Here is a 120,961-nt window from a genome sequence, read left to right as displayed (position 1 = left end):
TATAATGGATGTATCAAATTCTGCACCTATCTTGCTCCATGTGTACGCTTTTATGCACCAGATTTATCAAAGAAAAAAACCCATTACTTTATAAAGCAACAGTCCAAGCTGCGTTTTTTTTTAATTGTGTTTTTTTTCACTTTAATATGTGCATCAATACAATCCACACAATGATAAGTAATTTGCTTAGTTGCCGATCTGTTCTCCTTTGATCAATCATTGAAGATTCGGCTCGGGGGCTCACTAAATGGCTGTCAGTCCAACAGATGAGGACCAAAGATGCAAAGTTCTGTTGGGAAGATCATGAGACCAGGCAGTCACTAGATACAATTGGTGCACTGCTTGAGAGAGGGCAGGGCTCAAAAAGGGGTGTGCCAGAGCTTGTTTCAGAAGAGAAAGGGGGTGTGACTTTGTAAATGGTTGCTATAGAAAAAAAAATGTTTGTTACATTATAATACATAAAAAACGTAATTCAGAGTTGTTTTAAAAAAATGCTTCAAGTATTTTCTCATAGTACAGAACTGATTTATTTAAAAAGAAACACACATGTAGGATATTGCTTGGTCTGCAGCTTTAGCAGTGAATTTCTCTATTGTTAAATCTGGTGCATTTTTGTTGCCCCAGTAATCCATCAGTTTTGAAGTGAAGATGAAGACCTTACTAAATATCCCCCATATGTTGTGTCATCAGTGATGTCTACCTCTCCTGCTTCTGTTGAGACATTATATCAGAAACATATACTTTTTATCCCCTTCCCACACACATGATAAACACATATCTGTCTCCTCATTTCTTCTCCCAAAGACATCAGAGGCACATCCTCTCCTTATCTGGAAGACAACATGTGACTCTACTGGCCCTGGACAGTCCATTACAAGGGCGTAGAGCAGCTGTATTTGTTCACTTATACCTGTATTTCACTTATATTATTACACTAATCACTTTTTGGGTGTAGGTTAAACATCCACGTATATGTATTTATTTATATATATATTTTTATATATTATACACTTTATTGGTTATTATCACCGTTAAGTCACTTTATAGATAGAAGCGTCCTCCGGTTCCATTCTTTTTTGTTTGCACATCCTCTCCGCCTGTTTCTCGGTGACATCAGAAACACACACCTCGCCCCCCGCGCACGCAGACATCAGACATACATGCAGTATCTTTCACCCAATCTAACAGACACATCATGAACACATGTAGATGTAGAAAGCATTATTGCAAGCCGTAGCACCCTGCAGTGGGACATGTACAATGCACCAGCAGGAGAACTGGCCCTTTTTTTTTGAGCCAGCCGCATACAAGACGGGGGCCTGGCTATCGCACTGTTTCACACGTTACATTAACGTTGGCCACATATGTATTCCCAAAATCTCAAGCTGATGCCCGAGGGGCAAAACTTGGGGCAAAGACCTCGATAGACTGATGCAAAGGGAAGCAATGGGATGACACAATTGTGTTCCAACGTGCCTTGCCACATCGTGACCTGGGTGAAACAACTGCTTCCCTAATACCGTATAAACCATTTCCAGATAATGGTGAAACGTAGAGAAAAATTGATGCTTTGATAAGTTGACATTTATGTATGCAAATCCAAAAATGTAATTTAAATATATAACTCTATGCACATACTGAGTCTTCAATAAGCTGCTTCAGCAAACATCAGTACTGTTCACAAATAGCTTATTTTTTTCAGGAATACCTAATAGAAAACAAAATTATTAGTAATAGTCAGCATGGATTTATGAAGGATAGATCATGCCAAACTAACCTTAGTTGTTTCTTTGAGGAGGCAAGTAGGAATTTAGACCACGGTAATGCAGTTGATGTGGTCTACTTAGATTTGGCAAAGGCTTCTGATAGAGGTGACACACAAGAGGTTGGAGTACAAAATAAAGCATATTGGACTCTGTAAAAAATATTTGTATTGAAAACTGGTTGAAGGATAGGCAAGAGAGAGTTGTCATAAATGGGACTTTTTCGGGTTGGGCTAAAGTTTTAAGTGGGAAAAATAAGGGATATCCCCAAAAGACTGATGCTACAACCTTGCAGGTATTGTGGACAAGTGGAGAGAGTCAGTATGAAACCACCGCAGCAACACGATAAAACATTCAATAAATCCTTCAAATATTCAATTGTGAACCCTTATCTTAGATGGGGGGCATTTATAGCACGGCTGGTAGAGATACACCGGAGCCCTATCTAGACAGAGCCCAGGAGTAAATCACGGATCCAGCTACTGCTAGCCTCACCTGCATCTTGTGATCGAGGGGTTAATTCAGCCGGTGCACATCATCCCTTGAACTGTAGAACTGCCGGATGCTGCTGTAAAGGAACGCTGCTGTTGTTGCTGTCTTTAGCGGTGGCGTGCTCCTGCTCGCGAACGGTGAAGAAAGGTAAGTAAAGGTGGAAAACGGCGGACAGATGAGGTTTAATACAGATAAATGTAAGGTTATGCATTTGGGAAGCGAGAATAAACAGGCAATTTACAAATTAAATGGAGATAAATTAGGAGAACCTTGATGGAGAAGGATTTAGGAGTGCTTGTAGACAGCAGGCTTAGCAATAGTGCCAAAAGTCATGCAGTAGCTGCAAAGTCAAACAAGATCTTATCTTGCATTAAACAGGCAATAGATGGAAAAGAAGTAAACCTAATTATACCCCTTTATAAAGCATTAGTCAGACCACACCTTGAATATGGAGTACAATTATGGGCACCACTCCTTACAGTAGAAAAGACATTATGGAACTAGAGAAAGTGCAGAGAAGAGCCACCAAATTAATAAAGGGGATGAATAATCTGATTTATGGGGAGAGGCTGGCTAAATTAGATTTGTTTACATTAGAAAAGAGGCGTCTAAGAGGGGAAATGATAACTATATACAAATATATCCGGGACAATAAAGGGGCTTTCAAATGAACTATTCATCCCACGGGCAGTACAAAGGACTCGGGGCCATCCTTTAAGGTGGGAGGAAAGAAGATTTCACTAGCAACAAAGGAAAGGGTTCTTTACAGAAAGGGCAGACTGGGATGGCAGATACAATCGGTATCTTCTAAAAAAGGTTGGACATTATTTTTAGAAAGGAAAGGTATACAGGGATATACCAAATAAGTAAACATGAGAAAGATGTTGATTCAGGGAGTAATCTGATTGCCTGTATTTGTAGTCAGGAAGGAATTTATTTCTCCCTTATGAGATATCATTGGATGATATGTCACTGGGTTTTATGTTTGCCTTCCTCTGTCGTCTAAATTTAGTATAGGTTAAACTTGATGGACATATGTCTTTTTTCAACTTCATCTGCTATGTAACTATGTAATGTTGTGATTTGTATTACTGTATGGAGGATTTGGAGGACATTAGGACAGGCAGCAGCCAGATTGAGGGATTAGTTAATTTGTGAAAGATAAATAATGTTGTTTGAATGAGACCTTTGTGCAGATTAATTGCTAGGTGGATGCGTGCATCATTGCTTCATATTTCTGCATTTTCCGTTTCAGTGGGGATCACAAGTGAACAACCTTGAAATGCCCACCAGAGGGCAGTGTAATATCTGAGCACTAACAGTAATGAGGTCACCCCAGGATATGAAATCCATTCCGTTTATTAGCGAATGCAACATTATAATCATGCACAGTACGTGAGTTACAAACAAATTGCCTTGTGTAATCACATGGGCCGTGCATTGGGAAAGATCAGAAAATAAAGACATACAGTAATTGCATTAATAAGCATGAATAAAGCCACAACTAAAATCAGGGCCACCAACAGAAATCATGGGGCCCAGGACAAATGAAAGGAGCAGCCCCCCCCCCCCCCCCAACCCATAGCGCACCGACCACGGAATTTTTTTTTTAGCGCGCAACTTTTACTTAACCCCCCAATACATATAAAAATACAACCCCCCAATACATATAAAAATACCCCCCACCCCCCCAATACATATAAAAATACACCCCCACCTCCCAAATACATATAAAAATACACCTCCCAAATACATATAAAAATACAACCCTCAAATACATATAAAAATACAACCCCCAAATACATATAAAAATACAACCCTCAAATACATATAAAAATACAACCCTCAAATACATATAAAAATACAACCCCCAAATACATATAAAAATACAACCCTCAAATACATATAAAAATACAACCCCCAATACATATAAAAATACAACCCTCAAATACATATAAAAATACACCCCCCAAATACATATAAAAATACAACCCTCAAATACATATAAAAATACAACCCCCAAATACATATAAAAATACAACCCCCCAATACATATAAAAATACACCCCACCCCCCCAATACATATAAAAATACCCCCCACCCACCAATACATATAAAAATACACCCCCCAATACATATAAAAATACACCCCACCCCCCCAATACATATAAAAATACACCCCACCCCCCCAATACATATAAAAATACACCCCCAACCCCCCAATACATATAAAAATACACCCCCACCCCCACCCCCAAATACATATAAAAATACACCCCACCCCCCAAATACATATAAAAATTCCTCCCCCCAACCCCCCAATACATATAAAAAAGACACCCCCAATATAAATAAAAATCAGAGTTACCTTGTGGATGGTCTCAGGCCCGGTGGCTGCGGGTGGCCGATGGCTGTGGGGTAGGCTGGTGGCTGTGGGAGGGCTGGAGGCAGTGGGAAGGGGGGGTGGGCCGGAGGCTTCTACTGGGGGGGCCGGTGGCTGTGGCTGCTAAAGGGGGGCCGGTGGCTGCTACAGGGGAGGAGGGGCGGTGGCTGCTACTGGGGGGGCCGGTGGCTGTGGCTGCTAAAGGGGGGCCGGTGGCTGCTACAGGAGGGGAGGGGCGGTGGCTGCTACTGGGGGGGACGGTTGCTGCTACTGGGGGCGGGGCGTTGCAGCGGGAGGGCCGGTGGCTGCGAAGGGGGTACGTTGCTATGGGGAAGGGGGCGGGGCATTAGGCCAGTGGCTGCAGGATGGCTGGGGGGGACGGGGGACGGTGGCTAGGGTTGCCAGGTGGCATGTCCAAAAATACTGGACACAATGCTAACATATGCGAGACCCTCACAATACATATAAAAAATACCCCCACGTCCTCCCAAAACATATTAAAATACCCCCCAATACATTTTAAAATACCCCCACAGCCCCAATACATATAAAAAGTACCCAACCCCCCCAATACATATAACAAAATATATCCCAACCCCCCAATACATATACAAATATACCCCAACCCCCCCAATACGTATACAAATATACCCCAACCCCCCAATAAGTATATAAAAAATACCCCAACCCCCCCATACGTATAAAAAATACCCCAACCCCCCAATACATATACAAATATACCCCAACCCCACCAAAACATATAAAAAATACCCCAACCCTCCAATACATGTAAAAAATACTCCAACCCCCCAATACATATAAAAAAAATACCCCAACCCCCCAAATACATATAAAAAATACCCCAACCCCCACAATACATATAAAAAATACCCCAACCCCCCCAATACATATAAAAAAAATACCCCAACCCCCCAATACATATAAAAAATACCCCAACCCCCCAATACATATAAAACATACCCCAACCCCCCCAATACATATAAAACATACCCCAACCCCCCAATACATATAAACCATACCCCAACCACCCCAATACATGTTAAACATACCCCAACCCCCCCAATACATATAACAATACCCCAAACCCCAATACATATAAAAATCAAACTTACCTTGGGGATGGTCTCAGGTCAGGCCTGGTGGCTGCGGGAGGAAGGGGGGCACAGTGTGCTGGTGGCTGCAGAGGGACAGTTGTTGCGGGAGGGCTGGTGGCTGCAGAGGGCCGGTTGTTGCGGGAGGGCTGGTGGCTGCAGGAGGGCCGTTGCTGCGGGGGGAGGGCCGTTGCTGCCAGGGGGAACGGTGGTGCGGGGTGTGGGGGGGCGGTGGCAGTCCTGAGAGGGAGGCGGTGCTGCGGGGGGGTGGCTGCGGGTGGGCCGTTGCTGCGGTGTGGGGGGGGGCAGTGGCAGTGCCTCTGGGCTGCGGGGGGGGATGACCTTGGGGGGGTGACGGTGCTGCAGGGGGGGAGTGGCTGTAGCTAGCAGTACTGCGGGGGCCCGGCGGCTGGCGGGACTGTGCAGGGCCCAGCGGCAGGTCACAGCAGTTGCCGCCGGCCCTGCCCCACTGCAGGCACCTGTCTGGCTCACGCTCTCGCCGGGACTCCCTCACACCGGCGCGCTGGAAGCTTAGCCCAGCTGACTTCCGGGGCTGCCGTCAGAAAGACCCGGTCCCAGGTGTAGCCACATTGTGTTTTTTTTTTTTACGGCCACGCATGGGGCCCCGGGACGCCAACACCGGCAGTCCCCCCCCGTTTGCAGCCCTGTCTAAAATTATCTTACAGAAAGGCATATTTTATGTTTCTACATATTATTTCACTTTCTGATTGCGTTTGTGTCCAATGTAAGAGCGTTTCCTACATTTCATCCAAATTTTAAGCCAGAGAATCTTACACAACTTCAGACCCGGAATGGGACATAGGGTCGCGGCTGTTTCTCCGCCTCCAAATCACCACCGGCATTTGGCCGCAGATGGATCCTCCACCTCTGGAATCCCCTCTGCTGCCGCCGGCCACTTCTACGTTAAGTAATATTACTGGTTAGGGTAGGAGGTTAATCCAAGAAGTTTTAGCGGTTAGGGTAAGCGGTTAATTTAAGATGTTTTAGTGGTCACGGAAAGGGGTTAATTTAAGGGTTTTAGCAGTTAGGGAAAGGGGTTAATTTAAGGGTTTTAGCGGTTAGGGGGTTAATTTAAGGGTTTTAGTGGTTAGGGACGGTGGTTAATGTAAGGGTTTTAGTGGTTAGGGTAGGGGGTTCATTTAAGGGGTTTAGCGGTTAGGGAAAGGGGTTAATTCAAGATGTTTTAGTGGTCACGGAAAGGGGTTAATTTAAGGGGTTTTAGCAGTTAGGGTAAGGGGTTAATTTAAGGGTTTTAGCGGTATGGGTAGGGGGTTCATTTAAGAGTTTTAGCGGTTAGGGTAGGGGGTTCATTTAAGGGTTTTTGTGTTTAGGGTAGGGGGTTAATTTAAGGGGTTTAGCGGTTAGGGAAAGGGGTTAATTTAAGGGTTTTAGCGGTTAGGGTTGGGGGTTCATTTAAGGGGTTTAGCGGTTAGGGAAAGGGGTTAATTTAAGGGTTTTAGCGGTTATGGTAAGGGGTTAATTTAAGGGTTTAGTGGTTAAGGTAGGGGGTTAATTTAAGGGTTTTAGTGGTTAGCGTAGGGGTTAATTTAATGGGTTTTAATGGTTAGGGTAGGGGGTTAATTTAAGGGGTTTTAGTGGTTAAGGCAGGGGGTTAATTTAAAGGTTTTAGTGGTTAGGGTAGGAGGTTTTCGGGTAAGGGCTTAAGGTAGAGTGTTTAAGCACTGATTTTAGCGGCAAAGCGGCCGTGGGGTGAGTCGCGGCAAAGAGCCGGTGGTCATTTGGTTGGGGTGAAATGGCCGCGACCAAACGTCCTAGACCGCTTTAGGCTTGGTAGATTTTACCATGCAAATAAAAGCTGCAAAAAAGTGATGCGCAGAGATGCAGAGTTTGATCCGTCTCATTCTAATCTGCTGCCATGTAATTCTCCCTAACTCCTCCCTTTAACACTCTGCGAATCGGCAGACACACGCGGCGTGAAACGGGAAGCAAAGAGCTTGATACATTAATGCAAAGATACACCAGGTGACAATGATGTCATTTGTGCCACCGCCTTGTTGTGCAAAGAGATGGTCAGAAGCAACGAGAAAATAAACATCCCCAATTGTGCTATGCAATTGTAATAATGATCTATATGTGAAAGGGATAAAAGTACCTATAGATGCAAAGTACAAAATAGGTACATATACTTTAACACAAATGTTGGTGGTATGGGAAGTCATGTTATTTGTTTATAGTCTTACGGAGCAAAATAAGGTTGGTAAATTAGATTGTAAGCTCTTCAGAGCAGGGACTCCTTTTCCTAAATGTTACTTTTATGTCTGAAGCACTTCTCCCCTTTATGTGTTATTTATATTATTTCTTATTTTTTATCTATATGATTGTCACGTGTATTACTGCTGTGAAGCGCTATGTACATTAATGGTGCTAAATAACTAAAGACATAAATACATACATACATACATACATACATACATACATACATACATACATACATACATACATACACTGGTATGCAGCATATCCCATGTTATGATAACTCTTATGCAATCGCCGTTAAGGAGACAAGAACAACGGCTATGCTTTGTTTAAGAAATCCCATGCTAAAGTCCCTCCAAAAAGTATATCGGGGGGAACATTTCAGGAAGGAAGGGAACAGGAGGTTTAAAACTGCAGACAACATACGTACAAGTTTTAATGAATGGAAAGCACACAGCAACAGCCGTAGATATCTCAGCTTGTCCCAACTCAACAATGTGTTCACATCCATTTGTCTCTAAGAAACAGGACGACTTCAACAATGATCAGGGTGCTAAAGGGAAAAGGACAGCGAGCTAAGACTAAGACTAGTCTTTTAATGTTTTCAGTGGCAGAGGATGCCATGTATTGTTTTGCTGTGTTGCTCTTCCATGGAAGGAGTTAACTTTCTCAGAGGTTGTGTTAGTGGTGCACAACATCAGTAAGGACGGAGATCCTGATCGCATTCCCTCCTCCCCTTGATTCCCTCCAAACCATTGAAATTGGTTTATAATGAGCGCTTTCATGTAGCAGGGAATGAAGAGGGACGCAGCAAAGCGACCAAACGTCTGAGGTTTTCCTTGGCAATGTGTCCAGAGGGAAAGGCATTAAGAATCTGTCCAAGTACACGGGTAGGACAAAAGGGGGCGGAAATGAGAGGGGAGTGAGAGGCACCTACTTCAACCCTTACTCATCTGAAGCATCTACAAGCTCTCCCAAGAATAAGTTTAAGGTGAGTTTAGTTTGGAGTTAGGAATCATCTGGATAATCTCCAGTTGTTCACATAATGTGCTTCCATGCATATACAGTAGACAGAAGGTAATGTTTTTTTATTCCATTTTAAATACCTACTTTTTTGGGAGGCCGTTCATGTATAATGAAGCCTAGCAAACATGTATGTACGTCTTTATTTGTATAGCACCATCCATGTACATAGCGCGTCATGGCAGTAATAACGTGAGACAGAATAGGAATAAGATGTTCAAACATTAGGAAAAGGACATCAACAAGGTCAAGAAAGACTAAAAACAACAATGTTAAAATTACCCCCCCCCCTTCCTCCCCCCCCCCAATCTTTATAGATAGTACATATATCATACATTACTTTCCTAGAGTGGCCCGCACTCTATCTCCAAAATATTGTTGGCTAATATAAATATAATATATAATATAAACCTTTTCTGATTTTGCCTTTCAGAAATGTGGTAGCTTTAATGCATCAGAGCAAATTCATATTTGTTTCCAGCACCGCTTATTTAAAAAAAAGAATCTCCTTGTGGATGCGTCACATGGATAACGTTTGTCAATAAAGCTGCGTATTCAAAGGAAGATGTCAGTCACAAATGGTTAATTCCACCTCAGACGTGGCGTATGTTGAAGCTGGGAAAAGAGAAATGTGCAGTGTGTTTTATGGGTTAGATGTAAGATAGTGATTTTAAGTGATGATACCGAAGGTTTTGTATTTTCGAATTTTTGGGATTACTTTTCATTATTATTAAGAATAAGAATCCTTGAGTGCTCTTACAACTTATTTACTCATCTCCAGGACCAATACATTGACTGAAACTGCGCACCTTTGTTAATAAAGACAAACATAAGTATGAGTTAAATAACAGCATTCCTCCCCCCCCCCCCCAGCATTAAATATAGCGCTGCTTAGTGAACATGTGATATATATCACTTTGGTCCTAATTACGTTTTGCATCCAATTTTGCATATCTAGCGTTAAAAATGAAGCCAACCTTTTAAATGAAGCAAAACAGGATTAATAATAGCACATTTTTGGTGTGTGAAATGGGGATACTTAACACACATGTTAACTTAGGTTCAATATTAATTAGGCTAATGCCCCTTTGGTGAATCTGACCCATTGATACTAACCGATTAAAATAAGGAAATGTAACAGAACACAGTTTGTGCTTCTACGGAGACCACAGAACTCCAGCCAAAAAGGATTACATATCCAGGTCTCCTCACTGTAAAACTGGAGCTGAAAACTTTGTAGTCCTCACAAACTATGATCGCTGACAACAGCGCATTTTCAAGGCCGGAACCTTCTTTTTATTTTGGATAAAGGATACCATTCTTGGTGTACATGTAAAATAAGATTTACTTTTAGATTAACAAGGTTTTAAAAAGAAATGAATACTTAAGAAAGTCACAAATACTTTACAATTTTGAAAAGAAAAGTGAGAGGTTATTTTGCCTAAGCCTCACTTTAAAAAAAATACAGTAGTGCTTGGATCTGGAATTTGGAATTGAGAAGAAGTAAATGAGACATTTATTACATCGTTTCTCACAGTATTGCAGCAAACATGTGAAAACTCAGTACATCCTAATTTATAAAGCTCATTGTTATCAATGCGTCTGTATAAATATTGACTAAGTGGAGGGTAACTGTCTGTATAGAGTTACTGTACATTGCAGTGCTTCCTACACTGAATTGCTAGTAAAAGAGAGGGTGGCCAGGTGGCTTCTCCAAAAATGCTGGACACAATGGTGAAAGGTGTGATGCACTCGAGACACACACACACACACTCCTCTCCGCTCCAGGCTGTTTCTTCCTCTCCTTGGCCCCACCCCCATGCTCCTGAGACCTCCTGATTGACTGCAATACCAAGCAACAGCCAATCAGGATGGAGGAAGCTTTCCAGCCCCCTAGCAACGGAGTTGCTCAGAGAAATCCCACGGCCCCACAAGTCGGTCAGGTCACTGTGTCCAGAGAGGTAATACCGGACACATACATGTCCAGTATTACCTCTCATTTTTTATTGGACGGTGTCCAAATACAGAACAATCCGGTTCAATACCAGACACCAGTCAACCCTATTAACAGATTGCTCCTGAAAAGTAATCACATTCTAATGTATCATTACAAATTGCACAGTAAAGCATTTTACATCGCTATCAAATACTATGATCACTAAAAAGGCGCCGGCACAGAACATACTGTAAGACACGTGCACGTTTAACAAGTTGGCGTGTAGAGCCCAAGTCAAATCCATGGGCTGTATGGTGTCTTCCAGCGCTGAAAGGTGTCTTATCTCAGAAGACTGATTTGTACATTTGGGCCATTATCTCAAACTACGTAAATCACTTTGCATGTTATGACAAATGATGGCTTATAAATGACTTTGATGCAATTCACATAAATATGCACCGCATGTAAATACTTACAATTGCAGCTTGGAATAACTAACCATTGCATTGGAGTCGTGTTTTATTTTAGCCTGAGTGCGCAGAAACGTGCACTTTGTACGTAGCAAATTATTTTCGGCACTAACGTGACGTGTTGGGTTTGTATGATTGCATTGAAAGTAGGTGTCAGATGTAACATACACGTACAGATCTTCCATATGTTTGCTTTCCCTAGGTGACAGTGGGCAATGGCTGCTTGGATCAGTCAGTAATTGTGCAGCTTCTGCAGAGCACAGGTAAATGACTGCACACTATTCCACTCGCCTTGTTACAGTGCTTCTATTTGCTACGGTATGCAGAGCGCACACCAACAGCTCTGCACTCATAAGGATAAAAATAGCATGGCTACATAAGTGAACAGGGTATACATTATTTACAAGACATTGCATGCACAGTTAGAGATAATATATATTAGAGGCGTGTAACAGTTACAGACCAGATTAAAATGTGAGACTGCTTTAGTTTTGAAAGAACTTAAACCGGTGGTGGCTGTGAGAGTCTCCGGTAGATTGTTACAGTTTTGGGGTGCACGGTAAGAGAAGGAGGAGCGGCCGGATACTTTGCTGAACCTTGGGACGATGAACAATCTTTTGGAGTCAGATCTCAGGTGATAAGTGCTGCATGTGGTAGGGGTGAGGAGCTTGTTCAGGTAGGCAGGTAGCTTGCCCAGAAAGTATTTGAAGGCAAGACAGGAAAGATGAACTTTGCGCCTAGATCAAGTGATGATCAATCTAGTTTTTTGAGCATTTCGCAGTGATGTGTGTTGTAGGTGTATTGGAGAACAAAACGGCATATTGAATTGTAGAGAGTATCAAGTTTCCTAAGGTGGGTTCGGGGTGCTGAGCCATATACTATGTCCCTATAGTCGATAATTGGCATTAGCATCTGCTGTGCAATACGCTTTCTGACCAGCAGACCTAGGGAGGATTTGTTCCTGTAAAGTACACTTAGTTTGGCATGGGTTTTGGATGTCAGGGTATCAATGTGCATCCCAAATGTTAAATGGGAGTCAAACCATATGCCCAAATATTTAAAACTAGTAATAGGAGTTAGGGTGGTATTAGCGTTGGTTCTGTTCTGGAGCTCAGTCATTGGAAGTGTCACGTACGACCCCCTGCTAGCACGCAACCTGCATACGGGACAAGGGTTAATACCGACGCTCGCAAGCGCACCCACTCTTCACCTCTGCAAAGGTCCGTCAAATGGACAGTATCCCCTACTACAGGATCAAGGATCTATACACAGCCCGCAAGCTGCCCCACTCTTCACCCACTCAGGGGTCCCTCAAATGAGTTGTATCTCTCCTAAAGCCATCCCAATATACCACCGCCACGAACAGCACACAAGTGAGCACGTGACTTTAGATATGCAACCAGGGTTAATACACACGGCTACTCTAGCCAACCCCCTTTCTCCTCTGCAAGGAACCAGCGAGTTAATATTAACCCCTACTCAATTGCACATCATAACCATCCACTGCCACCACCTGAGGTTATGCAGATGATAACAGATCTTAGACTAAAATATCCGCCAAGGCCTCAGGTCCCTATTTATTATAAGAAAACTATGCACTTTAACACAAAATCAGTTGTAGTAACATGTGCCCGAATTCGTAAGTTATTCTCTCCAGAGCGCGCATTAGTTCGTTCAGAGCCCAAAGCATTACTTATTAAATGTTTTAATATATATAAAAATACAGTGCTAAGATTACAAACAAGGTATTACAAAATTAACATACAGTTATTACAATATAAGGCAGAACAGCTTCTTAAAATAAAATGATAAACATAAAAGAAAATCTATACTTCACCACAAGACATAGATTTTCCCCCAGAGAGGTCGCTGGTAAGAAACATTGAAATATCCCGTATCCGGTCTCAAAATACTCCTCTGTAGATATCTACCCCCCACCACATTTGCTCAGCCTTAAATACAGTTATTTCCCATTGAACACAACCTAAACCCAGCCCCTGTCATAAATAAGTGGTGAGGTTGACAGTCTTCCCCAGGGTAAAACTCCTCCCACCCCAGGACGTTTAAAAAACTGCTTTTCCTATCTAAATAACTTATAACTTCAGTTCAGTAATACTTACTGGCACGCGAGACATATTATTACATTCCGGCACGCATGACGCTCCCAATAAGACTAAATATAACTGTGTAATACTAAAATTAAGAGAGATATTAATATCTGTCTCTTAGTACCTGCTAGACGTCATGTCCCACGGATAACCACATGTTACTTTCAGCATGTTCAGCAGAGGATGTCTCATGATATTCTTATATTTAATAAGGTCACTCATTCTGATATCTCCTGTAGCCACACCCCTGGCCCTCATAAAACCCCTTGTCAAGAAATGCTTTGAAGCTGGGCCTCCTGTGTAGAGAACGTTTGTCACAGGTGCTATATGTCACACCCAATGCTCCAGACATGAGCCTAGCTGTCTCTACCAGCAATATACACTTGGCCTGCAAATTAGGTATTAACATACACCAAACCCCCTCTGTACTTTTCACACCCAACTTCAATCAAGCCTTTTGAAACCCAGATATTTCTGAAAAGACAGCATACATATTTGTATTTTCCTAAAACTGTAGCTCATTAACCCCTTAAACCCCAGAGGGATTAAAAATACCCAATATCTCATGACCTTATCATGACAGGAAGCTTTAAACATTTAGTCTTGGTCCCAAATACCATTGTTACAGTCTTGTCAGGGTTTAAAAACAGTTTGTTTTGGGAAATCCAATTTTCAAGTCTCAAAAAGTCAGATTGAAGTATGTGTTCAAGGTCGGAGAGGCTAACCAAGCAATACAAGTTCATATCCAGCCACAAGGTGGTACTAGAAACACTATCAAACAAATCTACAGTTATCGCTGATATATGTGGATATATTTATGTATTTATGTATGTATGTATATACAGTGTATATATATATATGTGCATTATTTGTATGTATACAGTATGTGAGTTTGTTTTTTATTATGCATGATTACATGCACTGTGCCCTGGTAGCATTCTTTATATAGATAACCAACATTCAATTAGGTACGGTATAGTGGGTTTATATATAGATCGATATTTGTACACATACTCTGCCCTGTCCCATTTCCCCCCTCCACCCTCCCTCCGCCCCCCCCCCCCCCCCCCACCACCACACGTCTCCTTACTGTCTAGGCTGTTTTGTATTTCAACAGAGAAAAGCCTTGTATGTCTCTACTGTTAATTTTCACACTATGCTACCTGTTTCTACCTTATCATATTTCCCACTTCCTCTCAACATCCATCCTAACCAGATATCCCTCTTACACACACTGTACATAATATTGTGTTTCTGTATTTCTGCCACACCAGATGAAGGACCCTGAGAGGTTTGAAAGCTTGTAACATACCCACAGTACTTGTTGGTCCAGTAAAAAGTACCATACCACCTACTCCCTCTCCCTCCTTTGCTACTATGCTACCTCTCCTTTGTAAATATGTTCGCCATATCTCCAGTTAATTACTTTCAAGTAATAAAAAAAGAACGATTTTGTTTCCAAGTGACATCACCAAGGCGAAGTGAGCGTGTGTTCAATGAGGAGCATTTGCCAAAATTGTATCTTTTCCAGCCTAAGCACACTGGCAGTTGACGTTATCACTGTATATTTAAGCACAAAGCGCGTGCACGCTGAATATGAGTCCAGTCCGAACTCTGTATGGATATATGAAGTTTAACCCTTTTATTTGCCTTTCTTTGCAACGATACTGCACACAGTAGATGCCTGGTGATGACAGCTCTGAATCTCAGCCTGAGAGGCATTACAGTAGAGGCTGGCTAACTTTTTTTTTTCTTTTAAATCTCCTCCCATCATTTGACTAGTGAGGTTGGACTGTGAACGTGTGCTGGAGAAGCAGCTCTTTGAAAGATATTCCAAAACACACCTTGCTTAACTCCCACTAGATACCTCACCAGTATATCAATGCCAGAAGTCCTAGGAAGATGACATAGAGGACTCTGCTGAGCAGGGTCACTGTGTCACCGCTCTCCAGTCTCACAGGCATCCGAACCCGTGCTGCACATTTTGTTGAACCTTTATTTTCTATTACTACTATTGTGAATATTTTATTTTCTCTTCTCCTGAAGATGATGGCACCATGCATAAAACACCTTTTGAACTACAAGAAATTTTTCATCCTGTTTTTGACACCCTTGCTGCTGTTGCCGCTGCCGCTTCTCATTGAAACCAAGGTAAAAAAAACATATATATATATATATTGTTCTATATTAACTGACGACTTTATGCTTGGCATGTAAACGTTATTGATTGTGTTGAGCCTTCTGTGTATACACTATAGTGGGAGAGAGTTATAACCCTACATTGTTTTGTGGTCTATGAGTAAAACTATCGATCTGTTATTCCATCTGGGTCCGCCATATACTCTACACCTGATCTTATCAGTGCAGGTAACTACAACAGATTGGCTCCACGTGAAGCAATCATAGGTTGGTTTGACCGGTATGCTGTGCCAGTGACTGCACCTTATACCTGTACTATCATTATACATCTTAGCAATACAGACAGATGCACTCATGAGGTACAATTGCCCTATCTACGATAGGTGTCTTTAGGTGATAACATTGCATACTTACCTTTCCTATTTGGAGGTTAATATACACTTAGCAATACACCTTCAGCTCCACCCTACTACCCTCACCTCACTCCCACCCCATTTTAATTACATTTGTTATATATTAAGACTTTCATGCATGTAGACCTTATTTTAATTTGATACTTAATAAATGCAATGTTTTAATAGTCCCGGAGTGCATCTACCAATGAGCTTCTAGTTAGAGAGAAACAGTGATAACACACCTTTCCCTCTAGTTTTTGGCATGTAAAAGTTAGCAACATTGAGAAAAATAATAATTCAGTTATAGATATATGTCTTATTGGCAGGGAATTGCTATTGCTACGCTGGTCTCACAAACAGGAATCTCGATATTTGTAATTAAACCCATTCAATTGATATTAAAGTTGCTGGAATTAGGGAGGGATACATACGATAGTCATATGGCTTGTGGCGGATTTTTATTGCGTTAATTTCTGTAGCCTAATGTTTAACTGCTTAACATTTAACTGCTTAACATGGGTGAAGCGATGTAAAAAAGTATTTCAAATACCAAACATTGTAAAAAATGCTTGCAGTTTTGATAGTGTTTTTTTCCAACACCATTCACTAGTTGCATATCTGTAGCATAGTGGTTTCCGACCTTTTTTTGGTTAAGGAACAATATAATTATATTCTGAAAAAAGGAACCTCAACCCTCTCTAATAGCGCATCTGAGATCAGATGCATTGTATGGAACCCCAACCCTCTCTAATAGCGTTTCTGAGATCAGATGCATTGTAAGGAACCCCAACCCTCTCTAATAGCGCGTCTGAGATCAGATACATTGTAAGGAACCCCAACCTTCTCTAATAGCACATCTGAGATCAGATGCAACTTTCTCTATTAGGGCGTTTAAGATCATATGCATTGTAAGGATATAGGTAGACATACAGTCCAAGGCATCGGTGCAGCAGAATACAATCAACAGGTAAATAATTCCAGTCTTCTTTAAATCCCTTTAGTGGTGAGCAATAAGTATCAGTCTTGGAAATATATTATGTAATAGCTCTTAGCGTATACAGAGCATCAGTAGTGTACCAGAAAATGATCACCTATAGCTCATATTGTAGTAGTCGCCCGGGTAGGCTAATAAAAGTGGGATTTATGGGGTACTTGGGGAACACAACAACCAAAAGGTGAAAGTATACCCCCGTTCACCACCACACTTAAATGAGACTACTTAGAGCATACAGGGTGTCTGGTATTGAAGGAAATGTTTAAAATCCATAAATAACTCACTGTTTAGAGTGAAGGCTCAATGGAGCCTAATTGCAGGTAGTGGCTCATCCAGGCGTGCATCCGGCTGTAGTAATTGATAGCAAGAAAAGGCAACCTCGTTAGAGGAATCAGTGGAGCACTGAAAGCAGGGTAGGGCGCAGGTAGAATGCAGATAGAAACGGCACACCATAAATAAAAAATCTAATTTAATAAGTGACTGGCGACATAACAAAAAGAACAGAGTAGTGCACTCTGACGCGTTTTGGGCCTTGGCCCTTTGTCAAAGAGTATAACCCATTCTGGCATAGGTGTGTGTATAAATAGGAATAGTACCCAATTGATGCCGTCCGAAACCGGAAGTGACGCAATCGGAACTCTATGACCGTCTCACGAGATCTTCCAGTGAACCCCAACCCTCTATATTAGCGTGTCTGAGATCAGATGCATGGTAAGGAACCCCAACCCTTTCTAATAGCGCATCTGAGACTAGATGTATTGTAAGGAACCCCAACCCTCTCTAATAGTGAGTCTGAGATCAGATGCATTGTAAGGAACCCCAGCCCTCTCTAATAGTGTGTCTGAAATCAGATGCATTGTAAGGAACCCCAACCCTCTCTAATAGCGCGTCCGAGATCAGATGCATTGTAAGGAACCCCAACCCTCTCTAATAGCGCGTCCGAGATCAGAGGCATTGTAAATTCTTCTGTATTTGGTACAATTGACCTGAAAATTTCAGGGAACCCTTTATTGTTCCTAGGAACACCTGTTAAAAAATATTGCTGTAGCATTTCACAACAGGAGACACCTAATTGTATACGAATGAGCAAAATGTTATTGATGGAGATATTTAGCATCATGAATCATTGGAGACTTACTCTGCGCCATAATCTCAGGATGGATATGAATTTCAAAGAAGATACTGACATTTTAAAACTAGTCATGAAGACTCATTAAATATAGTATTTTTTGGCAGACCAGGACCTAAGGAGACATCAGATGTAGCAGAGGCCAAGGAAAGTCATTTATTAATGTCCCCCTGCAGTAAACTTGGGCAAATACGGACGCAGAAAGATTAGGAACTTGTGTTAAAGTTAGAGAAAAGTTACAATTTACTTAACTCACCATCAGCACAATCAAAAAACTCACAATCAAGGTATAAGATAGATATAGATACCAAAACCACGGTTTACCTAAAACACTATTAGAAAGAAAAAACAATAGGGATTTTTTTTTGTAATACTAGGTTTCTGAATAACCGTGGCACTCATGACAAATCCATTCAAATTCTCAGGTTTGAAGCAAAGGGGGTCTCCGAAGCTCAACCCCATTCATTTCAGCTCCGGGGAACCCCTGCTTCCTGAGATTCAGACCTCCGTAGGGGTGCCTGTATCTAGTCCAAGTTGAAAGCTCCCGTGTCACGCGGACCTTTAGTAAGCTGAACTTGATGATATCACGGATTCCTATTGGCCCGCAGGACGCGGGTGCTTGGAAACGTTGCCATTATGTGAACCCTCCTAGGCAACTGGAATGGTTACTGGTACCCCCAACGGAGGTATGTATCCAGGGAAGCAGCTCTGGAGCTGAAATTAATGGGGTTCAGCTCTGGAGATCCACTGCTTCAATCCTATGTTTAAAAAAATTGCCTCTTTAAAACTCAGATTAGTGCTGGAGGGGAGAAACCCTTCAACCATTGTCAAAAAATGTACAGAAGGTGTTGCATGGCTGAGTTGTTCTCATGTAATTATAATTCAATATAGCTTGCCTTTAACAGACTGGTTAATCTTTTATTATTATTTAGTGATATACATTATCATGTGTGTGCATGCATGGCACATTTGCAGGGGTAAGCACCAACAATCCTGAAACATTCTTTCAAATTCAACTTGAAACGGTATGAAAGGAACCATATCAAAATATCATTCTCTGTCAACTTCTCCATCCAAAAGAAAAATCTGTTTTGCCTTAAACCAGCACAGGTCAAAGTTTGTGTAGAAGGTTTTACAGCCTGACATATACTGTATATGCATGGGCTCTATATGCCAGAATATCCAGGGGATTCAGCAAATGCTACAGTTATTTCAAAATGTGTCACTTGCCACTAACATGCCAGTGACTGGCCATGTGGACTATAACAAGGTTTTCTAAATGAAAGCACTAAGATAACTATGCAGAAGATAATCAAGTCCACCCATTGTAACTTTGCATTGAACTTTCTTCCATCTCTCATCTCTGCTTTATAATTACAGTACATTTATAACTGAGAGTTAGCGATTTCATAGCAGTGCAGTATTTTTTGTTCTGTGTCTGGAATCCGGGTTGCGATGTAAATGTACATTCTGCAGTCCCAACATATACTTAGCATTTTAGCCCATATGGTGGAAATTATAGAGAGCACAATAGTATGAGTAACAAGAGTAATACGATAATACTGCCCACGGCTTAACCTTGCTGTTACTTTGCTGTCACGTGGATTTCTCATTTACTAAAAAAAATGTTTATTTTGTGAAACGCGTTTCAGAAAAACCTCTATTTGAATTAAAGTTCGGCACTATTCTGGTGTGATAGTAATATTGTGATAATAAAATGATATTATTATCATTGATATATTAGTTGATACTGCCTTTTTTATTATCGCGATACTAATGTCAGTCATCCATGGTGCTCACTGCTGTCTTAGGAACAGTTAGTGACATGCAGGTTAAGATGTGACAGCCTCATAGAAAGCAGATCTGTAAATGTTGTATTACCAGTATATTGTATGTTTTTATTTATATAGCACCAAAAGTGTATATTTTGGGGAATTATTATAATACAGTAAGCGCAGCCAAATCAGACAATAGGAAAAGGAAATCCCTGCCCCGAAGAGCTTACAATCTAAGAGGTATGATGGGAGATTTACAGAGACAGCAGGTGAGGGAGTAAGTGCTGTACTGTAGATGGCATTGCTTGGTCACAATGGGTGGTAGGAGTGACTGTGGGTGTGGGACAATAGTCATGGGTGCAGGCTATTGGGATGCTTGATTTGTGGGGCAAGTTTTAAGCTTAGTCAGTATTAAATCAGAAGGTTAACCCCATTTACAGGGGAAGAGATAGCAGGGAGACGTGGGCGAGAGAAGGTGTGTATGTCTGGGTTGAGGCGGGAGATCCCCAGCAGCAGGAAGGAGTAGATAGAGGGTGTGAATGTTAAAGGGATTCCGCTGACTATTCTTCACTCTCCAGCTGGGTGAACTTGTCCAAACTTGCTTCGCCTATGTTGTTTGCCTATGTTTTTAATATTAACAAAGGTTTTTAGCCACAAAAAATAATAATTTGGAATTGACAAGGGAAAGGGAAATTTCTAACCAAAATTTGGGAGTTTCGCAAGGGAATAATATACAGCGAAATATGGGTTTTGGACGAGAGTAAGATAAAATGAGAGAGCGAGAGAGGGTACATAAGTCATAGGGTGCTATACTAAATTGGACTTTCTCCCACTCCCCATCTTCCTCTGTCTCCCTCCCCCTATCCAGCAAAACCCATACACTGTATTCTGAGTTGGTTTAAATCGTTCTGGCTAACAAGTTGCATTAAATGTAGGAAACTCTCTTGCATTTGATACATATGCAAAAAGAAGTCTGTTTGACGAAGTGCTCCATTTTCTATTTGCACATTCTTTATGTTGTATGCACAGTGCTGAGTAGTTTATCAGGGCTATTGTGAATGGCTTAAATCCCTACCACAGAAAAACTATGACATAAATTCAAGTCCTATAGAACATCAATTCTTCATTTATTGGACGTGCGTCAAACCACTGCTCAGTAAACATTGCAGGCTTGGCTCAGCTCCCCATACACTCAGAATAGTTTGCGTGGTTTTAGTACAGACAGTCCCATGCTATTTCTTTCTCTGAGTGTCACACACCCATACAGAATATCAAATGTTCCACCAATGTACCGGTACCCCTAAAATGTCACACGTCAGGTATAGATTTTATATTTCTAATCTGAGCTGTCACCACGATCTGGGCTGCAGCAGAAAGAGCATTTTTTTGGGGCTCAGTAAGGCCATAAAGAGCTTTTTTTCTCTGCCATGGGGAAGATGAAAGCAGGAGGGATTTCTGAAGGGAATTACATATAGAAAACGATGCCAACATTTGTATTTTTGTATGCATCAGGAATAGCCCGAGTGGTTTTGCTATTTGTAACTTAAATGCCAGGTGATACTAATAAAACATGTATACTGTATATAGTGGTGCACAGTTTCAGCATAACTGGGTGAAAGCATTTTTTTTTTAACATTTTAAATACGTCTTATTCCTTTAGGACAATTTTCTATTGATCAATTTACTAAATTTCGCAACAGGACTAACACACTTTATTGCAATCTAAACCACAATGTGCGTTGTGATACTGGGAGGAGCCATAGAACACACAGGAGATAAATGTGTGAAGATGTGTGTAGCAAAAATGTTCATGTGCATCAAGTTGAGAGAGAGCGCGGCAGATGGATGAAGCTAGGTAATCTTGTTTCTTACATTGGATGCAGATCTCTTAGGAGCATAGGTAAAAACAGATGTATTTGATGGAGAGAGAAAGACACCCTGCACCAGTTGCAGGCACAATATTGGACACATCTCATTGTAATATTAGTCTTCTCCCCTAACCGGTGACGGATTAAAAAAAAATGTCGCCCTTAGTGACATACCTGGGGCCGCCCTCAACCTCCAGCATCGTGCCGTCCCATTGTCATGGCAACGTGACGCTGCGTGACGTCGTGTTGCCGGCCGCACATGCGCCACTTGTCGGCCATGCATGAACAATCGGCACTTGTCAGCTGCTCGTGCACATGCGCATGTGGTTGATGCAAAAGCAAGCAGAAAATGGAGCATTTGATCCAACATAAACTTCTATTCCCACTTACTTTATGTTGACAAAGCGCCCCCATTTACGCAAAGTGAATCAGGCATGTCCCTAGGGTATGGGCCGCCCTTAGGCAAGCACTATTAAGGACAAGTCCCTCCCCCCATAGAATCCCCTGTCATCCAAAAAATAATAATTTCCCCACGAAAATGTTTTCCCAAAAAAAATTCCCCGCCCACCCCACTAGGTAGGAAGCACAGGGTCTCCAGAGCAGAACCCCATTAATTTCAGCTCCGGGGACCCGCTGGTTCATTATAGATTTACCTCCTTAGGGGGTGCAGGTATCTCTTGCTCAGGTTTAGCTGTCCCATCATACTGGATGGACCAATAGAAAGCCGTGACCTCATAGGCGGCTTCCTATTGGCCCATGAAACCAGGGGCTTTAAAACTGAGCAGGAGATACCGGCACCTCCTAAGGAGGTAAGAGTCTCAGAAAGCAAGGGGTCTCCAGAGCTGAAATGAACTGGGTTCAACTCCGGAGATGCCCTGCTTCATACCTACATGTATTAAAAAAAGAAAAAAGGAAAGCAGCAGTGCTTCTACTCTCTCCCCCCTGAGACCTGTCACCCCAAGGCAATGCCTTACCTGCTTACTGACTAGGGACGGCCCTGAATTTTAAGTGATGTAGTAAAAATGATGCAATTTGCACCTGTTTTGGAGCAGTACTCCTGTTTTAAACACTAAGTACTTGTCCCACACAGTATCCTGTTTCTTGGGGAACAGCACAAACCTGTAACCCTTCTCCTTCTTCACTGTATGTTTTACGCTGCAGTTCCCAGGAAAAAGAATTGTGGAAAGAGCAGAAAGTGTGGACGTTTGTCCTAACATAAAAATAAAGCATAACTATAAATGTGTAGATCAAAAGCTGTAAATTTGTAGATAAAAAGTAAGGGTAAATAAAAAAGTAGTAGTAATCTGCAGCCCTCTTCTCCAATCATATTTCAAGCACTGGGCCCAAGGTCAGGAGAAGAGTGTGTTAGACATTCTGTTCCCAACGTACTGTGTAATGCTCCCCTGTACTAGTGATACACTACATGTGCACTGCTTGTGGCTGTCAGTCTGAATGCAATGAATGAAACATTTTGTTTTCATTTCAATAAGTGGATCTTTGTCTTTCTAAACGCAATATGCTGAAAATGTGTTAGGTCCGTGTGCTTGTAGGTTACCAGGTTCCTCTGTTGCCAGGGTAAACGTTACCTCAGAGAAAGGTCACAGCCGGCAAATTGGAATAACTAATAAGCACAAAGTGATCCCCATTTCAACACAATATTTAACAACCTGAGCAATGATAGGAAAATGAACACTGAATTGGGATAAAAATACTGTCCCATTTGTGTGCCCTGTAGGCAATATTACAGAATGGTAACCCACCTCCTGCAGATTGTCAAAGTATAGGGGTTTACTGTGGTATAGTGTATAAGAAGTTACGAATATAGAGAACAGAACAAACTATTTAGAGCAGAACAAACTATTTCAGGGGAGAGAAGCAGGCAACAAATTTAACGCTAAGGATTCCAATGATGGCCTCTCCTCAATCCTAGCCTATAAATTATCCCACTCGACCTGACCTTCCTACATGTGCTGCAGTTATTGAATCCGACATGCTTCCCTTCTCCTTCATCAGGACTCTTACTCGAATGATGCCTTAATACTTTAGGCCCTTTAAGTAATTCCAAGCTCTCTTCCAAGTAGAGTTGAGGTCCTTCCCCATCTTTTGCTTATGCCCTCTGAGCACTCATTTATTCTGCGTCATGTGATATTAGATGGGGGCAGCAGCTTTTCTCTATAATCCATCCACATTACCCAGCATCACATATACCTTTGTCATATGTAAAAAAAAAAGCATTAATTATAAGTTTCTTGCAGAAGAAAAGAGAAAAGTTTGATGGGCTATTCACTAGAGTTTAATACATAGGTCCCTTTGTGTGGTTCTCAACTGTCTCTTGAAATACTTGCAATTCTTGAGATTCTGAGTCAAGATGGGTAATAAAGATCAGTATTGGGAATAATCGCAGAAGTGAAAATCCGAAGCAAAAAAACTTGTGATGATGATGAGTGATATGAAATCTAAGAAACTCTGAATATCTTACAATATGTAATACATCATATGACTTTGAGTCATCACAAATACCTCTTCACTATGGCTTCCAATACACTACTCTGTACCAGATACACAAAGCTCAGTTAAATCAGGGCAAATAACGTCAGGTTACCTAAATAGGCAACCAACGTTATTTTCCCTGATTTTAATGGTTATCCACTAAGCTAATTATATGCACAAAGAATGGTCTTCGTTTTAACTCATTAGCATAGAACTAACGTTAAGTTAAGTTTGAACTCCCTTGCGTTATTTTACAATAACCTGGCGTTAATTCGTCTTACCTAAAGGTGGTGATTGCTTCGTCTAGACCCTGAAATATGGCTGAAAGAGAGCCATATTTTCCTGATTTATTTATTTATTTACTCTCTCTCTCTCTCATACATTATTTCAGGACAAGCACTGGGTTAACGATAGGTTATTTGCTTTAGTGCATAGGCGTTAGGATTAACCTAACATTAATTTAGGTTAACAGTAGATTAAATAGGCTAACAGATCTTTGTGCATCTAGCCCTCAGTGTACGTTTGAGATACTTTTATAGAACACTGTTGGGGATATTTATGAATCGGTGGGCCAGACTGTGTATTTAATAGAAATCAGACTGAGTAATGTGGAAATGCATTGAAATAACTGGAAGGCGTCTATAAGACGTACCGCCACTGTAAGATGCCTGGTTGACTTCAAGACCGTTTACTCTAAGTAGATGCGCTGGAAGAATTAGCTGCATTAACATGATAATAGTAATGTACTGTAAATCAATTGATATTTAGGCCCCGTATTTTATATACGAGTCTGTGATGAGTTATACAATATTTCAGATATTTACTAAGTTCATGCCACATCACATTTAAACCATGAGAATACAGTATCTGCTAAATGTAAATTGGGCTAGTGTACAGTATAATCTACATATATATAGGTGTGTGGTGTTAATGTGAACTTTTGATAACATCTAACATACTGTCTTATATAATAAAGGCTATGGTTTAAAATACAATACAAGTATAATACAATAAACAATAAAAGCACAATATTCTTTGTCACGGTAACTTATGACAAGATATAATGAACACCAAATATCTGGGTTGAACTGAACGAGGCTTAGATATAATAAAATATAATTTATTCCTTAAATAAGGTGAACACAGCAATATAGTACAATTAACAGACAAGAAGGTAACACTTACTTAGGGTTGGGGGATGGAGAAGTATCAGCTAGCAATTCTCCAGCAATCCGGTGACATTCAAGATGGTATCAGAAGAAGAACTAAAAACTGTAGGGTTGACACAGTTTATATACCTGTGTAACCCTATTCTTAACATTGAATACAGACTATTGGTGAACAATTATCTGTATCCAATCCCTAACGTGGAGACACAGATTAACCCATGCCCCCCAGCTAATTAGCCCATGTGTACTGGGACTCTATGGGTAGCCCCATAATTAAATCAGGGGCGACGACCAGTTTACCAAATGAAGTATCTGCATTGTTTGTAGGTGTAGACATAACACATACAAACCACTCCAGTTTGATGATTCTCCACCCTCAGGTAACAATTAGAGTGGCAGAGTCTGCTGATTAGTACTTGGTCGGTTGATTAGTACTTAGTGTAAACAGTCAGGCATTTAACTTTTGATCACAGTGCTTAGGCTCAATCAGCCGGCTGCCCTTCATGACCTATTAGCATAGCAGATGGAGTCTGCATTGTCAGAGCAGATCCAAAATACCATACATATTCACTTTAATATATACACATATTAATACGTTCCATTCTGGTGGGCTCAGTGGGTCGAAATTTGCCAGTTTTTAATGCCCACAGTGCCTCCACATATTGGCCAAATATCAACTCTCTGTGACCTCCAGAACTGGAGATACAGAAATGCACTTTAAAACATTAAAATACAGGATTATAATGAAACATGGGAACAGGGGAACATACATTTTTCATGACATGACAAGGTGTAAACCACATTCCTGAACCACAGTCCAGTTAACCCCTTGCCTCCCTGGTGAGGTCAGGGGGTGGCCATATGGGGTGCAACCCCTTTAATACAGGGCCAACCTCCCTCTCCCTCTACATTCTTTTTATATCACATCAACAACACATAGTAAAATCATATATATCATCACGGTCTCACATACAAAATATTAGGCCTAAATATGCAGGTTTTCATTAATTCTGTGGTGCAAAAATTCATCATATTGTGTTTGTGTGTACAGTATATACTGTAAGTATTTACAAATTAATAATCTGTTAATACAGTGTTTGTTTTGTGTACAGTAAACATCATTTGTTAATTAGCTTCCATAAAACTCTTAGAAACATAGAATTTGTCTGCCCTTTTTCTAACAGCTGTAAAACCTCAGACCCTATTTGATCCTTAGTTTTCTGTCATATTTATGATAGCATTATGTCTAGCCCAGGAATTTATGAATTCCCTGACTGTATTATTCTCCATCACAGCAATTGGAAACCTACTCACAAATCCACCACACTTTACACGAGTAAGTACTTCCTCCCATTTCCTCTGAGTTCAGAGCATGACCTCCTGGTCTTGCATTTATCTTTCTCTGAAATGTGCTTCCCTCCTGTGCCTTCTTGTAAATCACCACTCACCACCAGCCTGGGCAACCCATAGCTCTCCCAAGGACCATTACTACAGTCTTGACCTAGGCCCTAGGTTCTGGAACAAGGAGCGGGTACGGGCAGTTTGGTTTGTTGAGTGGGAGGGGGTACGGGCAGTTTGGTTTGTTGAGCGGGAGGGGGGGGATTTGTGGGGAGGAATCATGGTGAGTAGGGAGGGCACTGCAGAGGTGGACAATCACAGCAGTTGCATCCAACTTCCAGGTGGGTGGGCCCAACTTCGGGGATCGAAAGCGCACCAAATTTGTTTTGTGTCTGCCTATGTCAAGCCTCACATTCAGTATGATTTCAGGCAAGAAGGCAATGAAGTGTAAATGTTACGTCCAATTAGACCCTGCTTCTCAATGGTCATCTCCCTTTCTTATCTCAAAACGAAGGCAGATTTAAAATTGTGTTGCCCAGAGGCTCTATGCTTATTGCCATTCCTTAGTAATCAAGGGTAGTTACCTCCCGACCCGGCCGATTCCTTGAAGAGCGGCCCTCCTCCTTCGGCGTAGCGGTAGCACAGGATGCCGCGTTGTCATGGCAACACGTCGTCATGGGACGTCACAGCGTCATTTGATGTTGGGTCGCTGTGGCTACTATGCGCTGCAGGAGGAGGGCCACTCCGGAGAAGTTAAGCCCCCCCCTTTAAAAACATACACATCCCCCACCCCTTACATCTGATGTAGTCCCTATAGCCAGGAGGGGGCTTCCCTCCATTTCAAGCACAAGCGTTTGGGGTACAAATGGTTACAAAAATCCACTCTAGGCTATAGCATATTCAGCCTTGAGGGAAATCCGCCTCTGATTATACATAGATGTCAGTCTGGCAGGTATGGTCTGTCCTTCTGTTTTAAAGGTCCCTGTGTTGTTCCAAAACGTTGCCGTGACAAAGTATTGCTTTGGGCTCTAATTGAACGCTTTGAAGAGAGTAATTGCATTTTCCGACACATTTTGCAACAATAGATTTTCATGTGTTAATTACATATTTTTCTTAGTAAATTGAGACCATGAACTCTGCAGGTACGACTAGGAACTATTTTTGCTTATTGCCAGCGTTTTAAGGTATATTTGTGATGGATTGAGGGGAGATATTACTCATTTGCAATTAGATTGTAAGCTCCTGGGAGCAGGGACTCCTCTTCCTAAATGTTACTTTTATTCCTGAAGCACTTATTCCCATGACCTGTTATTTGTATTATTTTTTATTTATATGATTGTCACGTGTACTACTGCTGTGAAGCACTATGTACATTAATGGCGCCATATAAATAAAGACATACATACATACATTTGAGGGACCCTGCAGGGGTGAAAAGCGTGTCAGCTAGTTAGCAGTCAACAATGCAATAGCTTATATTTAAGGCAATAGAAGTACTATAACAGCATTGTCACATGTGTTACCCCGTTCCCCATTATATTGAATAAGGGATAGACTATAATGAATTAGTTTCTTTGTGTCTCCCTCAGTTCGGTTTATTCATTAAGCGCTGTTTAGTGTCAACAATACTTAGAGCTATAAGCTATTATGCCCCAAACCAAAAATAATAATTTAGGTTTTTCATGCACTCTTTGCAATGAATACTATATACAGTAACTGTGTGTTTCGTTCAGAAGAAAAAACGAAGGTTATTAATCATATTTTTTATTGATTACCCTACATTCATAAAGTTCCTTGCTTTCATAATTGTTGTAGAAACATTGTTACCGTTACAAGAGCTCTGCAAATCTCCTCAGAATTGGTTCACTATTTTCTTACGGTTTCCACAAAATATTTCTGAAATTTTACATTGCAAGAATTTAGTAACATTTCACATAAATGGCAGTATTTATACAGGATAACGTGATTTTGCGCGTTGACTTTTGTTGCTTGGCGAATTTTATTTGCAAAGTTTGCCGTTTTGGGGTGGAAACAGCAATTTTTGCACGATTCGCGAACTTCAGCAAAAAATTAGCACATCTCTAACCTTACATAATGATAATTGTTTTTTTTTCTTGTATGGCGCGGGCAGTGTATGCAGTGCTGTACATAGAACTTTTGCAGGCACAAGTCCCCATAGAGCTTACAATCTATTTTTTGATGCCTGAGGTAGAAGGCGAAAGGTGACTTGCTCAAGGTCAGAAGCAGCTGACATGATGATTTGAACCAGGCTCCCCTGCTACAAACTCAATGTTGTTGTTTTCATTGCTGAGTTAGTGCCTTTACTCACTGAGCCATTCCTTCAGACTTACAGAAGTACTGTATAATGACTTACTTTGTTTTATAAGCAGCCTTATTATCCTTTATAATGGGAAGGTATGAAGTATTTTGTATCCCTAAGATAGTAAATACAATTTCATGTTAGAATGGAAAGCTCTCTTTGTTGTGTACTTATTGTCAATTGTTTTAGTCTGGATGTTATTTCAAAGCTCATGTCAACAGAAAGAAAACATGCTCAATTGTATTTAACTTTTTATTCATAGCCATTCAGCAACAATGTTAAAAGAGAAATACAAGCAGGCAAATTTATTTTTAAAAGTTTTTTTCTTTTCTTCCTAATATAGAGTTGGAGCAGGGGGGTCTCCTGAGCTGAACCCTGTCAATTTCAGCTCCAGGGACCCCCTACTTCCAGAGATACATAACTGTGAAGCAGGTGCCGGTAGCTTCTCCGGCTCAGCAAGCAGGACTTTCAAGTGTAAAGATCCCGTGTCACATGGGCCAATAGGAAGCCGTACTGATGACATCACAGCTTGCTATTGGTCTACAGGGCGGGAAATCTATGAAGAGCCGACATACCGTGAGCCCTGATAGCCGAGGAGAGCGGCTACAGGCACCTAATTCTCGGGTAAGTATCTTCGGAAGCAGGGTGTCCCCGGAGCTGAAATGAATGGGGTTCAGCTCCGGGGACCCCCCTTCTTCAGCCTTTCGTTATTTTAAAAATGGCAAAACAATCCGCCGCCTTGGATGGCCTCTTCGAAACTGCTGTAATCATACACACGTTATAATGCAGGCTTTAGAAAATAAAATCTATTCATAGGAGTTTTTCTACCAAACTTTCTCTAAAACAAAAATCTACTGGGAAGAATTATCCCAATAAAATTTACAAATCAAATAGGAAAATGACGGTGATTTTGAGGTTTGCTCCGTTTTTCATGCGCAAACAAATCCTGCTTAACAATTTGCTCCACGTATAAGAAACCTGACTTACAAGCTTCTACATATGAGGCAACAGAGAGCGAAACATGGATCACTGCAACTTTTCTTGCTTTAATGCATACAGTAGCTCATTGTATCTCTGACACCTTGATGAATACTACCTGTGATTATGATGCTGGAATTGTTTATGTGCCAAACAAATCAACTCTGATTTGTCGACATAAGAAATATGGGTGATAAAAGGGCTTTAAAGCCCACAAAATCTCAATGTTCGGTGTCAGTTTTACACGATTAAAGGATAACGGCCCATATTTACTAAGTGGTGCTATTCCATTAAACACCTTCTAGTGCCAGAAGACACTTTATGGACCATTCTAGTGGAATAGCACTGCTTAGTAAAATGGGCCAAAGGAAGGATAATAATCGCTCGTTGGAATTTGACAGCAAAAATGTCACCCTCCAACAAGTCTAATCTATGAGACTTGGAGGTTGTGGATCACACAATGGCTTAGTAATAAAAATGAACTGACTTCAGAGATACAAATTTATGAGACAGCTGATACTAAAAATCAGTGAGACACAAAAGAAACAATTTGCTAGAGTTGATGTGTTTTTATCGGTCATATTAAAATTTAAATTAAATTTAAATTAAATATAAATAAAATGATGTAAAAAAAATATTAAGGTAAATTTGAGGTTTTCCTTTTTCCCTCCACAGATCAGTCTCTTGGGCTATCTGTATCATAGGTAGATCAATACAAAAATAAGACATGAAATAAAGAATATGAGATCCAAAAACTAATTTAACCTGAGACACATTGCTTCCTCAGATTTATGGTTGTGCTACAGTATTTAACAATTCACAAATCTTTATTTATTTATTTATTTATTTACACAGCATTAATCTACCTAGAAACCAACATTTTTGCGCAGGGACCATTTTTATACTCTGTGATTAGCTGCATTGTAATCCTTCTTGAGACTGTTCAGGTATAATTAATGAAAGTAAAAATTGTATTTATATTTATTTTAAATATTTTCCCAGAAACAGATGAGTCGAGTAGCTTTTTTTCACTTCTGTCCTAGACATGACCTATCTGACTGGCAATGACTAACATCTAGAAATCTAACAATGTGATTGACATAAAGTTCTATAATGTATTATTGACTATTATTTAAGTTGGACTTAGAATTCCATGGAGCAGCTCCCTGATCCTGGCTCTGTATGTCATATGCCCCTGCATTATACTACACCTATTAATCTGACATCCCCTGGCTACCCAAGCTATTTCCTTATGTTGTACCCAGTCATTATTTTCTCATGAAAATAGTTAAGCAGCTATTCTTGTTATGGTTTGTCCAATGGTGAGGGTGTGCAGTGGGCAGGCTTTGAAGCTACGAGTGAAGCTTCTGGCTTTTTGTTGTCCTTTAAGTATTAGGCACAATGCTGTTGGCTTAACTGACTGTATGTCCTGTTTTGTTTAGTCCACATAAATGCTGACCTCTCTCTACTGGGAAATGCTTAAATAAAAAAAGAATTCAAGTCCAAAGTTCAATGTACACTGCACAAACGTACAAAGATGAAAGAGGTATATGGGCAGCAGTCAGAACCACAGAACTATTGCACAGTTGGCAGATGAGAAATTGGGTGAAGTTATTGGTATTGACATTTGTACTTTACCTTGACACACAGAAGAGGGGGTGCAGTCAAGTGACTCAGCTATACTGCTCACCACTAAAGTCTGTCCTTCATAAAAGGGTAAGATACTTAATATGTTGCGACACCTATTAATAGACCAACATATTAATCGAACAAGGTTTTCGTGGGCATAGGCTGTCAAGACTGCAGATATCTCTTCATTACAGTATATCTGTACAGTCTCAAAAGCTTATGCACAAGATAACCTTATATAATTAATACATTGCTCCATTAAAGGTTGTCATAACCTACGAAGTATATTACTCTTTCTGGGACCAATACGGTTGCAATCACCCTTTCATAAAAGGGCAATCTAGTAACAGAAGTGTAACCTTGGGGCTAAGACAATGGCCTTTGAAATGGAGCCATAAATCCCAGGACCAGTGTGAGCAAATGTGACCGTCACTTTGTCTCTAAAAAACATATATGATTTGATTATCAGCAGGAGAAAATCCACAAGGGAAGCACCGGAGCACAGCAAGGAAAGGAGGGGGCTAAACACCAAAAGAAGCTAAACATCCTTTATTCCGTGATTAACATCATGGTATGGGATGTGTAAAAGAACTCTAACACGTTTCGGGCCGTCGCCCTTTGTCAAAGTCATCTTCTTTGACAAAGGGCGACGGCCCGAAACGCGTTAGAGTTCTTTTACACATCCGATACCATGATGTTAATCACGGAATAAAGGATTTTTAGCTTCTTTTGGTGTTTAGCCCCCTCCTTTCCTTGCTGTGCTCCGGTGCTTCCCTTGTGGATTTTCTCCTGCTGATATCTTCAGTCGTGACGCACGCTCCATTGGTCATCACCAGCTCCTAACTGTGAGTTTACCCATTCCGATCATTGCGGTTTGGGGTTGTACCTCTCTGTCTTTGTGTCGCTCCAGGGGGATGTTAATTACTGTGTATAGGGGGCCAGATATTATTCTACTGACCCTTACCTTCATAACACAGGTCCCCCACATTTAGGAGTATATTTAGAGACATGGTCTTTCAGAGAGGGGTGTTATCAAGTCCATCAACATTTGCTATATTATTCAAGATTGTATTGCATATTTAGACACTAACTCTCTGCAGCTGAGCTTGGGATTTTTGGAACCCTGTTTTCCTATTTGCTCATTGATTTGATTATCAGTTGATCAAATACTGATACATGAACTGATTATACTAGTTACTTGGAGAAATATTACTCTCTCTTATTTACAACTCTGAACATCAAAAAATGTGATTTAAATTTTAACTGCCGGCATGCGGAACTATGTTTAACTTTGCTTACAACAAAGTAACCATATCCAGGTGGCATGAAACGGCAGTCAGCACATGCAGTCACTGGTGTTGGTGAAATCATTATATTATGAAGTGACTAGGAAACAAAAGTATCAATATTCAATTTGCAGCACGTTTGATACAAAAGGAATAATATTCCTCTGCTACAAGTTTGTAATATCATAGGACAGGAACCAATCTGTAATTAGAAAGCTCAAATGAGATAATAGTTAGAACTTTATCGCTAAATACTACATATGAGGCTATAACTTGATGTGGGCATTGAACCGCGTCTCTAGGTATAAATACACGCTTATGTGTGCCTACAAATAGAGGGTGAATTTGCATCAATATCCTCATAAAACTTTTTCTATATTTGTTATCCACATATTACTGTGAGTGGATTCATTAGGGAACTTTTGTTTGTTCTTCTACTAGCATATTTATCACGATTTGCACCACAGTATATCAATATTTACTCTCTTACTATTAGGCTGACGCGTGTGATCTCTCCCTTTTTTCCCATTACCCTAGCTGTGCGCAAAGTGGGGGGTGCGAGATTCACTGCGGGGGGCGCAGGGTTTACAGAGGCCCCCGCGCGCTTCCCGAAGGCATTTAAATTAATGCCAGTGGAGCTGCAGGGCCTCTGTAAACCTTAGGCTGCGTCCATACAGGGGCAGACCGATCAGACTGCCTAAAGGCAGTGATCGGGTCTATACAGCGTGCGGGCATGTGCACGCGGAAGCGGGAAGGGTCACGCGATGCACGTGAAATCAGTAAAAACTGATTTCTCGCAGGATAGGGCGGTCATGTGAGCGGTTTGCCCAATGAGGGCGAACCAGCTCCGTGACGTCACTGGCCCGCCCATAGACACGCCCCCGGATGGCGTGCGTACTAAGGCCAGGGAAAGCACCCACTTTCCCTCAGCCTCTGCGTGCCTCCGCACGGCTGTACCCTCTATGGACGCAGCTTAACTTACCTTGATTCAGACGCATACAGGACACCCACAAGCTCATATTGAACCCCCAAAATAACCACAACATATATATAAGCATATAAGTGTCACAGAGGAGTGCTACTGAGCATGGCAATATATATTTAAAACCAAAGACAGAACATGAAACACAGACAGAGCTCAGTGCACATCCAGTGAAACTTATACACGGTACAGTGCCTAAATATATATGTATAGATATCTATTAAATCAAATGGTCTTTTAGTTTAACATTTTGGCCAAAGTGTTGTAAGCCCTTGAGCCCCTACACGGCAGACCACATCTCAAGGGTCCCTAGCACTAATATAAATTCTTAATAACCTGTGCATTACCAGGAAGAATGATTTATAATAAATCTTTCAAAATTAGTTGCATAGTTCTAAGTCTGATTTAAGCTTTTGTTAATAATAAAATAATAATAAAAGCTTCAATCACTGTGTACCGTGTATAAGTTTCACTGGATGTGCACTGAGCTCTGTCTGTATTTCATGTTCTGTCTTTGGTCTTGATTCAGACGCTCCTGGTGACACATTGCCATGGCAACATGGTGTCATTTGGGTCATGTGATGTCACATTGCCATGATAACATGATGTCATGACTCTAGGATGTCTGAATCAAGGTAAGAGGGGGGGTGCAAGGAGAGGGGAAAGCCAGAAGGGAGGAGCAGGGGAAAAAGATTGCGCCCCCTGCCTTACCTCATTATGTCCCTTTTGAAGTCTGCCTTTTAAGGATTTTTGAGTGACCCCACACCCAACAACTCCGACTCAACCTTTTACCACAACACCCAAGATACCAAGGGGGGAGAAAGGAGGTACAACTGAACCCCGTTCTAACACGGTACTCGGGGTCGACATAATGAGACCGCGTTATAACCGGGATCGCATTAAAAAATGGCTGCCGCGATCAGGGTTTCCGCGTGGACTTACCCGGCATCTGCAGCTCTCTCCTATCCCTGCTTCATCAGCTTCCAGAGTGGGGGTGGTGCGTGTGCGTGCTTGTGTTGGTGAGGGCGGCTCTGCAGGTTAAGCAGTGACTAAGCTCAATTCTGAAGCTGCTGTCTACAGACCCTGATCCCCTCCCTCGGATGTCTTCAATTATCCCGGGTTGAGGGAGGAGCTTTACGTACCGGAAACCCCCAGGTCCCTCACACTTCATTGATGGGAAACGGGACTGAAAAAGACACAGAAAGAGTATGGAATAAAGAGCAGGGGGGAAGAGAGGAGAACCCGAAGGAGTTGGGCAGGCTGAAGGCTTCTCTAGGGGTCACTGAACAAAGAAGATGCTGAGTAGCAGCACTGGGCTGTGCTAACCACTGGACATGTTCAATAGGAGTTCCTGGAGAAGACATTCCAGCAGATCAGTGAGTAAGGTGCTTGCTTGGTGAGACGGATCCTCTACTCTTTGTATTCCCAAGGATCTCCTGGCTTCTAACTGCAAATAACTTCTCTGTTACAGCCTCCCGCCCCTTACACACCGTATGTAATTGAATAATGTATTTAAATGCATGCTGTGACATGGTGTAAGGAAGAGTAACCAATCTATTGATAGAAACCTACCTGCTCACCATCAATTATAGATCCATCTAACTCCCTTTTTTTGTCGGTTTTTCTTCCACTAAAACATAACAAGCAAATGCTGGACAATTCTACCCCAAGAAATTATTTGCACAATGCTGGTGCTGCACCTGTTCCTAGGTTGTTGATCCCCTTCCCCCTGGGAACAGGCTCAATGTATTTGATTAACATGCCCAACAGAACACTATAATAGGTCAGTAGAGATAATAAAAAATCACTTTAAAGTTTAGACTCAGAGTTCATTATTTTTTTGATCTGCAGAGTTAAAAGTTTCAAAATGTGCCCATTGATTAGTTTTTCAAATTCAAAGAACTGTAAAACCACTTCAATCAATGTCACTGATCATCAGTAGAGCAGACAGAGCAATTTCACAGTTCAATGATCTGTATCAACGAAAACTCTGATAGAAATCCACACTCACGTGTACAAGATTCATAACATAACTAAGAATACTTTTATATGCAGGGGATTAAACGGTAAACGGTCTACAATAAATGAATGGTGTGTGTGTGTGTGTGTGTGTGTGTGTGTGTGTGTGTGTGTGTGTGTGTGTGTGTGTGTGTGTGTGTGTGTGTGTGTGTGTGTGTGTGTGTGTGTGTGTGTGTGTGTGTGTGTGTCCGGTAGCAATAAAGTTTTAAATAGAAAAAAACTAAAAAAACCTTGGAGATGTTCTAAATCGGGAGCTAGGCTCAGACCGCGTTATAAGCTGTTCTGCGTTGTAGCGGACTGCGCTATAACGAGGCTTCTTTTCTGTCAGTACTCTGTTCTTTAAAAATTTAAGGAGTGCAACCACAAAATAAAATAAAAAAGCACAATGTAGTAATTCATAAAAAGTGTGTTATATTTCTATACACTGACATACATATAGTAGATTCGGTCATTTCACATCTCATAATCGGGATGTAGTGCACTAGTTTACTTCTCCGTAGAGAAACACCGGCAGCTCAGAATCAATGGAAATAGGTAGGGAAAATAAAGCGAGAGAGAAAATGGTGTAATGTATAAAAACACATTTATCAAATTACATTTTCCCAGCATTCACATATATCAAAAATATGACAAGCTTGTATATAAATATAGTATCTCTCTAGATAGTGACAACAATGGACTCCCCAAAAGTGTAAAGCGGTTTCTGGTGGCTGGTCCGGCTTCATCACTTCCATTGTTAAACTTCCGGTTGATCTTTGTCTTAACTCTATGCGTTTTGCTGGATAAACTTAATCAGGAGTTATCCTCAGAGTTGTTTATTATTTTCCTATGTATTTTCTGTTTAATAAACTCTCGTATGTTAGGGACTTTTGATACCATTATTGTGTGTATGCACAGATGTTTTCAGTTTACTATTCTAGCATCACTGGTACCTTTCTGATGCACTATGTCCATTTTTTGTTCTGTTGCAGGAGGCCAGCTGTGCTTATTCCATCATCCTCATGGCAGTGTACTGGTGTACAGAGGTTATCCCCCTCGCTGTCACTGCACTGCTGCCTGTCCTGTTGTTTCCAATGTTTGGAATTCTGGAATCCAAAGAGGTAACGTATCTGACTCGAATGTCAGCTCACTACCAAATCTTTAAGGGGACAATGTACTAAGTGGTGTTAACTTTCAAGGCACTTTATGGCTCACTCACTTGAGATGCGTTATACTGTAGCTTAATGTCACTTAGTAAATATTGGTCTCACGCTGGGAATCACTAATGTCCAATTAGAGTTATCGCACCGCTATCTGGTGTTAACTGCCAATGACTTAAAGCAGCCATTCACGCTTGGAAATGGTTTGAAAACACAGTGTCTCGTTGACATGGTAACGCAACGTCATGGCAACAAGACACGGTGTGATGCCACATTGGTGACATCCGCAATGTCATTTGACCGCTGTGAATCCAAAGGAGGAGGGCGGAAGCAAGGAGACAGGAAGGAGGCACCTGGCATATGTAAGTGACTTCCCGTCAGGCCCAAGAGCGCCGCCCCCAAATTTTGCCGCCGTAGAAATGGGAAATCTGCCACTGCCTGGATTAGAAAGACAAGGCCACTGTAGTTCCAAATGGCTGCTCATATTCAGTCATGTGTAGGACAGCTTGCTAAGATAGGACAAGGGACATATTAAGGAAACCGTGGAGGTGACAAGGCAGATGGTAGAGTGTGTAAAACAAAATTTAGAATAAACTCACCAATTTTGTAAAGGTACAAAATGTGCTGGTCGGAGCCTGTGAAAACGACTCTTTTAAAATAAACCCTTTTTGGAATGCCCAGAATAACTTCTATAACGAGCAGCATAACTTATTGGCTGTGGCACTATGTTTACCCCTGACCAAACCACAGAAGCTACTACAGAGACATAGTCAAAAAGAGCCAGACTTGCAATATTAACTGATCATAGAACTGCTCTTCATTTTCAGTAAAATTCAGAACTAATGTCTGTGCCAACTTCTAACGAAAAGTACACTTTTAAGTTGCAAATCCCCAACCTCAAGGTCAGAACAAGACAGCAATTTTCAGAGCAAAGACAATGTTTAACCTATTCCGAGCACTGAAGTGTGTTAAAACCAATGCAGGATTAATGATAACACTGCAGGATCATTATTAATAATACTATCATGAGGGTCCAAAACTCAAGAAAATTGCATGAATGAATTGATTCTGATCGGCATGTTTAACCAGCGTCACTAAGTGTCAGTGTATCATGTTAATTTGCCCTTAGTTAGACAAACTCAGATTAGTGAGTAACATCAATGAACTTTTGATAACATTAATTATATATAAAGTTTTGGATTAGTCTATTTCATTATTTCTCTTTTTTTTACCGTCAAACACGCTTTTGCTGGGTTTTCGTTTTGCTAAATATTGTGCCTTTAGTTTTCAAAACATTTTATATTATACCATGGACGCAGTTATGCAGACACCTGCCAAAACATTTAGAGGGATACAGGAAAAAATGTATAGTGCTAGTGTTACTAGCCAGTTACATGTGAATACGCTGAAGCATGGGAACATTATGTGGGAAGATGTATCTAGCACTGCTCCAAAGATACAGATGCAGCGGCCGTTATTCGAACACTTCATTCCCGCTATAGTCCCGTTATTCCCACCATAAACCTTTCTCACTTTCTGCCCTGCACCTCTGGAATGCCCTTCCCCTCAATACCCGACTAGCACCCTCTCTATCCACCGTCAAGACCCACCTTAAGACATACTTACTTAACGACGCATATGAGTAACACCGTGGCTAATACTATACACACGATACATAAAGCTTGGCCCCCTGAAGACGTACTTACCAGAACGCCCTCCTACTGTCTCTGTATGTTCTCCCCACAAATTAGATTGTAAGCTTCCCGGAGCAGGGACTCCTCTTCCGAAATGTTACTTTTATGTCTGAAGCACTTATTCCCATGATCTGTTATTATTATTATTATTATTATTATTATTATTATTTATATGATTGTCAGGTGTATTACTAATGTGAAGCGCTTTGTACACTAATGGCGCTATATAAATAAAGACCTACATACATACATACATACATACACTTCACGCGTTGTATATCTCGGAATACCCATGTCATGGCGCGTGATTTCTTCCAACCTTATCGCCTCAAGACGCGAGTGCAGGCGAGTGCAGAAAATGGCATTTGAGTGTTCTGGTTTTTAAACACCTGAAATTGACACATTTAGCACAGGACTGTACACATTACAATTCATTCATTTCATTGCACACAAAGAAACAGAATCCATTAAATTCAAACAAAGCAATCGCGATAAACATGGGTGCCTGGGGCGATTGGCCGCGTTCATGCTGCGTGGAGTACAACAACACACACGAAAACGGCTCAGTGATTTGTTTGAATAACGGCCGCTGCAGCTGTATGTGTAAATTGGGTAATTTCTATTCTGCATCTCTATATCAAAACACTTTGCTCCAATTTCTCTCCACTTGCGCCAGTGAGTGTTTTGGGGAGTTGTAATTGGAGGAATTAGGGGAGGAGAAAGCGCAATATTATAATGAGGTGAATTGAAACTGGTGCATTTTCCCTTTTCTCTTTAAGGACTGTTTTGCAGTCCTTAAAGTGAGGGAGTCCTTTGCAGCTGAAGAGGATTAGGCCTCGGACATGGGTGCATTCACAGCGCTGAGCTGACGCTCATGCTCTCCTGCTCAAGCAGGAGCTTTTTGTGTCCCTGCATGAGCGTCAGCGTGCGCGCTTGTGTATGCCGTGTGGGAGCTGAGCGGGAGGCGGGGCGGGAGGCGGGGCTAGCGCGACACATCACGGCGCCGACGTCACGGACTGCCATTGGCTTTTGACCGGCCCTGCGCTTCCCTCAGCGGGAAAACTTACATTTTGATGTCGGCTGAAATTCCACACGCCTCCGCACGCCTTCGGAAGTGTGCAGAAGCGCCGTCTAAAGCCGTGCTGATAGGGATAATGCCTCCCCTCAGCGCAGCTCAGCGCGGGTCAGCACAGTCTTTTTGACCATGGCCTTACAAAGCAATGCTTTGCAGCTTCCTACATCAGAGAGAGGGCAAACAAATCTGTGTTGTATTGTGATTATGACCTGTAGTTAGAACATATCCACCCCTGTGCTCTGCAGGTTTGTATGCAGTACCTGAAGGACACTAATATGCTGTTTGTTGGTGGTCTGATAGTGGCTGTAGCAGTGGAGCACTGGAACCTGCACAAGCGCATCGCACTGAGAGTTCTGCTCATCGTTGGAGTGAGACCAGCCTTGTAAGGATCATTCAACAACTTACTTACTGGTCAAAAACTGGGGAAATGAAATGAAAGACATTTTGTTAACTTAACGTAACTGGGGGGAGGGTGGGGTTGTACTCCCAGAGCATAACTGTTTCATCTTTTCCTATAGGTCCCTTCCAGTTATGCCATTCATAAATGAGAACGATCACTAGTGAGCCAAACCAATAATAGCAGAAATTACACACAAGTGACCGTCACGAGTTCCCAGGGTGCATCACATCTCAACTCACTTTAGACTTTGTATCAGGTTTGGGAAATAATTACTAGGTAGAAAAGTAGCTACCGCTCACCTTTTATGAATTATTAATAATGTACTGGTAATGAAGGGATAGGGTGCATACGGGATGGGTAGTTTACTAGAATACGGTGAAAGATCACAGAGGTGGCCTAAAAGACTCCTATTTGCACTCGCTAGACCAGAATTGCTAGGCTAGGAAAAATTCAATCCTCGGAGTTGCCCCCATAGCCATACATAAACAATTATAAAATCACATTTATTAAACATATATACAATAAACCTTTTGTCTAAAACACCACTATGTGGCTCCAGGAAAACACAGAGAAAGTGGGGGTTGGGGAATAAGTGCTAATAAAGTAATCCAAATCATGAGAGACTATAATTGTGTACAGGATAATATGTGAAGTGTCTATACACTCCTTGAAAGACTTCCCACCATAATCCCAGGGAGTCCCATTACCCTGACGAAGCGCCTACGAGCGTGAAACGTGCGTCGGTACGTGATGACGCACTTCCGGTGACGTCATCCGGAATCACAGAGAACCAGGAAGCGGGAAGCCAACAGCATTGAGAGGCTATCAGGTCGTATAATTACATAAGGGAGCTGATAGTGGTATATTCACTAGTGTTTGCCCTTAGACATTACCAATGGCAGAACAAGTTTAAAGCAGTTAGACTGATCTGCTTTGAGGGATAGCGGCGCCACGCTATACACAGTGACGCCCTGACTGTTACCTTAGGGACCAAGCGGTGCGCTCATAGTTAGCACACTACAACGGTACCATTTTGGTGTCACCTGCACCTGAAACAGGAACGTAGAGGGACAAGTCTTTTGGGGTACCAGCACCACTCTGTCTGCATACTGTATATAGGGACGCCACCTAAGGAATATATATCCCCATGCAACACTGACATAAGGGACTTACCACTACACAGCAATCTTCCCCACGCCGGGACTCCTGTCCACACCATATAGGTTATATGCCTTAAGTATAGTAATAGAGGATTGTGGTGGGAAGCCTTTCAAGGAGTGTATAGACACTTCACATATTATCCTGTACACAATTATAGTCTCTCATGATTTGGATAACTTTATTAGCACTTATTCCCCAACCCCCACTTTCTCTGTGTTTTCCTGGAGCCACATAGTGGTGTTTTAGACAAAAGGTTTATTGTATATATGTTTAATAAATGTGATTTTATAATTGTTTATGTATGGCTATGGGGGCAACTCCGAGGATTGAATTTTTCCTAGCCTAGCAATTCTGGTCTAGCGAGTGCAAATAGGAGTCTTTTAGGCCACCTCTGTGATCTTTCACCGTATTTTGGGAAATAATTACACAGTAAAGCAGAAAGATTTGATTGGACACTAGAGTTACTGCATAAAATATTAAATATTAAATACACAACTTATTTTATTGTAAATGTCCAACAATCTATATACTGTACATACATCGGGATAGTATGGTCTCTGGAAGCGTCGGTTATGAGACATAATTCCTCTGCTAGGCAGTGCCATAGTAACACCGGGCTATCTCTGTAGCTAGAGATCTTGGTGGATTGGTGGTAATTAAGTAGAGCCTGAGTACAAAGTCTCACACTCACGTTGACACCTTTCTCTCTGTCCTCCCACATGGTGTGATATCTTTAGGCTCATGTTGGGATTTATGGGGGTCACTGCGTTCCTGTCAATGTGGATAAGTAATACGGCCACCACAGCCATGATGGTTCCAATCGTTCAGGCCGTTCTGGGCCAGCTCAACACCGCAGAGCAGGATCCTTCCATCTTGGAGTCCTCGGAAGGACAGATTAATCCGGGAATGGAGCTAGAGGAAAAAAATTCCATGGCCCTGACATCTGTACAGGGTAAGTACTTTTATTTTGTTTTAAACTTGACTAAATCCAATGCAGATCTAGTGGACAAATCAATGACATTCTCCATTTCAATTGGATAATGGCATCAGCAGATTCCACTATGGCGTTTAGCTTGAAATGCTGACCAAAAAAAAAGAAAAGCATTATTGCAGGAGTTCCTAATGACTACGTTAAGATTCATCAACCACTCTAGGTTTTAAGAGTAACTGATTAATTGAGAAACGTGAATTCTCATAGTATACAAATGGTACATTCATTGGCTATCACGAAATGGTTTTGGTTTTGTATTGCTGTCACAGTTAGTTAATGCTGGAATAGGAAGCACTTTAAATAAGCAATCGCTTTGCCATGGCCTCGGCATGTTGTTATACAAAATGACTTATTTAACCACCCCAATAAAACATTGACTTAAATGCTGTGATTGTTCTTAAAAGCTAACTTGAGTTCCATTTTCAGTGATCAACCTTTGCTCCTTTGAACTAATGCCCCATCCCAGGCTTGTCTATAGAAATATGGCTGTTGACAGAGCACAAAACAGTACACATTTCTGGCCAAAAAATTTGCATCAAATGTAATGCTGAGTCCCCGGCAGTCATGACGGCACACGCTATGGTGTGCGCGCCACACATCACAGCCCTCTAAGGGGCAGGCCCCAGTGGCTGTGTGTGTGTGTGCGCAAAGTGCTGTGACGCGTACGCTGGCAGGTAAGATAAGAATTTAATCTTCCTGTGCTGTGACGCGGTCACGTTGCGGCGCGCAGCCAATGGCAGTGCAGATATGCCTTATCATGGCCCTGCCCCTTGCACTCCGCTTGAGCTCCCCTACAGACTGCTGATCGTGGCTGTAGTCGCTGCACGCGCCGCCATGCTGCCAGGCACTCATGCAACCGGGTGGGCTGGTGGCGCAAACTTTTTTCCCTGCGCCCCCTGCCTGCGGTCCCTTTACTCCGCCCCCCCCCCCCCCCCCACCGCTCCAGTGTTGGCCCCGGTGTCATGACGTCACGTTGCCATAGCAACATGACGTCACATGACTTTGCGGCCATGGCGATGCTTGTGAGAAGCCACCGGAGCCAAGGTAAGTTAGGTTTACAGAGACCCTGCAGCTTCCCAAGCACTTAATTTAAGTGCCTTAGGGAAGCGTGCGGGGCCTCTGTAAACCCCATGCCCCCCCGCACTCAGTTTCACGCCCCCCTTGGGGGTCGCGCCCCACCCAGTTTGCGCACCGCTGGCCTAAGAAACATTTTCTTGCGTTTGTCAAAAACGCAAAGAAAAATTAAGCAATGCGATAAAACGAACTTCTATTCGCACTTTGTTAGGATGGTACATTTCCCCCATATAATTTGACTAAAGAGAAGAACGACTTAGCCCACCTAGTCTGCCCATTTATCTGCTGCATAACTTCTGACCCTAATTGATTTTTGGCTTTCTTTCATATTTAGGTCTAATCCTTTATGTCTATGCCAAATATTTTAGATGTTTCCTATTGTATTAGTCTACCACCTCTGTTGATTTTTTTTCTATAAATCCAAAACATAACATAATAACATAAAGGGTACAATATCTCACCTAGTCTGTGAGGATCTCTAGAGATCCAATATACCGGCACAGCACAAGAGATAATAACATAAAAATGGTTTATTGGGTCTAAAATGCACACATATGCCCGACGTTTCGGTCCCCAGGGGGACATTCTTCAGGGGTGAGACTGCTGAGCCTGCTGAGTCTTTTCTTCAGTGTGTGCTACCATTCTGTCTATATACCTATTTTGAATAGAGGTGTTTATACATGGCTCTTACGGGTTTGTTTTGATACTTCCAAAGATTGGGACAACTCGGGCAGAAGTCCCAATATTCAAAAGTGGGGACAAAAACACTGTATCCAACTACAGGCTAATCTCTCTTCTCCCAATACTATCCAAAGTCATAAAAAAATGTGTTCACTCCCAATTAAGAGATTACTATACCAAGACAAATTTCCCTAGCCAATTCCAATCTGGCTTTCGCCCCAAATACTCTATGGTAACTACCCTCCTAAAAGTTTGCAATGAGATCCAGTGTGGAATGGAACTGGGATAACTTACTGGTGCAATATTTCTAAATTTAGCAAAGGCTTTTGGATTCTGTTGACCATGTTATCTTGCGAAGCAAACGCCAGTATTCGGGAATAGGGAAACATGCTTTAAACTGGTTTTATTTCTTCCTATCAGGTAGATCCCTACATGTGTCTCTCGGGCACTAACTCCAACCTCTTGGATATCACTTATGGTGTCCCGCAAGGCTCTGTTCTGGGGCCCCTACTCTCCTCAGTGTTCATTAATGATCTTCCTACAGCTTGTAAGGGAGCTTCAATACGCATGTATGCAGATGACACAATCTTATATTCACACACTCCTAACCTCTCCGACCTTGGATACGTACTTCAATCTGACTTTTTGAGACTTCAAAATTGGATTTCCCAAACCAAACTGTTTTTAACACTGACAAGACTGTAACAATGGTATTTGGGACCAAGGCTAAATTTCTAAAGGTTCCTGTGAATGAGCTCCAAACAAACTCTAATAGCTCTCCTAGCCCCTGTTACTAGTTTCAAATATTTGGGCATATGGCTTGACTCCCATTTAACATTTGGGTTGCACATTGATACCCTGATATCCAAAACCTATGCCAAACTATGTGTACTATATAGGAATAAATCCTCCCTAAGTCTGCTGGTCAGAAAGCGCATCGCACAGCAGATGCTGATGCCCATTATAGACTTTGGGAACATAGTATATGGCACAGCACCCCAAACTCACCTTGGCAAACTTGATACCCTCTACAACTCACTATTCTGCTTTGTTCTCCAATACAACTACAATACACATCACTGCGAAAGGCTCAAAAAACTAGCTAAGTCATCACTTGAGTCTAGGCGTAAATTTCATCTTTCCTATCTTGGCTTCAAATACTTTCAGGGCAAGCTACCCGCCTGTCTGAAAGGCTCCTCACACCTACCACATGCTGCACTTATCATATGAGATCTGACTCCAAAAGACTGTTCATGGTTCCAAGTTTCACCAAAGTATCCGGCCGCTCCTTCTTCTCTTACCGTGCATCCAACAACTGGAACAATCTACCAGGACTCTCACAGCCACCCCCAGTCCAAATTCTTTCAAAATTAAAGCTGCCCCACATTTTAATCTGGTCTGTAACTGTTACATATGCCTATAATATATTATCTTTAACTGTGCATGCAATGTCTTGTATATAATGTATACCCTGTTCACTTAATGTAACTATGTATTTGTAACCATGTATCTGTCATCATAACTGTGCCCAGGACATACTTGAAAACAAGCGGTAACTCTCAATGTATTACTTCCTGGTAAAAAAAATGTATGAATAAATACGTAGGTCTAACTATATATTTAGATATTACACACACTTAAGTACTTTGGGAAATACTTGTTAACCTATTGGTTGGTGGAGGAGTCACAGTATATCGTGATCATGTGACTGCTCCACAGAACGAACTTGTGATCATGGAGTCACTTATTCCAGAAATGGACAATATAACAAGTCTATCCAGATGACTTGTACAACTAATACAAAAATAAGAGAACACAATGTCCTTGGCGCAACTAAGGTATAAATACCACTCCCGAACAGGTGTAGCTAATCAGTCCAGGCAGAGTCCTTGTATGTATTCAGTCTCCTCCAGATATGGTGTTACTGTAAATGAAGCAAAAAAAGAAAAAGACCATTGCGCAGTAACTTCTTATACTTGGGTCACTGCAAAGTCCCTTAAGATTGCCTACTTACAGCAATTAAAAAGATAACATACGTCAATTGGTATCTTTAATCTTGATCAGATGATGCACAGAATCCTCGTATCCCACGTCACCTCCGAACCAATCAGTGCCCTTAAAATAAACAATATACATGGCACAGTACCAAAAACCAGCAATTTATTTAAAAAGCACAAGGCATATAACAGTCACATTGTAGCATGTCTTGGCCCGTGCTATTAGAATGCCATCCGCAGCTTTGAAAGTCCGCGATCCTATGCAGACTGCTGAGGTGAGTTCAATCCTCTCTCCCTCTCTTCGCGGCCGCAACTGGAGTGAGCTACTTCCTCGATGACGTCCGCGCCGCTTTGGGGATCCCTCCTCTCGCTACCTCATGGACGGATGATGCTAGGCTCCACCCATCTAACAATATTGCGATACTCCTATACAGAACCTGAACTATGTATTTTGCAGGAGACAAACTTCTATTCTCGACCAAAACCCATATTTCAGAGTCTAAATGGGAGCATTTCCACTTTTAGGTATGACCTTCACAACATAACGTTAATTCCCTGCATTTACCTGAACGGCCTTTAGTGGATATATTTACTTAGGGGAAACATCTCTTTTGCAGATCATTAGCAGTGACAGCAGTACAAATGAACAATACTCTATTTAGATGTGTAAAACTGGCTTCATTTTATGTTATTCTCTTACGTGGATAAGCGTTACAATGAACATTGTGTTTATTTAGTCATGCAAAAATAGCCTATCACAGCTTAATGAATCTGGGCCTTGGTTACCAGGTAAGTAATCTAGAACAACTCTGTTGGCCTGCAGCACAATTTCTGTTCCTATCGCTCTTTTCTTAGCAGTTGGGGAAGCTGGGAGCAGTTATTCTATTCGTACAATGCTAAATACCAAAGATTAAAGAGCCACAAATCTCAGAAGCTTGATACCTAGACTTGAGATAAAATCATTTTGAGTATACAGATTAGCGGTTTTCATGTAGGAGATAGAAAACCACTGGTCTAGTAACTTGCCATGCTACTTTATTACCAATAGCATAATATTTAGAAAGATGGAGATTTTATGGTTGGTTTCTCCCGTTTATGTCAATTTAATGATTTCTAGATTTCTGTAGCAAACTTATTTTTTGTTTTCTTTTCCTTCTGCCTGAATGAGCCTGCAGTGGGTGTGCGTTAGTTGATTGCTTACCTAACACACCTGATTGATGTGTGTCTGTCTTTAAAAACAGAGGCTTGTAGCGAATCCTGAGCTTGCGTGTGTTGAGCTGTGTGACTGAATTATAGGTGTGTTTCAAGTGCAGTTGTGTATTAAGTGTGGAGTTAGATCAAGAGGAGTTGGAACAAGGAAGGTGGGAAACAAGGTATAGTATATTGAAGAATAGTGACTTGTTAGCACTTCATACTCCATAGTGCAACAATGAGCAGGATTGAGAATGTCACTCAATGCACATCTTGCTATTTTGTGTGAGCAGGTGATCTCTTTGGAGTCTCAACTTGCTGATCTGAAGAGGCAACCTGCAACATTGAGGCACATTGACAATCTTGAAAGGGACCAGTGTCACAGAGGGAGGGAGGACCAGAACGAGGTAGGTAGCTGGCTAACAGTTAGAAGGGGAATTATTGGGAAGAGGAAGATGTATGCCAATTCTGAGCTGGGGGATTCGTAGATAGGTAAATGGTGTTTTGGTGCATCACCATAAATAGCTCATTGTAATTATGATAATTCCATATTCCATAATGGATCCAAGTTCAAGGACATAGAGTATAATCCATAACATCCCAGGGTGAGAAACTAGAGGCCTGGTGGTCCCCACGCGGGTACCCCAAAATAGGTCTCCTAATGATAGTGTACTACACCCTGGGGAAATAACTCAATCAGTCCAGCACTGGAGGGTAATAGTATAATGGGCCAGGGCCCTTTACCTTCCTTAGTGGTGTCCTTGATGGGTGGATCCGTTCCAGCGTGCAGTCCTCTCAGGGTAAACACAAGCAGCGAGGATGTAGAGGAGCACAGCAGCGTTTCTTAGCAGCATACCAGCTAGTGGATCGCCAAAATGAGGGTAACTCCAAACAGGGATAGGTATTAAAAAAGTGATTTAATGGTCAGTGCAAAAAAAACAACAATGGTAGGAACGCACCTACGCGTTTCGTCCGTAAAGGACTTTCTCAAGGTGTAAAGAGAAGTTCACAGATGCATCCTTATATCCCTCATTTTGGCGATCCACTAGCTGGTATGCTGCTAAGAAATGCTGCTGTGCTCCTCTACATCCTCGCTGTCTGAGCTGGGGGAGACTGATTCCTCTAGCAACCAGGGGAATAGTTCCTGCAGCACAGAGGGCACTCAGGAAACTCAGAGAACAAGAAAGGTTGTGGTGGTAGGGGACTCCATTATTAGGAAGGTAGACATACCAATCTGTTGCTGTGACCAACAAGTAGAAACAAAAAAGTGTGTAAAAGCGCCGAATGGGATGTTAGTTTGAATATGGGCACTGAAGCAAAATAAAAAGCAAAAAAATAAAAAACAAAAATCATGTGACATGAACCAGTCCGGTGCAAATGAGGGTTTGCTAGAAATAGGTAATGTATAAATAAAATATAGGTAATCACAAACCGGTGGTGTGTGCAGCTTCTAGTGATAGGGAACCCCCAGTCCCTAATGTGAACGTGACAACAAAAAGAAAAAAGTGAGAAGCGCAGACAGTAGGGGTTGTGATTAAACTAATGTTCTTTATTAAATAAACTTGTCCCAAGGAATTCCCTCTAGGACAACAGTAATGGAAAGTCAATACATAAATAGTAGTTAAAAATAGTGCAGATGGAGTGGATGTACGGTATCACTTGGTCGGTGTCCAGGGGTTTGAAAACGGGAGTAACCTGATAGATAGTCTTAATCCTGTAGGTTGTGCACTGCCCGGGCAGGTATTAGTGAAGAGGGGTACCCCAGGGTTGAGACAGTATTGGAAATGCTCACCCTTTGAATACTGCAGATCCTTGACGGTCCTGTTGTCCCTCAGGTCACAAAAAAACGCTCCGGTGCACACAGTTTGAATGTGCTGCAACTCGCGATAACACGCAGCCCTCCGGGTGTCCGGGTCTGATGTCACTTCCGGCTGTGATGCACAGACCCTTCCCGGTAGTCTCTGGGCTCCGTGTCTCAGCGCTCCTCCTCCTGATGGTTACCAATGACCATATAGACAGCCCAGCAAGTGGTATTACATAGAAACAGAATGAGTGTGATGCTCTAAATTGAGACCAGTCCTTGTTGGACATCCAGTGTAATGTAGGTTCACAAAGGGTTAACCTTAACAACGTTGGAGTGCCCCCAATGAAGTTGATTGACAACTGGTGGGACAAATGTGGAGTCAGCCAGACCCTCACTAAATTACAGTATCACAAACCCAGACCAGTGTTATAGGAATAAGTGGTCAATGACCATGGTACGCAGGATTAAATGAAAAGCACTGTGGCTTTTTACCTGTACTACCAAGGGGGCACTTGTGTCGTCAGCGGCGTGCAATCCATCTTGTGATGATCCAGAGGAATAGAGAGCGTTGATGGCGCACTGCCAGGGAATCCTGAGAGAGTCAATCAGGAACAAGAAACAGCCAGGCCACTCCAAAGATGAAAAAATGGTGTGAGGTTTATTGCATGCTGATAAACACACAGGTATTGGACAGGTAAACGCACCTACGCGTTTCGTACTTGATATTTTGTGGGGGCTCAGGGGTTCCCAAAAAGAGCTTACTGGGGTTCTGTGTTTTGTTAACCCATTCTCAGCTGTTCCAGCTGGTGGAGGTTAGTGGCTCCTCCTTCCCAGGTTTTAAGCCCGCCCCTCCCCACTTCCCTAGTTTGCAAGTGCCTCATTCTGCTGGATATAGACTCACTGTGGTCTTTCTCCCTCCTAATAGAGGTAAATGAGAATTTTAATCCTAATAGAGGTATATTAGTATTTTATCTGGTAGTGTTAGGACTTGCGAACAGGTGTCTGCCTTGACGTGGCTCGCAAGCTTACAACGCTTTGGCCAAAGGGTTAAACTAAATGACCCTACTTCAAGAGAATATATAAGTATTTTACTGTGTATTTCTGTCATGTTGGATGTAGCATTGGGCTTCTCTGTCGTCTGTTGTATACCCCTGGGTAATAACTATAAAAGAAATATGTCTAAACCAATGTGGCTACATAAACAGGTAGGGAAAAAAATTAAAAGTAAGAGGCATGCTTTTAAAGTTTTAAAGTCACAAGGGTCGGAGGCAGCGTATCTGAATTATAAAGAACGTAACAAAAGTTGCAAAAGGGCAATCAAATTAGCAAAGATTGAAAAAGAAAAAAGGATTGCAATAGAAAGTGAAATCAACGCTAAAAAGTTATTTAAGTACCTTAATAACAAAAAGATTAGTAAATAAAATATAGGGTCCTTTTAGTGTGAGTTGGGAAGGCAGATTATTGGAGATTAGGAAAAAGCAGAGGTATTGAACAAATTATTTCCTTCTGTTTTTAACAGGGAAGAATCAATTTTCACAAATAGTTCCACAGGAGGAAGCCGCAACCTCTATACGAACAAACAATTGGTTAACTGAGGAAGAAGTGCATAGGCGGTTTGATAAAACTAAAGTAAATCTAACCCTACCTGCCCTGCTTCAAGGGAGTTTACATTGCTGTGTAATATTTGGTACACAGAGGGAGGTGCATATGCATGGCTGTGTTACTTGTATTGGACGGGGGACCCCTTCGGAGTAACAATCTACTTTGGGCCCTTCATGAGATCCTAACTGGCTCTCTGCAGTAACGACTATACCCCATTCCTGATTGGGAACTGCCACGTCCCTACTGATTGAGAAGGCTACATAGGTGGATATGCTGGAACTCTCTGCATATGGCCCTCTGTGGCATGTTTGTCTCCCCCTCTCTGGTACCTGCGTGTTTCCATCGGCCATCTCATCGGGATACTTACTAAATGGCACTGTCCCTATCTGTAACATAACAATCTCTCCTCCTCGAGACTCCTCTCTTGTCCTCCAGGAACCTAACCTTCCAGAACCTTCCTCCACTCCTATATACGTCCCTGTGAAGTCAGTATTCCTGTGGTAACACAGAATTGGGCCTTGCAAATGCTGCTCTCCTATTAACCCCTTGCAGCAAACTGGTAACCCATTGAGAGGGGGATTACATAAATTAAGCACCTGTCCCCAATGACATGCACCCACGAGTTCTTACAGAGCTAAGTACAGTAATAGCCAAACCATTACATTTAATATTCAAGGACTCCATTTCCACAGGCTCAGTACCACAAGATTGGACTAAAGCAGATGTGGTGCCTATATTTAAAAAGGGAGCTAGATCGGGGGATTACAGAGGGTAAACTACTTGAAGGTTTAGTATGGGATAATTGCCACGGGACACCAGGACTCTTTCACAGGATCAAGCACCAGATAGGACACAGAGATCAAATAAATTGGTGTTTGTTTGAGTCGGAGCCAACAGACACCGCACAAAGTCACAACAGAGCTCATACAACCCTTATACAAGTAAGGCCGTGCTTATACCGGTGGTACGCGGGAGCTGCGCACCGCCCTAACAAATGAATATACTCCAATGCAACTGCTCATAGTTTGCACATGGCGAGAGTGCTGCAGCGCGACCACGCAAGCTTTTCCCAAGAAGACTTTCAATTTTTCATTTGGCACGTGGCGGCCTCGTCACGTGAGCGGTCCAGACAATGATGGCGAACCCCTCACGGCCACGCCTCCTGATGCATCCTGCCTGCAGTGCAGGTTTTGGGCGTGCACATCTGCGCTGAATGACATCACGAGGGAGTGCGCCCGCGCGCACTGCCGGACCTTGTATAATCAAGGCCTAAAACATAAGGAGTTCTAGTCACCTAGATGTCAGGTGCCACCAAAATGACTTCCCCAGAGCAACTTCTACTTCTGCAGTTGGTCCAGCGTCTCCAAGCAGCACTGGATGCAAGTTGCAGCAGAGCAAATTCAAATCTCCCGCTTAGTGTAGTAAGCAGCCTCGACTTCGGGTGTTTCTGGCACGTCCTCAGAGCCCATCACTTAGTCTATCTGCCCCCCAGCCCAGGAGATATCTGTTGTACTCAGATTGGCTACAAAAGAACGGAATTTAAGCTCAAGGAGGTTGAGCAACCAAAAGGCACATAAGAAAATATCAATATGTAATAACGGAGCTTAGAAATCAGGTTGAGAAGGAGACTGGTGCCGTAAAATCATGTGTAATAATAAGTGGAGGGCAGGAGGAGACATCTAAGGGAAATGTTTAGAGCAATTGCTTATACCCTGTGTCTCCAGTTGAGCCGGTGTGGATTTGCCACTACTCATTATTGGCCACCATCCTGCAACTCCTTGGGGCTGCTTGTCTGAATTCTGCTTGACTGCACACTTCCTCCGGTATACTGTACCCCCGATGGCGTCCCTTCGATTGGGTAAGTAAACGGAGCAAAAATGGATCAAAGTAACTGCTGCTCCATATGCAAAAAAAGGGGAAAACTCACCAGCAAAAAAATTATGGGAAAGCACTATAGGGATCACTAACCTCTACGTCTACCACCAGGCGTAGAGGGTACTGATCCCTATCACTCTCATACAGTAGTCTGTCTCAGTGTGCTTTAGTTGTCTCAGCTGTGAACATTGGGGCTTACTAGGTTGTTCAATACCAGCCCCCACATTACTCTCATAGCCACCAGACTATGCAGGTTTACGAATAGACTCATATAGAGTCTACTTGTTTGCTTGCTTACACTATACTGGTGCCAGAATTCTTACATCACTTAGCAGTGTGCGCTTACATCGTGTACTTTCCCTTGCTCTACTGATTTCATGATATTTACACATGTGAGTCACTTGTTCTCTCACTATATTGTGGTGCTCCCTTGCTACTACTTGGGCATCAGGTTTTTTTGCATTAGCATACTAGACACAATGTGGCAGACCAGGCAAGGGTTTCCCATCACCATTAGCAAGTACACTGCATGAGGATCAGGGAGGGTGCTCATATATGGCATCACTCCTGCGACAGTGATTATTTAGCTAAACACTATAACTTGGCTCTATTTAAGGGCAGCGGATTTTTGATCCATATCATACGCTCCTAATAGGTACATATATCCTATTCCGGAAGCTTATCATTGATCCAGAACATTTCTCATAACGTTCATATATTAGGATCACCCGTGCGTTTAATTGTCATTTTAACACCCATTATTTTCATTTGGATATTTATTAAAGTTCATTGTTTCACCAATCATCCAGAAAGCGGACGAGTGCCCATACTGGGTTTCTTTTTCTTTATGAGTTCTACTGGTACCTTTTTAGAAAGGAAAGGTATTCAAGGATATACCTACTAAGTAAACATGGAAAGGATGTCGATCCAGGGAGAAAGGTGATTGCCATTATTTGGAGTCAGTAAAGCCGCGCCTATAGTGCCCGCGACGGCGACGCGTGACGTCACCCGTTGCCGCTAGCAAAAGTTGTATTTCGATTTGCGGCGCGGACGACCCGGGCATTGAGGGGTTCAAAAATCAAATATTCCCAGCTTCTGGAAATCGCGTCGCCCCGTCGCTTTGTCGCCGTCGCGCTTACTATAAGCGCACGCGGCGGCGACAATGCATTTGTTTTCGAGCGACGTCGCGTCGCCAGGCACTATAAGCGCGGCCTTAGAAATGTAGTTTCCCTTTATGAGATATCATTGGATGGATGATGTTTCACTGGGATTTTTCGTTTGCCTTCCTCTGGATCAAAATACTGCAAATACCAACATTGGATACGTATCTCTCGTCTACATTTAGGTTGGACTTGGTGTCTTTTGTCAACCTCATCTACTACGTAACAATGTAACTATGTAACAATGTAACTATGTAACTGTAGCAGGAACGCTGCAGTTCAAAATTCTCGTTGCCGCGCCGGCCCTTGAAAGTGTTTACACGTAAACGCCACCTGTGAGGTTTTGAAAACTCTGTACATTATCCTTTCATTTTGGAAGAACTCTTGTTTGGGTCCCATAAAAGTTACCGTAACATTATCACATTCACAGAACGCTCCGCTGGAGTTCAAATAAAGTTAAAGCACAGAAATGACATCAGCCTTGCACTTGTTAATCCTTGGCTGACCTCCCGGCATTTCAGCACATGGCATAAGAGTTGATACTCCGGCAGCCATGTGACGTCCTGACTCCCATGGAAACGCTAAAGAACAAAATAGATTCCTACGCTTATAGGATGGGCCAAAACAAAGGGCTGCAAAGTCATGGGATCACAGACAACCAGAACTGTCAGGCAGATGCCTCTCACTAGTTAATTACCCATTCAAGTGAAGGGCAGTCCCCCCTACTCATTTTGTTTTTGCCCTGCTTTTTCTCTTTACATTCAGTTTCTCGTGCATGTCCCTCTCTTTGCCCCACTTTTTTTTTGCATGTAAAGGAAACAGGGAATCTCTGTAGCGGAACCACGTTAATGTCAGGGAACTGCCGGAGTCCCAAAATACTTCCAGGGGAGGGTGCTGCCTGATCTGTCACCCTGCCGGAGAAACATTATGCTGGTTCAGATCTCCCGCGTCACACAGGCCAATAGGATGTTGCAACGTCATTTGTCGTGGCTTCCAATTGGTCCACATGATGCAGAGGATTTAAACTTCCATGATGGCAGCTTCTCCATTAAGTATCTCAGAGATATAGTGATTGCTACAGAAAATATAGCATATAATCCCGGAAAAATACCCTGACTGACATATATTGTAGTAATAGACAGCAGTGCAACTGAGGATCTTAATATACGAACAAAGTGATAACAAAATGATAGTACACCATTTACAAAAATTCAATAATTAGAAACAGCAGGAAAATGCTCTGTAACCAAGACAATTTAAATAATTAAGAAACCAAAAAAACTAAGTAGTTTTTGTGTGTGTATATATATGTGAGAAATGTTTTAGGCGGGAAAGGGATTTAGATACAAAGGGGGGTAGACAAAGACATCCTTGAGCAGAATTCAATAGTCGGGCAGGAGCATAGTGCGAAATTAGGGGTGGGATGTAAGGAGGGGCAGAAGTGTGCATAGCTTTAAACGTGAGGAGGAGAATTGTGTAAGTGATACAGAGTTTAATGGGAAGCCAGGAGATGGATTTCAGCAGGAGAGACGCTGAGACAGACTTAGGCGGCAGTAAAGTGATTCTGGCAGCAGCGTTTAGGATAGATTGTAGGGGAGACAGGTGGGAGGCAGGAATGATGGACAGTAGAAGGTTACAATAGACGAGACGGGAGAGAATGAGGGCCTGTGTTAGAGTTTTAGCAGTAGATCTACAGAGGAAAGGGCGAATCTTAGCAATGCTATAGAGAAAAAAAATGACAGGTTTTAGATACATTGTGAATGTGAGAGGAGAATGAGAGGAGTGAAATGTGATACCTAGGCAGCGTGCTTGTGATATTGGGTGTGTGATAGTACTGCCAGCAGTAATGTACTGTAGAAGGGGCAGTAGGGCCAGGCTTGGGAGGAAGTATGAGGAGCTCCGTCTTGTACATGTTAAGTTTGAGTCAGCGGTGGCCATCCAGGCATTTTAAATATGCCACTGTACACAGGTCACTATTGTCCTGGGTGAGACTTCCCCATTTATCTTCTGAAGCAGTTATTCTTCCAAATCCTTCTTACATGTCCTGACAATGCATTCTATATAAAGATGTAGCGGCCGCTATTTTAAACTCACACGTATTAATAATGTGCGATTTTATTAACGCGAGTTGTAACAAGTAAGACAAAATCACGGGATATAAAGTAATGGAGCTGCTAGTTCACGTATGGCATGATTTGGGGACTTTTAACACAATCGTATTAAGAATAATGGGTGACACATCTTCACCGAATGATAATTCAGAGTACATGTTATTTAGTAATAGAATATTCAGTATTGTATTAACGATTTTTTTTATTTTCAGATTAATTTTTTCGCCATCTATAGTTCTGCAACCTTTTCACAAGTTTCCTTGTTCATTTTGTCATGTTTCAAATGGTCAAAATTGTACAGTATCTCTATGATCCCTTTTCAAACATCTGTGAAGCAATCTTCTCCTTCTCCAGCAAATAAAAATACCACGTGTGAGCACATTCACGGAATAACACATTCACAAAAATACCACGTGTGAGCACGGCTTTTCCCCATTATCTCTTAACATACAGTGCTTCCACTGCAGCCAGGGATTCTGGGTAATGACATGCACATGAGCACACACAGTGTGTCACCTTTTGCGTCTTATCCATAGTAACAGGGACCCCTATAAGCTTATGCCTCCCCGCATTACACAGCTTTTGAGCACAGCCTGGGTTAAAAAATTGCATAGCCAGTAAACCTCCTCACAGACGCCTGTTTCTATCTTTTGGTTCTCATGAGTGTGAGGCTAATTATACTGACTTTGCAATGTGAAGCTTCTTCTTCAGAAGGATTTCAGCTCCATCCACATGAATAGGGCTTTGGTCCCGCTGCGGCCGGCGGCGCATGCGGCCGCGGGCCACCAGCTCCTTACCTCCGACCTGGATGTCCCCGCTGGCTCTTTCTGGCATGGCTGACTGCGTGCTGTGACGCGTCAGCCAGCCGGAGCTACAAGGAGCTTGTGGTTTCAGCGAGTGCCGCGTCACGTGACACGCAAGGGAAACAATCACGGATTGGATACCAGCAGTTAATTCCATTTTCCCCCCCCCCTGCTCCGATCCCCCCCCCCCGTTCCAATTCCCCTCTCTGCTCCGATCCCCCCTTCCGATTCCCCCCTAGTCCGATCCCCCCCCCTTTCCGATTTCCCCCTTTGCCCCCCTTGCACATTTGTGTGTGTGGGGGGCTGCAAAGGGCTGTGGAGCTGTCTGAGTGCTGCGCTGTGTCTGTGTGATGGTCCCGCCCCCTCGCGTCGTGGCCGCGCCCCCCACCCGTTTTGGCCACGCCCCCCCGCCGGAAAATTTTCACCGCAGATCGCAGTGCAGTGAATTGCACGCGCCACCGGCAAGCAAGATGGCCGTGCGGGCGCATGCAGCGGGGCCTTAGCCTAGCGCTGAAACCTATCCAAGTCTAATAATGGTGGAAACAAATCGGCTGCTAAGGCAGTACAGTACTGCCGTTGATCAAATAACTTAGGTCCATTATTACTGAGCTGTTCTATTACAAGAGACATAAATAGATACAAGAACCATAGCTGGTTTTCATGATGTACAGGACTTGGAAACCAGTTACAGTACCTGTTATACAGATGAAGATAGACATCTCCCCGGAGCCAGGCCATTTTGCTTTTTGCGTCGCAGCTTTGAGGAAGGTAAGAAGATGGGTATATAAGATGGGCACCTGTATATGTACAGTTAGAGGCTGGGCAATGCTATTTAAATAAAAAAAATTATACTTCCATGCATACATAGAAACATGGACATACAAAGTTGCAAACAGCACCACCAATGTATAATCTATATGTAACCAGGTTCCCCCATTTGCTTCGCAACCCCTGTTACCTCCGCTGATGGTGGGGGCTGCTGGAGCCAAGCGGCAGCCCCGCCGGCGTTCCTGGAGGGTGGGGGCCGAGCAGGGAGCACTCCGGTGCTCGGAAGGTCCCCGGCGGCTCCCGCGAGGGGCGCCGCCATTGTCTATGTAGTTGCGCATGTGCAATGGGTCTGGGCAGCTGGTGGCCACTGCGGAGGTTGGCGCATGCGCAGAGGAAGTGCGCGCAAGACGGCCATAGGGGAGAATAGCTCCCAAGAGATACAGCCCCCAGGGTGCACAGGGGCAGAGTCAGGTGACGCCAGGTAGTGCAACAGAGTATATGCCTTAGAGCGTCACGGGGACCTCTACAATCGTCAACGCGGACTGACGACCATTTTACCAGGGGGAGTGCAACGCATGGCCGTCTGGTGCTGTTATCCGGATCGAGATGAGACCGATCATCTGTTCTCTCTGGAGAGTGCCCCTGAGGAAGAGACCCAGAGAGGGTATAGGGTAATATCCGAAGTGAGAGAGTGGACGACCAGAATTCCTCTACGAACCTACGTGTATGTTCAAAATATCTCTCCATTTCCGATGGACATTGATGTAGGACAAAGTCTGGGCAGCATATATCCCGTCAGCCCGGTAGAAACAGTGCCCCAGGTGAACGCCGCTGCAGTGGATGAGCAGTTAGTCGATCTGGACTTCAACTTCAGAGACTCGACGCTGCCAACTGAGTGGAAGGATCGACTGACGGCCAAGCTGAATGAAAGAAGGATGGTATTTTCCACCAGCGAGATGGATGTGGGCTGCAGTCGCAGCGCCCAACACACCATTAGGTTGAGTGACGCCACTCCGTTCCGTGAACGCTCTCGTCGAATCGCCCCCAGGGATGTGGACGATGTAAGGAACGTCCTGAAGGACGGTGGTAAGGAAGAAGAATAGATCTGTAAGATTGTGCGTCGATTATCGAACTCTGAATAATCGTACGGTACCCGACCAATACAACCTCCCTTGCATTGAAGAAATCCTGAATGCTCTAACCGGGAGCCAATGGTTTAGTGTGCTCGGCTTGCCGACCTGGGTACTACCAGGTACCTATGAGTGAAGAGGTCCAGGAAAAGACAGCCTTCGTCTGCCCCCTGGGCTTCTACCAATTTACACGTATGCCCCAAGGTATATGTGGAGCTCCTGCTACCTTCCAGCGACTGATGGAGAAAACAATCGGGGACATGAACCCTCGGGAGTGTCTCATCTACCTGGACGACATCATTGTCTTCGGGAAGACCCTGGAAGAGCACGAAGAGAGGCTGCTGAAGGTGATAGACCGTCTTGGAAAAGAAGGATTGAAGTTATCCCTCGACAAGTGTCGGTTTTGTCACACCTTGGTGACCTACATGGGACACATCGTGTCTGCTTAAGGAATTGCTACCGATCCAGCCAAAGTAGAAGCGGTAGTGAACTGGCTGCGTCCCGAGAATGTCACGGAACTGCGATCATTCCTCGGTTTCTGTGGGTATTTCCGTCGCTTCGTGGAAGGGTACTCTAGTCGAGCTAAACCCCTGAAAAATCTGCTGAAGATATACCCCGAAGATACCGGAAGGAAGGCCACGTCGGCCCGTCAACCGTTTGCTGATAAGTGGACGTCCGAGTGTGAACGGACCTTCCTGAACTTGAAGTAAAGCCTGACTGAAGCACCAGTGCTTGCGTATGCTGATCCAGAACAACCATACGTTCTGCATGTGGATGCCAGTCTCAATGGACTGGGCGCTGTCCTGCATCACAAGCACCCAGAGGGTCTTCGGCCTGTAGCCTACATCAGCCGCAGTCTGACACCCAGTGAACAGAAATACCCTGTACACAAGCTAGAGTTCCTGGCTCTCAAATGGGCGATCACAGAGAAACGTCATGATTACCTCTATGGTGTTACGTTTGAGGTAAGGACGGATAACAATCCCCTCACGTACATCAATACTTCCGAAAAGTTGGATGCAGCAGGGCACCGATGGCTGGCAACCCTATGTAACTACAGATTCTTTCTAAAGTACAAGCCAGAGCCTTTGAAGATTGGAGCTGACGCTCTATCACGACGACCAGGATTAAGTGCTACTCCCGATCATGATGAATGGGAAGAGATCCCCGGGCCTGGGATGCGAGCAATGTGTAGCATAGCGGCCGTCATCAATGATCAAGTGGCCTTCTCTGAACTACGAGTTGCAGATTCGTTAGGATGCCAGTCGCAGGCTATTCCCGCCGCTTACTGCGATCCCAAGGGAATGAACATAAACCATGACAAAGTCATAAGATGGAAAGACTTAGTGGACTATCAAATGAGAGATCCAGTAATCAGCATCATTTGGCAAGCTGTTCAAAGATAGAATCCAGCTCTACTGAAGAGTGCTCCCCGAGACCTGATCACGTTGCTAATGCGTGAGGTGGACAAGTTCGAGATAGACAATTGCTTGCTGTATAGGGTAGTCTAATATCACAACCACCCTGATAGGCGACAACTGGTTCTACCCCAAAACTTGAGATATATGGTGTTGAAGTCTCTACATGATGAACATGGGCACCTCGGTGTAGAGAAGACTTTTGGGTTAGTCCGAGACCGGTTCTTCTGGCCCAAGATGCGGGAAGCGGTGGAACAGCACTGCCGCCGTTGTTCCCGGTGCGTCCAACGCAAGACTTTGCCTACCAGAGCAGCACCCATGGCCCATCTCAAGAGTTCTGGTCCAATGGACCTGGTGTGTATGGACTTTTTGTGTATTGAACCCGATACCCAAGGAATCTGTAACGTGCTGGTCATCACGGACCATTACACCCGGTATGCTCAGGCCTTCCCCACAAAAGACCAGAATGCCATTACAGTCGCAAAAATACTATGGGAGAAGTTCTTCGTTCACTACGGTCTTCCAAACCGACTTCACTCCGACCAAGGGCTAGATTTTGAGAGCACTCTGATCCGAGAATTACTCAAAATGCTGAACATCGCCAAATCCCGGACGACTCTGTACCACCCGAAGGAGATGCTTTGCCTGAACGATTCAATAGGACCTTGTTGGACATGCTCGGAACCCTGAAGGGTGCGCAGAAAACAGAATGGAGTCGACACGTAGAAGCTTTGGTACACGCATACAACTGTACTTGCCATGAGTCCACTGGATTCTCCCCATACTTCCTCATGTTCCGGTGGGAGGCAAGACTCCCAGTAGATGTGTGTCTTCGAGTATCAAGGGATGGGATACACAATGCTACCCATTTCAAGTATGTGCAAAGGCTAAAGGACAGTTTGCAGCAAGCGTACCAACAGGCTGAAAAGTCTACAGCTAAACTGAATGCTGGCAATAAGAGACAATATGACAATAAAGTCAAGTATCGGGAGCTACATCCTGGGGACGCTGTGTTGCTTCGTAATCTGGGAGTCCCCGGAAAACATAAACTGGCGGACCGATGGAGAGACGGTGTATATGAAATAGAGTCACAGATGCCCGGCCTCCCGGTCTATCGCATCAAAGACACTGACGGCCGGGTAAAGGTTTAGCATCGTAATCACCTTCTCCCCATTCTCCAAGTGGGAGACGAAGAAGCAGAAATACTGGCCACACCGCTCAACGGTGAGTCCGATTTATCAGAGATGGGACAAGAGACTGTAAATAATGAAACCCACTCTGAAACTCCTGAAGACCCTATGGAGGGACCCTCTCAAAGGGACTATTCCACAGAAGGGGCATCTCCCGGAGGAGCTATGGGTAAGGGGCCCCGTAGGCCAATGCCTACTAAGGTGGCACCAACAGGCCAGCCTTTGGATCCACAGAGCCCGAGCTTTGTACCCAACAGAGACTGTTCAGAGACATTTCTCCCCTCAAGGGAAGAGGCTGAGCCTCAGGACTGTACATATTACTCCCCAGAGGGAGTTGCTGAAGAACAGCTCCGAAGGAGCCAAAGAGTCAGGTACCCTCCAAATTGGGTAACCTATGATCAAATTGGGGCACCCCATTATGAGGCTCCGCAGTGGTCACGGAGCAAAATCCAATCTGTGATTGTGATGCTCACCGAATTGTCCAATATCGTATAAAGTAAATGCGAATGTGCTAAGTTATATAATTGAACTGCATTTTTATTATATAACTGCTGTATATAGTTATCAAGTTATGTGTCCCAAGCGGGGACGTTGGGGATTTTACCAGGGGGAGGATGTAACCAGGTTACCCCATTTGCTTCGCAACCCCCGTTACCTCTGCTGATGGTGGGGGCTGCCGGAGCCAAGCGGCAGCCCCGCCGGCGTTCCTGGAGGGTGGGGGCCGAGCAGGGAGCACTCCGGTGCTCGTAAGGTCCCCGGCGGCTCCCGCGATGGGCGCCGCCATTGTCTATGTAGTTGCGCATGCACAATGGGTCTGGGCAGCTGGTGGCCACTGCGGAGGTTGGCGCATGCACAGAGGAAGTGCGCGCGAGGCGGCCATAGGGGAGAATAGCTCCCAAGAGATACAGCCCCCAGGGTGCACAGGGGCAGAGTCAGGTGACGCCAGGTAGCCAATACGGCTGTAGTATCTCCCTGCTCAGGGATAGATACATTTCGCGGGGTTTAGGAGCACGTTAGTCGGCGCCAGGAGCAGCTAGGGGAAGGAGGTAGGGTGCAGGAGTCAGTGACTCCCTGCACTAGGCCAGCAGCCCCATAGGCCCCAGATAGCCCTGAGTCACCAGTAGTTTGAGTGTTGTAGGAACAGGCTCCAGGTTAGGGACCCTGCCCCTTACTACACAGAGTCAGTTAGGGACACAGCGGACGCCGCGCGTCCATCCAGAGGTTTGGGCTCAGACCTCCGCTGCCGCTGCAGCAGCCATCCGGGTGGGATCGCCCTGGACGGTAGTTCCTGTAGTCGTCAGCCTTCGGATCCTTTGTGAAGCTCCTTGGCAGGCCCGGGCACTGTGCACCAACAAGTGCACCAACGATCCTACATATATATTATATTCATACGGGACTAGTGGCTGCGCAGTTACACATATCATCTCCCTTTAAGGGTGCGGGACATATTGTGTGGGGTTATTGGACACGGGGTGGGATCACCTGGTGTAGGTGGGAGCGTCCTGCGAGACGCAGTAGTTAGTGTCTCCTCTAGAGAGGGACACCTGTTGATATATGAATAAGTATTGCTACAGTAAAGTCATTGGTTATTTTACATGCGGTGTGTGGAGTGATATATATATATATTTGTCCTGCGCGGAACCACTCCTCCTCTGGCGGGAGCCATCGCAGGTGGAGGCGTTGCACCACGAGATTGTGTTATATGTATGTACCCCAGGCTCCCCGAGCGGAGGCTTAGGCTCCTGAGAGCCAGACAGGTATACACAGCAGGTAGTAGCGTCTGTATTCACAGGGAATACCCGTTACATATATATTAAAACTCTAAGACAGGGGTGCGCAAACATTCCCCCCTGAAACCCCCTGTCTGCACTCCCCTCTGCTCATGCCCCTCTCCTTACCATGTCTCCGGCATCAAATGACATAACCCCGTGACGCCATATGATGCTGCGTTGCCATGGCGATGCATCGCCAGAGACAAATTAAGTGAAGTTACATAGGCCTCACGCGATCCCCCGGAATTTAATTTAAATGCCTTGGGGAAGATCGCGGGGCAACCGCGATGCCTCCCCCCCCCTAAAAAATCTCGCATCCCCCAGTTTGCGGGGGGGAGAAAAAGGAATCCCTGTAAATTCCTACAAATACTAAAAAACAAAATGTTCTTCCCCGCACTCACACTAACAAGTATAACGACTCTGTGTTGAAAACAAAGTCCAAAATGTATAACCGTGAAAAAGTGAAATGTACTAATAATTCCAAAAAACGGGTCCTCTTAGCCTTTACTTTCTCCCCCCCCCCCTCATACCAAACTCATGCTGTGTTTGTTTTCATGTTTTTCTTTTTGAGATGCGTCTATTTCTGTGTATCCATATTTTTAGAATGTAAATATATTCTTGACTACTTCAACACAGAAACGTTCTACTTGTTAGTGTGAGTGCGGGGGAAGACTGTTGTGTTTATACATAGAAACATGTTGAGAGAAGTATATGCAAAATGACCCTAAATTACTGAACATACGGTTTGGGACAGTGATAAAGAAAGACTCTCCATGAAGACTTCACTTTGAGATTCTTAGCACAGCAAACTTACGACCACGTTCATGTATTGCCAGACAAAAAGCCAACAGTGCACTCCCAGATTTAAATATTTTTCCCATCTCCTAGTGACTGCTTTATTGCTGTTACTGAACTGGTACTGTAACTGCCATTGCAGGTGGCACAGGTTGGTTAACTCCTTCAATGTCAGAGTGGTGTAGACGCAGTATTACAGGCCATTTAGAAGTTAAATATTGTACTGTCTAGGCCACGGGTGCGCAAACTGGGGGGTGCAAGATTTTTTTGGGGGGGCGCGGTGGTTACAGAGGCCCCACAATTTTCCTCAAGGCAATTAAATTAAATGCTTTGGAGGCCTCTGTAAATCGCTTACCTTTATTCAGCCGGCTTCGGGCGATGCATCGCTATGGCAATGCGGTGTCAAATGACACCACGGGGTCACGTGACGTCACATAATGTGACATCACATGACCCCGCAGCGTCATTTCACGCCAGCACAAAGGAAAGGGGAGGCATAAGCACTGGGGGAGAGCAAAAGACAGAAAATACCTGGGCGCTCTCTCTCCGTTTGTGCAAAATGAAATTAAAAACAAAGTAATACTATCTTTTTAGGGGTTTCTCTTACTGAGGCTCAACCCCAACAGGATCTATCCAGGAACCTCAATACATGCAAACACAAACAAAATAGGGGAGCACAGGGTGAACAGTGATGTATGTGACTCCTACTCAGGAGTTCAACACTATTTGTGCAAAATAAACAAAGAGATCAGTGTGATGTAGTTAGATAATGTGTACTTAGCTCGGTGCTCAAGGGGTCAAACCCCCCAGTCAGAGCATCAAAGCTAGTACAAGTTTGCCAGACCAGAAATCCATATATAGATAAAAAGGTGAATAATATATATATAAATATATATATATATATATATATATATATATATATATATATATATATATATATATATATATATGTCACTCACACGGCCCTGTGTGAGCAAGGGTCTATTAGAGGTTTCTTTTATCCCTTCTGTGTGGTAGTATGGGCAAGGGCAGGATTCCCCCTCAGTGTCCGCGTCCCGGTATGAAGTAGGTGGTCTTCTCCTCAGTGTAGATGGGTGCAGAGACAGACGGATTTAGTAAGAAATCTACATTTTATTACATAAAAATTATTCTGCACTTATATCGAAAAAAGTCCGCAACGGCGCAAGAAGGATCCGTGTAGGCATCTGCAATAGGTTGGATCCCTGCTTCCGCGTCTGGATTCAAGGCTGTGACATCAGCTGGACGGGTTCCTACGGTGGCCGCTTCCGGTCAGAAAAAGAGCAACGTGTTTCGCCTACACCTAGGCTTCATCAGGCTTGCTGGATGTCCCCTCGTCTTCCTCCGCTATTTGAAGGGTGTATTCTAATCAGTCCTTAATTGAATCCCCTTTTCTCTGTGATGTGTTAGACCTTTATTGGATGGACCCTTGTTTATTTAAATGTCCTCGTGGGTCGGGCTGGTAGATAACGTTATGAATCTGCATTTGTTAATTCAAACTGGTAGAAATCCCTCCCACTTCTGAAGGCATGCTTAGATCTACACGCTGCAGGCTACCGATTGTGTAAACGACCGCTAGAGTGTCTACAAATTTATAGACCTTATTTGTAGTTAATACAATAATTAAAGATATAGAAACACAGTTAACATTAAATTGGATATAGATTACTTAAAGATGTGTTAGAAATGTGTTAAGAATGTATTCAAAAAGCTTCACCAACTGGTTACATCCTAACTCTAACAAAAGAACTGATATTGATAAATAAAAACTCCAGAGTGGATGAGGTCCGCAATCTATAAGAGAGCATAGATATGAGACAAACATAATCAGCCCAGATGTTTAATTAGTGTAACGCTTGAGCTCACCACGAAAAAGGCGGGACCCCGGTACTGAGGTGGGAAAGTACAAAACTGCGCACCCACAGCTTCGGAGGCAACCCTGGAGGGTGGATAGTCAGCGTAGCCGGGTCTGGGTTGGAGAGATCGGGTTAGTCCAGATACTTGCCGGGGTCCGGGGGCGAAGCCAGTAGAATGTTCGATGTCCATTGTGCCGTGGTCTGAGATTGGAGCCGGTAGAGTAGTAGCATGTCCAAAAGCCGTGGTCAGGGATGGAGAGGTGCAGTAGTTAGAGGCAAGCCGGGGTCGTTATCCAGAGATGGTCCAATAGTCAAGTCGGGTCGGTACACATGAAAGCAACTGGAGAGTAAGCAGCAAGGCACAAGGCAAAGAAAAACAGAATGCAGGAACACAAGGCTACACAGGTTATGCTCAGCAATGAGGAAGTGAAAGAGCAGGGTTTAAATAGGAGAGATGCATAACTGGGATTGAGAGGCGGAGCAGAGGTGCGGCCTCTGCGGAGGCAGAGATTGGCTGCAAGGCGCAGGAGACAGGTGTGTGGACTTGCTTGCAGCTGAGGAGCAGTGCACGATGTCACGTGTGTGCGCCGTGCGCGAGAGACACGCGATGCGACTGGGGGGCGGAGCCAAGCTCCGTGGTACGGGTAGAAGAGCTGCGTGTGCGCTCTGTAAACAGGGTGGGGGACTGAGATGCGGCAGGTAAGGAGGGAACACGCCACAGTGGACATGTTCCCCGATTCCTTACAGTACCCCCCCTTGAGGAGCGGCCTCAGGACGACTCCCAAATGGCTTATGCGCGAACCTGGCATGGATACTCGAAACCGTGCGACTGTCTGTGTCTCTGCACTGCTTCTCAGCCCTACTAATCTTTGTCAATCTGTGACGTTCGGTCTGTCCTGACAACACCCAGAACAAGGGTTCCTTCACGGGTAGATCACAGTATCTATAGATTACACCCTTTGGCTGAACTATACCCAAGCGTATTTCATGCTCCCTGCGTCTGAGTGCTTCCGCAGTCTCCTTGGGACTAAACCCTCCCTTAGCTCTCCAGTGGTCCACCACATCCCCATCCTCTAGCAGAAATCTTGTGCAGTGCATATATGGGACATACCCCTGGAACCTGGGATCCCACCTGGGCAAAGACGTAACAGGGGCTGCTTTAGGGGACCCAGAACCTGAGGTGGTTTTTGAGAAAAACCCCGACGTATCAGTTTTTACCGACATGGCATAATTACTTCCCCCATAGGTAACACTGCCCGTGGTCTCATAGTCCTCTGATTGATCCCCAAAAACCCAATTCTGCCTGTCCTGGGAAGGCGTTGCAGGTTTCCGCCGATTTTTGTCCCATTTCTTGGTGATCTTGGAAAACGAGGGTCTTGTGAACACATGTGGGGTGGCACTAGTAAGGGTTTGGGCTATAGAGTCCTTCAAGTCTCAGTCAGAGTCCTCGGTCTGAGCCCTACCCTGACTGATCACCATATGTATGCTCACTATGTTGGGTTCCGTGACCGGTTGGGGTTTCCAGCCCATATTATGATCCTGGTACTTCCTTGAATTTAATACCGCTTGGGAGTATTCACATATATGTGATCTCTGTTTTCAGGCTCTTAGCCTACAAGGGGTTGTTAGCCTACAAGGGGTAGTATATATACTGTATATACTGTATATTTCAGATTACATAACTCATTGAATTTAATACTACTTGCATCCGCCTGGACACTTTTTACATACATTACAATATCCACAAGTATAGTTCCCTATAGGCTTACTTAGAAAGTTAGTTTACAAACTCGTCTTTATAGTCTTCCTATTATTCATTTTATTCTTTAAATCACTAGGCGCCAGTATTCTCTTCAGATTCACAGCTTTTTCTGACACAGACCCTTGCATTTTCCTCTATTCTCTCAGACAGAAAAGGGTCCATTTTCAACAGATTCCGGTGGTTTCTCTGTATAAATGACATTTATGATCCCAAACTATTGTATGTGGTAACGGAATTTGGATTCTTTTTTTTTTTATCCTTATTTTTTGAAACCCTGCATCTTGAATCTTTAAGAAACCTGTGACTACAGCTAAATGTTTGACATGTGATTTTTTGTATTGCACTTTATTCATATATACACATATATATATATAAGTTACTATTACAAATGGAAGCGAGACTTATCTATAGTCTTAATACTGTGGCCTCTAAGGGTCTCAATGAGGACCTCAATTTGGGGTGCTTCTTGTAACTAGCTCTGGGTCATATAAGTATATCGCCCTGCTGTTGCATGTGCAGTGAGTGCATAGTGCTTGGGAGCTATTTTTGCCATCTGCATAGTCATTCAACCTTTTCTTTAATATCTTGGCTTCTCTATAGCACTTGTCTCTGGGACAAAAGATGTTAATTTATTTGCTTGTATATATCTATTAGACACAGTATGTTTGTTAAGGATTTCTTGATTTGTATGGATGTATGTATGCCCCTTTTTGTGTTCACACTCCCTAATCCCTTATGTATTAGAATGACTGTTTTCCATATGGCTTTTATTTTTTTTTGTCACGGTATGTTTTAATTATGTTTCATAATTAACAACTTGGTAGTGGGCACTTGTGTAGGTACATTAGTTGGTCTGTTTACATATCTCCCTGTACGTCTGGCTGTGCTGCATGCTGTTCATTAATAGACACCTTAGGCCTATCACCATGGCGTCATGGATGCCTTAGGGAATATGCAGGGTTAATAGTTCTTAGCCTCATTAGATCTCCCCCACCAAGATGGTGGCTATACAGCCTGAGCACAGGATGTCATACTCCTATGGGTGTAGCAGTCAACAGGTAATTGAGCACAGGTGTTTGGTCACATGTGGTGAGGGTATATATATGTCTGTGTGTCAGTCTGTCTTTGCACCCCGCTTGAGAAAGGTTCCACTCCGGAACTGAAACGTCGGATTTGGCGGTCTGTTCATTTTGTATTGATGCCTAATACAGACTTTTGTTTGCCTATACTGACATGAGTGCAGTCTTCCTTTACCGGACGTGAGAATGGTAATGTTGTTCTATTATTATTATTAGAGACTGGCACCTGTTGATGTTTTTTAGTACATTGAGTGCAAGCTGAAATTTGTTTCTTTATATATATATATATATATATATATATATATATATATATATATATATGTATATGTATATATATATATATATATATATATATATATATATATATATATATATATATCTCCTCCCATTATTTCCAGTAGGTTTCATAAACTTGTGGAAAGTATGGGTGGGCCGGTGTGAGCCCCTTCAGTTGCTGAGCCCTAAGCAGTCACCTATGTTGCTTATACCTAGAGCCATCTTTGTTGAGTCAAATTTACATCTGAGAGCACTAGGATTAAATAAGTAACAAAAGGGGGCGCAAGGAAAGCCAGTATAAGTAATATATATATTGGAAATAATGGGAGGAGCCGTTCTATGGCTGATCCTCCCCTCCGCGTCTCTGGTTGTGGTTGTGATGGAGCAGAAAACTACCGTACATATAAATCTCATTTCTTAAAGGTGAATGGTGGGATGCCGGCAACTTTCCTCTTTACCGGGTACACAACGTGACAAAAGGACATGACCAGGGTGTACAGGAATCAGTGTCATCATACCTCTAACGTACCTTTAATAAAGTTTAACTTGGGCACCATGAAAACGTAGATCCACCTATGGGTATCTATTTTACATGGATAACTCTTTCCTTGCTGTAATCAAAGTGCAATGGCATTAGGAGTACCTCTGCTTCCCATTTACAACCTCGGAGTACCACCACTTTTAATTTACGAACTTTAAAAAAAAAATGTACTCCAGAAAGCTTCTCTCCCTTTATTCTTTCCAAACAGAAATCTTGCATAAATCTTTTTAAAATATATTCAAAATAGCGTTTCTTCATTTTATGAAAACAGTTTGACACCTGTTCGATTGCGTACCTTCTTCTGTGTACACGTATTGTGCTGGCATTGATATACCAGTATTATATATGCTCATACATAAAAACAATTAAACTGCTATACCCTCTGAGTGCAACAGTTAGAAGACAGAAGTGTGTGTATTTTTCAGGAATAGTGGGCTTACACTGTTTTCTGTTTCTTTCAGCTGTGGGCAATGGTCATATGCTGGAAATCTCTGTAGATGCGACTGAGAAAGAGGAGAGAAAACGTTCTTGTAAAGGGATGATGCTGTGTGTCTGCTATGCGGCCAGCATTGGAGGTACTGCCACCTTAACAGGAACCGGCCCAAACCTCGTGCTGAAAGGACAGTTTAATCAGTGAGTAAACATGATAATGTAAATGAGGCAGTAAGTCTCTTAGGCTTGTTCTATAGTGTGTGTGTGTGCGTGCGTGCGTGCGTGTGTGTGTGATTAAATAATATTTTTAAAATAAAAAAAAGTTGCACAATAATTTTTTTTTATTTATTTAACTTTGACACATACATACATACACACATACATACACACACACATACATACACACACACACACATACATACACACACACACACACACACAAACACACACACACACACACACACATACACACACACACACATATTACAGAGCCGGTAGCGGCGCGGATTCATTCTTTTCCCCATCTTCTCCTCTGTCGGCCGGCTCCACACTCGCTGCGGTGCGTGCGCGGCCCTATTATAGAAAGGCTGACTAACCTTAGCCAATTATAAGTGCTGCGCGTGTGCAGGTGGAGCGCGAGCGGCCATTATATAACAGCCCTTAGTTTGCCAGGTGACAAAGAAAACGGACACAAAAAGACGAGAAAATAATTAACCAAGGATAGAGGATAGAGCACAAGTGAGTAAGAGCAACATAATGCAACAGGATGGTAGACAAAAGAGAAGGGGCAAGTGATATGAAAAAGATGAAAGGGGTACAATAGAGAGAGAGAATGAGAGGTTAGGTTATACATTGACAATGAGATAGGTGAAAGAGATGGTGAATGGACAGAGAGAAAGGGAGGAAGAGGTAGAGGAAAGGGGTCTCTAAATTGGTAACACATGTTAGTATGAATGTCCATTATTGATCAGAAACCACTGTCATGCGTGCAGGGGCTGATTCTGAAGAGAATGAGCCCCTTATTCATATCAATAACAAGTAGGGTTCCCAGGCGGCTTTTCAAAAAGTACTGGACACCATGGTGAAAGATGCACCACGCTCGAGAGACACACACACACACACACACACATCTTATTGCTCCATGCTGTTTCCTTATCTCATTAGCTCAACATCCAGGCTTCTGATACCTCCACCCGATTGTCTGCATTACTCTGCAGCCGCCAATCAGGATGGAGGAAGCTGCCCAGCCCCCTAGCAGCAGACCTGCTCTCCCCCTGTTCAGGGAACTCCCGCGGCCCCCCAAGCAGGTCAGGTCACTATGTCCTGAAAGGTAATACTGGACACATACATGTCCAGTATTACCTCTGTTTAACTGGACAGTGTCCAAATACAGGACAGTTAAATACTGGACACCTGGCATCCCTAAAAACAAGTAGCACTCCAGGGTAACTTATCGGTGGCATACAGTTTATTCACACATGATATTTCGGGCCATGGTCCAGCGCAGTGGACCTTTCTCGAGGTCCATTTAGAGAGGCAACACAGCCAGTGAAGTAGTGGGGAAAATAAACAGAGAGAGAAGGGGCACCGACAAGAAGTAGTATGAGAAAGAATATACAGGAGAAAGAGGTCACAGCAAAGAGAAACAAAAAGTGGGAACAGAAGACAACCTACCAGGACACACTAGAGCAAAGAAGAAGATTAAAAGGAAAGCATAAGATTGAGAGAGAAAAACATAGCGACGGGTTGGGGGGGAGAGGGAGGGGGTCAGGTGTGTGAAGAAATTTAGAGCCAGTTTCAATAAGACAATCAGGCACAAATGTCATTTTGGGATGTAGCAGAAAGCAAGGGAACAACCAAAATCCAGGAAACAAGTATTCCAGGGCAACTCCAGATTGCATAAAAAAATTATTATTGTGCACACAGCTTGCGATGGTGGTATAAAAAACGCACCTATGCATTTCGTCCAACCAGATTTTATCAAGGTGTAGGTACGCAATAAATACAGGCATTTTAAAGGAAATAAATTCGCGCCACTCACCAATACGGATGACGTCATCATCATGCGTCCCAACCACGGGTCGCACTGACGTTGTGTCCCTCCGATTGGTCAGTTGTGTCAATGACAAAGAATTAAAAACAAGCTTTAATCAGTCCATAAGTGGACAAAAAACATAACCACAATATAACTAAGGCATTTTAAAGAAAATAAATTCGCACAGTTCACCATTTCTAATTACGTCATCATCATGCGTCCCAAACACCGGTCGCACTGACGTTGTCCTGCCGATTGGTGAGCTGTGTCAGCTGACACAGTATTAAGAACAAGACAAACTTTAATCAGTCCGTAAATGGACAAAAGACATATTGTAAACAGAAGAAAGAAAAACTCCCTATTATGTCGCACTAGAGAAACACCTTATCTGTATTAAAATAATTTTATTAATAAACCAATTAAAATATAATTGCAGTGAAGTATACAATGAACCAAATATTTTAAAACAAATTAAAAGTGAAGGAGACGTCTGTGTGCTAAATCCAGACGGCAGTGTAAATGAGGGGAAAAGCTATTGAACACTGTTGCATACCATGGCTATGCTATTGAATTAGCTGTGGCAATAGCTATTCCAATACAATTTTAGGTCGTCAGATAACTAATCCTATATCACTAAGAGTGTTTGTGGCTGTAGAGGGCTACTAGCTCTGTACGTCTATATGACTGTTTGTATGTGGGGTAATATAGGACTAATGTGAGATCAACCTCAACTATATATTAGTCCATACCTCTATGTACACATACACAGTATCACAAGACCACCAGGGGCAGAGATAGTTGAGCCTGTAGGTCTGTTATGGTGAACCCATTAACATACACTGGCAGGTTACTCCTATGAATGGAGTTTAAATCACATAGCCCACATAAACCATAATGGTAGAATCTAACACTCAAAGTACAAAAATAGGGTATAAGTCAGAGCGTTGTGCTTCCCACGGTGAAGGCTCCGAAACGCTCTGACAGGAATAAAGCACCAGACCTCTCCGAATAGCCTGTGCACCAGGTAGTAGCGCCAAGCGTACCCAGGCACAACCAAAATAGAACTTGAAAAAATATTAATAAAATCATCAAAAAAGATTCAAACAAGCTCAAATAGACTAAATAAAGCTTTTTCATAACACAAATGGAATCAATGCGGATAAACAGTAAAGTGTGAATAATCAATAAGAAAAAACACATACTTTAAAGGGAAAACTAATAAAGCTATGGAACATTATACAGATATAGTGAAACACAGTAATTAAAGACTATATTACACATAATTAATGCTAGAGTAAATGCGCATTGATATGACCACCTGTGGTACAGTGTAACCCTGTCTAACACACAGACATAGGGTAACTAATTAAGAAGAAATAATTTAAAGTCTTGAGAGAACCAAGACCATTAATTCCAACAGAAAAATATTTATTATTAAAATGAAATACCCAGAGGATATGAAGCACAAATGCACAAAACTGCACTATTAAAAGTTGATGTATGAACAGCGTACACATATTCAGTTTAAATGAAGATAATCATAACAAAAGAATAATATTCAAACTAAACTCAATATATTTCAGAAAGAGCCGCTGACATACTGTACTGTAAAGTCAAAGAATCAAAAGATAATAATTTACTTCATAAAATTCTGAGAACTATATATGTGCACATTGTTCACAGAGCAACAAAGAACCTTCCAAGAAATGATAAGATCTGCAATAGACCCACCTACGACCTGGGGCAATGAGCATAAAGTGACATCATCCTGACTTTTAGACACCTAGTGGTCCGGCCCACATATTGGTGTCGACAGCCACAGGTAATCAAGTAAATGATGAAGGAAGAATTGCAGTTAATAAATGTAGTAATTTTATGTACTGCTCTATTTACCGTAAACTTAAATGTGGAAGAGGGAATCATTCTCGTGCAGATTTGACATTTACTACATTTAAATGACCCCTCAGGGAGATTGGAACGAGTATCCAACTCTGAACTAAAGAGACTAGGGGATAAAGAATTGCCCACTGTTCTGGCTCTACTAAAGACCACATTAGGACCCGAGGATACAATAGGCTTGAGGACTGGGTCCAAAAAAGTACTGGCCAATGCTTTCTCAAGATAAACTTGATTTGTTCAGCTTGAGCACTATATGAAGTTATGAATAAAGGTGATTCATTGAGCAATGGTTTCTTTGGAGACCGTTTCAATAACTCCTCTCTATTCATAGTGGAAACCTCCTGGATAGATCTAACGAGATCATTATGGTTGTAACCTCGTTTTAAGAATCTATCAAAAAGATCTTTAACCTGAAGATTGTAATCAAGTTCAGTGGAACAATTGCGACGTAAACGCATTAGTTGTCCCTTAGATTCAGATGCAGCCACCAGTATTAGAACACTTCTACCTGATAAATTCTGTGAGATTCTGGGGCAGTCTCACAGTAAATGCCTCAACATTTCTGTGAGATTCTTAATGGTGCATCTGATTAACACAGCGGGGGTGTCTCTGCAGTCCCATTCAAACTGAATGGGACTGCAGGGACCCCTGCTGTGTTAATCCGATGGGCCATTAAGAATCTCACAGGAATGTTGCTGCAATGTTGAAGCATTTATTGTGAGACTGCCCCAGAATTTCTAAGGCAAGAGATCTAATACTCGTGGCTGCATCTGTATACCCCTAATGAGGGTTTTGGGGTGGCAGCTGCTAGCTCGTAGGAAAGTGTTACGTGAGTTAGGCTTGCAATATGTGTCAGTTTGAATGTTAAGTGCATTGTCTATATATAAATAAAGGTCTAAATAGTGTATGTGGTGGTGATTAAATTTGTAAGTGAAGTGAAGAATATAATCATTAGTGTTAAGTGTGTGAATGAAGGATAAAAGTGTAGAAACATCACCCTCCCAAATAAAAAGAAGATCGTCAATGAAGCGACGATAAAATAAAATATGCTCCCTATACATGTTCATATCTCCAAACACGTGGAGCCCTCAACAAGGAGTTCCCTGAGTTCACCAAAGAACTTCAGGGTCGGGTCCGATCGCAGTACAGCATAGGAACAAATATTACAGAGCTGGCGAAGAGCCTCTCTTCCATTCTTGGGGTCCTCAATGAAAATGATATTGAATACTTATATAATGCTACTCCCACCAAGGCCGTGTTCCACCATCTCCCAAAGATTCATAAATCGCTGATCTCCCCTCCCGGGAGACCTATCATCTCCAGCATTGAATCTTCGGGAGATGGTGTTTCACGGTACATGGACCGTTTCCTTCAACCACTTGTACACCTTCTGCCCTCTCACATTCTCGATAGTGGAGATCTACTTAAAATAAATCAAGATATCACATGTAAACGTAACCTTATATGGGTTACACTTGATGAACCTCGTTATATACTACGATATCTCATCAACAGGGGATGGCAGCTGTACGCCATTTTCTTTCATGCTCTGACCTTGCACCTGCACATATCACTTTCATCTTGGATTACATTCTTTTTCTTCTTACTTACAATTATTTTTTGTTTGATGGGGTTCATTATCTCCAGACGCGTGGAACAGCTATGGGAACGAGCTTTGCTCCTTCCTACGCCAACCTCTTTATGGGGTGGTGGGAGTCGTTCCACGTGTTTGGAGATATGAACATTTATAGGGAGCACATTTTATTTTATCGTCGCTTCATTGACGATCTTCTTTTTATTTGGGAGGGTGATGTTTCTACACTTTTATCCTTCATTCACACACTTAACACTAATGATTATAATCGTCACTTCACTTACACATTTAATCACCACCACATACACTATTTAGACCTTTATTTATATATAGACAATGCACTTAACATTGAACTGACACATATCGCAAGCCTAACTCACGTAACACTTTCCTATGAGCTAGCAGCTGCCACCCAAAACCCTCATTAGGGGTATATCTAAGGGACAACTAATGCGTTTACGTCGCAATTGTTCCACTGAACTTGATTACAATCCTCAGGTTAAAGATCTTTATGATAGATTCTTAAAACGAGGTTACAACCATAATGATCTCATTAGATCTATCCAGGAGGTTTCCACTATGAATAGAGAGGATTTATTGAAACGGTCTCCAAAGAAACCATTGCTCAATGAATCACGTTTATTCATACCTTCATATAGTGCTCAAGCAAAACAAATCAAGTTTATCTTGAGAAAGCATTGGCCAGTACTTTCTTTGGACCCTGTTCTCAAGCCTATTGTATCCTCAGGTCCTAATGTGGTCTTTAGGAGAGCCAGAACAGTGGGCAATTCTTTATCCCTTAGTCTCTTTAGTTCAGAGTTGGATACTTGTTCCAATCTCCCTAAGGGGTAATTTAAATGTAGTAAATGTCAAATCTGCACGAGAATGATTCCCTCTTCCACATTTAGGTTTATGGTAACTAGAGTAGCGGTGTGCAAACTGGGGGGCACACCCTTCAGGGGGGGGGGCGTAAGATTGTTCAGATGGCGCGGCGGTGGCAGAGGCCCCGCACTCTTCCCCCAAGGCATTTAAATTAAAGTCGAGGGATCGCGTGAGGCCTCTTCAACTTCACTTACCATCTCTTTGGCAACGCATCACCATGGCAACGCAGCGACAAATGACGCCGGAGAGGAGGTAATGGAGGGGGGCGCAAGCAGGGAGGGAAGCAGAAGCAGGAAGGGGGGCGCACGCTGGAAAGATTATGCACCACTGAACTAGAGCAGTACATAAAATTACTACATTTATTAACTGCAATTCTTCCTTCATCATTTACTTGATTACCTGTGGCTGTGGACGCCAATATGTGGGCCAGACCACTAGGTGTCTAAAAGTCAGGATGATGTCACTTTATGCTCATTGCCCCAGGTCGTAGGGGGGTCTATTGCAGATCTTATCATTTCTTGGAAGGTTCTTTGTTGCTCTGTGAACAATGTGCACATATATAGTTCTCAGAATTTTTTGAAGTAAATTATTATCTTTTGATTCTTTGACTTTACAGTACAGTATGTCAGCGGATCTTTCTGAAATATATTTAGTTTAGTTTGAATATTATTCTTTTGTTATGAATATCTTCATTTAAACTGAATATGTGTACGCTGTTCATACATCAACTTTTAATAGTGCAGTTTTGTGCATTTGTGCTTCATATCCTCTGGGTATTTCATTTTAATAATAAATATTTTTCTGTTGGAATTAATGGTCTTGGTTCTCTCAAGACTTTAAATTATTTCTTCTTAATTAGTTACCCTATGTCGGTGTGTTAGACAGGGTTACACTGTACCACAGGTGGTCATATCAATGCGCATTTACTCTAGCATTAATTATGTGTATAATAGTCTTTAATTACTGTGTTTCACTATATCTGTATAATGTTGCATAGCTTTATTAGTTTTCCCTTTAAAGTATGTGTTTTTTCTTATTGATTATTCACACTTTACTGTTTTTCCGCATTGATTCCATCTGTCTTATGAAAAAGCTTTCTTTTGTCTATTTCAGCTCGTTTTAATCTTTTTTGATGATTTTATTAATATTTTTTCAAGCTCTATTTTGGTTTTGTCTGTTGTCCATTTACGGACTGATTAAAGTTTGTCTTGTCTTAATACTGTCAGCTGACACAGCTGACCAATCGGAGGGACTATCAACGTGGACTGCACGCCCAAGAGTGACTGGCTTGTCACCACTGGCAGGTAATGGGCAATAGCCCTTCAATATTTACCTTATACCAGTGCCTTTATGCATCTAATTCATCATATGGGAAGTTTATATAGTGACGAATCTATGTGGTAGTTAGGTGGACTCCACTAGGTCATCGCCCTTGAATTATCTTTATATGGATCCAGCTACTATGGACATTTCAGTATATACTCTGGACACTTATTGAAGCTTATTTCTATAGAATATAGAGCAGGGGCACGCTCATTTTTTTTGCTGTGCCCCTCTGCCTCTTCTGCTCCGGTGGTGCGCCGTCCACCTCTTACCTCGTACGGCGTCAAATGAAGCCGCGGGTATCATGTGACATCACGTCATGAGACCCGCGACATCATTTGACATGTGTGACGTCACATCACATGACCACGCGGTGTCATTTGACGCCGCGTTGCCATGGACAAGAGTCCTGACGCTGGCAGAGACAATGTAAGTGAGTTGCAGGGGCCTCACACGATCCCTTAGCATTTAATTTAAATGCCTTGGGGGTAGAGCGTGGGGCCTCTGCAAAGCCATGCCCCCCCAGAAAAATCTTGCGCCCCCCTCTTTGCGCACCGCTGATATAGAGCATACATATTTTTGTGAGCACCATCTACCAACCATCACAAATGCCATTTTGTTCACAACGTGGTGTGGGGTTGAGTGACCCCATCTTAAAGGAGTCAATTAGCCATGGTGGTTTAAAAAAGACCTGTTCTTCCTATATATAGATATACTGTCTCCAGGTTGCTTGGGGGCCTGCATCGCAGTGCAAAGCAAGGGGTTATATAGTACCACTCCAATGTCACACTTCTGGACTCCCAGATTCCAGGACCACATGAGCTCTTATTTTGAGCTCTGGAAAGAATACAAAGTCCCATCAGATGTTGACACACATTGGCTATTAAATTGTGATATAAACCCAGACAGTGGGTTGTTAGCTGCGTAATGACTCGGCCAGTGGTCAAAGTGCCTTAAAAAAAAAGTAGTAATAAAAAGTATCTGACTTTGAAAAAAAAAAAATCAAAATGTATTTAAAATTGTGTAAAAGTGAAAGTAATGGAAACATGTAATGCCCATTGAATTTTTAGTGTTAAGCAAACTTTTATATCAAAGCAAACTGTTTCCCCAAACCAGAAAAGGTGAAATTTACAAAGTTCGCTAACAAGTGCGAGAAGATCGCACGTCTACACCGGAGCATATTTGATATTAGTGCTCAAAAAAATAAATAGTTACGTTTTATATTGGTACTAGAGAGGGCAGCTTTCGTCAGGCCCCAGAGGAGATGTTAAGAGAGCAGATGCAGATAGAATTATTTCAAACTCCCCCGATAATGATTCTTTGGCAGCTGAAGGTGGCCTCATCCCAAGTTTCTCAAGCCTCTCCTTGAGGAACATTGACCACACCAGGTTTAATAATGCTTTTCCACAAAGGCAAATACACCTAATTTGCATATGAATGGGATGCCGGTAGGTAGCTCTATGTAATCCCATAGAAAGCCACCTCTTGTTAATCAGAGTCATGTTGTGGATAAGTGGGATCTTGGTTGTCTGTGGCTCCCAGGTCAAAATGTAAAGTACTGCATGCATCTATTGGTGCCCAAGTACCTGTAGGTGGCATAGCTGCTTTAAAGAGATACTTATAGGGCATGTGACTTCTGACACTGAATTCATTCTAGAAAACAAAAGCTGCCTACTTTCCCTGCAGGATTTTCCCAAACAATGGAGATATTCTGAATTTTGCTTCCTGGTTCGGCTTTGCTTTTCCCAACATGATTTTGATGCTGTTCATGGCCTGGCTCTGGCTCCAGTTTTCTTTCATGGGATTTAAGTAAGTTTTTTGTATATTTGTTTTACTATAATTGTTATTCTCAGCATCATGCAAAGAATGTGTCAAATCTAATTTTGAAAACTATAAGGATGTTTTATAACTTGTATTTAAAGTAGCAATCCATGTGTTTTTTTTTTTCTTTCCATTTTTAATACGTGTGAAGCAGGGGGTCTCCGAAGCTGAACCCATTAGTTTTAGCTCCAAGGACCCTGCTTCCAGAGATTAGGGTTGCCAGGTGGCTTCTCCAAAAATACTGGACACAATGGTGAAAAGTGCAACGTGCTCGAGACACACACACCCCTCTTACCTCTCCATGCTGTTTCCGCCTCTCCTTGGTCCCACCTGCATGCATCCGACACCTCCTCCTGATTGGTTGCATTACCCAACAGCAGCCAATCAGGATGAAGTCAACTGCCCAGCCCCCAACAACAAACAGCCTTGCTCTCCCACTGCTTGGGGAAACCCCACGGCCCCACAAACCGGTCAAGTCACTATGTCCAGAGAGGTAATACCGGTATATACATACATGTCCAGAATAACCGCTCATTTTTTACTGGACAGTGTCCAAATACAGGACAGCCCGGTTCAATACTGAACCCTTCCGGAGACACTTATCTCCAAAGGGGGTGCAGGTATCATTGCAGCTTTCTGCAATTTAAAGCTCCCTCTACATATCGGCCTATAGGAAGTCGCACTGGACGGCATCATGGCTTCCTATTGGCCCGGGAGCTTTGAAAAGCAACCATAACATGAACTCTGAACCAGCTACCGGCACTCACTATGGAGGTTAGTACCTACAGAAGCAGTGGGTGCCCTGAGATGAAATTAATGGGGTTCAGCTCCAGAGACCCCCTGCTTCAAACCTGTATTTAAAAAATAAAAAATATATTAAAAAATGCTTGGATTGCCTCTTTAAAGGTATGATTATTGATTGCAAGGCAACATTGTGCTGTCACTAGCTATCTCTTGCTTTATCTCTCATTCTGTTTTGTCTTTTTCTTTAAACATGTGTCCCTCAATATCAGTTGCCTTGTTACTTTCTTTGCAGTTACTGTTTTACTCATTCTCTCTAACCTTTACCTTATCTGAATGATTGTTTCCCTCACTTGCCTTCTCCTTCTCTCTGTGGCTTTCTCTAGCTCTGTTTCCTCTCTCACAGTTTCTTTCTCTTCCTAAATTTTTCATTGCTGTGCTTGGTTCTCTCTCTAACTTACTAATTGCAATGCACCCTTTCCCCCTCTCTTAGTTTCTTTCTCATCTATGATTCAGTTTCCCTTTCTGTATCTTTTCTTTTCCTTCTTACAGGCAGATCTGCTGGACTAATCATGCATTAAGAAATACAGGTCAGTGAAAGTAGGTGGAAGATAAAGGAGTTCAAATGTTGGTCCTCGGTCAACTTTTACCTCTCTCCAAAGAGTAACTACCTCACCTTTTCCTCCACATTAAGCTTGAAGAAGACATGTGGCTGTGGAGCTGTGAGGTCTGAGAAGGAGAGAGCTGCATATAACGTGATCCGGGATGAGCATCGCAAGCTGGGACCCATTTCCTTTGCAGAGGCCAACGTCCTCCTGCTCTTCACTCTACTGATCGTTCTTTGGTTCACAAGGGACCCTGGCTTTGTCAAAGGCTGGGCCACTGTACTCTTCAATAAGGACAATGTGGAGTAAGAGTTTCTGGGGAATGGGGAGGGGGTGGAGGTTGGGTTGGGGTAGATTTTTTCTCCAGTCTACTGGACAGTTTCCCTTTTTATACTGTGGAGACACCCGCCATCGAATACTGTATGGTAGCTCAAGATAGAAGAAAATAATGGCTAGTGATGTTACAACTATTGATTCTGTAGGAAGAGATGTTGTCATGAGGACTTCATAAATAGTAGTCTGATTTATGTGGTAGGACCAAACTGATATGCTGCATTTTTAAGCTCAAATCTGGTAGGGTGGAAAGTGTTCTACCACACGTACTCATACAAATATTTACTGGAGGTAGCTGTACCCCATCAAATCTGTTACTTGATGACAAGGTGACATAGTAACAGAGACACACAAGTGACTTGGAGTCCTTTTCTGCCCCATTACAATGTAGGAAACATTGTAGCAACATATAGCATTGTGACCTGTAACAATAATGTTTATTGCTTGGAGCAGTAGCTTGTAAAAAAAAATTAAATATCCAGTCGTAACTTACTACAAAAGAGTCCAGGGGCCGGCAACAAAGATCATTCCTCCAAGGATCCATGAATATTAAAATGTATGCAGATACCAGGCACAGTTTTGAAAACAAATCAACAACAGATAACAACTTAAAACATGTTGAGACATAAAAAGACTGACGTTACGACCCCAGGCTGGGCCACCATCAGGGTTACTGATGACGGTCTTGTGGGGACTAAATGTTGGTATATCTGTCTTGACATATTGCAAGATGTGATCTTTTTCATATCATATCCTCTTTGTAAACAATGTGCGGTGTCTGCATAATTATTTACTAGTAACTTGTCGATTGATATGTGTGGTGGAATTCTATGTAGGAAGCTAATTACATTTAGCTGTGAAGTCCTTTGTCTTTAGGTGGTGAGAGGTCACTAGCCTTATGGTGGTTGATCTTCTCCACAGTAGAATAAAGGTTATAACATATAAAGTAGAAGTGATTAACAATGATCCTTAATTCTGTTCTTCTCTTTTTACTGTAGATATGTAACAGATGCCACAGTAGCTATATTCATAGCAGTACTCCTTTTTATCATACCAGCTACCAAACCCAAATTTGGCTGTTGCAAGAAAACTGCTAGCTTTGATCTTGAAGATCTGGAAGAAGGTACTTTCTCCCTTTCACTACAGATATAATGTTAGGGCACACACATGATTGTTTGGGATTCACTCCTTCACCCAAAATGATTTATGCAATACATGTCAGTAGAAGAATTATGGCGAATACAGAAAACACATTTTAAAATGCTTGTTAAAGGCACAGAGAAACACAGAAAAAAAGGCCAAGAATAGGTAAGGCCCCTGGGAGCTGGAAGTCGTATGCAGTGTTATTACAACAAGCATAATGATCAACATACTTGCACTGGTTTTCCATAACTGCTCTTTTCCACCAAGTATCAATTACGTCTCAACCAACACATAGCAATCATCAAGGCTGGTTTCTGTGATGTATGTGAGTCAGACAGTCCTGAGACACCATTACCCAGGCTCTCATAATTTACCCACTTTCTATGATAACCCTAGCACTGAGTATGGTCCCAAGTGTACCTGACACCCCAGCTTTGAAAGGGTTAGATAAGGGGGAGGGGGTTGATATTTATTAAAGTCTTCCTGCTGCCACACTGCTGTTCTATCGGTGTGGAAAAAACCAGCGACACATTTATCAACTAAAAAAAATCCATTCTCTGCAATGGAATTGTTCTTCAAAAAAATATTACGTGCAAAGGGAATTTCTTTGAAATACTGAATATGGTCCCTGTTTTTTGCATCATGTTGACAGAAGTAACCTTTGATTCATAATCTGCTGTCTTGATGATTATGCTGTACTGTACAGTATGTTCTATTTATCTCATATACAGTAAAACTAAGAGTGTCTTCTGCTGCATCACAATGGGTGTAGGGCGGATTCCATAGGACACCTTTATGGAAAATGTCCTCACATCATTTATGATAGATAAAGATGGAAGCTCGGAAGAGTGATTACTTTCTGACGAGCTTTGCTTCCATTTATAGAACAGGAGATTTGTTTCCCTGCACCACTGCTGACATGGAAGGTGGTCCACAAACAGATGCCCTGGAGTATTGTGATTCTTCTCGGAGGAGGCTTTGCTTTGGCCAAAGGGAGCGATGTAAGTTTCATTTCATTTTTAAAAAGGCAGAAAACTTTGAGGAGTGTTAGGAAATATATGGCCATATTTGCTGTGGGGCTATATGTGCCAGACAGACCTTACAGCCTGTTACTCAATGTCATGCAATGCTTAAAGGCAAAGTACACCCACAGCGTAATATATCGCCTCAAAAGGTTAAGAGCAGCATGGGAATGGATGGGAGGAATAAAGACTCAGGTATTATTACCCTGATATATTTAGCAGTGTTATTTAAATAGCTATAGTAAGATTTAAGGCCATGGGTTAAAAAGAATTAAAATAAGAGGATTATACAGTTCTGGAAAGATCTGTACCAATGTCTAACGCCTGCAAAACCGGAGCGAAAAAAACTGCACCACATTTATTAGGGAAACATGTCTCACAGGAAGTGCACAAAAAGGAGCACACCTGAGCTACATGCTAACTTGGATATGCAAGTGTATTTACATTTCTTAAATGACCATATATCCCATGTATTTCAGGTGTGTCCCTTTTTGAGCACAGGTGTTACTTCCTATGAAACACATTTCGTAGTGAATCTGGTGTAATTGGCACTCTAATGAAATAGCTTAGTGAATTTGTGTTAACCTCAGGGAACATCACGCCCATTACTGATGTTGATAACAATATGTTATGAACCCTTTGTCAATGGATCTCTGTGGATCTGGCGCTGCGGAGTGAATATACAGGTTATCTAAGTGTCACAGGTGGAATATTACTGCTTAAAGTTCTTATGCAAATTGTGCTTTATTATAAAGCTGAAACCAACCATTACTTATTCCCCAAATCTCCGGCCAAGTCCCATTCATTTGAAGTTGGTTCCACTCATTCAAAGGCACTCAGACATTAGATCTCTCACTGATTTTATGTAAATCCCATTAATTTAAAGTCAGTTTTGCCAGTACCAGGTTTTGCTACTGTTGTTTTAACTTAGCAAAAACAGACAGAGGGACCCCCAAATATAGCTCCCAATGAAAGCCTCCACCACTGGGTTACTATGTCACAACATCTTCTCTTTTCCACAGGCTTCTGGTCTGTCTTATTGGCTAGGGCAACAAATGGCACCTTTACATACCATCCCACCCTGGGCCATCGCAATCATCTTGTCACTGCTGGTTGCCGTTTTCACAGAGTGCGCCAGCAACGTTGCCACAGCAACTCTCTTTCTGCCTATCCTTGCATCCATGGTAAGGCCATCACTGAACATAAACCCTCTCATCTTTCCCAGCAGGAGATTCTTGTCCATCATTCAGTGAACCCAATCAATCAAACCTAACCTTCCCATATAGAAAGTGTGAGGAACGTTACATGCTAGAGTGGTCTACTCAGCATTACTTCAGTACCAATGCATTGGTATTGCAGTAATGCATGGTGCATGGTCCAATGCATGGTGCATTGCAGTGTCCTCTGGAAGAAGTAGGGTTTATATTTTCTCTGTTGGTATGATTTAAGGTTAATATCTTGACTATGTAAATGATGACCAATAAGAACATTTTCCACATATATAATTTAATTAAAAAAATTTAAAACAGTGACAGTTTCTCTTAATCTGCTTCTCTTATATTTTCATATATATATATACTGAATAGAAACAAAGCAACCCAGTATGGGCACTCAGCCACCGTCTGGATGATTATGAACTAATTAAAAGCATTTTTATTTACAATATCTAATAAAATAATGGGTATTAAAAAATTAAAATTGACGCACAATCAGATCCAAAGTAAACCACTAATGTAGGTGTACTGGGCCTGTCACAATAACTAAAGAATAGGTGCACTATTCTCTGCGTCTCTGCACCTACTCAAATTGCAAATTAACATAGTACAATGCCCTATAGTGAGAGCAAACGAAAAGAAGGGCAGGGTGCTAACAACCCTATACACTGTGCAGGTTCCAATAAGAGGCTCTCCCAAATCCCTCAGCAGTATATATATTACCTTAGATGACTGAGTGTAGAGCAAGATGTATAGTCCTTCCTGATCTACCACTCACCAGATGTAATGGCTGCAATGTGTGATATATAACACTGTGGTGCTTGGCGTGAGCACCAGGCAGCGCTGGTGTAAGTGATCAAGGAAAGGGGATAAGAGGACGTGCGTATGGTAAAACGCACTCTGCTGATAATGTAGGGATCAGTCACCTCCACAGTGTATAGGGTTAGCACCCTGCCCTTCTTTTCATTTGCTCTTACTATAGGGCATTATACTATATTCATTTGTTATTTGAGTAGGTGCAGAGACACTTCATGGTGCACCTATTCTTTAGTCATTGTGACTGGCCCAGTAAACCTACCTTAGTGTTTTACTTTGGATCCGATTGTGCGTCAATTGTTGTTTTTTAATACCCATTATTTTATTAGATATTGTAAATAAAATTGCTTTTAATTACTTCATAATCATCCAGATGGTGGCTGAGTGCCCATACTGGGTTGCTGTGTTTCTATTCAGTATATAACTGTACCTTCCCCAGCGGAGCATCTCCACTACAGTATACACTAGGTGATCCGGGGGTACCCTTTCCAGTACACTCTCTTGTATTTTCACTTTGATTTTGTTTGCTGTGTAAAAAACACCACAGTGATGAACGAGAGGTCAAATTTACATAGAACTTGAAATCAACTCAATTTTGTTAGACAAGTGATAAAGTGATTGTTTAATATAATTATTTCACCCCTTTGATACCAGAAAGGACTGCATTACATTATGGTGCAATGCGTTACTGGATCTTTTGTCAGCGAGGAGATTAAATGCAGTGCCAGTATATTTCTATTTATTTACTTTAACCAATCTATGGGACACAAGTAACATGGCAACCCATACTCTTTTTGTCTCTTCTCCTCCTTGCAGTATCCTTAACCTCTCTTTCTCCATTCCCAGTCAAGATCAATCGAGGTCAATCCACTCTACATCATGATTCCGTGTACACTCAGCACCTCCTTTGCCTTCATGTTACCTGTGGCCACACCACCAAATGCCATTGTCTTCTCATATGGTCATCTCCGTGTTGCAGATATGGTAATAACATTCAGTTATTCTACTGAATTTCATCTCCAATCTTCAACATAGCATTAATGTAACAAACAAGAACATTCTAATAAAGAACAATATGTACAGAGTCTGTACAGGCATACCCCGCTTTAAGGACACTCACTTTAAGTACACTTGCGAGTAAGTACATTTCGCTCAATAGGCAAACAGCAGCTCACGCATGCGCCTGTCAGCACGTCCTGAACAGCAATACTGGCTCCCTACCTGTACCGAAGCTGTGCGCAAGCAGGGAGACTATAGAGCCTGTTACAAATGCCTTATTTACATCAGATATGCACGTATATGACAATTGCAGTACAGTACACGCATCGATAAGTGGGAAAAAGGTAGTGCTTCACTTTAAGTACATTTTCACTTTACATACATGCTCCGGTCCCATTGCGTACGTTAATGCGGGGTATGCCTGTATATAGTTATACACCATGCATTCAATGCACATACACACACCAGTCTGTGTATATATAATGTGAATGCGTGTGGCTATTTATTAACTGCAAACATTTTAGAAATACAAGTGAACAAAACAGATTTAGGTTTAGAAAACCCCCACAAATCCAAATTGAAGCAATTATATTTTTGTTTCTTTGATGAAGCTGCTGCCATTTTTTTATGCTAGGATTGCGCTGTTGCAGTTGGAAGACATCAATAAATACAGTAACTCCCTCAACATTGTTCCCCAACTTGATCTCAGCAGATGCCCTACAATCTTCAGAAGGACTGACCCGTTATAATTGGCACAATTATATAATTTAGCATTTGACATTACCTTGGGCAACTGTTGTTCTAAATCCCAAACAATAATCTGAATGTCCTAGAATTAAATGCAGACAGAATCACCAATTGACAATTGAAAGGCAAAAACAGATAATCTCTTATTAATACACTCCTGCAATACATTAGCCACCTGTAATGGTATGGATTAATCCTGCTCCTCCTGTACCTTATCTAGAATTCGGTTGTGCTGGGTTATCTGATTCTCCACTGCTCCAATACATTACCAATAAAGGCTTGGATTATGTGACTTTTGCCCTTTTCCTGTAGTACAACAACCGAAGGATCTAGGGTTTATGTGATTCTTAATGTAATTCCTGGTCGCAAAAAACATTAAATATGCAGATCATAGATTAACCACTTCTATGCAGTGGAACCCATGCTTTCTGATTTGTGTGCATGTGAGTGTTACCTAACATAATCCTTATAATTTATCACTGATTGTTCCAGGTAAAAACCGGTTTTATGATGAATATTATTGGTGTCATATGTACCACCATAGCCATCAATAGCTGGGGCCGCCCCATGTTCGGCCTGGACACATTCCCAACCTGGGCCAACACCACGGATGGAAAGTGATGACCCAAGAGAAGGTTAAGGCCAGAATCCATGGACATAGGCACAGAGACACAGGCCCTACCATCGACACTTCCACTGTTCAAGGCTCCTGGTAATCACCTGATTTGTCATATGTCACTGAAAGAAGGGGATCTTGGACCACAGTTACAGAGAAGTTTGAACCGATTAAATAAACTCCCTTCTTACAAAGTCAGAAACATAAAGCAATGAAATTCAGAGATACGAGTTGCCCTTAGAAAAGCTATGCAAAAAAGAGATGCCATAACCTTTAGACTGTGATCTTAAGAAGAACTTTGGTCTTAGACTACATCTACTGGATTCCAGTAATCACTGGTTATTTAACTATGAAGCAGCAATGCTAATAATATATTTGTCTTATATATTGCATTTTCACTGTACATAGAATTGTTAAGACATAAGTCATTACCCCATTGATGTATAAAGTAACATACTTTTTGGTGCTCAGGGAGATAAAGGGCTATATTTACTAAGCGGTGCAATTCCGTAGGATAAAAGGGTGGTGAAGTGGCGCCAATCCTATTAATACTATAAAAATGCAATAAATACTTATAGTCCCGCAGCTAGAGTCCCAGGAGGTAATTCAAACTCCTCCTCACATGAAACGTTGTAAAAATATAAAAGTCCTCCAGCGCGTGGTCTTATTGCTTTTTCCTCCGTGATATGTGAAAAGAGAAACAGAGAACACACCACAAACAAGTGGTATAATACACGTCGACAGTGCTAGAAATATCTGTAGAGAAGTGGGATTAGGGAACTTTACACTTGCCTGTATTTTTGTTCCCGTAGCGTCTACTCCTCTATATACTTCTTGCTGTTACCTTAAAAGATGAAAGTGGAGAGAGGCATAGCATAATACTGTTTATTGAGAACGTTAAAAATATATAGAAAAAATGACACTCACAAACGTCCAAACACACAAAGTGTGATTGTTGCAGCAGCTGTCAGTGTCCTGGAGCAGTATCTCTGTGTATGGGGATACCAGTAGTCACTTGTTTTTTCAGCCCTTAGTTGATAACCAGGTCCCACGGCAGCTGGAGGCTTTCCCAGACTTGTGCACAGTCTGGTCTGCTCCTCTCTGTCCGCATCTCTGCACCGCGCATGCGCCGGTCTCTCCGCTGGTTCTCGAAGCTGATTGGGCTATCCACAATCCCCAGAGATACGGTGGCTCCAAATAATCAAAAGGCATCCACATCAAACGCGTTTCGCCAGGTTTGGCTTCTTCGGTGATGTCATAGTGGGTGTAAGGCAGTTTCCTTTATAGTGCTCCGGTTTTGACTCCTCCCAATTGCTTAATTAAACCCTTCAATTTGTATAGGAGCTCTGATTGTCAGTCTACATTTGTACATGTTCCTATCAAGCTAAGGAACATATTAAAATACATATAGATAAAAAGATACCATTAAAATCATAAAATTATGCATACAAATCATAAACATATTCAGATAAAGGCTGCAATTTCCATATCCATGTTGAGACCTAATGGGGCTAGTGTTTGCAGGATAAATATCCAAAAGGTTTCCCTCTTGGACATTTTCTGACCAAAGTCTCCTCCTCTCCAATCATGCTCTACTTTTTCTATCCCCCAAAATCTCAAACATCTATGGTCCATGCCATGTTTCAGTTTATAGTGCTGGGATACACTATGGGTCTCCAATCCATTTGTGATGTTCCTTATATGCTCACCAATTCGTGTTTTTAATTTTCGGATTGTCCTATCCACATACTGCAATTTACAGCTGCATTCTAATGCATATATTATTCCTTTGCTGTTGCATGTGATGTTTGATTTAATAACATATTTAAGTGGAGATATAGTACTCATGAATTCCTTTATTTTTGTTTCTTGCTTCCTATTATTGTTACAGGCTTTACAGTTAAGACATTTAATAAACCCCTTAGAGGCTTGGTCTAACCAGTTTTGTTTTGTTGTTTTATTTAGAAAGCTTGGTACTTGCTTCTGTTTTAAGTTCGAAGCCCTCGAAAAGATCACATCTGGTTTATGACTAATAACCTCCTTCAGCCATTGGTCTTTTTGTAGCACATGCCAGTGTTTGTTAAGAATTCCTCTAATGTCATTAGATTGTGTGCTGAACTTGGTTATAAAAGGAATTCTTTGATTGCTTCCTCTTGTGCTTTCTTGTGTGTTAGTTTTGTAGTCTAACATCTTTAATCTATCTAGACAATTCACTTTTTGGATTGCATTACTTATTATTTTATTCTGGTATTTTTTGTCGAAATTTTTTTTCTCATTGTATCTATTTGCGATTCGTAATCTTCTTTCTTTGTGCAATTCCGTTTTAAACGTCTAAATTCCCCATAGGTTTATGATTTGTATGCATAATTTTATGCTTTTTTTTCCAACTTTATATTTTATTGAATTTTCAAAAGATACAGACATTTTTGCACAAATTATAAAACACTCCATACGCTCTGTAGCTTGTCCATATCTGTCTGAAATGGCAAGACGCAAACACCAATCACACATCCAACATGTACAGGGGGGGAAAGACACACTGGGGAAGAGAGGTATGGGGGTGGGGGAGTCACTGAGGATCTTCAATCCAACGTCATGCTAGGCACATCTCTACACTTCTCCATCCTTCTTTTGGTTCTGGTGCGGGAGACCTCTGCAGCATAATTTTATGATTTTAATGGTATCTTTTTATCTATATGTATTTTAATATGTTCCTTAGCTTGATATTAATATGTACAAATGTAAACTGACAATCAGAGCGTCTATACAAATTGAAGGATTTAATTAAGCAATTGGGAGGAGTCAAAACCGGAGCACTATAAAGGAAACTGCCTTACACCCACTATGACATCACCGAAGAAGCCAAACCTGGCGAAATGCGTTTGATGTGGATGCCTTTTGATTATTTGGAGCCACCGTATCTCTGGGGATTGTGGATAGCCCAATCAGCTTCGAGAACCAGCGGAGAGACCGGCGCATGCGCGGTGCGGAGACGCGGATAGAGAGGAGCAGACCAGACTGTGCACAAGTCTGGGAAAGCTTCCAGCTGCCGTGGGACCTGGTTATCAACTAAGGGCTGAAAAAACAAGTGACTACTGGTATCCCCATACACAGAGATACTGCTCCAGGACACTGACAGCTGCTGCAACAATCACACTTTGTGTGTTTGGACGTTTGTGAGTGTCATTTTTTCTATATATTTTTAACGTTCTCAATAAACAGTATTATGCTATGCCTCTCTCCACTTTCATCTTTTAAGGTAATAGCAAGAAGTATATAGAGTAGTAGACGCTACGGGAACAAAAATACAGGCAAGTGTAAAGTTCCCTAATCCCACTTCTCTACAGATATTTCTAGCACTGTCGACGTGTATTATACCACTTGTTTGTGGTGTGTTCTCTGTTTCTCTTTTCACATATCACGGAGGAAAAAGCAATAAGACCACGCGCTGGAGGACTTTTATATTTTTACAACAATTCCGTAGGACACCATCCTGCACTGGAAGACATCTTGATGGCCCTTTTATCTCAATGGCCAATACAGTGGCCTTCCAGCATCAGAATGTGTCTTTTGGAGTAGCAACGCTTAGTGAATATGGGCCAAAATGACGTTCCTAGGAAGCTAACATTGGGATTCGAACCAGGTTTAGCCATGTCACAGACTGTAATGTTACCACTGTATGTACTACTCCTTCCTCCTCTCGAAAAGCATGGTGTTGCATTTACAATCATTGCAATTACACAAACAAGTACTCAACAGAATACTTCAAAGCTATACAGCATATCATTACTGATCCACTGTATCTTTGTGTTGTGCCCTTATCTCCTGTGATGCTTTTTATGGTACTGTACTTTTGTTACACTTCCCAAAGTATTTTTGCACTGTCATCTGTTTGTTGTGTCACTGCCCCACTTTCCTCTTTCTCTGTTTAGCAGTCCCTCAAACTGTTGTATGCAAAGTTCTCTCTCTCTCTTCTGGCCTTATTTAATAAGATACAAAGAGGCTGATAGCAGTGCAGCTGACCAAAAAGCTGCCATTGACTTAAATGGCAGTTTCACATTCGTCCTATTATTTCTGCTATTCCTCTTCTGACACTCTCCTGTTCTCCTCCTCAACAGCACTTTGCTGTTTACTTATACTTAGCAATTACATCCCTCCCCCCCCCCCCCCCCACTACTCTCTCACATCCCACCCTGCTCCACATTCTCTTACTGTCCTATCAATACGTTTCCAACCTATGTACCCAAACCACCTTTCTAAAACAACCCATTACAATGATACATCTATATGATTTTCAATTGATTAAGTATATATTAACCCTTTTGCTGCCTGTGGGACCAGCAATGCCAAGGTGTTTGTGAGAAGAATGGAAGGTACATCATATGTCACCAACAAAATCATGGACCACAACACAGTAATACAATAAAGTGCAGATACAAGATTGCACTATTTTAAGCCCTATGTTTCTATGCTGAAGGAACAATGTCATGAATTATGGTTATTGTGATCTGATACGCTTTATAGATAACTTTACGAAGACTTCTTTTTATGTTGCATGGTGTACATTTAATATTTGCTTTAATTGTATATAGAGAATGTTGTGAATCAGGACCCACTAAAGCTGCTTAAGGGACCAAAGCAATTACTTAGTCTGATTATTCTCTGCTGAATTATACATCTTGTGTGGCAAAGCATAGGCTGGCGAAGTTTACAGGTTTATTATGTAGTGCCAGCTACTAAGGTCAAGCTGATGAATCTAAAAGTTCAAATCAACGTTCCATAAATGTGTTGCTACCAGAATTAACTGTACTAAAAGCTCAAATAAAATGTCATACCTGAATAATTTATTTACCTCTCTCATGGAATTAGAATGATTGATATCGCAACTGAGAAGCATTAAATCTGTCAGTCATATACTCCATTCTTAGAAACTTCTGCATTGTATGTGCCAGAAATACACAGAAATACACTATAACTCCTCCTGCTTGCAAGGGTGAAAAGGGCATTCTCTTGTGTAAACACTGAATTCATTGCACAGGTTAGTGCCACCTCACCTTGCTTTATCAACTCTGATGTCAAATATATAGATAGCACTTGTATAGCAAAGCACGGAACCCATATATACCGGTATATCGTTTTATGGTCAATTCAAGTTTGCAATACTGTGAGCTTTAAATAATGTAGCATCTCGTCAACATTTTTGGGGCCATATTTAATAAGCAGTGCTCTTCAATCTATCACCTTCCAGTACTGAAAGACCCCTTACTGTGCATTCACCTCGAACAGGTCAGAAGGTGCCTTCTGACCATAGGAGGTCCATACACAATATTGTTTTTCTTGAGACAAGGGATCATTCCTGATAGGAAACAGTGTATAATTAATCACACTATGCATACTGTAAACAGAACGTTTTCTGTGGTGTGAAAGTATAAACACAAGTTGGTATGTGTATTTTGTGCATAGAGAAGAGGGAAACACATTGTTTTCTGATCATACAGGCACACAACATGGTTTAGGATGTGTGCAATGTTAGTATGGAGAAATGCAGCTACAGGAAGCCCATGGCAAAAAAATGGTCTCTCTTATCTATGCAACATACAGTAGCAATACAGCATGTGTAGTATGTAGCATGGGCAATGCAAGGATGGGACATAATAGTCCATGTCTTCTACACAATGAACTGGCAAAATACATCTTCCATCCAAGTGAATTGACTGTAAAGGGTCTTCAGACAGGTCTGCTGACGGGGGGAGAGCTTGGACAAGTGTCCCAATGCTGAAAGTTCAGCCTTCAGCCTGCCCAATGATCGGGCCAAACTTCCCTATGGGGCCACCGGGGCCTCCGTGTGCTGCAGGGTCCCAGCTCTCCTCAGCTGAGAGAGGGGTGAGTGAGAGAAAGATTGAGAAAGAAGAGCATGTGAGAGAGGGGGGAGGCGGAGTGACAAAGAGGGAGGGGTGAGTGGGAGAGAGAATGCGGTGAAAGAGAGAAAGGGGTGAACGATAGAGAGGAGGGTGAGAGATAAGGGTGGTGATTGAGAGAGAATGGAGTGATAAAGACGGGTGAGTGAAGGAGAGGGGCAAGGGAGTGAGAGAAGGGAGGGTGAGTGGTGAGTGAGAAGTCCGTGAGTGACTAGTGTGAGAGGAGTGAGATAGGGGTGAGTGAAGGGGAGGCAGAGGGGGGAGTGAAAGAGAAAGTGATCTTGCAGGGTCGCCGACAGGGGGGAGCCCCCAGGTGGGGACTCTAGTCCCAGGAAAGCTGTTGGCTGTTGGCTGACCTGTCTTCAGATAATGGAAAGTGTCTAGCAAAGCTTAGTAAATATGGTCCAACTTATTAAACAGGATGATATTTCCAGTGTCTGTATGCAGGTCTCTGTGTACAATATGTACAGTACATACAAATTACATGCTTCTGGCAACACTTTACATTACTAAGGGTATTGCAAGGTTTGGCTTTCTGACATGGAACATAAAAATGGGTACAGTACACTTTAGTTCTTCGGTCAACATGGGATACAGGAGCTTGCAAGCAACTTCCTACAAAGACACCATTTAACATGCAATTTATCATAGGCAAAGATCATTTTATCAATGATATACTTTAAAATCTGCATTTATTTATAAATACTAATATATACAGTAGCAAGAGAAGGCAACCTCGTGAGAGGAATCAGTGGAGCACTGCAAGCAGGGTAGGGCGCAGGTAGAATGCAGATAGTGCACTACTCTGTTCCTTTTGTTATGTCTCCAGTCACTTATTAAATTAGATTTTTAATTCATGGTGTGCCATTTCTATCTGCATTCTACCTGCGCCCTACCCTGCTTGCAGTGCTCCACTGATTCCTCTCATGAGGTTGCCTTCTCTTGCTATCAATTACTACAGCCGGATGCACTTCTGGATGAGCCACTACCTGCAACTAGGCTCCGTTGAGCTTTCACTCTAACAGTGAGTTATTTATGGATTTTAAATATATCCTTCAATACCAGACACCCTCTATGCTCTAAGTAGTCTCATTTAAGTGTGGTGGTGAACGGGGGTATACTTTCACCTTTTGGTTGTTGTGTCCCCCAAGTACCCCATAAATCCCACTTTTATTAGCCTACCCGTGCGACTACTACAATATGAGCTATAGGTGATCATTTTCTGGTACACTACTGATGCTCTGTATATGCTAAGAGCTATTACATAATATATTTCCAAGATTGATGCTTATTGCTCACCACTAAAGGGCTTCAAAGAAGATTGGAATTATTTACATGTGGATTGTATTCTGTTGCACCGATGCCTTGGACTGTATGTCTACCTATATACTATTAATATATACAGTACATACAATAGAAGTGGTGATAGATGATCAGCATATCATAGGAAAGTTATCAAACCACTCATCAATCTTCAAGCTGCTGTAATTAACTGAAGATTCTAAGTTTCAACCAATGGGGGACAGGCAGTGCGGTGATGCTCAGCTTTCCCACACTGGCAGGAATAGGTACCGGAAAGTTTTAATACGTACAGAACATATAAAATAGGTATGGTACCTGCTAAATAGGTACAGTTGGAGAGTTTGGGAATTGGGAATATAATATATTTTATAGTTCAATATAAGCAGAGTCTAGTTGAAGGTTTCTCTTTATATATGAGTTTACACACAAACCAAGCTTAGAAACTTCAGGTGAGAACTCTGGTTTTGCTGCTGTATGTGACACAGCCCTGTACCGCCAAATCAAGGGCACAATGTTAATCACTGGAAAATGGCGAGCATAGAAGCTGCTATGTAAATAACCACCATTATTCTCTCAAAAACTCTACATACAGTAGCTCAAAACAAAATCTTTATATTGTATTATGTTTCGTTGTGATACATTTTCAAATCTTACGCAAAATAAAGTTATCTTTTTTTAATTCATTTCACTGTGCTTGTGTTTTTCTGCTTTGTGCAGCATTGACTGCCCTGTCAGTGTTATGTGGAAGATAATTGGGAAGTCAATAAACATTGTTAGAAAAGCACACTTATCAGTGTGTAGCCATGCTGTAAAATGGTCTGCAGTTGTCTCTCCTGCTGGCAGTAAACCTGGTAAGTTACAGGTTGCCAGCAGTAATCATGGAGGTTTGCCCTCACACCCTGGTGAGGTGTCCTGTGTATGGATGGGAGTGGCTACATACTCTGAGTCCACAGTTAGTGACATCAGAGATGTGCCTGTTTCCTGAAGTATATAAGGCACAGCACTGCCCAAAGTTAGTGTTGAACAGGCGTTGGAGGAAGGAATCAGTCTGTGTTGAGACTTGTGAATGGAGGGCCCACTAGTGCAGTAACTAGTGGCCCGTTTCTACATCAAGTAGCATCAAGCCTGACAAGGCCACACTGTGTCCAGGGACCTGGCACAGGGGTGATCTCCCTGAGGGGAGAGGGGATCCCACTCCATTGGGAGGGCGTACCTTTTTAAGGGAATGTACGGCAAGATGTGCGGCTGAGCTAACCGCTGCAAGGGGCAGTCTGCCCATACTATCGTCAATAAAGATGCCCTGTTCAAAGACAACCCCACTGTGTGAGTGTGAAGTTACTCTCCAGTGGAAGTCACCACCAAGAATGAGTTCCTCATCAGAACCATCTCCCTGCGGATGCAGAGATCCTGATGAGGTGGAGGCGCTGCACGTGATATAGGTAGGACTCGCACACACTACCTCAGCTGCCTGTCTGGATTGACAGTCCCCGAACACCATCATGCGGGAGACTCAGGAGTCCTGTTGCCAACAGGTGCACCACCAGACATGACCATGTAATGGGGGCTGGATAGACCACAGGGGCCAATATGAGATTGGGTGGGTCAGACTAGAGGGAATACCCGTTACATTTGGAGGTGCTGCTGAGATACCTGTCAACAGGACAGGCTTTTGCTAGGCACACTGGGAAACAGGGAGAGTGTCTGCTGCCACTTTGTGCTGCGTGGGACGGAGCCAGGGGTAGTCAGGGAAGCTGCTGGAGCTGCAGACCGCACGGACGACCTGGGATCCTGCAAGGAGTTAGTGGGGCTGGAGCTGGGCTATAGCTGTCCTAGTCACCTTGAGGTAGTGCTAGGGTAGGACGCCTAAAGGGATAGACTGTTATCTAGGTCAGGAATCCTGGAGAGGGTCTGCGCTAGACTGACCAACAGTAGGTAGACGCCCAAGTACTGCATGGAAGAGCCAGAGTACTCTAGCCCATTCCAGACCACTTACCAAAGGGAGCACAGACTGGGAGGAAGGAGATACAGCAGACACAGCAAGAGTGAGCCTAGCCTGAGGTAGTGCAAATATGAGTCAGATCTACATTAGGTACACAAGGTGGTGCACAAGGCATTTTTATTGTATCGGTGTGGCAGCTGCCCCGCAGAGAGGAGCTCCATGTACAATAAAACAATATACAGTAACCAAATGGTGACCGCAAGAATGGAGGATTCGCGCGGTGCGGAAGGTCCAAGATGGCGGATGGAGGCCGAGGGAGAGAGCGCACATGGCATGTGTGCGGGTGAAGAGCAAGCTACAGAAGCAACTTTTGTGAGCCTGCTGTGGAGTGGCGCGAAAGTTGTGGCTGCGCCGTGTTGGTCCTGCCTAGGACCTTGGGGTACTAACCCTAAGGACAGTGAGGAGGACATTGTTGTGAGATATGAGGAGCGTAATGGACTTGCTTGTCATTCGACGTACAAACAGTCAAAAGCTACCTCAGCTGATAACAAGATTGACATTGCAAACCAAAATGGAGATTCCCGCTTCCCTGGGAAACCGCGTGGACCATTTGCAGAAAATGTTGCAAATTCTCAACTTGCAGAGAGTTGGCCAGGAGTGGCGCCAACAGGAAAACCCCACCCTGATGGGGAGTATGCCACGAAAGCTGGAGCCGCGCCCTCATGAACTATGACTAACTCAGCCCCGGTGCTGGGTCATCTGACAGATTTAAGGGACCTCCCCCTAATCTCAACCAGGGGGAGTGGTTTCCAGTTTTGGCAGATGCGGATGGAGTTAGCTGGAGGAGGGGTTGCCAAACCAGCCCTGCACTTCAGTTGCGAGGAGCCAGCGAGCAGAACAGACCACTATTAAGAGTGCCTCCTATAGTGACCATGGGCTGCAAATCTGAAGAGGGATCTCTGATATCGACTCAGCCCTACTCGGCTCCAGGAGGCTTCCTGGTACTTCGAGTCGCTGGTACCGAGACAGTGGCGTGCCTATGCCTAAAGTGTCGCCTGCCGGGGGGTGCTGTGAGTACTACAGCGCAATGCGGCCTGCAATATCTGTGGCCCATGCCAACGTTCGTGCCGGTCCAGGCAGTAGAGGCCGCGGGAGATGTAGCTACACTGGCGACACACTTTATTCGAGCTCGGCTAGTCCCACGAATTCGGGTATACTCGGGTGTATTGAGGTTTGTGACTGTTTTCTGCCCGAGTGCATTGCGTTATTTTCCAGGCAGGGATTGAAGCATTTTATTCCCGCTGGCTGCAATACTGCACAGTATATATATATATACTGCATTACAATTCATGAATTTATGCCATCTGGTAGACACGCGAAGCATTGCAGCCTATTAAATCCTAATCATTATCATTTAACAGATCAGCCGCCTGTCAGCCAGGCATGAACCGTGGCTGGGAAGGCAAACGCAACGGGGCTTGTCAGAGGTGAGGAGCGGCGCATTCCAGGTATCTGCCAGGTACATACTGGGTATTTGCTCGAATAAAGTGTGTCGCAGCAGTATGTTATCGGCGGAACTCCCCGGTGCGCTCTGGAGGGAGCATGCGGATCCCGGAGAAAGGGGATCGGGCCCGGCTATCAAAGCTTAGCCGGACGAAAAAGACAATCACCGACGCGGTGATAAAAGAGAGGCTCACCGCCGATCACCGAGCGGAGTGCCCCTACCTAAGTCGAAGTTGGATTCCTCCGATGAGGAACCTGCAGTTCCTACCGCAGTAATAACACGACCGCCGGCGAGTCACTGTAGCAGTACTATCAAAAGAGTACCACTCACCTGTGTCGGCAGTGAACGAAGCCGAGTATCGCCCATACAGCGGCAACACAAGCGGCGAAGTCCCACGGCCGTGGTGACCAGCGGTTCTGATGGCGGCAGATCCACCCCGACACCACGGAGGTCTGCAGTTGTCTCTCCTGCTGGCAGTAAACCTGGTAAGTTACAGGGGTGCCAGCAGTAATCATGGAGGTTTGCCCTCACACCCTGGTGAGGTGTCCTGTGTAAGGATGGGAGTGGCTACATACTCTGAGTCCACAGTTAGTGACATCAGAGATGTGCCTGTATCCTGAAGTACTGCCCAAAGTTAGTGTTGAACAGGCGTTGGAGGAAGGACTGTGTTGAGACTTGTGAATGGAGGGCCCACTAGTGCAGTAACTAGTGGCCCGTTTCTACATCAAGTAGCATCAAGCCTGACAAGGCCACACTGTGTCCAGGGACCTGGCACAGGGGTGATCTCCCTGCGGGGAGAGGGGATCCCACTCCATTGGGAGGGCGTACCTTTTTAAGGGAATGTACAGCAAGATGTGCGGCTGAGCTTACCGCTGCAAGGGGCAGTCTGCCCATACTATCGTCAATAAAGATGCCCTGTTCAAAGACAACCCCACTGTGTGAGTGTGAAGTTACTCTCCAGTGGAAGTCACCACCAAGAATGAGTTCCTCATCAGAACCATCTCCCTGCGGACGCAGAGATCCTGATGAGGTGGAGGCGCTGCACGTGATATAGGTAGGACTCGCACACACTATCTCAGCTGCCTGTCTGGATTGACAGTCCCCGAACACCATCATGCGGGAGACTCAGGAGTCCTGTTGCCAACAGGTGCACCACCAGACACGACCATGTAATGGGGGCTGGATAGACCACAGGGGCCAATATGAGATTGGGTGTGACCGACTAGAGGGAATACCCGTTACAAATGTATATATACCCTTGCCTAATAAATATAAAAGAAACAAGTCTAAACCAATGTGGCAAAATAAATAGGTAGGGGAGGAAATGGAAAAGAAGAGGCAGGCATTTAGATATTTGAAGTCAGAAGGGATGGAGGCATCATATCAGAATTATAAGGAATGTAACAAAAGTTGCAAAAGGGCACTCAAATCGGCAAAACATTTAAATGAAAAAGGATAGCAATAGAAAGTAAGATTAACCCTTCAAAGTTCTTAAAGTACCTAAATAGAAATATTTAGATAGGCAGGCAAATTATTGGAGATAAGGAAAAAGCAGAGGTATTAAACACATTCTTTGCCTCTATATTTACCAGGGAGGAATCAAGTGCAAAAATAGTGCCACAGGAGGAAGCCTCAACCTCTATATTAATAAATGATGGGATGATTAAGAAGTGCTTAGACAGCTTGCTAAAATTAAAATAAATAAAGCACCTGGCCCCGATGGTATACACCCAAGGGTTCTAAGGCTGAGTCCCCGCTGGCACTGAGCACGCTCATGCTTGGAGAGCGCTCCAAGCATGAGCGCCGGGTGTCCTGGCATTTGCGCGTGGGGGTATTGAGTGCACTTGAAAGTATAATTTGTAGGTTTACCTAAGCGCCGAGCGTGGGTGAGTGTGTGCGCCCGCGCATGAGTGCCACGCGCACCGCGTGAGCGGGGACGTACATATATCTATATATGTAAGTAACCACCACAAGCACCGCCCGCTCAGCACCAGCGGGGACTCAGCCTTAAGGAGCTAAGTTCAGAAATAGCCAAACCATTACCTTTAATATTCAACAACTCAATTTTCACAAGCTCAGTACCACAAGATTAGACTAAAGCAGAAGTGGTGCCTATATTTAAAAGAGGGAGCTAGATTACAACCACGGAATAACTAACCTGTAAGCCTGACATCAATATTGGGGAAGCTACTTGAAGGGTTAGTATTTGATAATATTCAGGAATACCTAATGGATAAATACATTATTAGTAATAGTTGGCATGGATTAATTAAGGATGGGTTATGCAAAACTAACAATTATCTCCAATAATTTGCCTAACCTTATTAGTTTCTTTGAGGAGGAAAGTAGAAATTTAGACCAGGGTAATGCAGTTGATTTTGTAAAAATATTTGCACCTGGATTGAAAATTGGTTGGCGGATAGACAACAGATAGTTGTCATCAATGGAACCTTTTCAGGTTGGACTAAAGTTTTAAGTGGAGTACCACAACGATCAGTAATGGGAACCCTTCTTTTTTATGTACTGTCACGGCCCCTTTTATTCTCCAAGATCTCCGGTTTGTTTGTGTATTTTTTTTTCAATGCCACGCACTTCACCGCGTTCGTGCCGCATTCATGCAGAGACAGCGCCAATAGTACTGTAGTTATCAGTGAAAGTTTGTATACAGCACACCGCCCATAAAGTTGCACGCACGCCGCCCATAATGTTACAGTAGCTTGCTTGTGTACCTCTAATTAAACCTACAATTAAATACTTTGTGTAAATAGCTTGCTTGTGTACCTACAATTAAATAAGCACAGTGCTATTAACTGTACAATGCACGCGGCCGCGGCTTTAAATGCCGGAACATGCCGCATCAAACACTGCATCTGCCCGCGGTTTTAAAATTCGCGCTGAAACGGCTGCAGGAGGCTAAAGGCGGCCGCCACTGTAACTTGTTAATTAATGACATTGGGGTTGGCATAGAGAGCAAAGTCTCCAGCTATGCTTGTGCATGGTAGTAAAATCAAAGCAGGATGTCATTTCTCTACAGAAGGACTTGGATAAACTGGAAACTTGGGCAGGCAAATGAGTTTTAATATAGATAAATGTAAGGTCATGCATTTGGGAAAAAATAAATTAGGTCAATCCTTGATGGAGATGGATTTAGGAGTGCTTGTAGACAGCAGGCTTAACAAGAATACACAACAGGAAAACTGTATAGGATACCCCCGCGTCAGCTATAGTGAATATAGAGCGGAGGCGCAACTAGGGTAGGTAAATAGTATAACACTAGATGAGACATAGGAACCCAATTAGAGCACTTGTCCACCCTGCAGGATGATTGGTGGTAATTTTAATAATAATCTTTATTAGAACGTGGACAATAAAATGTAGGGCATTAAAATAAAATAAATAGACGCACAAATGATCCCCGGAGGAATAACACAAGGGAGACTTCAGATCTATAAATGTACGGGATAGGGTATATCGGTGTATAATGCAACTATCCCTGATGATCCCCTTGTGGACGGGGGTATCATAAAAATGGAGGGGGGAGTAGAAACAATGACCACAGGGTGGAGTATACCTTAGGACTGTGGAGGATGTCAAAGGTAAGTCTGATCCTCTGAACATCTGTCCTGTTGGTAGAGAATCCATGTGTGCTACCTTGATAATCAAAAACCAAAGTATGTTGATTGATTGCCGTACAAATGCGTGTAAACAACGATCTAAGAACAGATCAGTGCATACAATAACTGCACATATGAAGTATCATAATCGAAACTTAGTAGTTGGTATAATAAGAACTCCTGACACTAGGAAAGGAGACCGCAACAATGTAGCTAAATAACTGATACAAGGGACAAAGTAGCTAGAAGGAGACACTGGATCTAAATACCAATGAGCCTGTGGCTCTAACAATGTAAATGCTTCACTCGTGGTCAGGATAAGGCACCATTTGGAGTGAATGGACTCTAATACTCATAAATTGAGACCGGAGAACAGAGTTGGTAATGGGGACTGGCGGCAGGCAAGTAAATGCCTTTGGTCAGTTAAACAAGTGAGCACTGATAAAGAGAGTATATAATGCTCATATAAGAGGGATCTATGCCCCCAGTAGGATTATAGAGTGCTGTTGTAATACTGCGGGACAAACATAAATAGCCCCAATATATCATATATATATATATATATATCAAATAGCAATATGAGAGTGGAGCCGCCGGTGACTAAAAAATAAGTTAAAAATGTATACCCAGGGAAGGTACCAAACATTGGTGCCGTGGAAGTACCCCCTTTTCCCCCTGTAGGAACTCCTGGTGACTATGGAGTCACTGCATGGAGTCTGTAAGGCTGCGTCCATAGACAATGCAGCCGTGCGGAGGGTGAGGGAAAGCGGGTGCTTTCCCTGGCCTTAGTACGTGCGCCGTCCAGGGGCGTGTCTATGGGCAGGCCAGTGACGTCACGGAGCTGGTTCGCCCTCATTGGGCGAACCACTCACGTGACAGCCCTATCACGCGAGAAATCAGATTTGACTGATTTCACGCGCATCGCACGCCTCCTCCTGCTTCCGCGCGCACACGCCTGCACGCTGTATAGACACGATCACTGCCTTTAGACAGTCTGATTGCTCAGCGTGCGGACGCGTCCGCGTGGTCTGCCCCTGTATGGACGCAGCCAAAGGTGCAGGAGTGGTGCGCCACAGCTTCTCTCCGTGAGAGTCAGTGAGTGCGGTTTGAGTGATCAGCCCTGCGCGTGCACTTGTTGAGGGTGAAGGCGACGCGAGCATAATCAAGGCAAAGTAAGGAGGGGCGTCCCATAGGAGCAGTCAGGATTTAAATAGCAGCACCGAGGTAGTTTAATTGCTTGGTTAATCCTCTGTGTACCAAAAAACATGTGCAACGGGTGTGGACTAAGTTTGGCCTGTCACTCCGAATACAGTTCTTAGTATCCACATGTGGTACACATACAGACACTCAGTGTATACCTGAATAATTAACAGCCACATATCAGCATATTTATAGAATGCCAGAGGCATGTGTACATACATTAACTCTGGTTTCTAATGCAGTGAACTGAAAATAGGATCTTCTGTATACTAGAGGTCTGTCATCTATCTCCAAATTGTAGAATGGGGTGATGACTCAAAGGAAGCTTGATCCCTCAGTTATGAGTAAAAGGGGAAAGTTAAATAATATCCGCATACTTTAATCACAGTCCCTATATATGGCAGGGATATTGACTGTGAGCTGTGAGCCCGTGAACGTTAGTTCATCGGTGGTAGTGGATTCCAGGTATTCCACTTTGTTTATATAATGCTGTGAAACAATGAAAAGTAAACATGTCAGGGATCTTAGGCAGATCCGTTAGACTGTGCCCCATAACAGGTAAGTGGATCAGGAGCATAAGAGGGATAAGTACTGAACTTCAGTAGGAATATGCTTGATTATATATGTACAGAGAGTTTCTAGACTGTACAGAGAGATGACTCTAAATGAACGGGGTAGAAACGAAATCCTCGTTCACACCCTTGGGTGACAGTGTTTGTAGGGTGTATATTCATCTCGCCTCTTTTTGAAGCAGTACCGCATCCCAAACCCCTCTTCTCTGACCAGCTGAGAACTGGTCAATCCCTATGAACTGTATAGCATTGAGGTCACCATGGTGGCACTGGTTTAGATGCCTGGCTAGCGGTGTGTCTGTTTTATTGCGTTTTGTCCCTATATGTTTGAGAATTCATTGTTTGAAATGTCATTTTATCTTCACCACATACATATATCTCCTGGTAGGTGACTCCCAAGCTAAAACAGTTAAAAACTTGCAGATTTGATAGACCCTAGCGTTCTCCCAAATTGTGGAATTCTTTTATAACTTTGATGTATTTACAAGCCTTACATCTCTGGCAGGTGTTTGACCCTTGTTGTTTAGATGGCAGCCATGTTCTAGTGGGTGTGTCTCTGAAAAGACTGTGTACAAGGATGTCCATGAGATTCCGTGCCCTCCTGCTGACCATAGAAGGGTAAGTATGTAGGATCTCGTTAATGTCCACATCAGCTTTCAGGACATGCCAGTGTTTTTGTAGAATTGCCCTCGTCTGGTGCCATTGTTTGTTAAAAGTGCCAATAAAGCGTACCACTTTCACGAGGCTCAGGTTTTTTGTCTTTCAGTAGGTCTATGCGAGGCATGTACTTGGCTCTCTTGTAAGCTCTTTTAACTGCCTTAATACTGTAGCCTCTATCGAGGAAACGCTTGGTCATAAGAAAGGCTTGTTTCTCAAATTCCTGGTTATCACTACAATTCCTTTTGTTTTACAGGAATTGGCCTACCGGTATTCCCTATACCTCTGCCCTTGGTTGGTGGCTTGTGGCTTCTAAGATGCTATTTGTAGCCGTGGGTTTTCGGAAGATGGTGGTTTCAAGGAGACCATCTGGGCCTCTTGATATGCTAAGGTCCAAAAACCAGATGGTCCTCACATCATACTCTAATGTTAGGTGTAGGTTGTACCGGTTTGAGTTTAGAGTACCAACAAACTCTTTTAGAGTATCCACTGGACCCTGCCACAGTATCATCACATCAGCGACGAAACACACCCACAAGTCTATACAGGAGGTAAAATGTTCAAGTTCCTCTGTGAACACCACCTGTTCCTCCAACCATACTAAGTACAAATTGGCATAGTACAGAGCACACTTTGTGCCCATGGCTGTACCCAGAGTTTGGTGGTAGATCTTATTCCCAAACAAGAAGTAGTTTTTAGTGAGTACAAACTCTAGGAGACCGGTCACAAATGTATTGTGTGTGGCATGCCAATGTCCCCTTATTTTCAAAAAGTGAGAAACTGTCTCTAAACCGTATTGGTGATGGATGCTCGTGTACAGGCCCTTAAATTTATTGAGAATGTCTTTGGTGTCTCGTAAGTAAGACGGTAGGGCCACCACGAATGGCCTAAGGACCTGGTCTACATAGGAGCTTGCATGTTCTGTTAGGTTTCCTACTCCTGAGACAATTGGGCATCCGGGCAGAGGTGTCTTGTTTTTGTGACTTTTAGGGAGACTGTAAAAAGTGACAACCTTGGGTGACTTAACCAGGATGTAGTCATATTCCTGTTGTGAAATGACCTTGCCCAATAGTCCTTTACTCAAGATAGAGATAGGTTATTTATTGAACTGGGTGGTAGGGTCTCTCTCTAGCACCTCATAGCATGCTATGTCAGAGAGGTCTTAAATTCTCCTTTTTATAGTCATCAGTTTGTAGGTTAACAAGGTTGCCACCTTTATCTGATGAATAAACACTAATACTATTAATATACAACTAAGCACTCTACCCTATTTTTACAAAACCAATAATGGCGTCAGTGCCTAATGCTCCGCTAAGTAAATATAGTTCACAAAATAATATTAAATGTGACTAAAGTGACTACAGTACTAAACAAAATAGGATGGTGACCCAAAACAATTAGTGAATCCTAAAGTGACTTATGAGTCAGATATTAGAATGGCAGCCAAAAGGACATACAACAAATCAATCCAAATGACTTGTACAACAATGCAATAATAAAGAGAACAAAAAGTCCTTGGCACAAGAAAGTCAATAATACCAGTCCTGGAAAATATTATTGAAATCAGTCCCAGTACGTAATCGTTTGTCCCAAAGAAGATCTTCTCAAGGACTGGAAATTCTGTAGGTAAGAAAAAGAAGAAAACACATCATTGCGCAATAACGTCCACAGTGAGAATCACTGCACAAGTCAAATACCTACTTACAGCAAATGAATAGGTCTCAGGAAATCAAACAGCTGGATCCACAGAGTCTCCAACACACATGTACCCATGAATGAATAGAAATAAAACATAGCATGGAACAAGAGATACATTTATTTAAAAAACGCCAGACCATAAATTTACACTCACAGTTTTTCAAGTCTTGGCGCATGATTCTATGATGCCGTCCGCAGCTTTGGTATCCAGTGTTCAGCACTAGCCGCTGGGGTTGGAGTCACACTCCTCTCTCTCTCCTCGTGGCCGTGACTCGAGTCAGACCCTCCCTCGATGATGTCACTGCTGTGCCGATAGCTCCTCCTCCCTGCTGACGAATGTAAACTGGCTCCACCCTACGCGTTTCGTGACTCTGAACGTCACTTCCTCAGGGGTTTGCAGCACTACAGACAAGGCTACCTATTTATAGCTAAAAAGTAACCCATTAACTCCCTGCATAAATCACACTGGATAAGTCCTGGATATGATAATCATAAAATTAACCCATAAGCACCCCTACACATCATACTACACAGAGGCCACTGGGTAAACATTATAAAACAATTACAATATAAAACATAACACGGTAAAACAGTGCAATGTACCAACCAAGTACTAATGAATCAGCAGATGGCAGCATTACAATCCATCACCAATGGGAAACATACTGCACAAAAATGACCATTCCCCATAAAGACAGATTAAGTCAAAATGAATGACTTTGCTGGCCCTTGCTCAAAGTCCCCTATTCGGGTTCTCATCACATACTTGGTATTAACAAACACTACTAAAATTACAATATAATAGCGCTTCGTGGAAAAATGTTACACCTTTTTCATTTCAGGTGATAGTGAGATCAGAAGATAGTTGGACAACTACTAATTCCCTTTAAAAAAAAGACGCCAAATCAAATTCGATGTTTAAATCCTCAGGAGCCAATGTTATCAAGGTATAGATTCTGAAGCTTTCGCGCCTGGATATTAAATTGATTCTATCACCCCCTCTCCAATTTGGTTTGGGGCAATCTATCCCTTTGCATATAAGACCCTACGGGTTTTGATTGTGTCTAATTTTGAAATGATTCGAGACACTGTGTGCCACCAATCCTTTCTTTGTATTATATACATGTTCAACCAATCTCCTTTTCAGGGGCCTACCAGTCCTTCCAAAGTATTATAATCCACAAGGGCATTCCAAGAAGTATACAATAAAGCTACTTTTACATTTAATAAAGTGCTCTACTTCAAAAGTTTTGCCCATTATATTGGATTTAAAATCCTTACATTTGCGACTATGCTTACAACTTATGCAGTTGGGGCATGTATAATACCCCAAAAGACAGGGGTGCCCAATGCTACATCAAATTGACAAAACATATATGGTAATAAGTATAAAGTTAAATACTTCAATAATAATATTTTCTTGGGTATTTAGTTAGATCCTTTGGCCAAAGCATCATAAGCCTGCATACCATGTCAAGGTATAACCAAATTAATGCAGCTCCTACACTACACTGTGAACCCTTCCTTTTACCTCTGTATGAGGGGAAAGAATCATAGTAGATCCTGTTCTTGCAGCAAAGTGAAAAGACCTCCCAAGTTAAAAAGGTGGGGAGGGGTGAGCTATGGGGGGAGGTGCCACCTACCTCCATTACAACTGTTACCAATCAGAAATTGATTAACACACATATTCACAGTAAGCTCAAACTCCTATACCCACCACATCATGAATATATATTTATGTCAAAAAGAGTGCTACTGGGCGGGGCAAATGTATACAACAAAAGTCAGGGGTGCCAAATGCTACATCCAATTGACAAAACATATACATCCATAGTCACCAGGAGTTCCTACGGGGGAAAGGGGGTACTTCCACGGCACCAATGTTTTGTACCTTCCCTGGGCATACATTTTTTACTTATTTTTCAGTCACCGGCGGCTCCATGGTCATAATGCTATTTGCTATATATATATATATATATATATATACAGTGTTCGACAAACCTATACATCTGCACACCCCGGGTGAGGGGATTTAACACCGTGGCGAGCTCCTATTGGCCCAAGCAGCACACGTGTTTTTTTTTTTTTAATTTTTCCCTGCTCGCGCTGCTGTTTAATTTCCCCCGCTCGCGCTGGAGGAAAAAAAAAAAGCCGGAGGCGGGTTCATGCTGCTACAGGAGTTTACCCCGCCTCCGGCTCCCTGAGCAGTGCCCTCCCTCCTCCCCCACCTCTCTGAGCACGTTTCTCCTCCCCGTAGCAGCCAGAGTGCCTCCGCGGCCCCCGCATATCCCCAATGGCCCCCGCATATCCCCAATGGCCCCCGCATACCTCCCAATGCCCCCCGCTTACCCCCAATGGCCCCGCATACCTCCCAATGCCCCCCACTTACCCCCAATGGCCCCCGCAGGCCCCCACATACACCCAATGGTTGCCGCATACCCCCAATTGCCGCCGCAGGCCCCCGCATACCCCCATTGGCCGCCGTGTGCCCCCGCAGGCCCCCTCAAACCTCCGATGTCTCCCGCAAGCCGCCGAAACCCCCCGCAGGCCCCCTCAAACCTCCGATGTCTCCCGCAAGCTCCCGATGTCGCCCGCAGCCCCTGATGACTCCAACATACCTCTGATTGTGAGCGGGACTCCCGGCGCCGTTTCTGGTAGTGTGTGTGAGTCTGTCAGAGTATGTGTGTGAATGTGTGTGAGAGAGAGTGTAAAAAAACAAAAAGAGAAACAGCGCAAAAAACCTCATGGTGTAGTATATTAAAAAAATTATATTGTGAAACAGGTGAGTAATGCACGTACATCAAAAATCTTTAAAGTTCGCATGACATGTATATGGACATGTTACCACTCTGCAGTCTGCAACCGTGGATAAAATGGTATCTGTCGTTGGAACGATTCTCCTCTCACAATCCCATGTGGCAGTCCTTATGTGTCCTCCAATCGAATTGATCGAGACCCCTTGCCGCAAGGTGAAGGCACAGCTGCCGCTATCACGGAGAAAAGGGCTCTCTTGCCGGTTCCTCGACGTCAGCTCACCACACACACGCCAGTGACGTCATCAGGTGGCGCCGACGGAGTAACTCACGTCGCGTCTTTTGCGGGTAACCAGTGAAAGCAGCCAGAGAATGTCCCGTATGGAAATAAGTATTGGCAATAAAAATGAACCTCAATAGGTAATGATAGGAATGCGCCCTCTTCTATCCAACGCGTTTCGTATATACAGTATGATATACTTCATCAGGGATATCGGAGGTAACTACGTGGGCGCTCTATATACCTATACTCCTCCTGTGATTGGCTGTTGATGAATAGTCCAGCCCCTTACTCAGGGAAGGCAAAACATACATTGCACTAAACTCTTTACATCTTTAAAACATCTCTATTTAAAACAAAATACATTTATATTCGAAAATTTATTAGAACAACTATAATAAAAGACGTAAGAAAATATCTCTAAAAAATAAAGAAACAAAAGTTAGTACAAATTAGAAATCAGTAGAAAAATGCTATCAAATGTTCTGTAACTCTTGAAAAGGGGTGGAGGTAAAGAACAGAATAATACCTTACACCAAGACAAAACCATAGAGAGAAGGAACAGAAATGAATAGTGTATATAGAATTATAGTAAAATACGGTAAAAATGAATATGGTTTAAAGAAAAACATATCAGACATCTTTTTAACCAATTTTCAAAATATTGGTCAAATCAGTACAAAGACCAGACATCAATTTCCTCATTTAGTCCTAATGGGGACAGAGTTTGCATTGTGTAAATCCACAGACTTTCTTGCTTGGAAAGCATTTTATCTCTGTCACCACCACGTCTCCCCGCAGGGACAGTCTGGATACCAATATATTTAAGAAGACTAGAATCGCAGTTACAGTATGTTTATTTTTAAAATGTCTAGAGACACTATGATGTTCCAGACCAAGTCTAATATTTCTTGCATGCTCAAGAATCCTAATGCTGAGATATCTTTTCGTACGCCCAATGTATTGGTATCCACATGGACACTGTAGGAGGTATATTACATGTGTGGATTTACATGATATACAGTCTTTAACTATAAAACTCTCCTTCGTGGTATTAGAAACAAATTGTTTACTGTCTGGATTGAGCATTTTACAAGCTTTGCATTTGCCACAGCTAAAGTTCCCGTTGGGTTTCTTTGGCCACCATGGGATCCCCGACACAGAATTTATCGGAGGTCCGATATCACTTGGTGCCAGATAATGTTTTAAATTTTTGGCCCTACGGTAAATGAAGCTGGGTTGCGGCTGGAGGGAAGGCCCAAGGATAGGGTCATTACATAAAATGTTCCACTTTTTACTAATAATTTTCTGAATGTTCATACTAACTGAGTTGTATTCTGTAATAAATGAAACTTTAATCTTATTATCACTTATATTTGTCGTCATTCTTTTGTTGAGAGTGTGTGAGAGAGAGTGTGTGTGTGTGTGTGTGTGTGTCTGTCAGTGTGTGTGTGTGTGTGTGTGTGTGTGTGTGTGTCTGTCAGAGAGTGTGTGTGTGTGTCTGTCAGAGAGTGTGTGTGTGTGTGTCAGAGTGTGTTTATGTGTGTGTGTGTGTGTGTGTGTGTGTGTGTGTGTGTGTGTGTGTGTGTGTGTGTGTGTGTGTGTGTGTGTGTGTGTGTGTGTGTGTGTGTGTGTCTGTCAGTGTGTGGATGTGTGTCTGTCAGAGTGTGTGTGTGTCTGTCAGTGTGTGGATGTGTGTCTGTCAGAGTGTGTGGTTGTGTGTGTGTGTGTGTGTCTGTCAGTGTGTGTGTCTGTCAGAGTGTGTGTGTGTGTGTGTGTGTGTGTGTGTGTGTGTGTGTGTGTGTGTGTGTGTGTGTGTGTGTGTATGTGTCTGTCAGAGTGTGTGTGTGTCTGTCAGAGTGTGTGTGTGTGTCTGTCAGAGTGTGTGTGTGTGTGTGTGTGTGTGTGTGTGTCTGTCAGAGAGTGTGTGTGTGTGTGTGTGTGTGTGTGTGTGTGTGTGTGTGTGTGTGTGTGTGTGTGTGTGTGTGTGTGTGTGTGTCTGTCAGTGTGTTTGTGTGTGTGTCTGTCAGTGTGTGTATGTGTCTGTCAGAGTGTGTGTGTCTGTCTGTCAGAGTGTGTGTGCATGTCTGTCAGAGTGTGTGTGTGTGTGTGTGTGTGTGTGTGTGTGTGTGTGTGTGTGTGTGTGTGTGTGTGTGTGTGTGTGTGTGTGTGTGTGTGTGTGTGTGTGTGTGTGTGTCTGTCAGATTGTGTGTGTCTGTCAGAGTGTGTGTAGTTGTCTGTCAGAGTGTGTGTGTCAGTGTGTGGGCGTCAGTGTGAGGAGGCTGTGCTGCAGCCTGCTGTTTTACCTGTGTTTGTTCACTAAAGCTACTGTGTTCAATCTTGGATCTGACGTCATTTGGCTGTTTGCTGTCGCACCGGATTGTCCCCTTCATTTCTACATGTTTACATTGCCGGATGCACGCTGTGGGACTGGCTATTGAGGAGCTGCAGGACCCAGGACGGATGAGCTGACAGGGGTAAGATTGTCTTCTTTGCCCCTGAGCCCCGACCTCTCTAGTGGTCCCCCGATACCCCCTGTGCCTTACCTTCAGCCCTTTCACACTTTCCAAGTGTGTTTACTATTCGGCGCCAGCCAGAGCGCATGACAGCTAATCACTTCTGGGTGTGTGTGTCTGTCAGAGTGTGTGTGTCTGTCACGAGTGTGTGTGTGTGTGTGTCTGTCAGAGTGTGTGTGTGTGTGTGTGTGTGTCTGTCAGTGTATGTGTGTCTGTCAGTGTGTGTCAGTCTCTCCCCCTAATGCCTCCTCCTCTCCCCAATACCTTCCTCTCCCCCATACCTTCTTTCTCCCCCCCCATTACCTTCATCCTCTCCCCCCCCCCCCCCCCAATAACTTCTTCCTCTCTCACCCCCATACCCTCTTCTCCCCCTAAAATATATTCTCCTATCCCCCAATACCTTCTTTTTCCCCCATCCAGACTCATACCCTCTCCCAACCCTCCCTACCTCCCCCCCGGTGCCTCCCCATGTTAGCCAGAGGGTTAAGGGCAGAGGGCTCTGCTCCTTTCATGTGTCCTGGGCAGCAAGACTTCTGTTGGCGGCCCTGCCTGTATGTGTACGTTAACCTTTGGGAAATAATGTCTGTTGCTGATTTAGGAAACATGACGCTATGAGCCCTGAGTTAATAGAGCTCTGATGATTTGGCCCTAAGTGTTCAAGAGGATAAAATGGAGCTCCCTTGTTCCGAGTGCAGTCTAAAAGTAACCAATGTAACCGGCTAGAGGATAAGAAAATCATTAACACTAAAAAACATATGGCCCATATTCACTATAGGGTACAAAGCTTTAGAACAGCTTAACTCCTATTCATTTTAATACAATTTCCTCAAATCAGAGTCTTAAAAATGAATCCTCTTAATCAATCAAAATCTCCTCTTCTTTTGTCAGTAGGATACACACACAAAGGTCTTTTTTTAATGTATGTAGCCCTCCTTTGGGGACTACTAAGCAATGTAAGGGGTTAACAGCCTTTGTGTTTTAACTGGGTGGGATCACCCTGGAATTTTGATCATGGGATGTAGGATGCCTTGTGTCCGGTGATATCATCATAGGGAGCTAGAAGGGTGTATAGAGCTCCACAAAATGTTCTAGAAGCAGGCTCCTTGGGGTTCAGTTAGACGGCCTCATCGTGAGTCATGTATATATGCTTAAGTGTATAGTTATGTGTATTAAGGATGTCCTGTCACCATTTATTATTTTACGTGCCTTATATATTTAGTACCCATATTAATAGTAGTCAATAGTAATTGTACCAGATTGTTCTCATGCTGAAAGTGGAACATCAACCCCACCCACTGGAATATTAATGAGCCAAGAGGACAAAGAACATTGTATTCACAGCTGCATTAATTCTGAACCGCTTCAGTGTACATATGCATCGCCCCAAAGGCAGATGCGTGATGGGGCTCCCCAAGAGATGTTCCCCTCTGCACAGGACCAGTGTGCTAAGGGTTAACATTTGCTTATACTTTGTGGAACATCAACCCCACCCACTGGAATATTAATGAGCCAAGAGGACAAAGAACATTGTATTCACAGCTGCATTAATTCTGAACCGCTTCAGTGTACATATGAATCGCCCCAAAGGCAGATGCCTGATGGGGTTCCCCAAGAGATGTTCCCCTCTGCACAGGACCAGTGTGCTAAGGGTTAACATTTGCTTGTACTTTGTGGAACATCAACCCCACCCACTGGAATGTTCATGAGCCAATAGGACAAATAACTTTGTATTCGCAGCTGCATTCATTCTGAACCCCTTCAGTGTACATCTGTGTTGCCCCAAAGGCAGACAGCCTTTGGTGCAGCTAAAAGGTGTGAGCTATTTGCTGCCATTCGCTGATGTTTGGTGATGTTAAAGCTTCTCTATTTCATTCTGAAACTCACCAGGCCTTTATCTCCTGTACCCAATTCTCCAACTCTATCTGTCCATGAAATGTCTGTAAATTGACTGTATAACCTCTTATTTTTCCTTTCTTCAACTTAAAGGTTTTATTGGTTATTTCAAGCAGAGATATACAGAAGTAAAACATAAGAGAATGAGTGTTGGGGGGGGGGGGTAGGAGGGGACAGGGTACAAAAAAGAAAAATGGGGGGAACAGCGCAGTGGTGGGATATCAGTTTACAGTGGTTTACACAGTTTTAACTTTAAAGACAAAGGGACCTCAAAAGTCTACGTATGGACTAGCTGTGTATACAAACCAGGGTAGCCAGACTTTTTAAAAGTGATAGCATGTGACATTCAGGATTATTTTAACCTCTGCTCTTTTAATGTAACTATGAATTGGTATAACTTTGTGCCCAGGACACACTTGAAAATGAGAGGTAACTCTCAATGTATCACATCCTGGTAAAACATTTTTTATCAATAAATACAAAATAAAGAAAGAGGAGTAAACACGTGCTCAGCAGGAGTTCCCAGAGTAGTAGCTCCGGGGCAGAATCGGATCTGCCCCACTACTAGACGGTCATTAGTAAACTCTCGATCTGATATATATGGACGAAGATTGATACATGGATGTGGTCCTGACTCTTCAAATTAAATCTTGAGGTGCAGTCATAGTTAAGCTTTTGGAGATAAAAGCTTCCTCAGAAACTATGGACACAACTGTAAACCTAAAGCTCCCAAATATGTGAGATTTACTTGTTTTAGATTGGAAAAAAATGGCAGCAAAATGTTTTGTCTGCAATAAGTGAAACTTCACTGAAGTCAAAGGACTGATGCTAAAAATCAATTATACTGACTCCAAATTAGTGATCCACACAGAAAATCTGTGAAAGTTGTCTGGTCTATATGGACACCAAGGTGCTATGCAGGGCAGGTGACCCAGTTTTTTAAATTACCATGAGAAATAGACAGTGGTTTATACAGCTGACTCTTTTCTACCATAGAAGCCACCCTTCATCAATCTACAGCTGTTCAAATCTTCAGTCAGACCGTTCGGAATTCTGTTACAGGCCCCTCAACCAATGCTGGGGGTTAACTCTGGGTCTAACCACATTCACATAGGAGGTTTGATCTGCTTTAGCCTGATCCTGATATGGGTGTAAACTGTTCATGGTTGTAAATTCGTTCCACTGTCTATACATCCTGGCCGATGGGAATGAAACCTTGCTGAGCATGTTACATACCATGTCACTCAGCTGTAACTAATGTTGTAGGAAGGGGCCTCTTTTAGGCGAACTGATAACATTTCTGGGAAGTGAACAGGTTTGGGGATACATATATTTATGCAGGTAATTGCTGTTGTATTATCGATCTCTGTGATCTTGCATTAGTCTTAGGGTCCAAAGAGCAAATAGAGAAGTATTTAATTTGTTGCATTTCTTATTATCCGTGTATCAAGACACTTTGCTCCAATCCTTCCCCATGTCAGTCAGCTTACACAATTAGTTGGAGTAGTTAGGGAAGTGTTACATTATATTACATATATTTCAATGTATCAAAATTCTGTGTTTCTGTGTTTAATTTTTTCCTCTTAACTTGAAGCAGAGACCTTGGTACTGTACTTTGATGCACAGGTGAAGCAAGATACAAATGACACAATTTGTATGAATATTGCTCACGATTTGCCCTGATACAGTACCCCCATGGTATATTCATGGTGTTGGTTCAGTAACTCATGTCTGTCTTACAGTGAAACAGGCAACAGTAAATATGGCTATGGCGATAGTAAGCATGAGCTTCAGACAGAACAATAGTTACCTTTTCTTATAAAGACAAAGTCACACCCCAGCAGTACTCCCATAGAAGCTATTTGACATTACTACTGTGTGCATTGGTTAAACTTGCAAAAACTGTGGATTTCCCCCCCAAAAAGTATCATACTGTATCACACACACTTTTGAATCACACGCAGAAATGGACAACACAATCTGTTCCCTCTTATTGGATAAATATATTCCCCAACATATGTAAATGTCTAATTTCTGAGCATCATACACTCATGTTCCTTTGTGATCCAACCGGTAGGGTGAGGGTCTCTGAACAGATCTCCCTGTCTGTCTGAAGTAAGGACATTTTATTCTACTGCCTGTGCTGCAAAGCCTTATTCAAGGCTATTGGGACTGTGTAGTTCACTTTCAACCAAGGGAACTTCAGTGATTGTGAACACAGGGTGCAACGTGAGAGGAGTTCCTGTCATCACCAGCCTCTCTGCTGCAGTCACAGAAAGGATGTTATCCTTACACGCCTGTTTATTTCAGCTACATTGTAAGTAGCCACTTTTCTTGCGCTTTATTTATATGATAAAACGTACTTCACCATATTGGCATTTTTCTCTTTTATAGATCATATCTCGTCCTGGATTCTTATAAGGATATTCTACGTATTTATCCCACAGGTGTTAGATATTCAACCATCTGTTGTCTCTGATTTGCGCCTTTTGTATTTCGTCTTTTTGTATATCATTGGTATTTTGTACATCCATTACATTACGGCAGCACTCATTTGACACCATTTTTACTATTGTTGATACTTAGTTTTGCGCACCTTATTTTGCCTTTTTTCAATATATATATATATTGCATTACTTGCAAACATCTCAAACTATTTAACCTGACATTAAACACATAATAGAATATATATATATATATATATATATATATATATATATATATATATATATATTCTATAATGTGTTTAATGTCAGGTTAAATAGTTTGAGATGTTTGCAAGTAATGCTCGGAACAACTAAAGGGGTCTAAGCCAGTGTTAAGGGTGGATCGATCTGACACAAATATAAAATTGGTCTGTATCAATTTCTCTACTTCTTGCCTTACTCGTCAACGTCATTTAAAACACCAGTTCTATGGGGTGATTGGACTTGTGTGCTCAAGAAATTTGAACCAAATGTACAGAATCAGACACACACATTAGAGGTGACACATTAATATTGGCCTGTTAACGTCATCTCTTAAACGACTTAACTCTTTCAGTGGCGATATGCTATTGCTGTTCCCTCTGGCACTAAAAGTGTTATTATACAGAAACAAAAATATATATATTTTCAAATCTAAACAAAAAAAAATGCCAATCCTACCCTTATAAGTTTCAGAACAATCCTGATGATGGGTTAATAAAAACCAGCCGCACTGAAGATTGTGAATAGTGCGGGGTTTATACACTTAACAAGATTGTATTGTGTTTTTATCCATTCTACTGTACTTTAAAACACTGACATGTATTTCCAGAGACTATAGTGCACTCTTTGAGGACAACCCTGAAAAAGTATTGAAACCACATGTGACATCTCAAAATCGTATAAATACTTTGCGATGTAATCAGAGATTTAAGTGATTACACGCTTCTGTTGTCTTTTAACCCCGACTTGCACAGACTGGCGTGTTTTTCAGTAAAGTACTATATGCGTGTTTGTTAAAATCTACCATTACACCATCACAAATTAGAGAGTAGCTCGCCGCTAAATACACACTGGGGACAGAACCGCATGACCTCAGATGAGAAGGGCTTTGGTCCGGCCTTGGAAAGTGATATAAGAACATAAAATCACAGTCTAAATGTGCTAATGATAACCCTTGCTGCAGAAAGAAGAGATGTGTCAGGCATCAGTGGATTAGCACATAATAGGCTCAAAGGCTGCAAATAGGGAAAGATACATCTGATGGGAATGTAAATAGGATCTGTGGGGTAGACACAGGCCTGACATATCATTTGGGTCACACATTTACCTTCATTTTGCTGCTATGTGCTGTAGGATATCACAGGGGCTTGGAAGAAGAACAGCACAGGAGACACAAATGCACAAAGCCGGTCTCTTGGTGACGTAAAGGACCTCCTACCATAAACCACTAGCTACCTACACAGCCAATCTGTCAAACTAGAACGACCCAACATTTGGCCAATTTGAACGACGTAACCTTTGAACTGATCATCTGCAACTTCAATAACTATATTAAAGACAATGAGGCTATTGTAGATGCTGGCAATGAGCAAAACTGTCTTCTAATGAGTGAGCCTCAAACCAAATAAAGGGAATGCTTGAAAGGTCTCTCTACTGCGGTCTAAGATCAAATCCAGCACATTTCTGGCAACCTGCACAATGGTAATAAAGCCGCAGTTAATGTATCTTCAAAGAGTTGCAATAAGATTATATATGTCTGGACACTAGATATAAAAATAAAATTTAAAAAAAAGGAGTGTCCAGATGAAACCATTATAGATGACAAATATACAGTAACTGTGCCACAATTGTTCATCTGTTTAAAGTTTTGGCAGTGAAATAAAAGATTATGGTTTTTAAGAACATTAAGAAATGTTATGTCAGTCATACAAAAGCAAAGAAAATGTTAGGTTATGGCATCTGGAGACTCATAATTTAGCCTACCTCCAGTTGATGATATAATCCCAAATGTTCAATGTATGTGTGTTCTCTTTTTTAATATGTATTTTTACAGCATGTTAGGATAACAGTAGTCATTCCAAATGCAAGATGTACATTATGGTTGTGTTATTAACATGCTACATTCCATCTTTCTGCAGTAAATGCGAATACTTTTTCTCAAATAAAACAGTTCAAGTTACCATTATTACAGTATGGTGGGTTCATTTAAAACCCTGAAAGCCTTCAAAGTAAAATGTGTTAATTTGACGTATGAGTGTTTCAATAACCAATTGCAAATAAATGTTATTACAAAGAACACATTTGAATTCTCTATATATGTTTGCGCATAACTAAAAATTATTGTCCCTATAATATTAAATGATGAAATATCCAGTATATTGATCTGTGCCATAATTTGTGATGTCACAAAAAAAGCATAAGGGGCGAGTTATGCTTCTCAAGATACATTTTAACAAATTGAGTCAGTAAAGGGACATAAGATCATGCCACTTATTGTCTGATCATGACCTGTAAAAATATACTTGGCTCTTCTTAGTTGCCTCAATTGCAAACATTTGCCTTATATTTCATACCCAAATAAATACTGAAACATCATTAACTGCATCTCTAACAAATGAATTGCATAGGGTACATCAAAGTCTAAGCAGAATTATATCTTATGTGTAGCGTAAAGTGTGAGAGCACTGAGAGAATTCTAGTTGAGTTTGAATTCCTGCTGAATAGTCTTGCGTGTAATTATGCAGAGAATAGCAGACACAAAGGGAATAATAGGGTTGGAAAGTTTATGTGTGGGTAGCTTTCCCATACATGTTTCCAACATAAAAAGTGACTTATTCTGCTTGCTGAACAGCACACTAGCTGAACACTCAACTACAATATACACAGCTTGTTGACCTAACCTTTTAGCACGGTCAATATAGTTACTTCCGAAACGAGGGTCCCAGCTCATTCAGCAGTCGGATACCTCACGTGAATGGGCTATAAAAGGGGTCCTCCAGCACAGATTGAGTAGCACTTATTAGTAAAGATGAACCTAAGAGTTGTAGCATGAAAAAAAAAAAAATGTATGGTAAAGGGATGGAATAACTGTGTCACGTATTTCAGCTAAGAGTGGGCAAAAAATGGTTGACACCTGCTGAATTAGCTACTAAGAATGCCCTCCACCACTGTATATCCTGGTGGTAACCCATCTCCTCTGGGTGCACTTTCCTTTTGTTGGATACTGGAGTGACCTTTTCCACACTGTTTTACTCCTGTCTGGAAGTCTGGTACAGTACAGTCATTTTTAGCAGACTAAATAAAATGTACCTACAAAGATTACATTTTATGAACTATACAAATATCAATCCACCACAAATACAGCAGTTTTTCTCTCCCTTCACCTCTATAATTGTGATTCAAAAGCAGTTTAGGACTGTCTGGGACTGACTTCATAATTCAGACCATTGTTGACAGACTGCTTAATTAAACGCCTAACATAACTGTTCTATTTTGGAATTCTCCCATTAACCCCTTCACCATGAGAGATACTGTAGTTTTGTAGATAGCAACATGCAGCGGATTCTCAAAACCGAGATATATTGACCCTGTTAGCTACAGGAGATGGGAAAGGCTGAGTCCCCGCTGGCGCTGAGCGTGCTCATGCTTAGAGCATGAGCGCCGGGTGTCCTGCAACTTGCGGGCGCGCGCGGAGGGGAAGAGGGGCGGGGCGCATTGCGGGCTATCGAGCAAGCGGGAAAGTTTAAAAAATGTGTTTACTAAAGCGCCGAACGTGTGTGCCCGCGCATTTGCGCGCGCGCATCGCGTGAGCAGGAACATGCATATATATATATGCATGTAACCATAGCGAGCTCAGCGAGCTCAGCGCCAGCAGGGACTCAGCCTAACCATAAGGTATAATTGGACAGTGCAGCCATGGTGTGGCCACATGTGAAATGTTACTGATTGATCTAAGATAGGGAGTTAACGCAGCACCTCCAGAAGCCTATGATTTTAACTATAATGCTAGTATCAGGCCACCTAAGTGTTTCCTACTCTTTCTTTTAAAGTAATTTTTTTATTTAGTGTCACAAATAAAAAATAAAAAAATCCCTAGCATCTGAAGTTACCATGGTAACCATACTCGGTTCTGGAGAAACATCCATTTTAACCTCCCGGACACTTAATATTCTAACTGCTTGTTTCTACTGAATGGAGAGTCGGAAGAATTAAAAAAAACATGCAAAAAGAAACTGTGATCCGTGCGGATTGGTTCTTTATAGGCAATTCCTATTGAGAAAATTGAATCTGAATGTTTTCATTTAAGGCAATACCTTTCCTTAAAGCAGCAGTGCCCCTAACATATACCCGCAACCTTTATTCACAGGGATGATAGTCAAGGGTCTTGGGAACTAAAAATGATGCAGTTTAACTCCGAGGATCCCCCTAGTTCTGAACATAGTTACCAGCAAATGTACCAGCGTTACTTATCCTGCATCATGCAGAAGATTTGAACTGCCATTTTGTTTCCTTGTTTATCCTGGATGGGACTGAATTACCTGTACCTTTTCCGGTAAGTATCTCAGGGGGAGGGTAGGATTACGTGAAATGTCAAGATTCAGGATGAGCTTGAAATAGAATGATTCAGATCCAAGGACCCCCAAAATCCTCCCAACCTATAAAAAAAAATGGTGGGTAAAAAATACAAAACGAACAGCAGGGATTGCTTAAAGCTGCAGTTCAAGCAATATCCTGCATGTGTGTTTTTTTTAATAAATTAGTTCTGTAGTAAGAAAAAATACTTTTAGCATTTTCTGTTTTAAAAAAAACAACTTTGAAAGGCCAATGTTCTTGTATTCTATTTTAACAAGCATGTTTGTTCCTATAGCAACCTTTACATTCCCCAGATCTAAAGATGTCGCCAAACTGGCGCCATAAATCGGCCCGTTGTCATGGCAAATTGATGCCGCTTGACTTCACGGAGCATCTCGTTGTTAAGGCAACGGCCGGCACGTGACGTCGCGCAGCTATGCTGATGGAATTTGGA

At 42.6% G+C, this 120,961-nt stretch overlaps 1 protein-coding gene across 1 annotated transcript; it reads left to right on the top strand.

The window, feature by feature from the left end:
* The first annotated feature begins 15,304 nt into the window (after positions 1-15,304).
* Positions 15,305-90,349, top strand: SLC13A5 (solute carrier family 13 member 5). Its single transcript, XM_075594429.1, has 12 exons — positions 15,305-15,676; positions 37,008-37,136; positions 40,190-40,326; positions 42,243-42,457; positions 69,861-70,032; positions 79,251-79,373; positions 80,821-81,036; positions 82,063-82,187; positions 83,093-83,208; positions 84,252-84,413; positions 86,106-86,243; positions 87,498-90,349. Exons 1-12 carry the CDS (start codon positions 15,572-15,574, stop codon positions 87,624-87,626), a joined length of 1,767 nt encoding a protein of 588 aa, XP_075450544.1. The 5' UTR covers positions 15,305-15,571; the 3' UTR covers positions 87,627-90,349.
* Positions 90,350-120,961: the final 30,612 nt, after the last annotated feature.

Source organism: Ascaphus truei, chromosome 3, assembly GCF_040206685.1.
Source record: "Ascaphus truei isolate aAscTru1 chromosome 3, aAscTru1.hap1, whole genome shotgun sequence".
Taxonomy (NCBI): Eukaryota; Metazoa; Chordata; class Amphibia; order Anura; family Ascaphidae; genus Ascaphus; species Ascaphus truei.
Note: the sequence above shows the minus strand (reverse complement) of the source record. Positions and strands in the feature narration are given on the sequence as shown.

Coding starts and splice junctions, on each gene's coding strand:
- SLC13A5 (XM_075594429.1), top strand. CDS start 15,572: ATGATGGCACCATGCATAAAACACCTTTTGAACTACAAGAAATTTTTC. Junction 15,677..37,007: donor CGCTTCTCATTGAAACCAAG/GTAAAAAAAACA, acceptor GTTCTGTTGCAG/GAGGCCAGCTGTGCTTATTC. Junction 79,374..80,820: donor TTTTCTTTCATGGGATTTAA/GTAAGTTTTTTG, acceptor CTCCACATTAAG/CTTGAAGAAGACATGTGGCT.